General features: G+C 39.9%; 2 protein-coding genes across 4 annotated transcripts; one reads left to right on the top strand and one right to left on the bottom strand.

The window, feature by feature from the left end:
- The first annotated feature begins 7,103 nt into the window (after positions 1 to 7,103).
- On the top strand, positions 7,104 to 8,058 carry LOC149225024 (zinc-ribbon domain protein). Its single transcript, XM_089383631.1, has one exon. The coding sequence runs from the start codon at positions 7,365 to 7,367 to the stop codon at positions 7,713 to 7,715; it is 351 nt and encodes a 116-aa protein (XP_089239757.1). The 5' UTR covers positions 7,104 to 7,364; the 3' UTR covers positions 7,716 to 8,058.
- A 5,951-nt stretch (positions 8,059 to 14,009) lies between these two features.
- Positions 14,010 to 116,779, bottom strand: LOC149225025 (exosome complex component RRP45A-like). 3 transcript variants are annotated; one of them, XM_089386422.1, is made up of 10 exons: positions 116,409 to 116,778; positions 74,634 to 74,843; positions 74,002 to 74,097; positions 73,773 to 73,887; positions 73,564 to 73,644; positions 73,109 to 73,297; positions 17,035 to 17,315; positions 16,834 to 16,895; positions 14,413 to 14,701; positions 14,010 to 14,174 (listed from the first exon to the last, which is right to left on the bottom strand). In XM_089386422.1, the coding sequence occupies exons 1-9, from the start codon at positions 116,534 to 116,536 to the stop codon at positions 14,430 to 14,432; spliced, it is 1,434 nt and encodes a 477-aa protein (XP_089242548.1). In that variant the 5' UTR covers positions 116,537 to 116,778; the 3' UTR covers positions 14,010 to 14,174; positions 14,413 to 14,429. The 3 variants fall into 3 exon arrangements, with proteins under 3 accessions (XP_089242548.1, XP_089242547.1, XP_089242549.1); XM_089386421.1 differs by having other exon boundaries at positions 14,010 to 14,701; positions 116,409 to 116,777; XM_089386423.1 differs by lacking the exon at positions 73,564 to 73,644 and having other exon boundaries at positions 14,010 to 14,701; positions 116,409 to 116,779.
- Positions 116,780 to 131,254: the final 14,475 nt, after the last annotated feature.

Raw genomic sequence — 131,254 nt, forward strand, 5'->3', positions numbered from 1 at the left:
TCACCATCCTCCTTCAAATTTTCCCATGAAATTTCATAATTCTCCTCTCTAAAATTCCTAAAACCCACTTAATTCCCAAACCCTACTTCACTTTAAAATCCCACAATTTTGTGATTTCCCATGTTGCCTTCCCTAAATTCCTTCTTTATGTTTATTGTCCCTAATTCCCTCATGTTACCCTATCCCTAACAATTCCCTTGTATTTATGTCCCCTTGGTAACAGCATTTGAAAAAGTCAAACAACAGTTAATTGGGTGCAAAGTCAGCAATACATTTCAGCCATATTGCCTTCAAAACCATGTCAGAAACCGAATCAGATTATCAGCAGAGTTATGACAATGATTCAACACCGGAGGTAGAAGTGCCAAGGAGGCATCACAAGGGTGGTAAGGGTGGTCGGCATGTCAGGGAGGAGCCCACTTCATTGGCTCAATTGCAAGCTTGTCCACTTGCAATGACATGTTTTCAGTATCAATCATGCTTTGGCTATTGTGAGAGGATCTCACAAATTCAACACCATAGAGAACGAGTCCGCTTGTTTGTCCTACATTTGCACAATGGCCATGTGAACCTAGCAGGAGTGGATTTCACCCTATCACCTGAAATTGTTGCTCAACCACCGGGATACCAAATGTTGGGGAAGAGTGGACCAAGCGCAAGCAGCTAGACAGATTTCATTATCAACCATACATCAAACCCGAATGCATGAGACACCTAACTTCTGTTTTTCCTTTCAGATTCCTAAGGGATGAGTATGCACCCTTGATGAGGCTCATTATGCGTTATTTCACTTGTGAGGGCAAATTTTCACGCTTATATTCGTACCATATCCGTTTGTTGATGCATTTCACCCAGGTACGAATGATGAACATTCCATTTTTCATGCACCGAAATATAGAGAAGATGGTGCCCGTAGTGCAAAGGAAGAACCCCGCACAGCAACACAAAAGTATATATCATTATGCACTGATCGAGATCATAGTGATGCATCAGTTGGCACAGCAGGGTATTGCTTGGGAGGATTTCATTTCTCGCGACTTCTTCATGGTGCCACAGCCACCTCCCGAGATTGTCCATGATGAGGGAGGGCTTTCACATCAGTCTCACATTCCAGAGCCCGAGCATACCAGCACTCCTCCATATGTTACATATCAGAGAGGCCACAGGGTCTTATTTGCATCTGCACGGCGAGTATTATCTCCACACCAGGTGGAAGGGGTCTCGCCTTCTTCATCAGCACAGCGAGTGTTATCTCCACATCAGGTGTAAGGGGCCTCGCTTTCGACAACAGCACAGGTACAAGAGAGAGGCAAGCAACCCATGATTGATGAGGGGCCATCAGATGATCCGGACATAGATATTGTTGACCTTGATATCAGCTCTCCTAGCTTAGAGCTAAAGGAGATCATTCAGCAACAAAAGGCTGAAAATGACTTGTTGCAGCAAAATTTGGAAATGGCAAATTGGACAATCACATACTTAGAGCAGCGTAATAAGCAGTTAGAGGATGAACATACTCTTGATGAGTTGCGGAGGATTCGAGAAGACCGGAACTTGGCTCGCAAGAGACCCGGTGATTTGACACCTATTGAGCAAGGGTCTATGCTCATTCGGGTGAACGCTCATTTAGAGAGGTTGCTAGCCAAGGCAAACAGGGACAAAGATATGCTTCGCCATATGAAAAATCATTATTGGGCCCGCATGCATGTGTGCAAAGCAAAAATGAAGGTACTCAAAGCACGCTTGGCCAAGGCACTAAAACGGAGGAAAAGGCCCGATCCACTTCAGATTTTGGCTGAAGCCACCTTGAAGGAGAATGGTGCTCAATGATACACCTCCAGCTCAAAATTCAGGAAATTTGGAGCAATTTTGGTCAATTTTGATTTTTTTTTTTGTCAAAAACAGGTTTTTGCCCTCAACGCGTAGCGCGCCGCGCGCTACCCTTAAGTTGGGGAGGTCCATTTCACGAAAACTCAGCATTTTTGGATTTGTCATGACAAAATACACTTGCTCAGCCACTGCCAAGACATTTCATTGAGGTTTGGGCCCTCAAAAGGTCAAAAAACAAGCAAAAAATGACCTTCTGCCACTTTATGGACACACAGGACGCAGTCTTGGGAGATAGCATTTTTGGAGGGGCAAATGGCCACCAAATTGAGAAATTCCACTTGGGTTGGAGAGTAGACATCCAGACCTTTCCAACAAGCCCACTTGTGTCTCATTTGGATGTCGGGAAGTGCCCCAAAAGTGGGCTCAAAGGCGCGCTACGCGTTGAGAAATGGTGCGCTACGCATCAGGGAAATTTGCCAGTTTTGCACCTTCAGCTCAGGAAAACGCAGCATTTGACCAGTTTTGACTTTTTGGTGGGATTTTTTATCCTCCTTGATGTAATTGATGTAATTTTATGTTGACATGACACTTTTTTACCTATTCTAGAAGATTCATTCATAAAATGGCAAAAAATTAATGAATGAATTGGTTTCCTAGCTTATAGAGGCAAGTTGTTTTGATTGCCTAGATTGTAGTGCTCAGTTTAGAATTGGTTGAAACAGCTCCTAGGATGATGAGCTCGACCTATAGAGGCAAGGGAATGTGTTAGCTTGCCTATATTATGTATTTTCTTAGTCATTTTCATGATTGGACTCTTGAGGGATAAGCTTAGACTGTTTTACACTTTGTATCTCTACAATTTTGGCAAAGGGAAGACCAGGGTTTTGCAGCACTATTTGGGATTCTTGTGGTTATTTGTGTTGATGGTGTGTTTCTCTCATGTACTTGTAAGTTTGTTATGTGCATCATTTTCTTACTATTCTCTTCTGCAAATTAAGTAAATGAAGTGTTAAGGTAGAATTCATGGTTTCTATGCTCTGCCTTTAAGTTTATTTAATATCAATGTTTTCATCTGTTTAGGGAGAACTCTCGATGGTTTCTTTCTCTCCTTAGCTCCTCACCGGTCATATCCATCCATTCACTTATTTCAAAGGCATCAAGACAATCTCCTACCTTGCCCCAAAAAGACCTCTGCAAAAACTGTGTCTCATCCCCGCACCCAAAATTGTCGTGCTCAGTTTTCCAACAAAACCCTAAAAAAATCAAACTTTCCCCATCAGTTTACTAGCCTAAAATCAGTGTTCTTTATTGGTCATCTCAGCCCTTTGAAGACCTTTTGCCGAGATAGACCCGGAGAGAGCCCTCTCCTGTCCCCGTAGGGCTAGCTACGAGGCTAAGTGGTTTGATGTTGCCTTGGATTTTGTCTTTTTCAGCCTGAGGCCAAATTCAAGCGCTAACACCTCCTTTCGTAAGTTGATGGATTCTCTGATGTATCTGGTAAATACTAGGTCGGATATCTGTTTTGCTGTGAATATTTTTAGTCAGTTTCAGTTGGAGCCTCGTCATGATCACTGGATAGATGCCAAGCATATATTGAGATATCTTCGTGGCACTATACATCACTACCTAAAGTATGGTAGCAAGGAAGTCAAGTTGATTGGCTTCACATATTCTAATTCGGGTGGCAGTGAGACCGATGGAAGAAGCACTATAGGTGGATGCTTTAGTTTGGGATCTACCATGATCTCATGGATTAGTAGAAAGCAAAATCCCATTGCTTTGAGTAGTGTTGAAGTAGAGTATGTTGTTGCATTTGAAGTAGGAAAGGAGGCTATATGGTTGAGGAAGCTTATGAAAAATTTGTTCGAGAATCCTCTAGGTCCTATTGTGATCAATTATGACAATCAAAGTTGCATCAAGATGTATGAAGATCTTGTGTTTCATGCTAGGACGAAGCATATCAAAAATAAGTTCCACTACATTAGGAACTTGGTGTAGGATGGGATCGTGAAGCTATTGTATGTCCTAAAAGATGATCATGTAGTTGATATACTAACAAAGTCTCTTCCTAATAAGAAGTTCGAATATCTTAGAAGCATGCTTGGTTTAGTCGATATTGTTGATCTTGTTGACGATGATAAAAGTTTGGAGGAGATTTGTTGAGGGTGTGAGACACATTCTCTGGGAGGATATCAAGTCGACATTATGTGTTGATGTCTACATCCCGAAGTAGGGAGGGTGGCATTGGTCGTAGAGCTTTGACCCTGAATACGCACTTGGATCCCTGGGTTGAGGGTTAGCAAGTAAGCCTTATGGTACCTGAAGAGGCTTAGTCCCACCCGGATAGATTGCCCTAGTCAGGAATCTAGTCCATGGCATCGTGAGTGCCTAATCTGTTGGAGGACCTTGGATAGATTGCCTTGGTCAGGAATCTTGTCCATGGCATTGTGGTGCCTAAACTTTTCATAGTTCAGATGTTTTGAGATCTTCCTTGTATTCAAATTCAAGCTTATGTGATCCATATCATAATGTATAAAGAGTTTTTTTGGAAGAAGTCACATTGAAGATTTGGGTCGACGTGTTTCGAACCAACAAGTGTGGATCATCTTCAGGACATGATGAAGAAATAGATCCAGGAAGAGGGTTAAATAGGAAGACAGATCAACCTAGCAGCTAGAAGAAAACAACTATGTTTGACTATGGGAAGGAGAGGGGACAGATTGGTAATATTTAAATTAATAAAATATATATAAATATATAATTTTTAATTTTATTAGTTAAACAACTAACGACTATATCTGATAATATTCAATTCATATATATATTTTAAATAACAAAACATTAAAATTAATAATAACGATTGAATATTATATATATATATATATATATATAATACAAAGGATTTTTAATAAACACCTACTCATATTAATAAATAATATAAATGTTAAATTGTATATATATTATACAATTTAGGGACGACGACTGGAAAATTAGTAGCTATTGGATTACCACCCTCTCTTCTTAATTCTCTCCACCCTCTTTTCTTAATTCTCTCCGCCTTTATATATATAATAATTGTTAACACTGATAGAATTTGTTCTTGCATTATAGATATTTTTGTGGTGATATTAATACTTATACATAATGATTTAGATATATTGTTTATAAACAATTTTACATTATTATTATTTATTAATATGAGTAAGTGCTTTTTTATATATTTAATTGTTATTATTATTGTTTAATCTTTAGTTTTATATATATATATATATATATTCAATCGTTACTATTAATTTTAATATTTTGTTATTTAAAAAAATAAAATAAAAAACATGAATTGAATATTATTAGATATAGCTATTGGTTAACTAATAAAATTAAAAATTATATATTTATATATATTTTATTAATTTAAATATTACCAATCTATCCCCTTTCCCTCCCATAGTTAAACATAGTCGTTTTCCTCTAGCTGCTAGGTTGACCCGTCTTCCTGTTTAACCCTCTTCCTAGATCTGTTTCTTCATCATGCCCTGAAAATGAACCATACTTGCTGGTTCGAAACGCGTCGACTCAAATCTTCAATGTGACTTCTTCTAAAAAACTCTTTACACATCTTCCTTGTACTTGTATATGTTGCTATGAATACCTCCCTAGTTAAGAGGGAGTGTTGAAGAGTGTAACTAGGTTCGGTCTTCATAAATGTATTTCGTTATGTAATGTATTTGTCAAAAGAATGAAAAAGAAATTTATTTTATTATTACAATGATTTATTAAAGCATGGGTTTCATGCTTGGGTCTTTTTTAATTAGTCAAAGTCCCCATTGTGGACTCCTAGTATTTATATTGAGTCATTAGAATCATTGCACATTTTATGAGACCCTTTTTGGGCTTTTGAATCATGTAAAAAGATTTATTATTGAGTCAAATTAGGTATTTGACACCTCCACACCAAGTCGGCCTCAAATAAGGAAATTCGACCTCGCCTAAAGCCTATATATACAAGCAATTCGAATTTATTTGGATCATCTTTCTCGCAAGTTCGATATCCAAGAAGAAGCAGGCAAAAAAAGTGTGAAATTTCTAGAAGAGAAGAAGAAGTGTCGGAAGGAAGGGTCAAAATTTTGAAAGTGTTGGATCGAAGATTCTGCTACTGGAAGGTCGAAATTCTGGATTTGTTAGGTCAAAGTGTTGTGGCATTAAGGTCGAAGATCTAGGTCAAAATTACTGGAAGGAAAGGCTGACTTGGTGGTTGGAGGAGGTTTGTGTCTAGGTTGAAGAGTCTCAAGAAAACAATTGAAGGAAGATATTTTGACTGGAAGGTCGAAATTCTGGATTTGTTAGGTCAAAGTGTTGTGGCATTAAGGTCGAAGATCTAGGTCAAAATTACTGGAAGGAAAGGCTGACTTGGTGGTTGGAAGAGGTTTGTGTCTAGGTTGAAGAGTCTCAAGAAAACAATTGAAGGAAGATATTTTGACTGGGTTTTCCCTTAGATAGGGGTTTTGCCCTGGCATAGTGCCTGCATCTTGTGTCTTGTGTTTTTGTGAGCTTGATGAAAGATTATATAACAAAGACGTAGAAGAAACCAACATAATTCACAAGTAATTTTCAAGAAAGAGAAATATAACCCTAACTCTACTAGCATTGATTTCTCAACATCGATGCCCCAAGCATATTAGAGCTCTATTTATTCATCAAGGCAAAAAAATGTTCCTCCCACTCCTTTCCCCCTTATCAAATATTGTTATTACTATTTAATTTTTATTAATTTATTGTCAATATTTTTACTTAATTGAGTTTTATTCATGAGCATACTTAACTCTCACCCTTCCCATAAAGAAAACCTAATAGAAATTAAACCCACACAAAACTAAGGCATTGTCTACTGAGGCCACAAATTTGCCTGGATGCCCGGATGCAGTTTTTCGCTGAAATTCAGTGTTTCTTTTCTTTCAAAATATCAAAATGCTAGAGTGTTTGAAATGGTTTTTGGATAGTGAAAATGGATTCAATGTTTGAAATGGTTTTTGGATAGTGAAAATGGATTCAACACGGTAAAGAACCCCGTCGCAACTAAAATCCTAAAATTTGACAGCTATAACCCAATTTTTATTTTTAAAAAAATCTGCCTGATTTATTATAATCTCGCCAAAATTTCCATTATTTTCCAACTAATTTATGGATGGATTTTTTTAATAAGAAACTATTTCCAAAACTAATCAGCACATCATCCCCCTCATAATCCAAGGATGAGTTGCATATTCGTAAATCATCCCCTGATTGGCATGGTTTATATGTGCGTTGATTAGTTCCGTAGTATCTCGGTTAACTTTCTTTCCTCAATGTCCCAATGTAGGTTGATTATACCCGAAGTAACTGGTCTGGATTGATTCCTCTGCGTGTTAACACGTTGTCAATGTCGGGCCGAGAGTTACACGATTCTTCTCGAGCATTCCATGGGAGCCTATATTTTGCAAAGACTCTTAGCTCGTTAATCGTGGCCAAGTCTAAACGCAAAACCCTAATAGAGAACAATGTTTTTCTTCTTCGTGGGAGGCGTGAACCAGGAAGTCCGTCAAGTGCTGCAGTCCGGCGTGGGCCGATGCCTGAGTTGCGGCTCACAGGCTTCTCTGGTAAGCTACGATAATGTCTTGAAGCTCTTCTTCATTCCGGTATGGCGGTGGCCTGGCAAGGACTCGGCCGTTTACTGTGATAATTGCGGGTTTCTAATGCCGAAGGGCTTGTTCAGAGAAGGTAGACTTCCGCCCCATCTTACACCGGAGCAGAATCGCGATTCCCTTGCTGGAGAACTGCGCTGCTGGTCCTGTTCCCGCTTGTTGGAACGGGAATTCAATTTCTGCCCTTTCTGTGGGTCCGCGCAATGATTTTCAGATTTTCTTTTATTTCATGTACAGTGCTTAATCTGTTAGTGAAATCATCAGAAACAATGATTTTATTTTAGTTTAGATTTAACCTGAAGGAGCTTTTTGACTGACCGTGTATGCCTGAATTGTATGAGTGGATGAAGACCGGTGCGATCCTTATATTTCGTCTTATTAAGATGTAAACTTGGGGTTTAACATCTAGGGTTTGAAATATTTACAGTGAAAAAAATTTGCTCGGCGCGGCAAGTATTGTGGTCGTAAAATCTTTATCAATTCAGTTTGTTGAGAATATAAGTTTTTCCCCAAGGTTTAAGGAATAAAAGTTATTAAGGTTTCCTTGCTATGTCTTCTTCTTTGTAAACTGAGCTTGAAATGAAGGTAATTTCGTTCTGGATGTCTGTATTATATGATCAATACTAGGAAAAATCTGAAAATGTTTTATGGCATATGCTCGCGGAGGCTTAAGCTTTTTTAATGGCTTGAATCTGGTTTTACTATTATTTCAATAGTATTTAATTATTAGTATTCTGGAAGGAAATCTGGGTGTGTACATTCCTTGGATGGTGTAGTATTGCAGAGCTGTAGGTGATACAGCCATTCCTGCAACGGTGGAGTATTGCCGACAACCAGGCGATACTGTTTTGTGGTTTTGTTGCTAAGTTTCATTTCATTAATGATTGGTGAGGAATTGTGGATTTGAAGGAAACGAAGGATGGAAGTGACTAAAGTGAGGAATTGTGGATTTGAAGGAAACGAAGGATGGAAGTGACTTCGATGCTGCTGCTGCACTTGTTTACATGTTTGCGAAGTGTTTCCTGGGATGAAAGGGATTTCGATGATGTTTTTTGTTTGTTTGTTTGTTTTAAAGTGCATTGTTTATACGTTTACTTAAATGTTACCTGGGACTTACATCGCAGTGTGCTTGGTGGGGTGTGAGGTGTGTGTGCAGAGCTATTTATACCGGGGGGTCCAATTTGGGCACAACTGGTAACACAAAGTTTCCTTGGGTTGATCTTTGAGATTTTGAATAGATATTCAATGGACTGCCTTCCATCAAACAATTTTCCTCCTTCCTTTTTTTAATTTTTTTCGCTTCTCTTCTCGACTTCCACACTTCAACTCCTCTGTGGCTTAGCTCTTGGCCATAGCCCTTATGTTTCATGTGATCAAGCATCGAGTCTAAGAGCCTCACACTTCAACTCCTCTATGGCTTAGCTCTTGGCCATAGCCCTTATGTTTCATGGGACCTTCATGTGACCAAGCATCGAGTCTAAGAGCCTCTAATCCCCAAATTTATGAAATGATCCAAATCCAAAGAAGATCCCTAAATTTCAATTAGCGAGCTAATCTTCTAAGACTGTTGCAGAGAATTGAAACCAACTCTAAAAGGGGAACAAAACTTGATTAAACACTTTTGATGGTTCAGCGACCTTCGACAACCTAAGAATCTAGATCAACATGCTACTCACATCAACTACAGGCTCAGAGACCTTCGACAACCTTAGATTCTAGATCAACATGCTACTCACATCAACTACTCCGAGAGAGAAAATCTACTCCGAGAGAAAATGAGGAGATGAAACATGGCCGACTCCACTACATAGCCCAATTGATTGAGGTTCTCTTACTCCTTTGGGATTGCAACAACACACTATCACCTCCCCTCGCTTATCGAGGGCCAATACTCTAGCTTACCTCCTAGGACAACAAAACTGGATCATAGGAGAACCTTCAAATCTTGTATCAATAGAGATACAACATCAGTGGTTTCATTTCACATATGGCCTAGTGAAGGCCATTCACTTGACATAACACTTAAGCTCAAGCCAGCATATTAATTCCACTCCACAACATTTATTATTTATCACATGAAATATAAATGCCCAATCACAAATTAATCCATGTCATCATTACAACATGCCCGATGGCAAGGATAGCAAATATTAATGGGACATTGTGGCAAGGATAGTGAGACACTGGACAACAATTTCATTCCATTAACAAAGAATAAATGCACTTATCCACTTATCCATTCACCTTAATGCACTTATCCACTTATCCATTCACCTTTGGTTTCTTTAGAAACCAAAGATTAAGAAACCAAAGGTTTCATTAACAAAGAATAAATGCACTTATCCATTCACCTAAGTTCTTTAGAAACCAAAGAATGAAGAGTCACTCTCCACCCAACCCAACCATAGGTGTAGCAACTATATTAAAGAAACCAAAGATTTCATTAACAAAGAATAAATGCACTTATCCATTCACCTAAGTTCTTTAGAAACCAAAGAATGAAGAGTCACTCTCCACCCAACCCAACCATAGAAACCAACCAAAGAATGAAGAGTCACTCTCCACCTAACCCAACCATAGGTGTAGAATGAAGAGTCACTCTCCACCCAACCCAACCATAGATGTAGAAACTATATTAAAGAATGAAGAGTCACTCTCCACCCAACCATAGGTGTAGCAACTATATTAAAGAATGAAGAGTCACTCTCCACCCAACCATAGGTGTAGCAACTATATCGCATATTAGGTGTAGCAACTATATCGCATATAATAGGCAACCTTAGAACCAAATTCGATACATAGGTGTAGCAACTATATCGCATATGTTCTTGCAATAGGCAACCTTAGAACCAAATTCGATACTTTGATAGGAAGACTTCTTCGGTAATTTTAGAGATTCGATACTTTGATAGGAAGACTTCTTCGGTAATTTTAGAGATTCAATAGGGTCGAGGACATGAAGGCTATTCTCTTTCATATACGAGAATTATGTTTCCTTCTAGTGATTGAATCAAACCTTGTTATCTTTTACAATGTTGCCATACTACATCTGCACAACACAAATGGAGTATTCTTTGATCCAACAATCCATCGGTACCTTTTACAATGTTGCCATACTACACCTGCACAACACAAATGGAGTATTCTTTGATCCAACAATCCATCGGTACTTCACCTTTCTTGGTGCTTATCGTGCACAAATCCAACAAAACTTTCTCAACAAATTCCTTTAGGCCCTTTAGCTCTCATTGAACACAACAATAACTTCCCAAACAATCGAGCAAACACAACTCCATAAGGGATGTTGCATCTCAGAAGGATTTTCTCACTTTTGTTTAGAGCTGCAATTTTAGAATCCATGTGCAATTTTTTGGTTCATTCCCAAGGTCATTCGGGTTTTACACACACGTATTTGCAATTCCTTCTGCTCACTCAACACTTACAACTGTGCTCTCAGCTCTATCGCTATGCCCATGCATACTGCTATGCCCATGCACATTGCCCAGTAAGTAGGAGGACTCGAGGTTCTTCCAGGATTACATGGTCAACTTGGGACGCTCTAGATTATACATTAATCATATGTCTAAGGAGTCCTACACCACTTTCAATTCATTTTTCGTAATTATTAGTAGTTGGTGGTTCAATTACTGAATCTGTAATTTTGATAAAGGGAATAAACTAAAATACTAAATTCAGGAGAACATACTTTACGCATCAGGATCCTTGCTAGCTGCTCCCATCTCCAGTTTTGGAAATACATTAAATAAAATACATATTACATCAACTAAAATTTGTAAATATATTCATACTGACCATTACGACATTACAAGTATTAATTATAATTACAAAACTTGGATGTTACTCAAGTATTAATTATAATTACAAAACTTGGGATGTTACAATATATTATTTAAAGGGTTATAAATTTGATTTTTTTAACTTATATGTGGATTGAAGGGCTAATGGTGAGGAAATTAATACTCGTAATGAGCTTAATAATGTCATTGGAGAAAATTAAACTTGCACAAAATAATATCATTTCTCCTAACTATAAATCCAATTGATAGCATATTATGTGTCATTGGAGAAAATTAAACTTGCACAAAATAATATCATTTCTCCCAACTATAAATCCAATTGATAGCATATTATGTAACACAGATTCATACTGACCATTACAACATTACAAGTATTAATTATAATTACAAAACTTGGATGTTACAATATATTATTTAAAGGGTTTTAAATTTGATTTTTTTAACTTATATTTGGATTGAAGGGCTAATGATGAGGAATTAAAGGGTTTTAAATTTGATTTTTTTAGCTTATATTTGGATTGAAGGGCTAATGATGAGGAAATAAATACTCGTAATGAGCTTAATAATGTCATTGGAGAAAATTAAACTCGGACAAAATAATATCATTTCTCCCAAACACAGATTCATACTGACCATTACAACATTACAAATATTAATTATAATTATAAAACTTGGATGTTACAATATATTATTTAAAGGGTTTTAAATTTGATTTTTTTAACTTATATTTGGATTGAAGGGCTAATGATGAGGAAATAAATACTCGTAATGAGCTTAATAATGTCATTGGAGAAAATTAAACTTGGACAAAATAATATCATTTCTCCCAACTATAAATCCAATTGATAGCATATTATGTGCCATTGGAGAAAATTAAACTTGCACAAAATAATATCATTTCTCCCAACTATAAATCCAATTGATAGCATATTATGTAACACAGAGACATAAAATAATTCATTATACATTTTACTATGTCAAAAGCGTGCTCAAATTTTTTTAAGTAATTTTTTAATTTTTAATTTTAAAATCTAGATATATAATTTTTTTTAGATTTAAAAAAATTGAAAAAAAAATTCTAAATCCCATAATAAATAAAAATTAAAGATCAAATTAACCATTTTTAAAAAAATATTTGAAATATCATCTAATAAATTTGTATATCATAATCAATAAAATATATATTTTATTTAGTTTAGGGAGGTAAAAAGATTTAATGGACGACTCCACTAGAAAAATATTGAATGTTGATAAAGAGGAAAAGGCTAGTTATCAAGAGGTTGGTAAAGGAAGCGATTTGAAAAATGTTTGCTTCAAATGTCGACTGTGAGGTTATTTGGCATTTGAATGACCAACTTTTACAATTCATATGATTGAAGTAGAGCTAACAGCAGTAGCAAGTTAAGTGGTCAAATTGAGAGCATAACAAAGATGAAATATGATGAAGAAAATACTAATGAAATTCGATGATGAAGAAAATACTGTTGCTATTACTTGAAAAAAAATCAAAACAAGAAAAACACACTTCAAAATGAAATATAAAACAGAAGATAAGTTTTGTATTTTGCTTATTAATAGTACTAGTTAAGAAAATTTGGTGTCTAATAAAATTGTTTAGAAATTGAAATTAAATTGTACACTAAATTGAGAGGCATAGGGTGTCATAGTTACAAATAAATAGATATCAATAATGCCTAAAACTTTGGCCCAGCAAATAATAACTATTTAAAATACTAATATTACATCTAAATTTAAAATACTAATATTACATCTAAATTTAAAGGAAAAAAAAAGTGATAGAAAATTAGAGGAATTAAAACAGTGAAAATGTGATAAACCTTACTCTAAAAACATAAAAAAATATCTCACAATTTTGACTAAGCAGAAAAAATGAAATCAAAAAACACATTCACAAAATCCAAAGACATTGAAAATAAAATGCACTCTTTTAGAATATCATACATACATCCACATTACAAAATATTTGTTGCAATATCTTATTACCCTTACTCAACAAAATCTTACATTATCCTTATGTAAATAATCCTCATTTTTTTAAGCTTCGATAAACCAATTTTCATCTCAATTTAACCATCATTATTATCAATATTTATATATCGAAATTTCATCTCAATTTAACCATCATTATTATCCATATTTATAATCTGACTTCTAAATTTAGATGTGCATGAAATTTGGTCTATTGACACACATGTCGGCCCCAAAACTTAAATGCTCTTGAACTCAGAAAGCCTATCTATTGAATTGAAACGACAGAAATCATTGTTCACAAACAATACATAGGTGCCACCTATGATTGTTCTACAACGAAAATTATCCGTTGCAACCCTAGGGTTTAGGAGTCTGATATTTTATCAGATTCTAGTAAGTTTTGCATGGCTATTCTTTCATGGCTGCTGTGGATAAAAGAACATCGTCTAAGTTACGTTATTGTTTGATTGATTAAATAACATCAAGCATGTAATGAGTCATATATTCAGTCTTTTTATGGTACCACAATCATTTAATGTACTGTCATTAACGAAACCATATCGATTTTATGTCACAATGCAATACATAAAATCTTGGCAAAATATAATAGGACGGTAGTGCATTATAGAATATTATGTAATCATCCACATCGCAATGAACTTGATGCAATTCTATTATCAATAAAAATAACTAGAAGAAACCAAAGCTTGATATTGAACAAATTTCATCACTATTTGCTGCCAAAAAACCCTTAAATGAATACCAACTCGAGGAGATTATCAAAAAGGCAAGATTAAAACCACTCGTGTCAGTCATTTGCCATCATACAAACACCAGTTGGAGGAAACCATCCAACCTGCAAAAAGAGGAATACAATAGGCACTAGATAACTTGAGTGCATAATTTCACATCTTGATTCTCTACTTTCTTGTGCTTTCAGCTTTTGAATATCGAACTCAGTAGACTCAAAAGTAACATTGCTCACATTTGAACAAAGAACTCGGTATCCACAAGTATCATTGCCACGTTTTCTTGGATGCTTGCAGGCAAAATATAAATGAGAACATGATGGGCAAAATGTTAGACAACTCCACCTTTACAGAAGACAAGATTAGGTTTCCTGTTTGACATGGCCCTTTTTCTTCTTTTTTCTTCGTGCTTTCTCCTTTATAGCATCTTGTAAGCTTTGAGGTTCAATCACGGAAGATTTCTCAGTCTGTTTATGGTGTGAAATTTCAGTTGCACTTGAAGATACTAATCCAGATGAGATACTTTCCTGCCTTATAGACTCAACAGTTGTCAGCTCCGTATCATCTAGTGTAGCCCTTGTTTGCTCTGCCCTTTGGCTTGTCTTCTGCAGGCTAGTTGACACTACTGTCATGTCTGTTGACAACTCAGAGCGGGCAAATTTCATTAAAAGTACAAGAAAGCACATTTACACAATGGCTATTACATGTTTTGGACAATAAATCTCATTTCAGTTAAAAGACTCAGTGATACTAAACTAGAAAATTAATAGATAAAAATAGCAACAAGACCACAATTACTGCAATCCCTACCCAGCAACAACAAGACCTGATAAGGCATGCCACTAAACTATACTAGCCTCTCCAAGAGCTAAACAACAAACTAGCATCACACCAACAGCCCAACTCTTAAATTCACACTTGCATCTCATATGTTTTACTCTTCACTTGCATCACACAACCAAAGGAACCTTTTTACCCAATATATGGCCCAACTGATTTCCAAATGCTGTAAATGATTGCAAGTTTAAAAATTTGCACAATTTACTTCATTTTGCCTAGGTTGGTCAGGTGTTCCACTAGGAGGTTATCTATTGGATTGAAATGGCATGAAATTATGTATGTGAAATGATTGGGCTATAATTCATAACATTGATGAAGAGCTATTATATGACCTTGATGGAGCTATGATTTGGCATTCCTCATTATATCCTATATACAAGCATGGAAATTTGACATGAGTTTCAATGCAGGACATTGCAAACACATTTTAGGCATTATCAAGAGGTTTCAAAAAAATGTCATATATTGAGGATTTATGTGATATTGATAACATTTTAGATATCAGGTTTAAAGCAAAAGTTTTAAATATACCTTGTGGTATGTTTCAAGTTTTGTGTAAGGCATGGCTTTATGCTCATATTTTAACACATTGAGTCACATATTCAAAGGGCAATAGTCATATGGTTTGATATTATGATGTACAGGCTGCATGTACTGTGAAAGTTGTCAACCCCGAAATGGTTGCATAAAAATTATGGTAAATATATGAAAGTGGAAAGCTCCCTGCAATTCAGGCAACATAGCAGCGCATTCATTGTGGTGGCAGGCTAGCTCATAGAGTTACAATGGAGAAATGTTTGGGTTATGAGATCTTTCTTGTATGCTTGAGCTAGTTGGCAACTGGAGAAAACCATCCTTCGCAAAAAATGAACTTGAAATTGGCACCACTGGTGTTTGAGGTTTGATAACTGAACTGTTGTTGGGGTAAATCCAAATTGCTGGGAGGTGTTGCAGCACAAAGTGGGAAAGATATTCAAGCTCCATAAGTGATGGTATGTAGCTTATTTCTGGTGTAAAAACTTTGAGCTCCCATACGTGTACATTAACATACTCTCTCGATTCTGATACAGATCCAATTTTGGGATTGACTACTATAATCACAATCACAATATGCAATAGACAGGCATTTATAATCGACTCCAAACCGATCAAGGATATCATCAAAACTCGCCCAGCCAATGAACTTGAATGCAAAGAGGACATGTGGCTTCTTAGCCACATCAACAAATCTGTCCATTGACATTGAGACCACTAAACTATGGGGACAGCCTCCATACAAGGACAACCTCCTGAATATCTGGAGTTGATTTTTGGGTCAATTCCCTTCCACGCAGAGTTAAATAGACCAACAAATGAAGAATGAAGTGTTCAATGGTTTGGTTTGACAATGGTTGAGTTTGGTTCTCACTTCAACCATCAAGTAGACAGTCTGAGTCCTTGATGATTTTGTACCAAAGGTAGTGCCCAATAGTCAATTAAAGCACTTGGAACTGTAGAGGGATTCCTGAGACGACGAGATTTAAGGACAATTACCCCTAGAATCAGTCATGTGATGAATAACTAAGAGCCAGGCATACAATTTTCACTTGGGTTTTCCCCTAGCTAGGTTTCTCCAAGATGAAAATTTCTCATTGATTGTACATGTCATCAAGGATTTCTTGAATTGAATAGTTTGTTTTGAATATACAATCATTGTTATTTACATCACAGTAGTTTAACATACAGAGTAAAGAATTATAAACAATGGAAATGTGTTGGTGAATCAAGCAGGCCATAAGTTGATCAATTATGGATCATATGTATTATGCTTTGATTGCTAAGTTATTTTTTAGTCCCACTTACATGCCTTTTAATCACTTCAAGACATTAAAAAAACTAGTAATTCTAATTGCAACTACATATAGTGAGATATAAAATGGTACACACCATGACAAGCTTGAGGATTAGCAACTGTACGAGATATTGAAATTCCCTTTGAATATGGATCCCTGTAACATCAGTTAAGATTAGAATTGCAATGTCTAACCATTAGAAGTTAGAACAAAGAAACTTATATATCCAGAAAAAGGCACAGTACAAAATCAGAAGCATACAATGTACAAAAAATGTACCCTTGTAAGAACTTACCATTTTGAAGGTCCACCAGTGAAAAGATTTGTTGTTTGTACTTTGTCCTTGACTTGTGATGGCACATCTTCATCATCACTATCATCGTCTTCACTATCAATGTCACTCTCACTATCGTTGGCTAGGACTTTTTGAAATTCCATTGCATCAACAACATTTTTAACCAAAGCAGAAGCAGGTGCATCCCTCATTTTGGTGTCAGCTCCATTAATTGCATCGCTAATTGGAGGACGATGACGTTTGATCTTTCTTTGAGCTCTCTCAATTTCATGAGCCTCAACCTACATTAAGAAAGCATCTTTGTTTACAATAGATCAAATAATTATAAGAAACATTAACTTTCATCCACTATTGTCATTAGGTGCAACAAGTATGATATTAGTCCGATAAAACTATTTTCAGTGAGAATAATTAATCAAGAAATAAAAATGAAAAATTATATTAATATCAACCAAGGACCAAAACAAGTCAATGGGACTCAAGAGTATAACTTAAAAAGGCAAAAAATGGCTAGAGCAGCTCCTCACTGAAAGAAAGAAAACAAATGAAATGATAATAAATCAATAAGGTCAGATAATATAATTTTATTAATGTCCAATGAATGACCACAAGTAGGTCAATGGCACTCAAAAGAAAATCCAAGTTTCATAAATAGTGGGAGAAGTAAAAGAGCTGAAGGTCCACAGCTAACAAAGAAGTCTGAAATAGGTGTAAAAATGAAACGAAACCATGACAAGTAGACAGGATGTTGAGATGTGCTATATCTAGAGACTAAGGCAAAATAAGAGGAGAGAGCAGAAGGTTCCTCAACCAAGTACCTAGTAGCAAGAGTTGGCACTATCCTCTTCCAACTCTTCCAGCTTGAGATAGGTAATTGTAACATCCCCAGAATTTAACCCCACTAATATTGTAACTATATTAATTATGTTATTGATCCCTATATGGGCATGTAAATGTAAAAAGGAAAAAGACGAAAAATAATTGTAATTATAATTTAAAAATTAATACCAATTGATGAAGGGGTGAACCCTTCATAGGGACCACGACAAGCCATGAGGAGGATGGAAGCCAACAAGGGGGGTTGGCAAATTAGTATTTGCCAATGGATTAATGGTTGTGCCAAAGGATCATGAGACCTAAGATTGTCAATCTTTCCCTGAGAAAATATCCCATGGAAGGTGTGGAAATAACTTCTTTACTTATGGAAGTAGTTGGGGTTGTACCGCAACTATCTTATCCAAGACCCGGGGTAGTGGTAGCAAATTGCCCTGCGATATGGTCTACCTACCCCCTTCCTCTAGCGACTTCTGGTGCCCACGTAATTGAATCAAGCGAGAAACCCAAGGAACAAGGAAGTGGACAAAGAGATCAGTAATTGGGGAGAGTGCGAGAACAGTGCAAAGAGCAAAGAGATGAAAGGAGGGTCTCATTGACCAAAGAACAACCCTATGTGATTTAGGTTTCCTGGTTTTCAGCGAGTGAGACTAGTGATTCAATCTTTAGGTTGAGCCAACAGGTCGAATGGATGTTGTAAACTTGTTTGTGTTGTGCACAAACATGCCAAAAGGAAGCGTCAAGGGTCTCTTGACTAAGGGCTCCTTTCACATTGTGCGGGCCTGAAACGACCCATTGACTGAGAAAGCTTCTTGCAAGCCATGCACCAAAGCACCAATGAGAGGCACCAAGGGACTCTTAGCAGAGTGAATGACTCTCCTTGTGTTGCATAGACCCCACCCTGATCACACTATGAATTGGAAGCAAGCCCTGGCTCTGAAGGCTGCAAAACTCCATGTTAACTTTTATGTGAATGAAGGAGATTGGACTTCATCCTTACAACATCAGTAGCCTAGGAGAGACTTTGCCCATGGGTACTTGTTATGAAGAGCAGATGAGAAACCACCCATAACAGTTGGGAAGAACTCTGGGATTTATGTGACCATAAGGGAACTAATGATCTAGATGAAATGAAGGAGAATGGTCTTCATGACTCCACCCTGTAATTAGTAGAACTCTGCTCATGGCTTCAAGGTTTGCCTCGGGGGTGGCCAATTGCAAGAAATATTGCAGTCTAGATGAGCTTATGGAGGCGTGGAACATGGCTTATGTAATATTGCCTTCTCGGAATGTCTTGGAAACCCAAAAGTTTCATGAGCTTATACAATCTAGCCCACTATAGAATTTCTACAAACAGTTCGTATGCACAGTGTTGATTTTTGGTAGTATCGGATGTGCTCTAGCCTTGAAATTTGGAGGAGAGGCTAAGGCACATGAGATCTCCAAGACCCAGAAATCGTTTTGAGGAATTCCATCTAAATGAGGAGTTATTAAAATAATTAATATTTTTAATGGGTACCTAAGTCTAAGCTTAGGAAAATAAAAATAATAATGGGTATTAATAAAGATAAGGATGAGAAGCTTCTAAGAGACGAGGATCAAATCTGTTTTAATCTTAGCTATTGATTAGGGACTTAATCTCGGCCGTTGATTCATCAACAGGAAAAGTATAAGAAAAGACTTGAGGGTCATTTGGAGATACATCAGCATATACTCAGTATCTCAAGGAAGAGGAGATCGATTTTAGAGGGAGTTGCAGGGTGGAGGAAGAGGAGGGCTTCAGCAACAAGCAATGATCGAGGAAGAGCACAGGGGCAATGGAAGACAGTGCAGAAAGAGAGACGCAATCCAAAGGAGAGATGCAAAGCCTACGCAGGCTGACGCAAAGGGACGTAGAACCACTCAGAGCCACGTTGGGTCAATCAGAGTGACGCAGAAGTGGGAGCATGGTCTCCAAATTGTCAGATGGTCTCAGAGGGAAAGTCTCAGGTATTTTTCTTTCAGTTTCTCTGTAAAAATCATTCCTTGTAAAAGCAATTGCTGCTGAAGATTAATACAGCCCTCATCTGCTGCACCGGTTTTCCCGCATTGGGTTTTTTCGGGGACAATTGTCCAAAAATAACTGTGTCAATGTGATTGATTCTTGTGCATGTATTTTTCTCCGGGTAATTGTGTGATAACTGTAGTAGAATTTATTTTAATATTTGCTGAAGGAATTTCGTAAATAACTTATTGAGAATAATAAGTAGGTGAAATAAATCAGTTGCGGCACTGATAGAATTTCAGTTTAGAAATTTTCACACATGGTACTGTATGTGTGTTTTTCATTTATTTAACTCAAAGAATGTGTATAATAGTCATTACATGCCATGTGAATGTTTCTAAATAACCATAATTGATTTATAACCACTCAAACTTCAAAGATACATAAAGAATGTTGATACAAAATTTATAACCTAAGAGACAGCTTGCATTGAGAGTCACACATACCATTGATAAACATTCGCTACAGCAATAGAGAAATTATAAGATCATACACACAGCAGTATATATAATAAGAGTGTTGTAGGTAGGTAGGCAGTGAACAAATCTGATTCGGGCATAGATAAATATCACTGTTCTCCAGGTGTGCACTTGAGCAAAAGATGATGCGAAAATGGCAGTTTGAAGAGGTATCATCAGGACTGATCATGTCCCACACAAACAATAACTTGTCCCATTTGAAATCTGTTATAAGTCTGGCTTTCCAAAATTTGTTCTTCCAGCTAAGAATGCCCACTAATAAGACTATGGTGCTCAGAAATGTAACTCGTAACCCCTAAGGAAAAGAGAATACGCTCCCTATTTGACTATCTCCACAAGAGAAAACTCGTCACAACTCCAGAGAAACACAATGACACTACTTCCTCTTCTTCAGTACTGTAATCCACGATATTTGAGGCTGAAATGACCGATTTATATTGGGCTGGAAATATATTCAACACTCGTAAACTTATTTCAACAGGGAAACTCTTTGAATGTCAATTCTCCTGAAGATGAGAGCAGCTAGATATATCAATCCTCTTCAGTTGTCTCAACAATACATTTTCCAGGGATTCATTCCCACTGATTGTACCATCAAACCAGCAACTTATCCCTTTGTTAAAAACTAAACTTGTGTGGCTATAGTGACTGATATAGACTCTCAGGAATGGTTATGTCAACTCCCACGTCCAGCAAGGTGATACCCATGCTTTCCCTGAATCTATAATTAACCTCCAGCATTGAAATACATTCAGCTCAGTCAATTAAACACATCTGACTCATCTCACTATCTGATAATTTGACCCACCATGCACAAGAACTCGACCAGGATAGTAAAGAAGGAATCAGCTTATGAAACTAAAAGTAACTCGACTTCCTTGGCTGGGAACTTCAAACCCTTCAAACCACAACAACTGTTCCTGAAATAAACACAAATGGAAGACCTGAAGTGATCTTCCCAAAAAGCTGACAAGGGTGTCACTTGAAGTCCACCGAAATTAGCTAATGAGTTTTGCTTGAAACTCGCTTGAGCTTCTTCACAGTGATAAATAGAAATGATAGAATAGAATGATTTGCAATTGAGCTTCTAGATTCTCCCTTTTTCCTTATTATTCTATTGGTGGGGTCCATTTCCACTTTTTGCCGCCATTTAAATAAAATAATAATTTGTCACCATTCCAATAAAATAATAATGTCTCCCTTCTCTCACAAAATAATATTTCCCCTGTTTAATATTATCCAAAATTTTGCAAAACTCCTAATTGATTTTTGCATGCACAAAATTTGGAAACATCGCAGCTTACTCTTCATTAGTTGCATACAACATAGGATCTTTACAAGATAAGTACCCTTGTGAACTTCATTTTTTTAATGTAAATCATGTTAATGAGAAAGAAATGATAATTAATGAAATGTGTGCAATAATGAGCTTGTCTGTTGAATAAGTATTGTGATTTATGTGTTGTACACTTAGGATGTGAATTAGTAGATTTGGTTGAAATGATTGTCTAACATTCTTATGCCTACTAGTTCATATTTGATGTGTTTCTATGTTGTGCCTTCCATGTTTATGGACAAGGTGAAAATGGTTCACTTGAGCATGGGGCTAATAGCATTTCACTATTTTAGCCCTGGTTGTGGCAAAGGACCACGGTCTACTATTAGACAAACTGGAGAATTTCTAGGCCTGTTGAAGCAACCAGAAGGCCCTGCAAATCATAAGGATTTTGAGGCAAGAACAGAAGCCGAGATTGAAAAGGAGGATTCAAGAAAAAGATTATTCTCAAAGAATTTGATAGAAGGTATCAAAGAGTTCACTGAGGAACTCGAACTGGTGGAAGCCTATGGAAGGATGTGAAAGGAAAGACCTAGAATTGTTGAAATTTTATAGCATGTGCAATATAATACATCTTCTGGTCTCATAAATATGTCCTAATGATTTTCATATGGTATTTCTCAAGTCACTAATATCATTGAATAATTACACACAGAATCTCAACAGTGAATGCAGCAGAAACAATAAAGATCATAGAAAGACAGCCATGCATGGTAGACACAATATTTTTTACCTTGGGAAACCCAACCTTGGGAGAAAACCCAGCAATCTTTTCTTAAGAAGAAATTGTCTTTCCAGCAGGGTTTCCAAATCAGAAATGTTTAGAAATCTATGCCATCCTACAAATCAATTTTCCAGTCAAACCTGGTCAAAACTGTTGTTGGCCAACTTTGGTCAATGATATGTAATCAAACTTGCACATGCCCACTACGATTAGACTTCCTATGGTCAAACTCGCACATGCTGATTGTGGTAAACCTTATTGTCAAACTTGGTCAAAGCTCTGCAATCAAACTCGATCAAACTGCAGTCAAACCCTCAATCAAGCTGCCATCAAACCCTCAGTCAACCCTCAAAATGCTAGTCAAACTCAGTCAACTCTCACACATGTGGACCCCAAAAGCGAGATACAATGATGAAGAAGAAGAACAATAAACAGATTTCTCCTTTACTGAATTTCTCCTCCACTAGAAAAGATTCAATGAGCTTGCTATGTTGATGAGTGTCTCCTCACATGCACGTCTATTTATGTAGAGCTCTAATGTTGAGTAGAGAACAATAAGAAGCCCCTCATCACAAGGAACCCCTTCACTTATTGAGCCTATATTACAACTCAACATTAGATTAGAATTGATTATTCCACTAAAGGGTAAAAACCCCATTTAAATAAACAAATGAAACTCGGCCCAAAGCAGGCAATGTGAGTACCGTGGGCCATCTCCTTGAGTTGGACACCAATGCTAATGGGAGAAAGACTACCCCGGGCCATTCGCCCCTATCCAAATAAGCATGGCCCCATGGGTTTGAATTTATCACACCCCCCCCTCCCCAAGTCAAATCAACATGACCCAGTGGAAGAATGTTTGCCCGATGACGCAAACAATAGAAGCATCAACACTCCCTCTCAACGAGGGAGACATTCAACATCACGCCAAGTTTGTCTTTGAAGTATACAAACTTCACCCTAGACAAAAGCTTGGTGAGAATCTCTGCAATCTACTCGTCTGTGTATACGCACTAGCACTTCACAGTGCCCTTCTACACCATGTCTTGAATGAAGTGATATTTGATCTCAGTGTGCTTTGACCTGCCATGAAGTACTGGATTCTCCAAAATCATGACCAATTTTGATTATCACAATATATCAAGGTTGTCACTAGCACCTGATCAAATAGTCCTACAAGAAGCTTTTGAAGCCAGATTGCTTCCTAACTTGCGACACTAGCTACGATATACTCTGCTTCTATTGTACTGAGTGTGACAAAAGTTTGCTTCCTACTAAACTAGGATATCATAGCTAATCCCAAGCTGAAGCAACACCTCGAGGTGCTTTTTCTACCCACTACACTCCTGGCCCAATTAGAATTAGCATATCATTGTATCCTCACTTCACCACTTGAGAAATATCTAGGCCATATCCATCTGTACCATGCAAGTACCTCAACACATGCTTTGTTGAAACCAGATGTACATGCCTCAGCTCAACCAAACCATAAACTGGCCTAGGGTGTTCACTGCGAAGCAAATAATTTGCTTCGTGTAACCAGGTACATCAAGGATCCAATCAACTACCTGTACACAATGTAATCCACCAAATCTAAATTTGAAGCGAAATCACTCATCTTCTTCAGATTTTCCACCATAGGTGTAGTCATGGACATACAATCCATCATACCGAATCTCCTCAAGATCTGAATTGTGTACTTCTCTTGTCCAAGGAAGATCTCATCAAATCTTTGCCACACCTCCAATCCCAAGATATAAGGCATCAAGCCAAGATCCTTCATCTCAAACTCCGAAGCCAACTCCCTCTTGCACGCAACAATGAGCCTCTCAATCCCGGTAAGGAACAAATCATCAACATACATCACCAAGATCAAAGGATCACCATCAACAACCTCCTAGGAAAGGTTAGGATCTGCATCACTCTTGGTGAAGCCCAAACTCATAAATTATCCATCAATCCTGGAGTAACATGCCCTAGGAGCATGCTTAAGTCTGTAAAAAGCCTTCTTGAATATGCAAACAAGGAACTCCTTCCCCTGTATCACAAAGTCCTAAGGTTGCTCTATGTACACTTCCTCCTCAATCACACCATTGAGGAACGTGGTCTTGACATCCATATAGCGTATCCTCCAACACATAACAAAAGCAAGGGAAAGAATAGTCCTAATGGAACTATATTGGGTGATTGGAGCAAAAACTTCCTCATAGTCCTCTCCCTCTTATTGGGAGAACCCTCTCACCACAAACCTCACTTTTTACTTCTCGATGCTCCCATCTTATGCATGTTTGACCTAATGGATCCACTTGGAAGTCACTATTGACTTCCCTTGTAGTCTCGGAACTATTTCCATCATTCTTAATAATGCACTAAAACTCCTCCATCATGGCATCCTTGTTGGCCTGCTCCCTCCTTATAAATGTAAGGTTCGGAATCAATGATGTGGCTCATCAATGCCATATAACTAAATAACCTTTGCAATCATTTGCTCTCCCTAAAGGTACCATAGGGAGTTACATGCCTCTTTACATCCCGCAAAGTGTCATGAAGCCATTTAGCCTCTTCCTAGTCTCTGCAACTTCTCTAGGCGAGTCCACTAGCCCTATTGGTGCTACTGACTCCCCCTGATAGTCTGAAGGATGAACAATAGGACTAGAGGATCTATACCCACATCCTTTAGAGCCTTTTGCTCTTCACTATCAATCCGCATATGAGACCCTCTAGACCTCCTAAAGGCTACCTTGTCATCAAAAGTAACATCCCGACTAACCTCAATTTGACATTGTCCTAGAATGTAGATCCTATATGTTAGTTTTTGGTAGCATCGGAAGTGCTCTAGCCTTGAAAATTGGTGGATAGGCTAAGGCACATGAGTTCTAAAGAACCCAGAAATCATTTGGTGAAATACCACCAAGATTGTATTTTATTAAAATAATTAATATTTTTAATGGGGTTCTTAAGTCTAAACTTAGGGAAATTAAAATATTAATGGGTATTAATCAAAATATGGGTGAGAATGATCTAGAAGGCAAATCAAGTCATGTTTTAATCTTAGTCATTGATTAGAGACTTAATCTCGACCATTGAAGACTCAACAGGAAAAGTATAAAATGGAGGTTTGGAGTTCATTTGGAAACACACAGAGAAAACGAATTGATCTAGAGTTTGATTTATGGGCTAGGAAGTTGAGAAATATGAACTAAGTGATCATTCAATAGCAGAGGGGCAGTGAAAATCCGAGAGGACTTTCCGAAGAATACTAACAGAGAGGCAGAAAGATCTTGCAGAGAGGCAGTGCAGTATTTGAAAGAGCTAACGCTAGGCCAGTCTAGGCCCACGCAGACCTAATGCAGAGCCAAAAGGGCCAGTTTAGAGCAGAAAAGTTGTCTGTCACGCAGAAGCCAGAATAGTCAGGAACAATCGACACAGCCAAGATAGCTAATGCAAAGGGCAAAAGGTTGACGCAAGGTTGACGTAGAGCATGAAACACTGACATAGGGCCTACGCAGGGCCAGTGCAGAAATAGTCGGGGTTAGCCAGTCTTGTGCCGGATCAGCCAGAATTCTGCCAAGTGAAGTGCGGTAAAAATCACTCAGATTTTCTGCCAATATTTTCTCTATAAAGGATTGCTAAATGAGCATCCTAGATTTGTATTCAAATATTTCTCCTGCATAATAATAAACCCTCCGAACTGGGTTTTTCTGGGGACTATGGTGTCCAAAAATAAGTGTGTCCTCTGTATCTTGCTCTTTGCTCTGTTTTATGTTTCATGAGATCAAATATTTAATTAGCGTAGGCTGCAGAAGTAATTTTCTTTAGTATTCAGAAGAATAAATTGATGAATGTAATTTAAAAATCAAGTAGGTGAAGTAGATTCAGATTTGTTGTTGCAGGGGTTCCTTCAGTGTAGGAATTTTCACATGGTATCAGAGCGTTGATTTTGAAACAGGAAGACCATATCCAGTGTTGAGCAGTGAGGCCGAAAGCTGCATTTAGCAGCAATTCGAAACCCCTTGAAGGGATTGCACAGTCCTTGCCGAGAAGTAGATCCGAGGAAATCTCTCTCTGAGTCAGACGACAGAGAGGTGAGATTTCCAGTTCGTGAGTTTGTAGAAGTAGAGGGAGTGACGCAGAGCTTCAGCACAGTGTTTGAAGGGCGCAGTTTCTGCCGGGGCAGAATCCACTGGAAAAGAACGAAGACACGTAGAAGGTGAATTTTCTCCTCAGAGAACTTTTCGCCAAAAAGTTCGAATTTCTCACTTGTTGAGCAGTGCTAAGCAGTGACTAGAGGAGTCAATTCGACAGTTGGGTGAGATGGCATCGCAAGGGCTCAGAGATCAGGACAGTTGGACGGAGCCTCCAACTATGTCATATGGAAGACCATAATCTTAGCTGTTCTAGAGGAATATGATCTCGAGGCCTACGTCAAAAGTGTTGTAATTGTTCCTGCTGACAACGATCAAAAGAAGTACAAAGCCGAGCAAGAGAAGGCAAGGAGGCTCATTCTCAATGGAGTTCGAGATCATGTGGTCTCACATTTGCAGGGCAAGGATACAACCCAGAAGATGTGGGAAGCCTTGTCTTCTCTGTATGAAGGCTCTTCCGAACAGCAGAAGAAGTATTTAGAGCAAAAGTTGCAGTGAACCTTAATGCAGAAAAGAGAAGGGGTGAGCCTCTATCTTCAACGTCTTCAGGACACTAGAGACCAGCTTGCTCGAGTGGGGTCCACTCCTCAGCCAACCACGATGGTGAGGATAGCCCTGAATGGACTCTCGGATGAATGGCAAGTTTTCGTCCAAAGCATATTGGGTAGAGAAAAACTACCTTCATGGGAGATGTGGGCGGCTCTTCAACATGAGGAGTTAAGGAGGGACCTAGTGAAGGTCAACCTCAATGGCAACAGTGGGAGTGGCACAAAGACGAAGGAGGAAGAGGAAAACGTAGCTCTAGCATCAAAGGGATAGTAGAAGCTGAAGCAAAAGGACATTTCAAAGGTGAAATGTTTCAGTTGTGGCGAGATGGGCCACTATGCATCCCAGTGTCCTTTGAAGAAAAAGGATAGGGATGAGAAACATGATCTTAAGGCTACTTCAGCAAAGATTGACGAGGATGAGTTTGCCATGAGTGCGCATGCATCTCCAAGAGGGAGATGGGGCGATATTGAGTTGTAGTCGAGAGGACTACATGTGGGTAGGATCCTTGAGGAGTCCACCTCTTGGATCAATTCCTTGCTACGGGAGCCCAAGATTCAACAGTAGCGTGATGGACTAGTGTCAAATGATGTAGTGGAGTGTTTGGAGGACAAATGCAATTGCTAGGGACCAGAGACTAATCAAGGCAGAGCAAGGTTGGCAGCAGTGCAGTTGGCACAGTGCAGGAGTCAGTAGTAGCGCATTAGATTTAGAGGGTCACTACCAGCGACCGATTAACTCACTCGGTCCGGCCATCGTCTAGGGGTGGTAGCTCATCCTAGAGGTGAGCTCAGTACCAACCAATCTGAAGAGCTCCTACCAGAATCCTCCCATGAACCCGCTATCCCGATCACTCACTATGTTCCTCGGAAGCCCGTGCAACCGAAAGACTTCTTTGAAGAACAACTCTGCAACCTGTGAAGCTGAATACCAGGTCGGGATGGCGAAAAAGTGGGCATACTTAGTCAATCGATCAATTACCACATAGATGCAATGCTTGCCTTGTACTGTGGGGAGTCCAGTGATGAAATCCATGGAGATACTTTCCCATTTCCCCTCAGGGATGGGTAGCGGCTGCAATAACCTGGCGGGGTGAATCAGTTCCCCTTTGTTCCTCTGACATGCCTCACACTCTTGTACGTGCCTCAACACGTCCCCCTGTTGAAGAATCTAGGGCAATTAGCATTAGTAAGATTCTTCTAGACTTGATAACAATTTGTGAAGTGCTCTTACATTTTATCTTAGCTTGATCTTCTTATTATTATTAGTGTGTGTGTTTACTTCATCAAACTGCTACCATAAACAAAGAGACAAGAATTCAAGAAGTTGGCATTCTGCCAGGGCCAAAACCTCTCCCTCTTGGAGAGGAAAACCCGCACGTAATTCTTCTTATAGAGATTCCAAATGATGAGCACCAAGACCATCACCCTTGACCTACTAGGCCACTCCAAAACCAAAACACCAATCCTCTTCTTTGTCACTGCTTCTTCATTAAGGTCATCCTTACTATACCTTCACTAGGATATGCATGATAACAACGAGATCATTGTTGCTGCACCATTGCCACACCTTTATTGAGAGCTTCAACTTGTAATTTGAACTCCATCAGGATCATGACTATACCGAGATCATAATTGTGATACATAGAGTGTGATACTATGGGATGACGGAGATCTCGTCATCACTGCTACCCATCCAAATTTACAGTCATGTACCCATCTGAAATTCAGTCGTGCACCCATACGAAATTACAGTCCTTCACCTCATCCGAAATTTCAGAGATGTCCGAAATTCTATTCTTTTGTGGTGACTTCAGCTGCGTATATATAGTAGTTTTGCCTCCATAAATAAGCCGACCTGTCACCATGAACTGTTGTGTCTCCACATATGAGCCGACTTGTCATTTAAATATATTTTGAGGCCGACATTGTTGCCTTCTTCATCGTTTAGCAAGAAAACTTCTTCAAGAGGATTGTGCTTGTCTTGGAGGGTTGTTCTAGACACTAGGTTGACTCATATATTACATATATCCTCAAGAAGAGCTCTTTACACATGATTTTGACTCTTTGACTTTCCTAGACCTATGGAATGAGCAAGAAACTCATTCATATAATTTATAAAAATAATATTTATTTTTCTTAACAAGTACAAAGATCAAAATTACATTGACAAATACCGAACCTAGTTACACTTTTCTTCAACACTCCCTCTTAACAAGGGAGGTATTTACAATGGTACTTGGTTATTCCCAAACTGAAGAATTTCTCATAAGAAGAATCAGATTGGTAATCCCATCTGTATAGCATCATATCAATCAGCATTGTCATAGTGCAAGGCCTCGACTAACAACTCCATCTCTCCATGAGACCATGACCTAAAATGCTGGCAAGACCAATGATTTATAGACACCTTCATCAATGTCTCTCAAGGTACATACCCACCCGGGTGTTCACTGAGTATGACCTTCTAGGACTATTCTTACCTTGGGTTCCCAGCCCTTAAAGAATATCGATCCTCTTGCCTACTCTTATCTTGGATGCCCTGCACATCCTCAAAGAGTATCAGATGCTAGATGATTACCCAATCCTCCCATTATTTCTTCCCAAGGGAAGACAAGAATGTTGTGTCTATCATGTGTCTACATTTCCATTCATGGTCTTCATCTAGACTTACGATTGTTAGTGCTTGTCTAGTGCATGACACATGAAATGGAAAAACACGATTGTCACTCCTTTGTAATCAGGGGTGATCTAATTCAAACTCCCTCTTGTTCAGGGACCTGTCAAAGCTCCCTCTTAGCCAGGGACTCTCTTATACATCAACAGCTTCTTCTTCATGGGTTCTTCAACTGCTTGATCAACTTCTCTCCTTGATGTCATGAAATTTTGTTGAGCTTCTTCTTTGTAGGGCAACAACCATCGATCACTTTCCTTCTTATTGCATCATGCCATTCCTTTCTTCATGGAAAGTGGCTTTCTTGCCATACATCCGGAACTTTCTTCATATGGCTACTTCTTTTCTCTCCATGCTTCTTTCAGGAGTTTCCATCCATCGCATTGTAAAAATTCTGTTTCCCACCCCGGTTTTCAGTTTCACCTTATTTCTCCCATGTAGTTAAATGCCCATTCCCATAACCATACATTTAACAGACTGAAAAAAAAAAAAAATATTGCTGAAAACACAAATTCTGGAAATTTTTCAGAATGCTGGAAATTGCAGAAATAAAAATCAGCAATTAAAAACAGCCATTAAAACACATTTAAACTCAGTGATTTTTGGTCAACTTGACCCTGGAAAAACCCCCTACAACTCTTGGGGAAAACCAGTTTGAGAGCTCTTCTTTATTTCTGGAAATGCCTTTTTACAGTGAGAAATTTTCAGCAAAAATCAGCAAACAAATTTACAACTTATCTCGATTTCTGAGCCTCACAGACCACCAGAGATTTCCAAACAGCAACACAATGCTGTACGGCCACTGTACGGACGGTACGGGCGGCTGTACGGGCGGTACGGACGGCTGTACGGGCTGTACGGACGGTACGGACAGGCTGTACGGACCTCGATTTTTGTGCAGAAAATCGGCTGCCTCGATTTCTGTGCAAAAACAAATCTGCGTTTTGCTGTTTGCTCAAGAAAAATCTGCCTTTTACTGCTTGCACATTCAGCTGTAAGGATTTGCTTAAATGCTTTCTTGGTATGTGTGCCAAGCTGCTGCCTCCTTCTCCTCCTTGTCCAGAAATCTCCCTTGCTCTCTTGCTCTCTCTCTCTCAATCTGCTCATGAAAGAATGAATGATCTTTTCCTCCTTTTCCTCCCTTAACCCAACCCTAAATGACTTTTGGGTGATCCCTAAATCCAATGGCTGAAATAGATTTAGATCAATGGCTGAGATTAAATGCTCATTTAAATCTCACTTTCTATTTTTTAATTCACCCCACTTTAATAAAGACCCACTTAGTCATTTATTTTCAAAGTCACTTTTCCTTTCTAATTTTTCATTGACTTTATAAAAGTCACTTTAAAATTAGACTTAGTAACTTTATCACTTAAAGTCACTTTCAAATTAGATTTAACTTTATAAAAAATTATAAAGTTACTTTAGGAGAAAAATTAAATTCTTTTGGACACTTTTCCCTAGGCCAAAGATCAAAGCCTTAGGGAACCACCTGTCCTCCGGTACTAAATTTCAACATGCATGAATGTTGGTTGTACTCGTACTTACAAGTCTTGTTCTAGTAGCCCTACATGAACTCATTCAGAGAGATTTCCTAGTCAAATCTTTTTGGTCTTTTGGATGTTGATTGCCTTCATCATGGTTGTTGCATATCTCACGATCTCTCCCTTCCTCACACATTCCATTTCCAGGGGCTTTCAATCAAAGTTTCTTAGTCAACTACCTCATACTTCATATTAGCACATTTCATGTTGATTTCATCTAGTGTGACCTATGCCTTCTCGCATTCTTTCAGAGGAGAAGATCTCGTGATCATGCTTCTCAATATATAAGTAATGATTCATGTTACCTACAACCATATGACATGACATTATAATATACACCCATACATACCTCAATTTACCTTTAGGTCATCTAGGCTTCTTCCAACAGTTCCTTTGATTGAAAAGATCTTCAATCCCTTAATTTGCTTCATGTCATCACAACATTATTCCATGAATTCCATAAGTTGGAGTTCTTGATGAAACACTTGTTCCCTCTCTAGATTAGTGAACCCTCCAATGAGGATTCCTTCAAAGAATCTTGAGGATCTTGCATATCCCTATCTGGTAGATGTTTCCTTTTTGCCTTAATGTATGATGAGCTTTGTCTTGGATGACATCTTTATATCCTTCAATGTTCAATGAGATTCCCAAGATTTATATCCTTCAAGTTCACTGCCATGCATTTTGTCCCTTTTGTCCTTCATGATATCCATGGTGATGTCACAAGCTCTTGCTTCTAATGCTTTCATGATGCCATGATGCATCTTATTATCATTGTCATATCTTATAACACAAGATATAGGAGCTTATGATAGGATCCTTTTGTGAGGGATTCTATCTTACTCATAGGAGAGATTTGATAGTCCCTCTTTCCTTGGCCCTTTTCTTTAGCTTCCTCCATCTTTCAGTGATATGAACTTCCAAAATCTTTGTATAGCATTGAATCTTAACTAAAGTTATTTTTGTCTTTGCTTGAGGACCAACCTTGCCTTTCCTTTTTGCACATGGTTGAATTCTTTTATCCTTTAATACTATAGACTACAACTTGTCTTTCTCTATCTAGCATAGAGACCACAAATTGTCGGGTGAGGTAACCTTCTTTGTTCATTGATATTTGTTATCTTGCTCATCAATGATGATTACCTTCTTATCATCTTTCCCAGATCTTGATGAAGTTATTCCTTCATTCTTTGATACCTTTACTATGGTGTAGGTCTAAGTGACCTTCTTTACTTAAATTTCCGAGAGTATATCTAGCATTTCATATATCTCTCTTTATGTCTCCTCTTCTGCTATTTAGGTATGAGAGGATTCAAACAATGCTTGACCTTCATAGACCTTTTCATAGATATCAATGATTTCTTTTTCTATGAGGATTATGACAATCCTCCTTATTCTATGCAAGGACTTTTGACTATCTAACCGATTTATAAATCCCCTTGCAATCAGGAAATCATTTAACCAAATCTGATTATAAAATTGAAAGATACTTAGTGTGTGAAGAGGAGATCTTCACCTTGATGCTTCTTTTGCTTGAGCTGCCCATCATTAGTATCCTTTCATCACGACTTCCTTGGAGACCTTTTAGCACCATGACTTTAGTGGTCTTGACATCACCGAAACTACTTCATGACCTTCCCAATTCATCTTTAAGGTATTTTTGACTTCAACATATTGTTGACATGCTAGTGATACTATGTTCTGATCCGAGCATCATGCTATTGAGATCATATTCATAGACAAAATTTGAGACTGTGACAAATATATTGATATGATATTGCACTGAGATAGTGATGTCTATGTGCATAGAGTTGTGTACAGATGCAATGTATAGAGAGCCCAAACTTGTCACTGAATAACATAACTAAACTATGGGTGGCACTGTATAGAGAGACTGTCTCATCACCGAAACTGTCTTGATGTAATAACTATACTAAGACAGTGACATAATCATGGATTCTGAGAGGTATTCCTTGGATTCTGAGAGGTATATACCTGAGACTATCTTTTATGGCATGGAGAAAGTTCAGTGATCAAGAAGTGAGGATCAGTGATATACTCCATCAAACTGAGCATGAGTTGAGTGCATGATTTTTATTACTATAGTTGATATTCCATGACTGTTGTAGACCTGCTTGTTGTATACTTGCTCCTTTAACCTGCTTTGATGTCCTTGAAGACAGATCCTTATATGTCTCTTTTGTTGCCCTTCATTTGACTTCAACAACTTAGCTCTAATACCATGTTGAAGAATCTAGGGCAGTGAGCATTAGTAAGATTCTCCTAGACTTGATAACAATTTCTGAAGTGCTTTTACAATTTATCTAAGCTTGATCTTCTTCTTATTATTAGTATGTGTGTTTACTTCATCAAACGGCTACCAAAAAGAAAGAGACAAGAACTCAAGAAGTTGGCATTCTGCCAAGGCCAAAACCTCTCCCTCTTGGAGAGGAAAACCCGCACGTAATTTTTCCTAGAGAGATTCCAATTGACGAACACCAAGACCATGACCCTTGACCTACTAGGCCACTCTAAGACCAAGACACCAATCCTCTTCTTTGTCACTGTTGAGATAATCATCATTGTTGCTTCACTAAGGTCATCATTACTATACCTTCACTGAGATATTCATCATAACAATGAGATCATTGTTGCTCCTCCATTGCTACACCTTTATTGAGATCTTCACCTTGTAATTTTGTCTCCATCAGGATCATGACTATACCGAGATCATAATTATGTTCAGGATGAATGTCAAGATAGAGTGTGATACTGTGAGATCACTGAGATCCTTGTCATCACTGCTACCCATCCAAATTTACAGTCTTGTACCCATCCGAAATTCAGTCCTGCACCCATCCGAAATTACAATCCTGCAACGTACGAAATTACAGTCCTTCACATCATACGAAATTTCAGAGATGTCCGAAATTCTATTCTTCTATGGTGACTTCAGTTGCGTATATATAGTAGTTTTGCCTCCATAAATAAGTCGATCTGTCACCATTAACTGTTATGTCTCCACATATGAGCCGACCTTGTTGTCTTCTTCATCGTTTAGCATGCAGACTTCTTCAAGAGGATTGTGCTTGTCTTGGAGGGTTGTTCTAGACACTAGGTTGACTCATATATATTACATATATCCTCCCTCAAGAAGAGCTCTTTACACATGAATTTGACTATTTGACTTTCCTAGGCCTATGGAATGAGCAAGAAACTCATTCATATAATTTATAAAAATATTTTTTTCTTGACAAGTACAAAGATAAAAATTACTCTTACGAATATCGAACCTAGTTACACTTTTCTTCAACACCGCCTTGAGGCCCTTCCATGTGAAATGCTCCCTGACTGCCATGTATGTTTTTCTGAACCCCTGATGCTCTGACAATGACGAGTCATGTGCCCCTTGTAGTAGATGACCTCGTCCATCACCCGGTAGCGCTCATCTGCATGGTTCCCCTCTAGAATCTTGCATGCCCTCCTATCTTTGGAATACTCTACCAACAATTGGGCCTTCCAATCATGGAAAATGCTCATGAGTGAGAGGTCTGTGGGTCTCCTAGATACGGCATCGACCACTACATTGTGTTTCCCCCACACATACTCTATGTCGAAATCATAGGCCTACACCTTGCTGGCCCATCTCTGTTATCTATCGTTGAGGCTTGGCTGCCCCATGAAGTGACGAAGACTGTTGTGATCAGTATTCACTCAGAATTTGTTACCCACCAAATACTGCCAAAATTTGGCCAAGGCATGCATGATGGCCAATGTCTCCTTGTCATATATAGAATCGGGCCTCTCATGGGATAAGAGCTCCTGACTCTCAAAAGTAATGGGGTGCCCATCTTGAGATAAAACAGCCCTGATTCCCTCTCTGGATGCATCGCACTCCATGGTGAAGAGCTGGGAGAAATCCAAAAGTGCCAATACTGGACAACTGCTCATCACCTCCTTGAGACGGTGAAAAGCTGACTGTGCCCCATCTGTCCATGCGAAAGCCCCTTCCTTAGTAAAATCCGTGAGAGGAGCTACTAACTGCGAAAACCCCTTGACAAACTTCTGGTAATACGTGCATATGCCTAAGAATCCCCTCAACGTTGTCACATCTCTGGGTACCGGCCAATCACGGATAGCTCATATTTTCTCCTCATGTACCTTCATCCCATCCTCGCCAACAATGTGCCCCAAGTAGAGCATCTCGGTCAGGCCAAACTCACAATTGGATAGCTTGGCATAAAACTATTGTTCCTCCAAAATATGCAACACCTCCTCCAGGTGTTGGAGATGCTACTCCCAAGTTTTGTTGCATATCAGTATGTCATCAAAAAACATCAATACAAACCTCCTCAACTGCCTTCGGAACACATGGTTCATACATGACTGGAAGGTAGTCGGGGCATCGGAAGGCTGTCTTGGGGATGCCCTAATCCCTCACCCTGGTCTAATGGTACACTGAACGCATATCTATCTTATAGAAGTACTTGGCTCCTCTAAGCTCATCCATCAACTCATCGATGCAAGGTATGGGGTACCAGTTCTTCAATGTCTTCCTATTGAGCACCTCGTAGTCAATGCACATGCGCAAGGTTCCATCTTTCTTCTTCACCAACACTATTGAAGAAGCAAAGGTACTGGAACTCGGCCTGATGTGGCCCAACGCCAACAACTCTTTGATGACCCGCTCAATCTCGTCCTTATAGGTCGTGGCATGCCTATAAAGGATGGCAATCACTGCCTAAACACCAGGCTCCAACTCGATGGTGCGCTCGAATCCCCTGTCTAGAGGATGCCCTAGTGGAATATCTCAAAATACTATTGAGTATTTGTCTAACAAAGCTTGTATGTCCGGAGGTGGCGACGGGGTTTGTCCCCCAACCTCGAAACCCTCAACTCTACTACCCACGCTATGTCTCCATGTCGCAGATCTGCCTCCATCCTATGCGTTGAGATTGTTTGTGGTGGGTACAAATGCATGCCTCTGAGGACCACCAGCTTGCCATCCGGGTCAGTGAACTCCATCTCCAGCGTCTTCCAATCAGTGGTAACTCGTCCAAGGGAGTACAGCCACTGGACACCCATCGCCACGTTGGTGTTTGCCACATCAACCATAAAGAAATGGTTTGTCATGGAGTAGTTCCCCATGGTCACCGTTAAGGCAGGGACATACCGAGTGCACTGCATAGCCCAGTCACCCGACACCAGGACTTAAAAGCCCTCAAACTCTGTCGTGGAGATGCCCCTCCTCTGAACCAATTGCGCATCTATGAAGTTGTGGGTAGCCCCACTGTCAACTAAGACAGGGACCTACTACCCCTGTATCGTACCTCTAATACTTAATGTCAGAAATTTGGGGACCCCGCATAAAGAAGCAAGAACTCCCCCAGATGGAGCAAAGGATGCCCCTCCCTGTGGAGGTGGCGGAGGAGGTCCCCTCTCTATCAGACTCTCACCATCTCCCACACCACACTCCAGCTCCACCTCGTCCTCCAGATCACTATCTGAGAAGACCTCGATGTAGTGAGCTTTGCCAGCTGTGCACCGATGGCCTAGTGCCCAACGCTCCCGATAAGTAAAGCACAACCTCCTCCTGAGGTCCCTCCGTGTCTCATCATCCAACTGCCCACGCCCCTGGACTACCCTCTATGGTTGTGGCCTAGTATCACTCCCCTTCTGGGGGTAGGGAGTACGTGTAGGAAAGGGTGCTCGTGACTTGGGGATGGCCCCTTATAAATCTCTAGCACATGTCATTGCTTCCTGCACCGTGGAGGGTCTGCGTGAACTCACCAGGCCACGCAAGTTCTTGAGTACGCCCTCTACGAATGTGTACACCCTCCTAGCATCTGATAGGTCCGGCACCATCACTGAGACTGTTAAGAACTCCGATATGTCCTGCTCTGGGTTAGCTGTTTGTCGGAGTTGGGTTAGCTCCTTGAAGTGAGCCTCCGGATCACTCTGATCAAATCGCTCCACCACCCTCCTGGTGAAATCGTCATATGAAGTCACATTTGCATGCCCCAACGTAGCCAAGCCATGAAACCACCAATTGTGGGCTTCCCCTTCCAAGTGCAGCGTGGCCATCTTGATGGCCTCTCATTCAGTTGAGATCGAAATAAGTGTCCATCTTCTCTACCCAGGCCCGAGTTGTGCACTTGGCAGTGGGGAAATACAACCCTTGCTCTTCTCATTCTGCTTGAGCTTGCAGAAATCTCTAAAAGAGAGTGCTTCCCTGAAGTCGACTCCCATGGGTTGCCATTCCCTGAAGTGCTCCCCCATCTGTGAAGGATCTTCGACCCCTGTTGGTTCATTCTGTGCCAAAGGCACAAAAGAGGGTAGTGTAGCTCGAGTTGGCCCACTTGTTGATGGAGATTGCGCTGCAGGTGAAGGATGGTCGAATTGTTGAGAGGCCCCCGAAGTCTCTCCAAACAGAAACCCCCTAGGAGTGCTTCTCTCTCGATTCTGCATTTTGATCTCCTCTAGCATTTCCTTCTGACCCTTTGCTAATTCACTCAGAGCCTTCAAGAGGCTATCAAAGGCCATCTCTTCCTTGCTCTTGGGCTCTCCCATGTCTTCTACTACTACTGCCTTTCCCTTGTCCTTCGTGTATGGAGTGATTTCCAACTCTCTTTCTCTGCTTCAGTACCTCTGCGTCCTATACGTAATATTTTGTCGTTCCTCTTCACTCATAGGAGAAACTCCCCACGACTGAGCCAAGATCTGGTTTCTGATACCACTGTAATGTTCCTAACTAGGAAATTCAATGATACACAAAGAAAATAGACAAACCAACATCCAGAAATGAGATACAACCAATAAACACCCATGAAAGTACTGGAAATAGAGAACATTTGAGCCATTTTATTAAAACTTTCTAGAGCAAATACAATAGTGATGGAAAGGTGCACCTGGGCTTGTCTCTAAGGACAAGCATGACAAAACCCACGTGAGTAAATGGTGATCCTAGTGCTGCCCAACTACTGCTCGAAAGGTGATCTACGTTGCCCAGAAAATTGCGCTACCATGCTGAGAAGGATGCATTGGAAACCCCAGTTCCTATCCCCAAAAATTCTGCAACTTCAACTCCCAACTCCTCAACAAAAACCCACCAAAACCCAGAAAGGGTTTGGCCTAGTTCAAACCTCTAAAAATCGACCTCCAAGGACCACATCCTCCTCCTTATGTTGGCAATCTCGGCCTGTCTGGAAATGGCTAGGAAAGCCCTCCAAATCACCCCCAAATACTAAGATGTTGTCCCCTATGGATTTCATCCCTTTCCCGGTTGACCCCAACTCTGTAGCTCTTTCCACCAACTCCCACGTGAGCCCTAGAATGGCCCTCTGCGCAGTCCACAATAGTTGTAAGTCGAGCTCCCAAACGCAACAATTTCCTGCTCCAAAACTACTCCCAAAGGTTGATCCTTTGTTGTAACTCCAACTCCCAAACTTTCCTGGCAAGTGCTGCCTGGATGAACTCCCAATCACCTTTGTGTGTTCCCCTCCTGCATGTTCCAAAAATACACTCTGCTGGATCGAAGGTTGAGTGGTGTGACCACAAATCTCCTCCGGTTCTCCTCCAAGGTAGTGTGAAATGCCTTCCTAGGGTGGCACTTGAAATCCCCTGAAGAAAGGTTGAGTCTCCCGCCTAAGAAACTAGATGCTAAACAACCAGGTAACTCGGCTAAGCAGCTCAAGCAACACAAATGAATTTGCTATGCAAAATGAATGCCTTGAGTTGGGTAGCTCCTCCTTATAAATTCGTGGGCCTTGCTTTCCCCATGTGGGCCCCTCTCCAAGCTATTCGATTCCCCTCCAAGGTAATTTGAATTACCCAAGTACCCAAGTGCATTTTCCCACATGGGTGGCCCCCACCTGTTAGGTAAACTTCACTCAGGATAGAGCCAAAGTTAACCAGGTTAAACAGTGATGGTTTTGGTGCACATGGTATTGTGCACCCATAGTATTCTGCCCGTGGTATTATATGTAATGGAGCTTATAAAAGGCTGGAAGGACTTCATTGTAATGCAAGGGGCCTGGAGGTGAGCGGTGAAGGCTCACTTGACCGGATTGGCCAGGGTTTTGGCCAAGGATAATGAAATTTCATTATGATCGGGTTTTTCCCCAGATTTGGGGTTTTCCCAAATAAACATGTGTGTTTATGTGTTTATGGTTGCTGCTGGTTATTTTATATTTGTTTCTCTCAGTAATTCTCCGTAATTAATTTGTGTTCTCGGCTAAATTTCTTAACAATTGGTATCGAAGCCAGGTTGAGAGTTTGGGCTTCGAATGTACGCCTTTAGTGAAGGATTTGCTTGCTTGTTTAGCTAACTTTGTGAATCTCCATTGGCGATCCCTCTACGGCCGAAAACACGCAACGAAAGACATATTGTTCAGGTTTAGTACGTAGCCAGTTCTCTGACAGAGCTGGAGCAAGGGAGAAGCGCCGAGAAGCGTCAACTCTGAGAGTGAGCGATCGAAAAGGAGGGGTGGAGGAAACCCAGAAAACAAGGTGTCATAGACCCTGCGGTCGCTGAGAGCGAAGTCCGAAAAGGATGTACAAGGTTGCGCCATGCTTTGTCCGGGAAAGTCATCTGCGTCAGAGCAACACTCGATCACCCATGTCGGCGGTAGATCAACATGCCAAACGATGAATGGAAGTATGCCAGTGTCAATGTCACGGGTATCTGCTGCAGAGGCACAGATTCGAGAGTAGCACTCTTTGACCTGAAGGCAGAATTGTGGTAGGATTGGCGATCATGTCAATGTCGTGAAAGGATTCATTGTAGCCTGGAAAGTTGCATGCAGGTGATCCAATGGGGAGGATGGAACAAGTCGAGCAGTGCGGTGAGATGGTGGTACCTGGCATGGAATGTGTGGTATGCGCAGAACTCTTGACGCTCGGATGTCCTGTTGATTTGTCTTGGAAAGGAGAGGAGGTGCGCTCGCTGCTGGAGGGAACATGATAACAAGGCAAAGTACGATGCGTTGCGGAGGCGGTTTAATGGTCATGTTAGCGAGAATCCTGAGAATTCGAATGACGAACAGAACAACGTGTTGCTGGAAGTTTTGAGGGCGTGCAGGATTGCACAGTTGAAGACGCAAGAGATTCCGCTCAAGAATGATTCAATTGGGTCGCTTGAATCCGAGTTACGGAGGCTTAAGGCTGGAGAAGATTCGAAGGCGGGTTCGGAGAGATCCAAGGATCGATCCTCGATAGGTAGTTTTACTGAAGTGGCTCCAATGGCGCTGAGATAGTGGCCTGGCACTCGCCGGCTAAGCATCAACAGATCGAAACTGTCTGCAAGAGCGAGGGAATTCAAAGCGACAGGATAGGACAACGAGATCAGGAATCGAACCCGTCATGTGTTGAGAGAGGATCCCCGAAGAGAGATCCAGATCAAGGCCTCCTGGTGAAGTCACCCTAGGCAAGGGTTTTCAAGGACTCATCTCAGAAATTAAAGGCAGTTAAACTTGGCAAGAAGGCAGCAAAGAAACGAAACAAGGATACCCGCAATTGAGAGAGGATGGATCAAAATCGCAACAACAATAAAAAAAATAATAATAATAATAACAAAAAAAAAAATAATGAAGTCAGAATTATTGCATGTAAATGGGCATACAACTGTAAGACCTGGTAAGGCATGTGTACCCCTCGTGATCACCGGTAAAGTTTGGGTTAGACCTAGGTGATAGGGGGATGTCAGGTTAACAATACCCCAAGTAAAAACTTTGAGGGGGGTAAGAGCTAGAGTGAGCGGGATTGTCTCACTTAGCAGGTTCGGCTGGAGTTAGTCAAGGAACCCCAAGTCAAGTTTAAGGGGGCAATTCTTAGGTAAACTTGACTCGGGATAGAGTCAAAAGTTGGGCAGGTTAAACAGTGATGGTTTTGGGGCACATGGTATTGTGCACCCATGGTATTCTGCCTGTGGTATTATATGTAATGGAGCCTATAAAAGGCTGGAAGGACTTCATTGTAATGCATTTAATTCAGCCTTCCTTTCTCCTAAGTTCCTAAGTCAAAAATGCTTGGGTTTCTTTACTCATCAAAATTTATGCAAAATGGTGGGGAAGCCAAAACCTGTTACAAATTTATATGGGAAGGGACATGGGGTGATGGAGGTTTGCGGATGACCCAAACCTCATTTGAAAGCAAGGTAGGCTCAAATGAGCCTTCGGCCAACCTTGATGGGGCTCCATCACCCCACCTTCCAACCAAACATCCCTCAGAGCCCTCCAAGAACCTTTTATCATTTCTAGAGGATGTAGACTTCAAGACAGCCAAATCTGAACACATAAGCCTTCGGCCTGCCCATCTTCCAACCTTTATCTTTTCTAAGATGAAGAATTCAGCACCTCCAACTCTGACAGTGGCCAACCTTGATGGGGCCCCATCACCCCACCTTCCAACCAAACATCCCTCAGAGCCCTCCAAGAACCTTTTATCATTTCTAGAGGATGTAGACTTCAAGACAGCACTAATGAACAAAGTTCTAAAGTTCGAGCCTTCCAACTTTTACAACGCAACATAATAGTAGATATGGCGGGGTGCCACAATGGGGGAGTGCACTTCCATCATGAAAAATGATGTTTGGGATATTCTACCAAGAGTAGATAGAAAGTCGATTGCAATTTCTAGGTGGCCTTACAAGATCAAGTTGTTACAGATGGTAGTTTTACCCCCTCGAGTGGGTACCTAGAGGAAAAATTTTCTCCTATTCATTTGACCTTCCAACTAGCAACCCTGACATTCAACAGATAGCAACGCCTCAGAGCTCTCCACATATGCCTTGATTAGTGCTTTCCATCATCTAACTTACTTCCTGAAGGAAGGAGAGTCATTTATTATAAGGTACACTAACCATTTCTGTAATTGTGTGCTTTCATTAAATGTTAAGGGCATTCTAGTATGAATCACAAGTTGAGTTGGATAATTAATCGCTCTTGATTGTCTCCTTGTTCCACATTTCACCTTGGTAGTTATAACTTACCTTTAGTCCACTAAGACCTTCCTTGAAGATTTCTTTCCAATGTATAAGTTAGAAACTTTGTTAACTTATCTCTTGTTTACCTTTTTAACAGCCTTGGATATTTTGTCGATAACATCATTAACAGGCCATTTTTCATCGAATATCATAAATTTTTCATGTTTGTTGGACACCTAATCCTCTAAGGGTAGGTGTGGAAGTTGAACTGTCAAAGGGAGTCCAAGAGACGACTTGGAATATGAAACCAAGAGTCACACCAATGTATTATAAATATACATCTTGTGAATAATAAAGCATTCATGTTTATCCTATTTGGTTGTCTTCTCCATGTGTGTTTAACATGGTATCAGAGCGGGCGATCTCCTGCGCTACTCAAGTGTGTGCCACTTGTTTTTGTGGCCTTTCTATGCACGGTTGTCTTGCAACTCTGCCCATTTTCCTAATGTATAAAAAAATCGACATATTCCCCTCTTACCCAGTTTCGCAGGTCTCAAATATCTGCTTTTGTAACTCCTCTCGTAGACCATTTCATCTCTCTGCCAGCCGCCCCTCTCGTAAATATGTAACGCTCTTTTTCTTCAGAGTCGGATAGGTCATCAGTGTGGTTAATAGTATGTTGTTTTCTTAAAATTTGTTGCCTGGAGACTATTATACTGAAGGTTGTTGGAGGTTGCGTTACTTCATTATCGTCACTGATTATGTTAATTCTTACACTGTGCCACTATGTGGTATGTCGAATTTTATGACTCTGAGCCAGTTATCATTACTGTCACTGTGTTATTGAGTGTTATTATTGTGTTGAACAGGCCTGACATATCGAATGTTATTGAGTGATATGTTGGCGCAGCAGAAGCTGTGGTAAACCCGGACTCACACCGCTCTCATACAAACTTGACCTTTGTGCCCTCGAGCAGAGATACCGTTGGTATTATAGAAGGCCAGTATCTCATCTACAAGGTTGTAATTGAGTTTGCCCTGTTCTGGCTCTGGCGTGTACCATTTTAACTCATTTTCAAATATTGTCGTGTTGAATCGCTTTGTGAACAATCTCTAATATGGGATATGCTATCGACTAGTATTTCGACATCTGTATTGTTACTCTCGAAGTATAGTTGAGAGTGAGCGGGAGACCAGTCAGGAACGAATCTGCCATTAAGAAAAGACCAGCGCCCACTTTTTGTATGAATAGTTCCAGCACATATGAAGCTCTCATCGTCCATCCCCACAGTTGCTTTAACTAAAGCAGAGCTCCCAGATCTAACCCGCACCCACGCTAAGAGACTATACTTGACATATTGCCTTAAGTTTTCCAAAGCTTGAAGAGGTGAATGAAATATCTCTTATCGATTTGATGCCACAACATATTTACTGCCATCATCCTGACTCTTTGTATGCAGTGCCATGCTCAGGCTGCCAATACCATTCCAGTCGTTGGTTCCATTATCAAAACCGAGATTTCAAAAAATCTCTCCACCATAAAGAGGCGTAGCAAGGTAAGGCAAACACTGTGTAAAGGCAGAAGCATCGTAATAGGGTTCCCCATGTGAAGCAGTCGTTGTGTTTGCGCAAAAAAATCAAAATGTTAGTGAACAATACCAACTTCATTCCTGGAGTAATGCTTGGTGCAGGGCGTGCCATAGCAAAAAAATACTGAAGAAGAAACAGCAACAATTGCATCTGGGTGTGAACAGTTTGCGTTGAATTGGTATCACTTGGTTATTGCTCCCTACAAATTTGATGTTGTGATATATGGGTCTAGCTGAGTCATGGGATGTTGATTATGAGACTTGATATTATATGCATGTCGGTGTTGCATTGATTAAAGATTGAATGTTGTGCGTTGAGTCCTTTCTTGAAGACCGTGTTGGTGTTAAAGCTTTGGTGAATGTTAAAGCATTGGTGAATGGCACAAGTAATTTTTAATATGCCTTGGTGAATGATATTAAATTCCTTGATTTATCGTTGCGTAAGTGCATATGGTTCATGACAACAGTGTTTTTAAATGATCAAATGAGCACATGTATACATAGAGTTTTGGTGGGCCGTAAGTTATATAGTGGTATATGTTGAAAGTTGGCCTTAATGGTTGCTCCAAAGCCTACCATCAAGGCTTCATATTGTTTGTAGAAGAAGATATTGCATAATTGCTAGTGATAGAATTAAAGCTCACACTCTTTATTTGCCAGTTGTTAAGAAAAATGGCTAAGCTTGAGAGAATATTATAGTTATTGAGACCTCTAACTGTATCCATTACTGACAACACAGTCAAAATCAGTAAAGACATCATTGCTGACATTCAAAAGTGTATACAAGATGCACAAGAGAAGATAGAATTTTTGCAGCTTGAATCTCAGCTTCAGCAAGAAGAATTACAGCGGTGGAGTCATCATTTTTAACCTGTTTCTGTTCAAAACATTGAAACAAACTCCCATCAGCAGCAAGAATATAAAGTTGAGGTTGATTCACATTCAGTGCCTAGTTCAAGAGCAGATTTGCATGCAGATGCAATAGTTCAATCTACACTTCCCAAGCCCATCATCAGACCTTGGGAAGAGCTTGTCCATAACAAGCACAAAACCGGTCTTGGATATGACAAGGATGTGTCCATTCATATTTCGGACTATTCCAAGTCAATCCGATTTCAAATTGTTGGATTTCTTCAAGTCGGTTCATCTTCACTTGTTCCTCCTCCTCTACAACAACAGATTGTGAAATGCCAACATTGTGACAAAGTTGGCCATGTGAAAGATCATTGTTTTGATCTTCATCCATGTAAGCAATGTCATAAAATCACTCATTCTTCAAACAGATGCTTCAGAAACAATCCTTCTGTAAGAACAAAGATTCCCCTTGGATGGATCGCTTCTTCGCAATGGGCTTCAACAGCCAAGAATATATTTCAATCACATGTCAGAACTTGTTCTAGAGTATTGAATAGTATTGCAATTGAGTTTTCTCCATCTTCTCACCTTGTATCTGACAAGGGGGGGAATGATGGTCATATACAAACTTCAAAGCAACATCAAGCGACCCTGAGCCACAACCTGCCATACTAGATTCAAAGTTGGAGCCAAAGACAGAGATGCCCCTGAGCATGCCTTTGGTTGGTGGTCAACCTTAAACCATCTATGCAGGGTCGAGACCTCCCTTTCTAGGTTGAGCCTCTCCCTCTTCAAAGAATGGGGGACACTTGCTCTAGCAAAAGACTTTAGCTTCTTGCAGTTCTGGAAGAGTTTTAGGAATTGCATTAAGCATTCCAGAGTTGGTGGTCATCCTTAAACCACCACAGGTTATAGACCTCCCTTTTCCAGGTTGAAGGTCTCCCTCTCCAAAACATTAGGAAAACTTCCTCTAGCAGAAGATTCTAGCTTCTTGCTAGACTTAGAAGAGTTACGGGAACTACACTAAGTGTTCCAGTGTTGCTGGTAATCCTTAAACCACCACCTTATGCCAACATTTCAGAGAGCACATTCAGCCTAGAGCTACCACGCATTTTTGCACATTTTGTATTACAGCGCTCTTCTTCAACTCATACATACCCTTTCGGATTAAGGGGGGGAATGTTGGACACCTAATCCTCTAAGGGTTGGTGTGGAAGTTGAATAGTCAAAGGGAGTCCAAGAGACCACTTGGAATATGAAACCAAGGGTCACACCAATGTATTATAAATGTACATATTGTGAATAATAAAGCATCCACGTTTATCCTATTTGGTTGTCTTCTCCACATGTGTTTAACAATGCTATAAAAGTGTACCTACCTCAAACCCTAATTTATAACAGAAATCTTTTAGTTGAGGGTGGAATGTAGGGAAGTTATCTTGAAAACGTATAAGACGTATATCGACCTCCTAGGCTATCGCCAATGGCTTCCTCATACATATCATTCATTTTCACATTGAGCCTTTCTTTATTGAATACCTTTCTTGGGTGTAATTAACAAGCTCCTTTCTTGGCTTAAAAATCTCTCATTTAGTTACCTCTAAGTCTTATTGGGGAAACATTGTTGATTTGGGGTAGCATCTGATGTGCTCTAGCCATGAAAATTGGTGGAGAGGCTAAAGCACATGATAAGATCTCTAAGACCTAAAAATGGTTTGGGCAGATTCTAATCGGTTTGGGAGATATTAAAATAATTAATATTTTTAATGGAGTTCCTAAGTCTAAACTTAGGAAAAATAAAATATTAATGGGTATTAATATGAAACTGGGTTAGAAGGTTTCAAAAGTCATGGATCAAGCCAAATCTAATCTTAGCCGTTGACTAGAGATTTAATCTTGGTCGTTGATGGACCAAAGAGAAAAGTATAAGAAGAGGCTTGAGGGTCAGTTGGAGAACACACCAAAGTGATCAGTCATTCATTTTGCTAGAGCGGGGTTGCTACGCAAAGTTGAATCAGTGATCAGCAGCGAGGGGCAGTGAGTACGAGGCAGAGGGGCAGGGACAATACTGGGAGACCAGCACAGAAGCAGAGAGAGCGAGAGCAATAGTTAGTCCAGGCTATGCAGAGCCCAACAGAGGCAGCGCAAAGCCCAGAGAGACCGCGTCATCCATGCAGAGGGCAGAGGGAGTGAGCAGAGGCTCCCAGAGGTTGCGCAATGCCTCAAAGGGCTGACGCAGAGGGTCCTGGGGCTGACGTAGGTCAACAGGAGGCTGACATAGAGGTTAGAAGGGCCAACGCTGAGTTTCAGTTATGTTGGAGAGGGTTTCATGGGACAGGTTTTCTGAATACCTGTTTCCGAATAGAGAGGTATTGCTACCGCGTATTTTTATCTATCGGGTGAGCCGGTTAGGCACCCAATTGTACTCAGATAGACTGCATAATAATATAACCCTCTAAATAGCTGCATCGGTTTTCTTGCATTGGGTTTTTCCGGGGACATTGGTCCAAAAATAACGTTGTCACTTGTGTGCTTGTTTTCTTTCAATTGATGATCTGTAGATGTTGTGACTGTATTGTGTTTATTTCGGTATTTAAATGTATTAAATAACTTTTTCAATTTTAGACGAGTAGAAGAAATAAACCAACATAATACAGACTAATTTTCTAACAGATAGACTTAGAAAATTCAACAAACATCTCTTGTGGGCATAACATCCAACAACAAACAGCAGGGTTGAAGCCACTAAGGTGACAATAGTAGCTAATCTAATTGTTTCCCTAGACCTAAAGTGCCTAATGAAGCTTTGCATTAAACTGCGATATTTTGCAGTAACAAGTAGAGCATTGAAAATCTCAAAGTGAGGCTTGTGGCTATTGGAGAAATAGGGAGGGTACAGTATCAATGTGATTTCTCCTTCTTTAATTGCTCGTGAATACGTTTAGTCATTTTATTACTATTATTATGTTTCTTCATCAAACAATTATCAAAATCATACATCATGAAGATCACAAAAAATAATAGACACAAGATGTAGGCTCCAAGCGCTAGGGAAAAATCTCCAAGGGGAAAACCCAAAAAAATCTACTCTTATTATAGAATCCGATCAAATGAGAAATCCAAGACCCAAGACCCAAAAAAAAATGTCCCACAAGCACCAAATCAACCCTTCATTCAATCCATCAGATGTCGTGATTCTATTTGCAAGAGGAACTCAAAAAACGAGTTTACCATTTCGTCATTAGTCCTTGGAAGACTTGTATTAGATCATAGGAGGAGCTCACTTCCCTTCACAAAAAATTTGCCTCTGCAACTTCACTTGTCTACTACAAGAGATCCACAAAAAACTTGTCCAAATGAGGAACATGCTGGCCAATTTACATTTGTTCGTGTGTCCTGAACAGTCACGTCCTTTGAGCAAATCGACTCGGTCATCTGAAGGACCGACTTGGTCTTGGGGATAATTTGACTCATTTTTAACATAAATAAATTATTTTCCTTTTTATTTTTTTTGCTTATAAAATACATAATGATACAAATACAATTATGAAGACTCAACTTAGTTATATTCTCCAACACTCCCTCTTAACTAGGAGATATTCATAATAGTACACCTCGTACAAGGATACTCTCAAACTAAAATATTCTCATAAGAAGAGTCGGATTTGATAAGCCATCTTTTAGCATCAACATCATAACCAACATTGTCAATATAACAAGGCCTTAACTAACAAACTCTATCTCTCCACTAGATCAAAGCACAACGTTAAGAGGCTGGACGCGAGGCACCATACTACCTATCAAGGCACATACCCCATCTGGAAGTTCATCGGGTAAGTCCTTCTAAGACTATCCTTATCTTTGATTCCAATCCTCAAAGAATATTGGCCCTCTTCAACCACTCTTGTCTTGAATACCCTATCCAATCTTCAAAGAGTGTCGATCTAAGAGACTTCTTCCTATCTTGGATTCCCAATCCTCAAGGAGCACCAGTATGAGATGCTTATACAACCCTACAGACCCCATTCTCCCTCCATGCCTTCACTAGATGTATGGTTGTTACTCCTGGTCTAGTGCATGACACATGAAGAAGAAAATATAATGTCCATCATCACTCCCTCTTAACCAGGGAGATAATCGTCATTTCCTCTTGATTAGGGAATAGACCCTTGCTCCCTCTCAACTAGGGAGAGACAATCACAAGTCTAAGCTTGTTTGATACTTCACCAATACCAACATAGCAAGGCCTTAACTAACAAGCTCTATCTCTCCACTAGATCAAAGCACAATGTTAGGAGGCTTGACGTGAGGCACCACACTACCTCTCAAAGGCACATACCCCATCTGGAACTTCATCGGGTAAGTCCTTCTAAGACTATCCTTATCTTTGATTCCAATCCTCAAAGAATATTGGCCCTCTTCAACCACTCTTGTCTTGAATACCCTATCCAATCTTCAAAGAGTGTCGATCTAAGAGACTGCTTCCTACCTTGGATTCCCAATCCTCAAGGAGCACTAGTCTTAAATGCTTATCCAATCCTACCGACCTCATTCTCCCTCCATGGCCTTCACTAGACGTACGGTTGTTAGTCCTAGCCTAGTGCATGACACATGAAGAAGAAAATATAATGTCCATCATCACTCCCTCTTAACCAGGGAGATAATCCTTATTTCCTCTTGATTAGGCAATAGACCCTTGCTCCCTCTCAACTAGGGAGAGACAATCACAAGTCTAAACTTGTTTCATACTTCACCAATACATCAGCAACTTCTTTAGTGGAGAATTTTAGTAGTTGCAGCATTCCTCCTTTCTTTTGCATCATGTCTTACTTCTTGACAGGGTTTCTTCGCTCCTAATAGCATTACATCATATCAAACCATGAGTTTTTGGGATCTCAACAAACTTTTATGCAACATTGTCATCAATTGGACCATCCATTTATTTTTAAGCAGCCAAAGTTTTCGCAGCCGCCAGCACATTTTATTTTACAAGGATGTGCCTCATATTCATCAATGAGTCAAATCAGCTTTCCAAAAATCAATGTTCATCCAATCCATGTGTTTTCAAATTAGAGAGTTGTCAGTACTATATCATCAAGCAAGCTTTTCTTCAAGCTTTCTCACATGTTTTTGCAATATGTCCCACCTGTTAAAATAGGCAACTACAGTCAAATTCCACATTGGATAGCTCATATGATGGAGTTGATGATGGCATTGGATTCCTCTTTTCGAGAGGACCAAAATCAACCTAAAGATTACCCCATTTGGCCAAGCAGAAGTTGGTTTTTGAATTTATGTAACCACATATGAACATTTGGACAAGTCGGCCTCAACATCAAATGGACATTAATGGACACCCAGGACATCAATCAAGCATCTTCTTCTCTTCTTTCTAAATTGGTTGCACAGGTTCGACGAAGGAAGCTAGCACAAGGTCTGAATTTTCAGGTTTGCAGCTCGTATGGATTAGGCTTTCTATTTTCTGGTCGCTCGCATGTCACAGGCCTAAATCGACCACAGTCGCACGCATGTCAACATAGCGACTAGGGTTTTGAGCTAGGGTTTCACATTTGACTGAAGTTGACCACGGTCGACCGAAAGTTAAATGCTTTCTTTTTGCACCACAGTGACTCTGGAAGTCTGTTTCAGATTTGTATTAGGTTATTTTGTTGGATATTTATTAGGCTCTTTGTACTCTCTGCTGAACATTTTATGACAATCTAATAGAAGAATAATTTCAAAGGGTTTTCCCCCTTATGGAGTTTCTCCCTGGTCTTTGACCAAATCTGGTGTCTCTTGTTGATGCGCTGATTGTCTCATTTGCCCTTACTAGTTCATCTCCTCCGGATTCGTGGGATACTTGGTTAGTTGATAGTGGGCCCACTCATCACTTTTCTGGTTATAAGGAAGTTCTCTCTAATTTGGTAGAGAGGGAGTCAAATTTGAAAATCATTCTTGAAGAAAACTCCACTCATCCCGTTAAAAGGTTTTGGGTCCGTCAAATTTCATTTAAATTATGGGGAATTTGTTTTGCTACATGATGTGATGTATGTGCCTGGGTTGAAGAAGAATTTGGTATCAATATCTGCTTTGGAAGACAAAGGGATGAGGGTTGCCTTCATCAAGGGAAAATCTCTTACTTGGCTTTGTGGAATCACCCTATGAAAGATGCATTCACATTGGGATCGAGATATGAAGGACTCTACAAGGTCCCAGGAGACCGATTCTAGCATTAGTTCATAATACTAATCATCTAAGCGAATTATGGCACTAAAGGTTGGCTCATCTACATTATGATACTCTTCCAAAATCGCAGAAATTGGTCTCCGGGATTCCAAAGGTTCAAGTCCAACATGATGGAGTATGTTCAGGTTGTGCGAGTGGAAAGATGACAAGGAGACCATTCCCCTCTAGTGAGAACAAGACAAATGACACCCCCCATCTCATTCATTCTGATATATGTCGTTCGATGCCCATGTAGTCTATTGGTGGCCATCTCTACTACATTACATTCATTGATGACTTTTCAAGGAAAACATGGATATACTATTTGAAGCATAAGGATGAAGCCTTCGAAACATTCAAGGAGTTCAAAGCATTGGTTGAAAATCAAACAGGAAAGAAGATCAAAATATTCAGGTCCGATAATGGTGGAGAATACATGTCAAACAAGTTCATTGACTTTTGCAAGAAGGAAGGTGTCAAGAAGGAAACAATTGTGCCATATACTCCCGAACAAAATGGTTTAGCTGAAAGGAAGATAGTAGAAGCTACCCAAGCGATGCTCCATGATCAAAAGTCGCCTAAGTTCCTTTGGGCCGAAGCTTCACATGTTGTCGTATATGTTCAAAACAGGGTGCCTCATCAAGCTTTGGAAAACAGGACCCCTGAAAAAGTGTTTACAGGTGTCAAGCCCGACATTGATCATCTCCACATATTTGGATGTCTCGTGTATTTCCATGTGCCAAAGGACAAAAGGAAGAAATTGGAAGCTACAAGAAGAAAAGGTACATTTATTGGATATTGTGAAAACTCTAAATTATTTAAAATATATATTGTTGGTCAAAGGAAGGTTGAAGCAAGCCCGCAGAGCATGGTACACCCGCATAGACAGTTATTTGATGAAGTTGGGATTCACAAGAAGCAATGTCGATCCCAACCTCTACTTCAAGGTAGTCCAAGGTATGCCGCTAATTTTGGTTTTATATGTTGACGATCTATTCTTCACAGGTAGTGAGCCTCTAATTATCGAATGTAAAAAGGAGCTAGCCTCTGAATTTGAGATGAAGGACCTTGGACTCATGCACTACTTTCTAGGCCTTGAGGTGTGGCAAAGGCCTGGAGAGATTTTCCTTTCACAAGGAAAATATGTTGTGAAGCTATTAGAGAGATTTGGAATGACAAAATGCAAGTCCATGGCCACACCGATGGAAATGAACTTCAAAAAGTTATGTGGAGAAGCTGCAGGACCCGATTTGGCAAATCCATCCGATTATAGAAAGTTGATTGGGGCTCTGATGTTCCTTGTGAACACCCGTAGACATATGCTATGCAGTGAACACGTTGAGTCAATCCATGATCGAGCCTCTCCATGCACATTGGACCGCTGCCAAAACATGCAAATCGCACTTGGTTTGAGATATTCTACGGGAGATGTTCGACTTCATGGATATACTGATGCTAACTAGGCAAGAAACGTTATTGACAGAAAGAGTACGTTTGGATGTTGTTTTAGTCTTGGATCTGCCATGATATCTTGGATGAGCAGGAAGCAGAAGTCTGTAGCATTGAGTACAATCGAGGAAAAGTATATTGCCGCTAGCATGGCTAGCTGCGAAGCAGTTTGGTTGCAAAAGCTCATTGGAGAGCTATTTGAGCAAGTCTTAGACACTACAATGATATATTGCGACAATAAGAGTGGGATCCATCTGGCAGAGAATCTCGTATTTCATGACAAGTTGAAGCACATAGAGATTTGGTATCATTTCATTCGAGACATGGTGGAGAGAGGAGTCGTTCAACTCCATCACATATCGATAGATAAGTAGATTGCAGATATTCCCACCAAGGCTTTAGCGATCAGAGAGCAACTTGGACTGATGGATGTGCCCCTTCTTGCTAAGGGGCATTGTTGATCGAGGACACTGAGCCAACACTTCCCTCCTGTTTGAGCTCCCAGGGTGAGGAATTGAGATAGAGGGTTCCTAGGGTTGAGGGATCTTTGGACAATAGGGTTTCACCCCTATCTGTTACCCAAAGGGTTGGTGTAGTACCTCACCCTATCTTGGTCTTTACAGAGTATACCCCAGTTGGCATCATACCCACAAGCTAGACTTACTGGGATTGTCCCTCCCCGTCTGGCCAACAGTGTTGAGGAGGCTTGGAGGCGTGTGATCCTTACCTCTTGGTAAGTCGGGTATCTCGTCAAAGCTATGATTATGATGCAGGTGTTCTACCATATGACTCTTAAGGGTCATTGTTAGGAGGATCGGTAGGCAATAGGATGGGTTGAGTAGTAGCTCCCCTACATCACCTATTGCTCGATATGGGGTTTAGTAGTAGTTACTAGTTACCCTACATCACCTACTGCTCGATATGGGGTCATAGTAGTAGCTCCCCCATGAGATTATGGGTAGTAGCCCGCTGACAGATTTCGAGTAGTAGCCCGCTAGACAAAGGGTGGTAGCTTTTGCTCCCCGATGATTCTTCTTCTTTAGATTCGAGAATGTTTCAACAAAGATGGGTCATACAATGACAAGATGACATATTGATAGATGGACATATTTTTACAGGTGGAATCCTCCCTACTTGAGAGGGAGTGTTAAAATATGCAACTACGATCAAATTCCACCTTGGACAAGCAGAAGTTGGTTTTCGAATTTATGTACCCACACATGAACATTTGGACAGGGCGGCCTCAACATCAAATGAAAATTATTGGACACCCAGGAAAGCCTATAAATACAAGTGACCTAAATCTCATTTGGACATCAATCAAGCATCTTCCTCTATTCTTTCTAAATTGGTTCGCACAAGTTCAACTAAGGAAGCTCGAACAGGATCCAAAGTTCAAGGTCTGGGGCTCATACGGATTAAGGTTTCTATTTTCTGGTCACTCGCATGTCACTGGGCTAAATCGACGACAGTCGCACGCTTATAGGGGCCAAGAGAGCGACTACATAGCTTCAATCACACACATATCAACATGAAGGGAGCGATTGAGGTTTTGAGCTAGGGTTTCGCATTTCATTGAAGTTGACCACAATCGACTGAAAGTTGAAGAGTTTCTTTCTGTACCACAGAGACTCTGGAAGTTTGCTTCAGATTTGTATTGGGTTATTTTGTTGGATATTGTATTGGGCTAATTTTACTATCTGCTGAACATTTTATGACAATCTAATAGGAGAAGAATTTCAAAGGGTTTTCCCCCTTGTGGGGTTTTTTCCCTGGTCTTTGACCAAATCTGATGTCTCTTATTGATGTGTTGATTGTCTCCTTTGTCATTGCATTTATTGTTCTATCTTCAATTACTGTTAATGAATGGAAAGACTAATTGTAATTGGAAATATAGCTAATTGAAGTGATAAATTGGGCTAAAGTAATTGCTTCAGCTTAGAACAGTCTAAAAATTAACACTACCAGGGAGCCAAGTCATATTCAAATAAATCAGCAATATCAAAGTTACCAAATCATAATAACCTCTAAGGCACAACGTTAAATTTTGTTGCTTGCTCCCTCTATAGTCAACATTCCTTTGCATGTTCTATCTTCATATTACAACAAAGTTCTGCTACAACTTTCAATCATCAATGTGTTCCTAGAATGAACTCATCAGCTGGAAGCTTCAATATCACCAGAGTTCTTATAGCTCCCTCTTTCCATCATGCTCACATTATCAAGTAATCATCATCAAGCACAAGTCTTGTTTTACTTTGTTCTTCCTTCTTTTTCATCTTGCTTCCATTATTTGACCGCGTTCATTATGTGTTTGCAATTCTCATTAGCAAGTACAACCAAGCAAAATATACAAGAGCATGAAGTCAATCATATCAATCTAAGGTTTCCATGATTTCTCAAAAGTGTATTTATAGGGTTCTAGTTACAAACCCAAGATACTCTTTCACCCAAACCTTATTAGGGTTTTAAACTTTTAGTGAAAACACCCATTTCTAGGGTTTTGTCTTCAAGACCTAGGGTTTAATACATACCCTAGATTCATAACTTCTTTTATGCTAGAGTTTTGAGATATTTTAATATCAAAGAACATTTTGCCTTCAAACCCTAGATACCATTTCCCAAAAACTAGGAATTTTAAAGAGGGAACAATTAGATAGGCTTTCTTTTTCTAGGGTTTTCTAATACAAGTCTCATCTAGGGTCTACAAACTGTAAATGCCAAAGATTTTCAAACAAACCCTAGACATTAAGATTATAAAGCCTTGTGCATTTCATTTCTTGATCTCAAGATTTAATCAGTGAAATATAGTGCCTTCCATGCTTAAGAACTAGGTCCCTTTTCCTTTTACAGCGAAAACGATTAGTCAAAGTTTACATCTCTAGGGTTTCTCCTTTTATTTCATACTTTACTAGGGCTTACAAACCCTAGATGCCAAGACTTGTTACTTACAAATTGTAAAGTTCTACAATCACACATCTGGATGTTAGTTGTAAAACCATAAATTTTTAGGTCTTCAAGATCTGTTAGAAATTGCAAGTTCTATGCAAACCCTATATCCTTTTCATTCATACCATGTATGCTACAAAACCCTAACATACCTTTTATCCATACCAATAGATTTTAATGCCTAGCATATCATCATATTCTTAGCATGTCATTGTATCTAGTACAATGAAATGCATATAAAAATTGTACATACCTTTTTGATATTCCATACCTTATTCTTTGCAAGCATCTGGTCCTTCTTCACGTGTCAAAACTTCTTCAATAGGTGTTTATCTACAACATAGGTGCCTCAGATTTTTGTCCTTCACACTAGGGTACAATGCATAGAGATATTATGTAAAGTCCTTGTTTCTTCATGTGGTTCACAAGATCATAGTTCAGATCCCTTCTTTTTGTCACAACAAGGTGACTCAAACTTTTTCTTCCATCTACCTTAGTCTTTTCAGTTTTTCAAAGATGATCGATATACTTTCCATTAAATATCATGTTACTACCATAAGCCACAAGGGATCATAGTCATCCTTCCAAGTCCAACTTTCAAGTCTAAGCCACAGGGATACATTGCGTCCCATTTTGCATATATCTTGTCTTGTGTCTTCAGTTCTCATATATTGACTTTATTTGAAGAATAGTGTTCTTCCAAAGATATGTTTCACAAATTCTTGATCCCATAATTCAAAGCACGTAGAAGTATTTTCATATTATTGTCACTTCCACTTTCAATACGAGCTTTGAGATCACTGTAGTGAGCCTGCAATTTCAATTTTCGGACTTTGTTATACAAGTTGTGCCTTAATGCCTTTATCATAGTTTCTTGGTCAAGTTTCAATCCTTTGATAGCAGGTGTATCAAGCTTCAGCTAATACTAAGACAACTTATAAAATCCTTAGTTGCTTTCAACTGTGAGTCATAGGAATACATTGCGTCCCATTTTGCATATATCTTGTCTTGTGTCTTCAGTTCTCATATATTGACTTTATTTGAAGAATAATGTTCTTCCAAAGATATGTTTAAAAAAGTCTTGACCTCATAATTCAAAGCATCGTAGAAGTATTTTCATATTAATGTCACTTCCACTTCCAATACAAGCTTTGAGATCACTGTAGAGAGCCCGCAATTTCAATTTTCGAACTTTGTTATACAAGTTGTGTCTTAATGCCTTTATCATAGTTTCTTGATCAAGTTTCAATCCTTTGATAGCAGGTGTATCAAGCTTCGGCTAATACCAAGACAATTTATAAAATCCTTAGTTGCTTTATTTTGACTGATTAAGTCATTTTTGAAGACGGTAATCTTTTTCCGCGATCAGTATTCTCCACAGAGTGAGATTAACATGTATGTGACGGAACCTCTGCAAGTCAACAAATATAAGGTGTATATGGTTTTCCATTGTTCGAGACCGAGCCACTATCTACCATATGAGACCATTCCATTGTAATTTAACAAGTTTAATGCCAGTATATCATTGCCACTGTAGAGTTTAGCGAGACTATTGAGATGTCACAGAGCGAGATTGTGCCATAGAGTACAGGGATCCAAGTATAGTGAGACCATCCATCAGGCCATGCCATCGTTGTTGTCTTAATGTATTATATCCAATTTAATGTATCAGTGTCATACTCAATCAAACGATGCAATCCTATTGTTTGTCGTATTGAGAATTAATGTTCGCATTCACATATCGTAGTAGCTCAAATCAAACATATTGTAACATATCTTCTTTTATTGGTATTTCTGTCACAATAAAGCTTGTCACAATAACTCATCTTTGATCTAGACATTTGATTCCGTAGAAATTCAATTTAGTTACACAAAAGTTTTGCATTTCTCTTCAAAGTAGCCTTAGGTTCAAAAACGAGCTACAGATGTATGAGAAGTTTCCACAGTCATCACAGGATCTTCTGAAATTTAATGAGAGCCACTGAAATAAGCCACAGAGATGTGATCTTCGACCTCTGCCTTCAAACCTTAGCTTTGATACCATGTTGGAGAAATAGGGAGGTTACAGGATCAATATGATTTCTCCTTCTTCAATAATTATTTATGAATATTTTTAGCCATTTTATTACTATTTGTTATGTTTCTTCATCAAACATTTATCAAAATAATACATCATGAAGATCACAAAAAATAATAGACACAAGATATAGGCTCCAAGCCAGGGCATAACCCCTCCAAGGAGAAACCCCAAAAAATTATTCTCCTCTTATAGAATCAGATCAAATGAGAAATCCAAAACCCAAGACCAAAAAAAAAACAAATGTCCCACAAGCACCAAATCAGCCCTTCATTTAATCCATTAGATGCCACGATTCTGTCTGAAAGAGGAAATCAGAAAACAAGTTCACCATTCCTTCATCAATCCTGGGAGACTTTTATTAGATCACAGGAGGAGCTCACTTCCCTTCACATAAAATTCGTATCACAACTTTGCTTGTCTACCGTAGAAGATCCACATAAAACTTGTCCAAATGAGGAAAACGTTGTCCAATTAATAGTTGTTTGTGGGCCCTGAACAGTCATGTCCTTTAACCAGGCCAACTTGGTCATCTGAAGGACCGACTTGGTATTGGGGATAATTTGAATCATTTTTATAATAAATAAATTATTTTCCTTTTTTTCTTTTTCTTTTTTGCTTATAAAATACATAATTATACAAGTACAATTATGAAGACCCAACTTAGTTATATTCTCCAACATTGGTGAGAGGGTTCCTGAAGAGAGGGAGTAGAGCATGTGGAGACACTTCTTCGATTGCCAAGAACACTTCCATTACAATTTTTATGTCCCTGGTTTTGTTTATGGTATGGAAAATACATCAAACGCATGTGAGGGCAACCTTTCTTAATCGAATCTTGAAGCGCAGGCTGGTAGAACTCAAGATCAGCCTATCAGCCTTGGCAATGACCCTATGGAGGTCACTGCGGAGCGCCCTTGGGGAGCGCTCTTTTCGTAGTCACCTATGAACCCAATTCCAGCTCTCAGGGAAGTTGTCGGCAATATGCAGCTCACAAGATAAAGGTATCAAGGAGTCTAGCCAGACTCTCACGTCCCTCAACACTCCACCCAGTAGCTCGAGGGACCTTTTTGCCATCCTTTGAAGTTCTCTTTCATCCAACATTTCCTACCTTCCTTCTTCACAGCATCAATGGAAGAAGTATTTTGTAGAATGCCGAAATTGTAAAAGCAAAATTTCTCTCAGTAAAGGAGACTCTCTTTTTGTAAAAATTACTGTTAAAATTTGTTCCATGAAGGCTAAGAATGCATGTTTTGTATATTTTGGGATACGAAAGTAAGGCTCTAGCGCTGGAGCACTTAGCTCACACCATCCATCTCATATTGTAAATACCCCTTTTTTGAAGTAACATATCCTATCTTATTTACCAAAAAAAAAACTTCCTTAATCGAATCATTAAAAAAGAAGTGTACATAGAGCAACCTCAAGGATTTGAGGTAAGTGGGAAGGAGTTCCATATGTGCAAGCATAAGAAAACTTTGTTTGGAGTCAAGTAGGCATCAAGAGCATGGTATTCTAGGATTGATTGATAAAATTTTGGCCTTCAACAAACACAAAATATATTATAACTTACATTACATATTTGTTCGAACTAATTTGCTCATTTTAGTGTTGTATGTAGATGATGTCTTTTCAACAAGTGCAAAGAAGCTCATTACAAAGTGCAAAGAATAAACATATTTAGGTTCGAGATGGACATCAACATTATGCATTACTTCAAGTTCGAGGTTTGGCAAAACCCCAAGGGAGAATTTCCTCAGGTATGGCAACTACGCAGTTCATATCCTAAAGAGGTTTTTGATAGAAAACTACAAAACTAAGGCCACACTCATCATCACTAATCTAAAAAAAGTGACAACTTAGATTTAGAGTTGGTGGATCCCACAATGTACAAGTAGTTGATATGTGTGGATCCCACAATGTACAAGTAGTTGATAGGTTCCTTCATTTATCTGGTCAACACCAAGACAAAAATATGTTTTTTAGTGAACACCTTGAGTTAGTTCATGGTGTAGCCAAGGTGGGAGCATTGAATAGTAGCAAAACATGTGCTCAAGTATTCAAGGGGCACAACGGAGTATGTTCTGAGATATTTTGGAGATGGTGAAGTGAAGTTGCTCAATCATTCAGATTTAGACTAGGCAGGCAGTGCAGCAGACAAGAAGAGTGCCTCAAGGTGCTTCTTTAGCATGGAATCAACGATGATATCATAATTCATCAAGAAGAAAACTTTTGTGGCAGTTAGCAACAGAGAAATATGTGGCAACTAGTACTACTAGTCATGAGGCCATCTAGTGTTACAAGTTACTTGCAGGATTGTTTGATCAAGAGTTCGAAACGACAATCATTTGTTGAAGGAAGTGTAACTAGGTTCGGTCTTCATAGATGCACTTTTTATACTTGTACTTATTCAAAAAAATAAATATTATTTTTATAAATATGTCAATGAGTTTCTTGCTCATTGAAGTAGGTCTAGCACATGTCAAAGTGCTATAGGTGAGTCAAATAGTCAAGAGAAAATATTGAAGACCTTAAGGGCATGTTACATTATGTATAAATATATTTTAAGTCAAAGGGAAACCTCCAAGCAAAGTCAAGTCTAATCCTATGTAATGACACCTTCAAGAAGTTCCTTCAAGCATGCTACACCACCATGGAAAATGTGTGAAGTCTGCTCAGCAAATCAGCCACCTAAGCCCACCAAGTCAGCCTACAAACAGCCCTCCAAGTCGGCCTGCTAACAGTCAATCAAGTCAGCCTATAAGTCGGCTTAAATGGAGGGACAGTCCTCTATTTATAGCGGCTGTCCACTCCAAATGAAATGGACAACTTGGGCTCTGAAATCTGCAAGAAATAGAGGATAAGAAGAATGAAAAAAATCCAAGGAAAAGGTCTACTAAGGCAGCAAGGTTAGGAGGAAGAACAGCGAAGTCTAAGGGACTGTTTCCAAGTGTATACACAGCCACACATGCGAGAAAGTGAAGCGAAGTCTGCGACCATATCAGAAGTAAAATCACAGTTGCATGATCTTCATTGTTTTGGGCTAGTAACTAGGCCTACAAAGGCCTCCTACTCCAGCGTAAAAGGAAGACACTCAAGCGAAGGAAAGAAGAGCATATGAACCTAGTAATCCTCCCACACATGCGAGATACTAGGGCAGCAGAATAGCAGCACTGTCATACACCGATATTTCAATAAGGATCTCGGTTGAAGTCTACTTGTGCAAGGAATAGAAGAGGAACACCTCACCTAGAAGACTCACTCAAGAAGGTCTATCTCTAGACAAGATTCAAAAGAGAAACAAAGTGCCAGAAGAAGTGCTGGAACAAGTGTCAGGGAATAAGGTGCAGAAAGAAGGAAGGACTTGACTTTTGCTTGGAGGATACTCTTGTCAGGGATCTAGGGTTTGGCATTGATCAATAGAAGCTTCAATAAGAGCAATTCATCAAAGGGTTTTCCTCTCAAGAGAAGAGAGGCTTTGGCCCTGGCAAAGAGCCAACATCTTGTGTCCTTGTTTTTTTTGTTTTGGTAGCAGTTTGATGAAGTACACACATATGCACTAATAAGAAGAAGAAGAAGAATAAGCTAACAAGAAAATTAAAAAGACTCCACAAATTGTTATCAAGTAACGAAGAATCTCACTACACTACTTTGCCCTAGATTCTTCAACATCATTTACTATGATAATTAAAGTTGTATCAAACTATTTGTGAATCCAGTGATCCATGACAAGTCCAAGCATAGAGAGATTAAATATCATTTCATATAAGGCAACGTTAAGAAGGGAGCAGTGAAGCTTTAACATATTCCCATTTATCAGTGAGTGGCTAATATTTTGACCAAGCACTTAGCAAAAGGGAAGTTTGACGAATTCAGATATGAACTGGAATTGTTGTAGAATTCTATCCTCGCTAAGAGGGAGAGTTTGGTCTTGCAAAATTGTTTGATCAAGAGTTGGAAACAACAATCATTTACTATGATAATCAAAGTTGTATCAAACTCTTTGAGAATCTAGTGATCCATGACAAGTCCAAGCATATAGAGATTAAATATCATTTCATCTAAGTTGCACTGAAACAGATATGGAAATGGATATGGATACAGGGTTTGAAGCAAATACAGCAAAATTTCAAAAAAAATGGATACGATACGGCAAGGAAACGACATATATATATAACGAAATAAGAATTTCATATTACCATTCATCATTTAGAATCTAGATTCTATATCTAAAAATACATAATCATCATCATGAATTCAACATAATCAAATAAACATCATCAATTCAGCATAAACATTGTCATCATCATTACTGATTATTATAGCATTCAACATATTATCATCATCACTAGTAATATAATCATAAATACTACAACCTTTGTGCTTTCAAGTCCATCTCATTCAAAGAATAGGTCATGCATGGCAAATGGTATCTATCTTCCTTGTATGGCAATTAAAAGGCCCATGGGATCATTGGGATATTTCGTCAAGACATATTTGAACATTTCAGTCTTCTCAGCGTCAGCTTGGTCTCTTGACTATATGCAAGCAAAAGATTGGCTAGAGAAGATTTGTTATATTGGAGGGATTTATGAAATCAAGAGCAAAATCAATGAAAATTAACAAAACCTTAACCAAACTGAAATTTAATCGCTCAAATAAATCTCTTCATGAAGACATCCATCAAGCCTTCTATTTGTATTTTTGAACATCTATCATTTTCTGAGTAGTAAGAATCCTTGATAAATATATGAAGTGTTGTTGTTTCTAAAGATTTAGAAGAGAGGTTATGAGACTGCGTTTATACTATATAGTGAGTTTATTTGCAAATCTGATTTCTTCATTTCTAATATTTATTTATGGCTATACAAATTTTCAAGTTTTTTAACATTTTAAGGGTGGATTCCAATCATGATTTTTGTGGATCATCCAAAAATAATCTAAAACCTTTGGAAACGTATCCAATTCCAAATCTAAAGTTTCCGATTTTTGGAACGGCACAAAAACGTTTTGGACAAGGATTATACCCATTTTTGTTTGGGAAAGAGGGATTCATGTTTCTGGCAAATTCTTCAGGCGTTTCCGGTAACTTAGCATTTCATATAACACAACATTCAGAAGGGAGCATTGAAGCTATAACATATTCCCACCGATCAGTGAGTGGCTAATATTCTGACCAAGCCCTTAGCAAAAGGGAAGTTTGAGGAATTTAGGTATGAACTGGGATTGTTGCAGAAACCCTTCCTCGTTAAGGGGAGAGTTGAGAATTATAGCTAAGACAGAAACTCCCACACAAGTTAATGTGAACATGCAAGAAGTAGTTCAAGATATTTTAAAAGTAATTTTACTTTCGAAGAATAACTATACTCTATAATTTACTTCAGTAAAAAAGCAAAAGTCTTATATTTATCTATTATCTCTAAGAAAGGGCATTTTGTGCATGTATGACTTATACTAGGAATAAACTCAAAATTATATTAAGGTTTTGGTCTCTCCTAAAGTATACATACAAGAGCAATTGAGTAGGTTGAAAAACCAAGAGAGAAAGGGCAGAGGAATTCCGACAATAGAAAATCCAAGTTGTTTTCAAAAGACTATAGTATAATCCATAGAGTTGTATGGATCCATATTGAGTTATTTGTTCTTTTTCGGTGTGTTTAACCCCACACCTCATTAGTTATTTATAAGCAATGGCTCTTTGGTCTTTTTTTAGGCACATATCAACCCCTTGTATCTTATCAAAATTATAAAGGATGTATCTATTTTCCATATGTGCTTTGATAGGTCCATGCTACCCAACATTCTGTCAAGAAAAACTACATATGTGTTCTACCTAAGTTTTTCTTTCTCGAGGAATTGTCCCTCTAAGTAGTGTGGCTCACAATTTCAGTGGCAATCAACACCCTTGTGGCAATAGCCTATTTCAGTGTTACAAGAATCGGCGATCACTTGCAATTAATCGCGATTCTTAATCTGCTAGCCCACGAAAAGTTCTGAGTCAAAACTTTGTGGGTCAAACTCGTGTTGACCGAGTTTGACTCGTGGTCAACGCGAGTTTGACTCGAGAGTTGGCGATTTGATTCAATTTGGGCGAGTTATGTGATTTTTTGCAGCGAATATTCTTGGTCGACGTTTAGGGTTGCAGCGGCATTCTAAAACGATTCCCAGTCCACGGTTAGGGTTGCAGAGGCATTCTAAAACGTAAAGCGACGGGCGACGAGCCTTTTTTTCACTGCTCATTTATTTTGAATTCTCAAAGATGTCGAGAAGGTAAACCGACAGGCGACGAGTCCACGTATTTTGTTGTTCTGCGGCCAACGTATTTTGTTGGAGCCTGGTATGTAATCACTATCAGTTGAGCGTTGGTTTATGTAGTGACAGTCATTATTGTGCAACGTGTATAATGGGTGCAACAACGTGTATAAAGTTTAAACATATCTCTGTTACGCTTTTAGTGAAGATGGTAACACTAAGTCGAGGCCCGAGACTTTCTGTTGAATGTGGAAGACAACAAACCTATGGGCGGCAAGGCTTGACACATTCAAAAGCCCTGATTAAAGTAGAAAAATATCATTATGTTGTAGCAGCACATCTTTTTTCAGAAATATTAATAGCTATCGAATATTAAGATGCATTCTACAGTTGTAACTAGTAGCAATTCAAGGTAGCTTTAACATTGGCTTGTACGTCTCTTTCGTGTGGCAGAGTAAGGGAACATGCGGCCCAAAACACTCATTTTAGCAAAATTTTATACCAGTTCAATAGATTGAACAATTAAGAAGCATTTGACTATCCATAAATCCTTGAAAAACAATGACCTCATAGCACTAGCAGCGAGCTACATTACGAATAGTGTAACCACCACCACCAACCAGCATAAGTGGTACATTAAATGACCGAACAAACCGAACACAATATGCGTGTCCCTTGACTGACAAATTGAAGCACCCTAACCTAACCCCTGAGAGTGAATCTGCTCCACATTGTAGAACAACTGCTTCTATTTGATAGACTTCCATTACCTTCTGGATAATGGGCCTGAAAAGTTTCTTGTAGCTCTCATCGTCAATTCCATCATTCAAAGGAACATTCAAGAAATAGTACTTCCCTTTCCCATATCCTACATCTTTAATATGACCTGTGCCTAGAAAGTAATCCCCAAATTTGTGAAAAGACACAGTCACATGGTCTGTAATTTACAACAGTCAAAGTGTAGTGGATTATGTTATTTTTCTAGTTAACATAATAGAGAGAATCACAAACTTCACAAGACAAAAGTACCATAAAGAAATGACTTTGGCTCATTGACCACTTGTTGTGGAGCTAAAGAACCTAATCTAGATTCTATATGTTGCAGCCTGCCCTAATCTATATGTTGCCTCTAGTTATTTAGCTTGATTCCTGCCTTAATTAACTAGTTAGATTAGCTACATATGATAGTACAAATTTCAAACTTCAAAGTTCAAACTTTCAAACATATATGGCATTTTTTATTTTTATTTTTTATTTTCTTTTACATGAGCCAAACTAAACAAATTGCACAACTCCAAATCTTAACAGAAGCCACAATTTAAACTCAAGTCTAAAACAACAACAATACTGAAGGAGAAGGACTTTGTTTGGGCTTATTGTGACAAGATTCCTGGAGAGCCCAAGCTCCTTTGTAAATTTTGCAAAGCGAAATGTAGTGGAGGCATTTATAGATTCAAGTACCACCTTGCACAGATACCCGGCCATGATATAGATGTCTACAAAAACGTTGACAAAAATGTCAAACACCAAGCAAGCTTGGCCATTGATATGTTGAGTCACCATAATGCCAAGAAAGCAAAGCAAAAAAAAGAAATAGGAACTCTTGGAGTTGACAATTTTTCTTCCAATACCCCCTTGTCATCTCCCTCTGTTAAATCCTCAATGCAGTTCCCAAGTTTCCATACATGCCTCCAAGTCCAAGTCAAACTCAAGGCCAAATGAATCCTCCTACATTCAACACTGGAGGTGGAAACATAAACACCTTTTTTTCTCCCCACACAAAACTCGGTTCCCAACCTACCTTGGATGCCACTAGTTGGAAAAAAATATCCATAATCAAGCAAGGAAGGCCACTGCTAACTTTTGGTACTATTCTGACATACCTTTCCACTGTGCCAGAAGTCCTTATTGGCAAGCTATGATTGATGTTGTTGTTGTTGCAGGTCCAGGGTTCAAAGCCCCTTCATTAGAGAGCCTTATGACAAATTTGATGTTAGAAAGTGTTGAAGATGTCATGCTTGTGCTATCTGAGTTTCATTCATCATGGGTAGAAACAGGGTGCACCATCATGAGTGATGGATGGACAGATCAAAGGAATAGAACTTTAATAAATTTCCTTGTATCTTGTCCAGCATGCATAATGTTTCTCAAATCAATGGATGCCTCAGACAAGGTTAAGACTGCCCAACTTATTTGTGAAATGATGGAGGAAGTCATTCAAGAAGTGGAATAAGAACATGTTGTACAAATTGTCACCGATAATGCAGCTAATTATATGGTCGCTGGTAGACTTTTTGAGATTAGGCACCCCACTATTTTTTGGACCTCTTGTGTTGCCCATTTCATAGATTTAATGCTTGAGGACATTGGTAAGCTTCATTGGATACATGAGGTTGTGGAGAAGGCAAAATCCATAACCAAATACCTATACAACCACACTATTGTCCTAAACACCATGAGAAAATACACTGAAGGTAAAGAAATTGTTCGACCTGCAGTGACTAGATTTGCAACAAATTTCATATCTTTGCAATATGTGGTTGAGCAAAAGATAAATCTGAAGAGAATGTTCTTGGGACCTAAGTGGATGGCATCTAAACATTCCAAGACCCTTGAAGGCATTGAAATTGTTGCACTTGTGTGTGAAAATTTCTAAACTGAAATTCTACTACTGTAGCAACTGATTTATTTCACCTACTTATTATTCACAATAAGTTATTTACGAAATCCCTTCAGTAAATATTAAAATAAATTCTACTGCAGCTATCACACAATTACCCAGAGAAAAACGCATGCACAAGAACCAATCACATCAACACGATTATTTTGGACAATTGTCCCCAGAAAACCCCAATGTGGGAAAACCGATGTAGCAGATGAGAGCTTTATTAATCATCATCAGCAATTGCTTTTACAAGGAATGATTTTGCAGATAAACTTAAAGAAAACACATGAGACTCTCCCTTTGAGACCTTCCGACACTTTGGAGACCTTGCTCCCCTTCTGCGTCACTCTGCGTGGCCCACTGTGGCTCTGAGTGGCTCTGCGTCCCTCTCGTCAGCCTGCGTAGGCTCTGCGTCTCTCCTCTGAACTGTCTCTCTCTGCGCTGTCTCCCACTGTCCCTGCGTCACCTCCTCTGAATTGTGTCTCTCTCTGCGCTGTCTCCCACTATCCCTGCGTCACCTCCTCCGTTGTCTCTACCTATGGTTGATGCCCTCCTCCTCCTCCACCCTACAACTCTCCCTCTGAAATCGATCTCCTCTACTTGAGAATCGATTTTCCTTGAGATATTTAGTATATGTCGGTGTGTCTCCAAATGATCCTCAAGTCTTCTCTTATACTTTTCATGTTGACGAATCAACGGTCGAGATTAAGTCCCTAATCGACGACTAAGATTAAAACAGACTTGATCCTCGTCTCTTAGAAGCTTCTCACCCTTATCTTTATTAATACCCATTAATATTCTTATTTTTCTAAGTTTAGACTTAAGAACCTATTAAAAATATTAATAATTTTAATAACTCCTCATCTGGGTGGAATTTCTCAAAACTATTTTTGGGTCTTGGAGATCTCACGTGTTAGCCTCTCCTCCAAATTTCAAGGCTAGAGCACATCCGATGCTGCCAAAATTCAACATTGTGTTTAATGACGGTTTCTAGAAAGATGCCAAAGAGATTATTGTTGTGACGGAGTCCATTGTTAGACTTCTCAAGTACTTCATCTCTTTTAACTCTTTCATTTTTAAAATTTCACTTCAAGTTTCTTTTTATTTTCAATGTTTCATATTTCTTTAAATTTGAACGCTTGAACTTTTAGGATGGTTGATGGTGACAAACCCGCTATGGGTTACATTTATGAGGCGATGAATCTCGCATCAAAAGAAGATATGGGGATGAGGAGGCAAAGTATATGCCTCTTTGGGACATTATTGATGCACGTTGGGATAGGCAATTGCATTCCCCCTTACATGTTGTTGGGTACTTCTTAAACCCACAGTGTTTTTATGATAAGAGCAAATTTAATGAGGATGGGGAGGTTGGCAAAGGACTTATGACATGCATGGAAAGGTGCTTCCCTGATCCAGAATTTCAAAGTCGTGTCTTTTCCCAACTACAAGATTATAGAGCGCCAACTAAATTATTTGCCTATACCAATGCTATACGAGAAAGGTATAAAAAGTTGCCAAGTACCCTTTGAGGCTTGAAGGCTTCATCAATTCATTAAATTTGTTTAAACTTTATTTTGTATGTTAAAAGTTTTATTAATTTTTGTTGTCTTTTTAAGTTTTTACTATTTAGTATTTAGTATGTCTACTCAAGAACCCTTGCCACTTGCTAGGTCTTTGGTGGCAAAACTTTGGTAGTGATACGCCAGATTTGAAGAGATTCGCCATTCGAATCTTAAACCAAGTATGCAGTGCTTCCAGTGGTGAGCACAACTGGAGAATGTTTGAGAAAATACATTCTAAGAAGCCCAACCGAATAACACAAAAGCGCTTAAATGACCTTGTATTTGTCCATTACAATCTACAACTTCACAACAAGCAAATACTAAGTGAGAGATTGAATTTGAAAGTTTCATAATCTGATCTGCACTTTAAAGTTTAAACTTTGAAGTTCAAAGTCAAACTTTAATTCACATTTCAATGTCTCATGATAATGACAGGTTTGGATCATTCACCAATAGACCTTGAAGAGATAGATTTGCAAACTACAAATGCAGCAGATTGGGTCCAATTAGAGGAGGCTCCTCTTTTAAGCCTACATGACTTGGAGAACTTTGAGAGTCAAGCAAACAAAGGAGTGGGAGGAATCGCTTCTAGTTCTCACTCTAAAGAGTCTTAAACTCTTAGTTCCTGATTTTTTTTCTAATTAGTATGCAGTTTTTTGTAAACTTTTAGAAGCAGATGCTTCTAGTTCTATGTAGTCACTGGTTAGGAGTCAGGACTCAATACTTTGGATCATGTTTGGACTCATAACATATATGAGATACTTATTTATTCATGATATTTTGGACATCTATTGATATTATGCATTGTTTGGACATGGCTTTACTAAATATCAATGAAAAATGTTTTTGTTAATTCAATATATGTGTATATTTTTATTAATTGAACTCACGGATTTTTTCCCGATTTTTTCCCGATTAAAACTCTTCACTCTTTTGCCTTTCCGATTTATTGCCAATTCCGAGTCTGGTAACATTGGCCTAAATATTATTCCTTTTTTCTAATATACCCTGTTGGAAATAGCAAGAAGGGGGTTAATCAGTATTTCCCTTAATTTTACACAATTGGTTAGTTTATTTAGAGCATCAAACAAACATGAAACATCACCATGGTAGTACACAAGAGATTTTGCTCAACAAGCTTTGTTATGTATGGTTTACATACAAATTTACCAGTTGAACTGGAAAGAAGTACAAAACTCCCCAAGGGTTTTACCAACAATGAAAGCAAATGTTCCTTGAATGAGTTTAGACTCTTGTACCAGGAACAATAACCCAACTACAATCTGTTTTGCTTCACAAACTGCTACCTCTGCTGTTGCATTCCACTGTCACTCCTTTTGTTGTTGTACACTATTGCCACTGTTGCTACCACTATTGTTGCCACTACTGCAACTGTTGTCCACTCTCACTTTACTACTGCTACTAGTCAAGAGGATCACTGTTACCATAGGCTTGCAACCTACAGCTGCTCACATGCTGCTACTGCTGCCACTACTGCTACTGTTGTCGCTCATTGTTGCCACTATCTTACACAAGGTCATTGTTATATACATGTCATATAATCTCACTGTCATGAGTCACATGTCACTGTCACAAGGTTGCTGCCATCACAAGATCACTGTCAGAACAACAAGGTCATAAGCATATTGCTTCATAGCAAGAGGACACTCAACCATACTTCCATATCACTATCACAATCATCATTGCTATAATTGCTGTCAAGAAGGGTCTATCACAATATCATCACTGTCATAATCATCATTGTCAAGGAGGATCTATCACAACATCATCATTGTCAAGGAGGATCTATCACAACATCATCACTGTCACAACCATCACTGTCATCATCACTGTCAAGGAGGGTCTATCACAACATCATCACTGTCCACATATCATCGTCATTATCATACTGCCATTGTAGTTCACTGTCGTAGTTCACTGTTGCAAGCTTTGGATCTAGATATGGCAAATATTGATGATGAAATTGGTATGCTAGGATTAACCCTTCAAAACAACTTTCAACAAGAACTATTAATAAGTATATGTCAATGTTGCACACTAATTGGAGTATGAGGCTTGCACTCATTACTCCACCAGATTTGGCCTTTGCAACTTGGATCAGCACTTCGATATACCATAAACGATCTAGTGATGAAGAGCCATCAATAAACTGACTCTGCTTGGTGCCAAGGAATATACACAAGTTGGAACTTGCACAAGGTCTCGAAATAAGTTGCTTCAGGATTGACACAGATTGTTTCTAGCCTTAGGTCTGAGAAATTATTGCTCCTTCAATTGTACTCTGGATATGCTTGACTGCTTCAATTCAGGACTGCCTATCCACGGCTCAGATCTAATCCAAATTATTTCAAGACTTCAAAGATTTCTTCTACAAGAGAGAAAAAAACAAGAAACCCTACTGCATAATTCACACAGACTTCTCTAGATCTGAATCTTAAGATAAGCAAATAAGTGTCAACAGCAATGCAGCTTCGGATCAAGAACAAGTCACAGATTTTCTTACATAAAGGACACCAAGATGTATAGTGAGCAGGCCTCAGGATGATACGAATAGTCTAGTGAAATTATTTAAGTTGCTTCAAACTTCAGGCGTTCAGAAACGTTGCATAAAAAACATCAACAAGCTCTTCGCATTACAGCCCACTGGAACTGAAATTGACTAGATAGCTTGTCAATGCATTGCTTAAGTATTGCAAACCCACAAGTCGAATTTTTTTTGTGTGTTTTAGTTTAAAATAGGAGACAAAACCCACGTTGTCTCAGTCATAGTTATAGAGCGGACTGTTAGGTACCTTGCACAGAAGTCAAACCACAAGAAAAATAATTATGTCACAGTGGTGCTCAAAAGGGATTTTAATTCAGAGCATTCTTTCAACAAAAATCACTGATTTTGGAAAGCACGATCACAGATTTTGAGGTCCGAATAAATGTGAATTGGGTTCATTAGTTTATTGCCCAGACAACAAGTCCTTAGAGATTGAAGCTCAGGGAATTAGGCTGCAACACTTCAGGATTAGTTGTTGGTTATAGTTTGAATTGCTTTAGATAGGAATCTAAGCCACACCACAAAATTTACGAGAGGAATGTAGCAAAGGATAGACAATAACCATGCTCAGAACTGCCAGAATTTATTTACAAGACTTACTATAATGAAGGGCCGAGTACAATGTGTGTGGAGCAAAGTGTAATAGATCTGAGTCAAAAGCCAGATACAAGTTCAATCAATAGTCCACTGAGGTAAGATGTTTCAGATACGTGATGAAGTGTCACCAAACTAAACTGCTGTGAATAGGCCAAACCAGATAGTGTAATATAGATTCAGATTAAGTTCAGGAAACTAAGCGAATCTACTTGTGGATCTGCTTCAGTATAGTGAATAACATCCACCTACAAAGATAACAGCCTATCTTGCATCTTCGTTGGCTCTGCAAAAATAACCTTGTGCTCAAAATTTGATACCCTAGAGAAGGCAGAAAGCTGCACAAAATCTTCAATGAATCCCAAGTGCCAAACCAAAACAAAAAGGAACCTTCATCAATGTCTCTCTTCAGATCTAGCGATTCTCCACAGGGACGAAATAGAATTGCAGAGAAATTGTATCACAATTTGATGTTTGATAAAGGGCAAGGGTACTCAATTTTATAGAGGCTGAGGAGACCATGAAGAGGCAAGCCTTCCCTTGCTTGGAGTGAAAAATCTTTGATTTAAAAATTCAACTTTTGGAGTCATAATATTTGAGGTTAACTTCCAACATTTCAAATTTGGACCATATATCCTTGATTAAATAAATTCGATACTTAACTTTACCCTTCCAACACTTCAAATTTGGACAGTATATCCTTGATTAATTAATTTGATAATTAACTTTACCTCTTCAACAATTCATCCATCTTTCCCACATCATTAAGCCACTAATATGATGCCACCTCAGCAGCCCTTTGGGGTTTTGGACCACTGGCTAGGTGCACAATCTCTTAAAATGTGAGGGCTCTCGTGGCACTCCACACACCAACAGAATCAGCATCATGAGGAGAATCTAATGGCGACGGTCTCTGAGTCAAATTCAGTGATCTGCATCAAAAATCCTCAACAAATGCGGGGTGTGCTCGTCGTCTAGGGAATTCAAGACCTAGAGCTAGGGTTTCATCAATGCATTATCTCATCCATGACAGCCAACATACCAAGGACATCAATGACAACATCCTGCACCCGCTATGACATCCTGCACCCACTTTGACATCAATGACCACATACTCAACATACCCAAAATATGCCCTTTTTAGTTTTTAATGGAAAATTGGCACATATTTTCTAAGAAAAAAGGCAAATGAATTATACTCCAATACTTATGTGCTATAGCAATATTAACTATGAATTACATTTAAGTGAACTATTTAGTACACAATTGTGAACACGTTATCATTTATGTATTCAATGTATATTCATCTTTCCTATCAACTTAGGAGTCAGGACACAGAAGTTGGCCCATCAAGTGTTTGGTTTGTGTCAAGGCTTTATGTTGGTGGCTTTAACAACCTAATCACTACTTTTAGTCACAATATCTATGTAATGGCATACGTATCAATCCAAACTTCAATAATAAGAATTACCTATGTCATCAAAAGAAGATTTGTACTTGAACAAAAGTAACAACGATAGACAAACCCAGAATTGTCAAAGAGAATATTCAAAAACCGCAAAAGCTTAATAGCCACCTAAATGCTTGGAAATACAGCAATCAAGAAGTACCCAAAAGAGAGGCAAACATAACCATCTTAGTGAGAACAAAAGCCAAAACATAGCACTAATGATTAAATTACAACCTGGTTGAGTAGCATCCCACAAAGGCAATGAGACATGCGACAGAAAACACTCAAATTACCTATGTCATGAAAGGAAGATTTGTACTTGAACAAAAGTAAAAATGGTGATAAACCCAGAATTGTCAAAGAGAATATTCAAAAACCTCAAAAGCTTTCTTGCCACCTAAATGCTTGGAAATACAGCCATCAAGAAGTACCCAAAAGAGAGGCAAACATAACCATCTTAGTGAGAACAAAAGGTAAAACACAGCGATAATGATTAAATTACAACTTGGTTGAGTAGCACCCCACAAAGGCATTGTAACATGCAACAGAAAACACTGGAACAGCAACATAAAATTTATGAAAGCTCACTTACAGCATCTTTTAATTTAGCGGTTATGTCTGCAGCTTTCATAGCAGCAACACGGAAACATCGCATAATTTCACTCTGGCTTACACCCACACCACCTCCTTTTTGAACCGCACAGACATCCCCATGTGTATTCATCGAGATGGTCATTCTTCCACCCATAACTGCTTCTTCCTTGTAATTTGGATCTAAAACCTGCTCATTACTGAAAAATCTTAGCTCGGGAACTAAAATCAAGTAACAAGTCAGCCAATTTAGCTTCATGCAGCAAGGCATTGTATATGTACTACTAAATAATGAAAACCTTTTTGTAATTCCAAAATCTCAGCAAAGAAACCAGAAACCAACTAACAAGTCAAAGCTAGATTTGGATTCATGCAAACAGGCAATGTATATGTATATATACTAATCAATTAGAAAATGGATTGTAAGGAAACGAATGTACAGGACCATCTACATACCACCATGTCTCCTTTGCCAAAGAAAGCAAATGTCACAGCAATAGGAAGATGATGAATGATTAGAGGTAAAGGTTCTCGTATCTGCCAAACATATTGTGTTTTTTTATTCATGAAGTGGAAACTTTAAATCATAACGCTAAGAAAATTAACCCATGAAAGGTAATGCCACCTCAAGCCATGACAAAAGGGTTGATATATAGTAAGCCAACCTCTGGTGGATGAATAGTGATTTCCTGACCATCTGGACCACCCACACTACATTCAGGCCGACGAAATGACATCAACGCAGCTAAAGCAGCAATATTGGCTGCATCAACCATATTCCTGAAATAATACAGATTATCAAAAAAGTGAAGAAATTCTGTTAAAAAACAAACAGTTCAAACAACTCATGTAGATCACTTCCTGTCCATAAATTTTCTTAACGGAAATTCATACCCTCCATTATCTAAGATATTAAGGTCAACTCGCAGTGCCCATACTGCTTTTCCTGATAGAATACAGAGTGACTCAGTATCTACTGCCCTGCTTTCCCTGCAGTTTAACACATATATCACTTATAAAATGTCTACTTTCAATTCACTAATATACTATACACAGCTGTAAGAATGTTAACCTTAACAAGTAACATAGAGCTACATGACATTCAATTTATCACAAGAGCTGCCGAAAGAAATTAACATCAACACAGTAGAATATGCAGCATCTCCTAATGAACAACAATCTAGCTTTCCAAGCTAAAAGCCCCAGATTTACGGAATAAATTAAATGCTACTTATATTTTATTTCAGGTTATTAGTCTAGACACTCGAAACCAAATAAAATTAAAAATCTATATAATGAATATCATGTTGTGACATATATATATGATGAACAAAGAACATGCAATTTGGCCAATAGTTAGAAGTTTTAGCCTATAAATGCAAACAGAAATAATATATGGGACCTAATATTTTCTTCAGACACTGGTCAAAAGCCTAACATAGTAACATCAAGTGATCTTGCCCCCAACTGCATAGAAGCAAAATATTTTGATAAGAGAGATAAATATAAATAAGGTGGATGGTAACCTTAGTCCACGGTCAACTATACGTCCTAGTTCAACAGCGAATTCCCCAGGACGCCCAGACTCAAATTTAGGATCAGCCATTGGTGAAAACTCAGTAAATATTGAAAGTGTTCCTTCATTGGGCCGATCTCGATAAGGCTGCGTAACTTGTGCTGTCACAATGCCCATGACATGTGTTTGTCCAAGCTGCACCTCTGCTGCACCATCCTCTCTGCATGGAAAACATCATTAGATATGTTTGTAGTTTAGGATGCAAAGCACAATTCTGGTTATCAAATTCTATTGTCCATTTTCTTCAGGGTAGTAAAAATAATGTCAAAACAGAAGAATCTCCATTGACATTTGAGACATTAAGGCAAAATACTACTGAGATTCCAGTTGCTACAAGCTTGAAAATCATCCAATAAGGCAATGATAAGTCAACTTTAAACTACTTTTTCAAAAAATTGCTAAACTTCCCATGCTACTGGCTCAGCATAACGTTAAAAAAGTTGATTATTAGATAGTTTCGAGTGCCCCATAAAATTTCACTTCTTTTGAAGTACATGAAAATCTGATTTGAAGCTGAATAATTGCTATTGAAAATATGAAACATCATCTGGGCAAAGCATATTCTCAGCTATGTTGCAAATGTTTCAGAACAAAGGAACAGTGGAGACATGGACAAGGATTGTCCAGAATGGCTAGAGCACACCTTTATATATATAGTGCTCTAGCCATTCTGGACAATCCTTTCTATATATATATATATCAGAATTCACTAAAAACATGAGTAATTACATATAAGTTTATAACTAGTTTCCTGCACAAAAAACAATGATTAATACCATTTAATATTTTAGAAAGAAGGAAAAATAACTCAAAATAAAGAAGGGAGACATAGGGCTAACACTAACCAATGTTCCATGAGGGCATGGTTGTTATAAACATAATTATAAGTACAAATAATAATTAATTAATTAATTAAAAAGTCAAGGGACACATACCCTTTCACCTCATGACCAGTCAATGGTGTAAGTAAACCGTCACAGGGGTTTATTGTATCATCATTCTTATCCCTTCTATAAATTAATACATATTTTTATTACACAATTCTGTTTACACATATACAACATGGACTGTTGTTACATTGGCATCAGAGCCAACTCGGCCTATTTAATCCTGTACACTTAGCATCCTTGACTGTACATTACTGCTGTCAATTCTGTACACAGTCATCTGTTCAATCTGTCAGTACACTGTGATGCTGTTAAGTGCTCTCTGCTGCTGTCATACATTCAAATTGCTGTCATCGTACATTCATATTGCGTTGCTGTCACTGTAGCATGCACACCAATCTGTGTCCTTTTCCATTACATCCAATCCACACAATCTTTATCCACCGCTTCCATACCATAACTGCCAATTTTACAGCTGTGCACAGCCATCATTATTTCTGTTGAGCTTGTCCATACCAGCCGCTACCTCTGCATTATACATCCTCCATAGAAGATTGAGATGTACAGCGACCATTATCATGCTGCCGCTAGCATCGACTCATCATACATTACTCGTCCATACGCCCCTGCTTAGAAATCTGTATTAGCCGATACTTTTTTAACCACACCATTTTTTCGCCCTCCAAGATTCTGTGCCATCCTTAATTTATCCTTTTATTTTTATCTTTGAAAGGATATTAAATGGTCACACCCTTTTTTTAACATTTTCAAAAGTTATATATAAGGGTTTTTCCGGCAACATTTGTCCAAAAACAACGGTGTCACTTGTGTCTATGTTATTTCTTCTTGCTCAATTCTTGTTTCCGCATATAATTTAATTAGTGAAGGCTACAGTCATATTTACTTCGATATTTACAGTGTAACACAGTAAATAACTTGCATGAATTAACAAGTAAGAGAAGTAATATCAGTTTGCTGCAGTAGGGATTTGGGTCTCCAAATTTTCACATGGTAACAGAGTTGCAGGTTAAGCAAGAGAGCAGAGCCGAAAGAGCCCAGCGCTGAAGAGGAGGAGGGAAGTCGAAGTGCTGCATAGGCAGCAACTCGAATCCCTAGAGGAATTGCGCAGTCCAGGCCAGGAGGGCAAGTGGGAAAATCTCTCTTTGAGTGAGTCGACAAAGAGAAAGATTTCCAAATCGAAGTTTTCCTATGTCAGAGGGAGCAGCGCAGAGCAGTTTTTCTGGTGAGACCCAGTTTTTGGCAGCAGTTGCTAGGACAGAAAAGCGTCAGAAGGAAGGAGACATTGTTGAGGGAATTTCTTCCTCAAAAAATTCCTAGCCAGGGAATTCGATTTCTCTATTGCTGAGCAGCAACAGAGAGGAGCAAATCTACTAACTCCAGCAAGGAGTGCGTAGGCTAGCCTAGTGCTACGCAAAGGAGAGAGGTGGAAGTTCGACAATTCATTGGCCAACAAGGCAGCTAGTGGGTTAAGAGATCAGGAACGGTTGGAAGGTGCATCCAACTATGCGATCTGGAAGGCAAGGATCTCATGTCTTCTGGATGAGCACGATCTCGAAACCTATGTCGGTAATGTGGTAGTTGTACCCGCGGATCCAGATCCACACAAGAAGTACAAGGCTGAACTGGCGAAGGCCAAACGATTGATCCTTGACAGAGTGAAAGATCACATAGTATGTCACATTACCGACAAGGATATTGCCCGACAGATGTGGGAAGCATTGGCTACAGTATACGAAGGATCTTCCAAGCAGCGGAAGATGTACTTCGTGTTGATTTGGGATAGCATCGGATGAGCTCTAAGCCTCAAAATTTGCAAGGAGGCTTGGGCACACGCATTCCAAAGAACCCAGAAACTGTTTTCGGAAATTCCACCTAGAGACAATTATCTTAAAATAATTAATAATTTTAATGGAGTTCCTAAGTCTAAACTTAGGAAAAATAAAATATTAATGGGTATTAATCTAATTGTGGGTGAATCTTCTAGATAAAGACGAAGATCAAGTCAAAATGATTTGAGCCTTTGATTAGGAGTTAATCTAGGCTGTTGGTTGTCCAACAGGAAGATATAAGAAGAGGCTTGAGGGTCATTTGGAAAATACACTGAGAGAGCAAGAGATCGAATTTATGAAGTGAGAAGTTCTCAAGAGGAAATTCTGATAGAAGAGATCTTTTGCAATAGAGGGGCAGGGACAGTGATTCGGAGGAAGATATCCAGATCTGGAGAGGCAGTAGCAAGAGGTTGAGTTATTCCCAGTGCAAGAACTCGCGAGTATAGGAACACGCAAGTGTAGAAACGCGCGAGCGCAGGAACTTGCGAGTGCAGGAATGTGCGAGTACAAGAACTTGCGAGTGCAGGAACGCGCGAGTACAAGAACGCGCAAGTGCAGGAACGCGCAGTTGCATGAACGCGCAAGTGCAGGAACTCGCAAGTGCAGGAATGCGCAGTTGCATGAAGCAGATCGCATAGTGAGGGAATACTTCCTAAGTGATTTCTTGCCGAGGAAATCAGTATTTCTCATTTGCTAAGCAGCAGACGAGCAACAAACTTACCAACTCCATCAGGGAGTGCATAAGCCAACCTAGAAGCTACGCAGTAAGGAGACAGAGGGAGTTGTTCGACAACTTTAGGAGGACATGGCAACCAGTGGCTTGAGGGATCAGGACAGGTTGGACGGAGCTTCAAACTACGTCATCTGGAAGGCTAGAATGTCCTTCCTTCTAGATGAGCATGCCCTCAAGATATATGTTGATAGTGTGGTAGTTGTCCCTGCATATGCAGATCCGCTAAACAAGTACAGAGCTGCAGTTGCTAGGACAGAAAAGCATCAGAAGGAAGGAGACATTGTTGAGGGAATTTCTTCCTCAAAAAATTCCTAGCCAAGGAATTCGATTTCTCTATTGTTGAGCAGCAACAAAGAGGAGTAAATCTACTAACTCCAGCAGGGAGTGTGTTATGAAACCAGCTCAAGAAAATATAGATCAACGCCTTAGAATTCAGCCTCTTCGAGGGGGCAACCTCCTTTACATTACATAAATGAACAATTCTTGGATGATACAAATGAAAAGACCTCCTTTTTATATATAGGAGTCTAAGGGGTCATAACATAATCAAAGCCGACATAACAATAATAATATAAGGGCACAATAATAACAATAGTGGGCTTCTATGGGGCACATTAGTAATGGGAGGTGCTGATGTTGTACTAGGAGTCCAATGGCTACAATCCTTGGGTACAATAGCTTTTAATTTTCAAGAACTTTTCATCAAATTTTCTACGGAAGGAAAGGAAGTTGAAATAAGGGGTTACACTAGTAGTATAGGGGCTTAACAGAGTGCGTAGGCTAGCCTAGTGCTACGCAAAGGAGAGAGGTGGAAGTTCGACAGTTCATTGGCCAAGAAGGCAGCTAGTGGGTTAAGAGATCAGGATCGGCTGGAAGGTGCATCCAACTATGCGATCTGGAACGCAAGGATCTCATGTCTTCTAGATGAGCACGATCTCAAAACCTATGTCGATAATGTGGTAGTTGTACCCGTGGATCAAGATCTACACAAGAAGTACAAGGCTGAAATGGCAAGGGCCAAACGATTGATCCTTGACAGAGTGAAAGATCACATAGTATGTCACATTACTGGCAAGGATATTGTCCGACAGATGTGGGAAGCATTGGCTACAGTATACAAAGGATCTTCCAAGCAACAGAAGATGTACTTCGTGTTGATTTGGGGTAGCATCAGATGTGCTCTAAGCCTCAAAATTTGCAAGGAGGCTTGGGCACACGCATTCCAAAAAACCTAGAAATTGTTTTCGGAAATTCCACCTAGACATGATTATATTAAAATAATTAATAATTTTAATGGAGTTCTTAAGTCTAAACTTAGGAAAATTAAAATATTAATGGGTATTAATCTAATTGTGGGTGAATGTTCTAGATAAAGACGAAGATCAAGTCAAAAATGATCTAAGCCTTTGATTAGGAGTTAATCTAGGCGGTTGGTTGCCCAACAGGAAGATATAAGAAGGGGCTTGAGGGTCATTTGGAAAATACACCGAGATAACAAGAGATCGAATTTATGAAGTGAGAAGTTCTCAAGAGGAAATTCTGATCGAAGAGATCTTTTGCAGTAGAGGCGTAGGGACAGTGATTCGAAGGAAGATATCCAAATCTGGAGAGGCAGTAGCAAGAGGTTGAGTTACTCCCAGTGCAATAACTCACGAGTATAGGAACACGCAAGTGCAGAATTGCGCGAGCGCAAGAACTCGCGAGTGCAAGAATGTGCAAGTACAGGAACTCGCGAGTGCAGGAAACTCAAATCTGCTAAGATTATTTACAATTTACACATGCAAACTGGGTTTACAACATAACATGATTGGGTTGATGATGACAGTTGAATGGCATGGACATGTCGATCCAGCGTTGTCCCTTTTTGCGAAAAAAGGGGGTGTACTAGTATGGGTAGTTGACACGTAGTGGTCAACAAGGCTAATAAGAAATTGCAATAAATTGCTCTTAAGCATAGAACATACCTAAAATTAACAATCCTTTATAGCATTTCAGAGCATTTTCCTAGCCTTCACTTCCCTCTTCTTGTGAGTTGCCAATTGCCATGGATCTATAAGCAAAGTCATAGCATCCTCGACAATATCCCAAATATCATTTTGTTCTAATAAGAGTGTAACTCTCACCTTCCATGATCAAAAATTAGAGGCACCATCCAATCTATCCTAAAACCTAAAGCTTTCCGTTTGTGAAATCTACTACACAAACTCCCAAATCTGAGAATAATGCTTTCAAACCTTCTAATTGCTAGTACTTCTTTCTATCAGTGGATTTACCAATACAAATCCTTGAGAATCTCAATTGAAGAAGTTAGCATTGATACCATGTGAAAATTCCAAGCCTAGATCATCGATGTCCTTATAATTTCAATTACATAAGTAAATTACTGAATTTAATTGATGTTGAAATTAAATTCAAACCAAAGCATCAATCACACAATAGTTGAAAATTAAACAGCAAAAGCATATAATCAATTTCACATATACACAGGTAATTACTCCTTCAAAATCAAATTTTCAGTACTTCGAAAAAATTACAAGGAAACCTCCACAAGTTGCCGATCTAAAAAATGTATTGCATAATTACCGAAATCACCATGAACCGAGCTTGTATGACCAACATAACATGCACAGCCTAACTACCCAGATTCACCTCTATCTAAACCCCCTCTCTCTCTTTCTCAACCTGCTCAATTACTTAAGTGTGAAGCGTTGAAAATCTCTATATCGACTTTTCTTTATACTTTTAGCTAAAACCAAAACCCTAATCTATCTTTGAGTTTACTCCTTATCTAAAACATGCATCCATGAAATACATCTCTTTAAACTTAACAACTAAATACAAGACCTTCACATTTTTTAACTAAAGTGAATTACAAAATAGAAATACTTTTCGAAAATAGAGATATCTCGAACTACTTCTCACACGTTCATACTGATCTTGTGCGGAAGTTGTTGTCTAAGCTATATTTCTCAACAAATGGAAGCAATCAATTCAACCATAACAGAGTAACCACATCAAAACCATTTTCTCCAATGCCTTCGTCAATGGCAACAAATTTCTTGTTTCCTTCTACTAGCTTCATAATATGTTCCCAAGCAAAGCATGTACCAATTCGCTTGGTTAATGAAGGAAAGAATGAATAATAGTCTTGGCACTTAAAATTTTGTCCTACAAAAACCAAGGCCCACATGCCATGCCAATTTTTTAAGATCTTTTCTAATTTTCTTCAAAATGTCTCATTCTCCAACATGAGGGACAGCCAAGCATGCCTAAATTTTCAAGGGGCATGGAGATTACCACCTAAATGTCCCTAAAGTTCACCCAAAATGGAATGATTACAAATCAAACATTCCAAAATCCACGATGGCATCCCTACAAGATTTGGGACATTTCTAAGGAGTTATCATTTCCCCAAAATGCTAGATTGGCCTAGACATGGGGTTTTAATATAGGGACGTGTCTCCATGCAACATGGATTCTCACATATATTATTTGGACTAACCCATTGTCAAATATGACGTGTAATTTCCATCAATTTCAAACAACGAACTAGATGTTTAAGAATCAATATTGCAAAGAGAAAATCTTAGTGCATGACAAATCTTAGTGCATTTTTTGTTGAGTGACAAATGCTTCTCAAAATGCTTTGACAAAAATAAGCAATTCCCAAAGGGGCTCTATCAAATCGTTTAGGATTAGAAATAAAAAAGAATACAACTGCCTCTATAGGGACTTAGAGGGATCCCTCTCTACATTCTTTTGGTATCAGGACCAGAGATACATAGACCAATTCATCAATGAGATCTTCTTCAAATCCCAACTCCTACACGTCATGCCCTACCTTGGGATGACCAAACCGATCACCTCTTACTTCCTTGTTGATCCATTAGATCAGAACAACAAATGACAGGCAAAGTTCCAAAACTACACCAGACAACAAAATGGTGAGAACCTGGGTTTCTCCTTAACCTCCCATTCTAGGAGGTCAACCAATATTATCAAGATTGGCTCGGCAATATCAATCCATACATTAGGCCATACATTTTTACAGCGCTACAAAGATCAGCTCTAAATGGATTCAAAGTAGAGCACCTCCTGCCCATTAGACTACCTCCCAAACCCGGAGAAGTAGCCAAAGATCAATTTAGAGTTTCCTTCTTTCAACCTCGTATGCTCAAGATGAAGTTTGTCATGGGTGCGCTGGTGGGAAGCATGTGAAGGGACCATTCCCTTTAAGCAAAAGCAGAACCAGTCAGGTATTGCATTTTGTACATTCTGATTTATGTGGACCAAAGTCTATAACTTATCTTGATGGTTGCTTGTATTATAAAATCTTTGTCGATAATTTTTCTCGCAAAATATGGATTTATTTTCTGAAAAATAAAAGTCAAGCATTTAACATGTTTAAAGATTACAAAGCTCTAGTCGAAAAACAAACTCGAAAGCAAATCAAAATCTTCAAATCTGACAATGGAGGAGAGTTCACTTCCATTTCACTAACTTCTGCAAAGAAGTTAAAATCAAAAAAGAGACCATCGTTCCATATAACATTGAACTATCATGGAAGTAGTCAAAGCTATGTTGCATAATCAGAAACTACCAAAGTTTCTATGGAGAGAAGTTGTGAACACAGTTGTCTATGTTCAAAAACTATGTTGCAGGAAACGTAGGGGAAGGGGGCGTTTCTGTACGGAAACGGGTACGAAACGTTGAAACGCGTATGGTATGGCCCTGAAACGTGTTTCAGGCCGTACTGCCACGGTTCACGAAACTGAAACATGGCCAGTACGGCCTGAAACACGTTTCAGCTTTTTACTTGTGTTTTTTTTAATTTTTTTTTTTAATTTGTTTTGTAATTTATTTTTAGGTTATCCTAGTGACTTCTAGTGGTTTCTAGATGCCTGTCTAAAGTTATAAAAGTGAACTTTTTCCCTAGTGTTGATATGCAGTTCATGATAATGTTAAATTCTTAATGTAAAAGTGATATTCTCCTTTATTTTTCATTTTCATCCTTTTACTTAAATTTTTAACATTACCATGAAATGACTCAGGATGTTTGAGAGTGGTTTCGCCCTCATTGGATTTCATATGGAGAAAGTAAAATTTTAGATCTCACTCAAAATCCAGCAGACTTCTTTATTTTTCAAGATTTCAGGATTGGGAGGATTGTAATGTTTCCATTGGATTTTATCATGTACTAGGGTATGGAGCTTGTATTTAATCAAGAGAACAAAGCCCTCTATGCAGGGGAGACTCCTAATAATGAAGAGCATGTAGGGTACTAGGGTATGAAACTTGTATTTAATCAAAAGCACTAAGGTCGTTCGACTATGTAGGAGGAGACTCCCAATCAAGCACGAGAAAAGAAATTAGAAATTTCTCGTGGCTGATTTTAGATATTTCTATTTTCATTATGTGATCATTCATGAGTAAATGTGATGTAAATTTAGAGACTTATAGTTTATGCATTGACAATTGACAATTTTATCATAATGTAATAAATTAGAATGTATCATATATCCTTTATGATTGCACATATTTCTTAAATATCCTAATATATATATATATATATATACATACATATTCACGTTTCCCAATTTCCAAAATTTGGGAAGGTCACGTTTCGTATCGGTTCCTGTTTCGAAAACTCGTACCCGTTTCCCCGTTTCGTGCAACCTAGGTTCAAAATAGATCTCCTCACCGTGCTCTAAACAACAAGACTCCTGAAGAAGTCTTCACTAGAGAAAAGCCCGAAGTTGGGCACTTGAGGATCTTTGGCTTCCCTGTCTACTTCCATGTCCCAAAAGAGAAGAGGAACACGCTGGAAACTTCAGGTAAGAAAGGTACATTTGTTGGTTATTGTGAAAATTCTAAAGTTTACAGAATATATGTACCCAAACAATGAAATATAAAGTTTAGCAAAGATGTAACATTTGATGAAGATGTAGCTCTTGGAAAAGAAAGAGATGCTCCTCTTCCTCCTGCTAATGTTGATAGTCAAGATGATGTTTTTGAGATAAAAGAAAAACCTACGGCTGAATCTAACCTTGCTAATGAACCCATGGAGCCCATCGATCCTTTGGATCATTCCGTGTGATCCTCCAACTAAAAGGAGACCTTTATGACTTCATGACAACCTTCAAGATGTTGATAAACATCTTGCTCCTAGAGGAACCTTAAGAGAAAGCAAGAAACCATGATGGTTCCAAAGATATATTGCAGCCATGAGCAACATTATTCAAGTTGAACCATGCACTTTTCAAGAAGTTGTGAAGGCTCAAGTGTGGAAAGATGCAATGGCTGAAGAATATGAGTCCATCATTCATAATGATGTAATGAGAAGTGGTTCCATGACCCTAAGGTAAATTTGTTGTGTCTTATAAATGGTTGTATAAAATTAAACATGGTGTTGATGGTAGTAATGAAAAATATAAAGCTAGATTTGTGGCCAGAGGTTTCTCTCAAAAAGAGGGAATAGACTATGATGAGATCTTTGCCCCGGTTGCCAATAATACAACCATCTGATCCGTTGTGGCTCTAATTGCAAGCCAAGGATGGGTCTCTTCACCAAATGGATGTGAAGACTTCTTTTCTACATGGCTTCCTCAAGGAAGAGGTATTTGTGGAGCAACCACAAGGCTTTGAAGTACATGACCAGAAAACTTGTGTAGACTGAAGAAAACCCTCCTTGGTATGCCCACATTGATAGCGTCTTGATGAAGCTTGGTTTTATTAGAAATAATGTTTATCCAAATCTTTACTTCAAGACAGTACAAGCTATGCCTTTGATTTTAGTATTATATGTTGATGATTTATTTATGACCGGTAGTGAACCTCTTATTCTCTAATGTAAGACATGTTAGCTTTTGAATTTGAAATGAAAGATCTTGGTTTGATGCACTACTTTATGGGCATGGAGGTATGACAGAAATCTAGTAAAATATTCATTTCTCAAGGAAAATATGTTGTCAAACAACTGAAAAAGTTTGGCATGACTGAGTGTATGTCCATGAATACTCCAATGGAAATGGATTTCAAAAAGCTTTGCCGTAAAGCCGTAGGGCTTAATTTGGCTAATACTTCCAAGTACCGTCAACTGATTGGGGCACTGATGTTCTTAGCGAACACTAGACTAGATATATGCTTTGCAGTCAATACATGATTAAGACAGCTCATGCACACAGGGTTGTTGCAAAGCATGCGTTGAGGTACCTACATGGGACTTGTTGACCACACTTTGTCAACAGTCAAGGGAAGCAGAATACAAAGACATGAAGAATTTTTTTCAAAGTTCAAAGTCATCAACCAACACAGTTTTATCATTGTAAACCCAATTTCTACAAGTCATATTGTAAATGATGTTGGTATGACCATTTAATTATGTAACAACACCTAGGTAAGCATCTAATGTTGGCAACGGATTTCATCCTAGGAAATTTTTTAACCTCACCGAATTATGTATGTTTCTAAACATGGATAATCGGCGGAGTTTTTCTTCCAACTTAAACCCCAAAGCTAGGGTGGAATCTCTTGACAAAGTATTAGGTGAATCCTGATTTTATATCGAGTCTTTGTAAACGTGTGTTTGGGAATAATTTAAGCACATTTGGCTAAATTATTTTATTACAAAACACTTGGTCTATACTAGATCACATTGTGCTGCAGAATTCAGTAATCTCATGAGGGTCTATGTGTAAAGATGTATTCCCCCCTTTGAGGGTTGAATTATTTGTAATATCTTCATGTAAAAAAATATTTTAGTGCATAGTCCCTCATACTTAGACACCATGGCTAAAATATTTGAGGGTGGAAAAAAATATTAGTCCCCTCTACTGTTAATTAATTACTTTTTCTAGCTAAATTATATAAAAATCCTAAGCCAGAAAACTAATTAATTTTGAATCAAAAATAATTATAGAAATTAATTTCTCTCCAATTGGAAAATTGTAAAATTTTCTGTTTCCCACCCCGGTTTTCAGTTTCACCTTATTTCTCCCATATAGTTAAATGCCCATTCCCATAGCCATACATTTAACAGACTGAAAAAATAAATATTGCTGAAAACACAAATTCTGGAAATTTTTCAGAGTGCTGGAAATTGCAGAAATAAAAAATCAGCAATTAAAACAGCCATAAAAACACATTTAAACTCAGTGATTTTTGGTCAACTTGACCCTGGAAAAAACCCCTACAACTCTTGGGGAAAACCAGTTTGAGAGCTCTTCTTTATTTCTGGAAAATGCCTTTTACAGAGAAAATATTTCAGCAAAAAAATCAGCAAAACAGAAATTTTTCCAGCAAGCAAAACTTATCTGTTTTCAGCCCACACGACAATCTGAAAACTGCTGGAAGAGCTGTACGGACCGTACGGATGTACGGACTGTACGGACGTACGGATGTACGGACCGTACGGACTGTACGGACTGTGCGGGCGGCCGTACGGACTTGTACGGACAGCCCTCGGGAAAAGTGCAGAAAATCGCCTCCTCGATATTCGTGCTGAAAAATAATTTTTTCACTGTTTTGCTCACTAAATCTGCCTTTTTCTGCTTGTTCTTTATGCTGTTCAGATTTGCTGAAATGCTGCCTTGGTGTGTGTGCCAAACTGCTGCCTCTTTCTCCTCCTTGTCCAGAAATCTCCCTTGCTCTCTTGCTCTCCTTCTCCCAATCTGCTCATGAAAGAATTGAATGATCTTTTCCACCTTTTCCTCCCTTAACCCAACCCTAAATGACTTTTGGGTGATCCCTAAATCCAATGGCTGAAATAGATTTAGATCAATGGCTGAGATTAAATGCTCATTTAAATCTCACTTTCTATTTTTTAATTCACCCCACTTTAATAAAGACCCACTTAGTCATTTATTTCCAAAGTCACTTTTCCTTTCTAATTTTTCATTGACTTTATAAAGTCACTTTAAAATTAGACTTAGTAACTTTATCACTTAAAGTCACTTTCAAATTAGATTTAACTTTATAAAAATTATAAAGTTACTTTAGGAGAAAAATTAAATTCTTTTGGACACTTTTCCCTAGGCCAAAGATCAAAGCCTTAGGGAACCACCTGTCCTCCGGTACCAAATTTCAACACTCCCTCTTACCGAGGAAGGTGTTCCTCACCACACCCATCTTGTCTCTGAAGTAGACATGCTTGCCCCGTGGTAAGGCTTTGGTAAGAATATCTGCAACCTGCTCATCAGTGGAAATATACTCAAGCTTTACAGCTCCCTTCTGAACATGGTCTCTGATGAAATGATATCTGATCCCGATATGCTTTGACCTGTCATGAAATACTGGATTCTCCGTGAGTTTAATGCAACTCTGATTATCACAGTAAATCACTGAAGGTCTCAACGGCTGACCAAATAAGCCAAACAACATCTTGCGAAGCCAGATGGCCTCACAACTAGCTAGACTGGCTGCCATATACTCTGCTTCCGCTGAACTCAGTGCTACTGACTGCTGCTTCCGGCTGAACCATGACACTACTGCTGAACCCAACCCAAAACAACACCCTGAAGTGCTCTTCCTATCAGAAGCACAACCTGCCCAATCAGAATCAGTGTATCCTGCCAATCTCACTCCATCTCCCTGCCTGTAGTCCAGACCATAATCCACTGTCCCCTGCAAGTACCGCAAAATGTGTTTTGCAGCCACCCAGTGAACCTTCCTAGGCTCACACATAAACTGACTCATCGTGTTGACTGCAAAACAGATATCTGGTCTGGTGTTGACCAAATACATCAAGGAACCAATCAGCTGCCTGTACAATGTGGGATCCACCAACTCGGAATCCGAAGCATGAAGCTTCTTCCAGTTGGTGATCATCGGTGTCGACATGGGTCTACAATCCTCCATGTGGAATCTGCTAAGGATGTCCACAATATACTTCCCCTGCCCCAGGAAGAAATGCCCCTCCTCCTGCCACACCTCCAAACCCAAAAAGTAATGCATCAAGCCGATGTCCTTCATCTCAAACTCCGCTGCAAGATCTCTCTTGCAGTGCTCTATGAGTCTCTCTGCACCTGTAATGATCAAGTCATCCACATACAGCACCAGAATGAGAGGCTCCTCACCAATCACAATAAAGTAAAGGTTCGGATCTGCCTCACTCTTTGTGAAACCCATCCCCTGCAAGTATGCATCTATCCTGGAGTACCAAGCTCTGGGAGCTTGCTTCAGGCCATAAAGGGCCTTCTTCAATCTGCACACATGGGACTCCTTCCCATGCACCTCAAAGCCCTGTGGCTGCTCAATGTACACCTCCTCCTGTATGAAGCCATTGAGAAATGCGGTCTTCACATCCATCTGGTGGATCTTCCAACCCATCTCTGCTGCTATCGATATAATGGAGCGGATCGAAGTATATCGAGCCACGGGAGCGAAGGTCTCCTCATAATCAACTCCCTCTACCTGTGAGAACCCTCTAGCCACAAACCTTGCTTTGAATTTCTCAATGCTGCCATCTGCAGCATGCTTTACCTTGTAAAGCCATCTGGAAGTAACCACGGATTTGCCCTCAGGCCTCGGCACCACCTCCCAAACATCATTCTTCATGATAGAAGAATACTCCTCCTGCATGGCCTCTCTCCAGACCTGCTGGCTAGCTGCCTCCTCATAGCTAGAAGGCTCAGAGTCAAGGATGCTGGTAACCATCGCCATATAGCTACAAAATCTCTCAGGTGGTCTACTCTCTCTGACTGGCCTCTTCGGCTCAGCAACAGATGTGGCATCTCTCAAGGTGTCCTGAAGCCACTTGGGCTTCCTCTTCCCTGAGCATGCTTCTCCCATAGGAGAATGAAACTCCTCCTCCTCATCCCCATCAGTAGCCTGAACTCCTGACTGTCTGTCTGCTGTCCTCCTGCCTGCACCTGAACCTGTAGAAGCTGAGGTACCGTGTGAACTGTCCATCAGTGGACTCCCTAGTGAACTGCTCTGTGAACTGCTCTGCATGCTGCCCGGAGCACCACCCCTCTGGCTCGGCGAGCCACTGCTCACTGATGGACCTGACATCCTCATAGATGTACCTCCGGATCCTCCTGATCCCTGCCCACTGGATCCCTGCGACTGACTCAACTGCTGCTGAGGGTCTGGCTGATCCAGATACTCTAACTCCCGTGACCTCCTAAAGGCCCTGTCCTCCTCGAACTTCACATCCCGTCTGACAACAACTTTCCTCTGTGCAGGAATGTAAATCCGAAAGGCCTTTGAGGTCTCACTGTAGCCCACAAAGATACCCTTCTCTGCGGTGGGCTCTAGTTTGGTCCTCTCCTCCTTGGGTATATAGGAGTATGTAATGCATCCAAGGATATGAAGATGACCAAGATCAGGCTTCTTCCCAAAGAAAGCCTCCTCCGGAGTCATGTGCCCCAAGGCACGATGCGGACTCCTGTTCTGCAAGTAAACAGCTGTGTTGCAGGCCTCTGCCCACAAGAACAATGGCAATCCCTGATCATATAACATGGCTTTGGCAGCCCCTATGATGGATCTGTTCTTCCTCTCCGCAACCCCGTTCTGCTGGGGGTTGTAAGGAACAGTGAACTCCCTCCTAATGCCTGCCTCTGCACAATAGTCAACAAACTCTCCAAGGGTGTACTCTCCTCCATTGTCCGACCTCAGGGACTTGATCTTTCGACCTGTCTGAGTCTCCACAAGAGCTCTGAACTCCTGAAACCGCTTGAAGACCTCACTCTTGGTCTTCAAGAAATAAATCCAGGTCCTCCTGGAGTGATCATCAATGAATAAGACATAGTACTCATATCCACTCAAGGAAACATGAGACATCCGACCGCTCACATCGGAATGAATCAAATCAAGTATCCCCGTCGCTCTGCTGTCACTGCTGGGAAAAGGGGATTTGGCAAACTTGCCCATCGCACAACCTCTGCAAGTATCATGGTGATCAGTACTGAAATCTGGCACACCTGTAGTGATCTCCCGCAATGTCCTCAAGGCTCCATGAGACATGTGCCCCATCCTGCGGTGCCAAATCTCACATAGCTCAGAACTGCTAGCTCTGCTGTCGGTACTACAGCTCAATGCCAAAGGGGGCTGGAATGCAAACTTGTACACCTTTGCATGGCGTACACCTATCACTCTAGCTGAATCAGCTGGAGAGCCCCTGGGATACATCAACACCTGTCCTTCCCTGAACAGTACCTCATATCCTCTGTCCTCCAACGCTGAGACGGATATGAGGTTCTTCCTCATCCCTGGCACATAAAGAACCTCTGACACCTTCAAGGGAGGTTTGGACTCCCTCTGAAATGTCACTGTCCCCACCCCGACTGCTCTAACAACTCTGTCATCACCGAGTACTACCTCAATATCAGTGCCACTCTCTGAAAGCTCTGAGAAGTACTCCCGGACTCCTGTCATGTGACGTGAAGCCCCACTGTCCACATACCAGATACCTGTAGATGCTCCGCTAATAGAGGGAAAAGCATGCTCCCTCTGAACCTGTGTGGCAGGTGATCCTGCACTAGAGGACTCACATGTAGTGAACGCAAACTCCCGGTCAAAACGACCTGCAAAGTCCTCAATCTCAGCTGACGCTGCCACATCCTGGGTCTTCCCCTTCTTCTTCTTCTTCTCCGGACACACAACTGCATAGTGTCCCATCTTCTGACAATTCCAACACTTCACTTTGGAATAGTCCTTTTGTGAGTTACCCTGTTTACCTTTACCTTTGCCTTTGCCTCCACCACCGCTTGTGGAAGCCTGCTTCTTCCCTTTGCCTTTCTTGCCTCCTGCCACCAGTGCTACGTCCTCATCCTGCTCAACTGGCTTGGCTGCCCCAAGCTGTCCTTTCCTGATCTCTGTCTGTATACAATCATCCCAAAACCTCTCCCATGTGGGAAGGGTCTCACGTGCACAAACCCCATCAGCAAAGTTCAACCATGAACGGGGGAGGCCATTCACTGCAATACGCACCAACTCAGTGGATGGAATGGCCTCTCCAATCGCTGCCAACTCATCTCTCACATTGGTGATCTTTGTGAGATATCCAGCTGCACTATCATTCCCCATCTTAATGTTCTTCAGCTTCTCCTTCAGGACCATCTTCCGGTTCTCATTGGTACTCTGGTAGAGATTGGACAATGCTGTCCACATCTCATGGGCATTGCTCTTTCCTCTCACATGAGGAATGCAATGGTCTTTGATTCCGTCTAGAATCAGCCTCTTACCCTTGTTGTTCTTTCTATTATAAGCTGCCAACTGAGTAGCATCAGTAGGCACAACAACAGGGTGCTGTGCTGTATGCACCATGATATCCCAGACTTCTGCCTCCTCAAAGATACTCTGCATTCTCTCCTTCCAAACGCTGTAATTTGTATGCCCATCCAACCTATCCTCCACCCTCAATCCCAATGACATCTTGCTGTCCTAAAACTGAAAAATAGCACTGCTGTGGTAAAGATAAACCTGCTGTTTATGAAAAATCAGCTTGCTGGAATTTTCTGAGTGAAAAAATCAGCAGCTGTATTTTTTCTCTTTTGCTGTCCCAAACTGCCCTTCAGCACTCAAGCTCTGATACCATGTAAAATTTTCTGTTTCCCACCCCGGTTTTCAGTTTCACCTTATTTCTCCCATATAGTTAAATGCCCATTCCCATAGCCATACATTTAACAGACTGAAAAAATAAATATTGCTGAAAACACAAATTCTGGAAATTTTTCAGAGTGCTGGAAATTGCAGAAATAAAAAATCAGCAATTAAAACAGCCATAAAAACACATTTAAACTCAGTGATTTTTGGTCAACTTGACCCTGGAAAAACCCCCTACAACTCTTGGGGAAAACCAGTTTGAGAGCTCTTCTTTATTTCTGGAAAATGCCTTTTACAGAGAAAATATTTCAGCAAAAAATCAGCAAAACAGAAATTTTTCCAGCAAGCAAAACTTATCTGTTTTCAGCCCACACGACAATCTGAAAACTGCTGGAAGAGCTGTACGGACCGTACGGATGTACGGACTGTACGGACGTACGGATGTACGGACCGTACGGACGGTACGGACGGCCGTACGGACTTGTACGGACAGCCCTCGGGAAAAGTGCAAAAAATCGCCTCCTCGATATTCGTGCTGAAAAATAATTTTTTCACTGTTTTGCTCACTAAATCTGCCTTTTTCTGCTTGTTCTTTATGCTGTTCAGATTTGCTGAAATGCTGCCTTGGTGTGTGTGCCAAACTGCTGCCTCTTTCTCCTCCTTGTCCAGAAATCTCCCTTGCTCTCTTGCTCTCCTTCTCCCAATCTGCTCATGAAAGAATTGAATGATCTTTTCCACCTTTTCCTCCCTTAACCCAACCTAAATGACTTTTGGGTGATCCCTAAATCCAATGGCTGAAATAGATTTAGATCAATGGCTGAGATTAAATGCTCATTTAAATCTCACTTTCTATTTTTTAATTCACCCCACTTTAATAAAGACCCACTTAGTCATTTATTTCCAAAGTCACTTTTCCTTTCTAATTTTTCATTGACTTTATAAAGTCACTTTAAAATTAGACTTAGTAACTTTATCACTTAAAGTCACTTTCAAATTAGATTTAACTTTATAAAAATTATAAAGTTACTTTAGGAGAAAAATTAAATTCTTTTGGACACTTTTCCCTAGGCCAAAGATCAAAGCCTTAGGGAACCACCTGTCCTCCGGTACCAAATTTCAACAAAAATAACCAAAAATTCTTGGGTCAAAGAAAATTCAATTTTTGGAAGTCCCCCGCCAAGGAGAAAATGGATGCTTTAAGAAAATTTGAGCCTTAATTCTCAATCAGGTCTACCGTGCCTAGGGTCGGATCACTAGCCTATTAAATTAGAAGTGGAAATGAAACAAGGAAATCGAAACAGACCTTTTAGGTTTGAAGCCTTTTGGCTAAAAGAACCGACCTTCATAGAAAAAATGAAGGAGTGGTGGAACGAGAGTGAGAAAGAAGAGAGAAATCCGATGCATACCTTTCAACTCAGACTTAAAGAACTAAAAGGAAAAATAAAGAAATGGAACAAGAATGAGTTCGGCAACATACATCAGGAATAGGAATTGATCCAAGTCAAGATGAGGAAAGTACAATTGCAAATCATCAATGAGGGTAGAAGTGAGTTGCTAGTGGAGAAGGAAGGGCAGCTGATAAATAAATTGGAGGAAAGGAGACAAGAAGAAGAATTATGTGGAAACAGAAATCAAGAATCCAATGGTTAAAGGAAGGGGAAAGAAACACAAGGTTTTTTCATAAAGCTATGATCCAACATAGGCAACAGAATAGGATATTCTCCCTAGTCGATCAACAAGGCAACCGACTTACCCAAAATGAAGACATGGAGAACCTGCTAGTTCAACACTTTCAGAGGCTACTGACCGAACCCAATATAAGCAGGGAGGAGAATATAAACAAAATCACACAGCACATTCCCAATCTGGTGAGCAGGGATCAGAACATGGCCCTGCTAAGGGAAATATCTAAAGCAGAGGTAGAAGAAGTCATCAAAAGCATGGCGAAGAACAAAGCACCAGGCCCAGACGGATACACAGCAGAATTATTTCAGGCGACGTGGCCATTCATGGGAGAAGATATAGTGAAAATCGTCGAGGAGTCCCGACACACTAAAAGAATGCATCTAGCCCTAAACTCCACGTTTCTGGCCCTTATTTCGAAAACGGATCATTCGGAAGAACCGCAAGGGTTTAGACCAATAGCGATTTGTAATGTAATCTATAAAATCATGGCTACAATTATGGTAAAACGCCTAAAACCTATGTTACCCGGTGTAATCTCTCAAGAACAGACAAGGTTTGTTAAAGGAAGACAAATGGTAGATGGCATAGTCATGGCACAAGAGGCAATACATTCACCAAAGACAAAAAAAAAACCAAAGGTATGTTGGTTAAACTAGCCTTATCAAAAGCCTACGATCGTCTAAACTAGAAATACCTACAGGGAATATTGAAGGCATTTGGCTTTGATGCAAGATGGATAAGTTGGATAATGTCGATGATATCAACTCCAGTCCTGTCAATTTTACTTAATGGATCACCCACAGAGGTGTTCAACGCAACCCGCGGGCTCAAGCAAGGCGATCCGTTATCCTTGTTTCTGTTCATACTGGTCGCGGAAGGACTTGAAAGGTAATAGTACACTCGTCTTAGACTGTGGGGAAATGATTTACCATTAACTCACCAACAATTCGTAGATGACATAATGATGTATGGGCAGGCATCTCTCAAGGAAGCCAGAGGGTTAATGGAGATTCTTACTGACTTCACAAGTGCTTCAGGGACGGAGATAAATAAGGAAAAGTCTAATATATTTTTCTTCAACACAACAGCACCATCACAAGCTTTCTTAGCAAGAATAATGGGATTCTGAATTGGTAATCTCCCCTCGAAATACCTAGGAATTCAGCTAAATGATCAACAAAACAGAGTGGCAAATTGGAAACCCCTGTTGGCAAAAATCCAAGGGAGAATGCAAAATTGGACATTCAGATCACTGAATATGCCGAGTCGGGTAATACTACTGAGATCAATGCTACAATCTATCCCGATTTACCAATTAACCAATCAAGCGACGCCAAAAACAGTTTGCCAAAAGATGATAGACATCTTCAAAAAGTTCTTGTGGCAAGGGCCCAGAACGGAAAAAAATAAATAAATAAATAAATGGGCTCTACTATCGTGGAATTGGCTCAGTAAACCCCTAAAAGATGGGGGGTTGGGACTCAGAGACCCATACATTCTCAATCAGGTCATGGGGGCAAAAAGCTCTGGTGGAGATGGATCCAGGGAGGAGCAGACCTATGGAAGCAATTATGGGAGAGGAAGTATGGCATGTCGAGCTCAACTGAAGGAAAGCTGAGACTCCAAGACAATAAGAAAGGATCAGCCATCTGGAACTTAGCCTCAGACAATAGAAATTTGATCAGAACCCATAGTTTCTGGGAAATTAGGGGAGGAGACAAAGCCAAATTTTGGGAAGAAGCATGGCAACAGAGAGAAAAACTAAACAGCAAACCTGAGCTAGAAATAGTATGTCAATATACTAATATCCATGAAGAACAAACAGTTAAAAATTTCTAGAACATGGAACCTGGAGAGTACTGGAGAAAGTGGAAACAAAAACAAGATTGGCCAGATGCCCCAGAAACACCCCAATGGAAGTTATATGAGAAAGAGATGGCAACCCGGAAAATTGCAAAAGCGGAGGGGTCGGACATTCTTAGATGGGGATATAGGATTAAAGGGATGTTCACAATTAAAGAGGGCTATCAACTACAAGCAGCACACCACATACAACAGGGGACACAGATATGGGATAGAATATGGCAAGAAAAGACATGGCCAAAAATCGCCTTCTTCATGTGGATCCTCCGACATGGGCGAGCACTTACTTGGGACCAACTACAGAAAAAAGGCCTGCAGGGACCTTCGATATGCAACTTATGTAATGAACAAGCAAAAACAATGGAACATATGACCAATGCCTGTAGATACAGTGAAAACTTGTGGAGAAACCATAATCAACTCTTCAGAGTAAGTGATAGGAATCCAAATAGTATGAAAGCAACAATGGATAATTGGCGGAAAAAGCCTTACCAAAACCCAATCCTGAATCGAGCCTGGAGACTTTCTTTGGGTTTCTTCCTATGGGCAATATGGAAGGAAAGAAATAATCTGATCTTCAAAGATGAAAAAAGAACAGAAGAAGAAAGATGGAAAAGGATACTCCAGAACATACGAGAAACGATACTGGCTGAGAAATGGTATGCAGAGGATTGGAAAACAAATCCCCAGGAAGAAAGAATAATGATAGGTCTAAACTTGAAGCCTAGTATGCTAAACGCCTCCTCGTGGAAGCACCATCCCCCCAATGGCAAGTCTGCGAACTGTTTCACACGGCCTCAGAAAGAATTTATCAAACTTAACTTCAATGGAGCTGCAAAAGGGAACTCTGGGGCGGTGGGGACAGTAGGAGTATTCGGAGACAATAAAGGTAAAACGATCTGAATATTCTCTATGGACTGCGGCACTGCGAGCAACAACGAAGAAGAGCTTCATGCTTTGAAGAGGGGACTAGAAATTGCGGTAAGGGAGAGGTTCCAAAGGCTGCAGGTGGAAGGAGATTTGAAAAAGACAATAAACATGGTGAAAAAGCTCCAACAAGGGACTCACTGGGAAAAAATCAACCAAAGCTAGAGGATGGCAAGGCTTGTCCAAGAGATCAGCAAGCTAATTCGACAAATCGGGTACATCATCCCAACACATGTCCGCAAGATGGGCAACGTGGCAACGGAGAATCTCGCTAACTGGGGATGCAGCCAGGTAGGTAGAAACCTGGATATAAGAGGAGAAGAGTTATTACAAATGGAGGGGGTGAGGAAACTAGGGGAGATCCTAGAAAAAGATAAGGAGAAAGAGGAAAACGCCCAATCAAGGTGCGATAGTGAAGGCGAGGTGGGCAAGAGGGGATGGGAGGTGGAGGCGCCAGAAACCACCCACTTGGGCCCAAGGACAAAGGAGACATTGGGATGTGGGAGATTGCGACAGCAAGAAGGGCAGCAAGAAGGACAGGGCAGGGAGGAGGAAGGTACAGAACGAGGACAGGTGTGGTTGAGAATGGTAGGGAGAGAAGAAGGCTTGGGGGCAAGCGAGAGGGCGAGCAGAACAGAGCTGGCAAGTAGCACGAGCATAAAGAGGTACTCACGGCAAGAGCAACCAGAGGCACGAGGGAGTTAATGAAGGACAGAGATGGAAGCGTCATAGGTTCATCATTCCGAGGAGAAGGAATGAAAGAATGGACAACAGGAGGATTAGGAGGACATGTGGGAGGCGGGACAGAAGATAGCAGGGACAGCAAGATAAACAAAAAGAGGCAAAGGCAATTGAGAAAGAGGATAGTTGCATGCAGAGAACGAAGGCGAGGGAACGAGAAAAGAAAGGTGGTGGATGCAACAGGCGAACGCAGGCCGGTGGATGCAGACGAGTCAACACAAATCGATGGTATGTCATCCTCAATGCCCTAAATAATAGAATTGTAGTAATGTTTAATTCAAAGGTATTGGGGAAGGGGGCTTGGGAAAGCCAGGACTCGAAACGAGTCGAGACTAGGGGTTCCTGGAACTCTAACCTGGTCTAGAATGATAATGAAGTGGAGAGATATGGTAAAGTTAAAGGGTCGCCTTGGGAAGATGAGCAGAGAGGGAATGAGGGAGGTCGGGGAGGCAATGGGGATCCCGTTAAGGGAGAGCGCAGAAAGATAACAACCCCGACCAGGTGGTACCTGAGGCACGGAAGGGATAAATCAGGTAGCCGAGACAAAGTGGAGGGTTTCCCAGAGGCCAATGAAGCAAGGCTATGGATAGCCTGGCTTGATGTGAAACCAAATCGGAATGTCCAGAATAAGACCCAGGGGCTATCCAGGGGCACAATTCGAGTGGAGATACCAGAGAGGAGAGAGGCTGGGAAGGGGAACCCTTTCGAAACTCAAAACAGAGATAAGGTTACCCAATGTAGGGACTCCTGTAGGACTACAAAGGTAGACCAGTAGGATGAGGGTTGTCGGGGAGGGATGAATCAAAGAGGAGAAGATTTGAGAGGCCGAAGAATGTTAACCCAAGAGCCGTCAGGGGGGAATCTGAGGGAGAAGGGGGGCAAACCCAAGTTGCCAGGACTTGGGCGAGAGGCCAAACCCGGAGCATATAAAAATACGACAGTTTGGGGAGTATACATACAGATTACTGATATTTCTTATGTTATTGTTTTAGGTTTAATAATAATCCGAGTGTAGCACAGTGTGGAGGCCCGGATCACACATTGTGTTGTAGCGAGCAATCCTACAGAGGAGAAAGAATCGGGCGAAGAAAATCGCAACCAGGACAAAGAAAGTATGGCTAGAGAAGGAAAAGAGGTGGCTAAACGAGGCAGCAGAGGAACAGGAAAGGCAGGGAAACGGACCACTAGAGGGGATGCAACCTCCAGTAGAGGCCAACGCAAGCAGGCAAGAAGACTGGAAAGGAGCATATGCAGACTCTTATCAGTGCGTACATGGCTGGCAACACACCAGAGGTAAGAGCACAAATAACTGGATGGGAGAGGGAACTCAATGACAGCATCACCAACCAAGACATCGAGACAGAAGAGTGGGAAGCCATGGTGCAAGATCTAGGGAACACCCGCGGCCGCCATACTCTATTCCGACAAACAATCCAACAATACTGGGTTATGAAGAACATAGTGGCTCGAGCTATGACACTCAACAAGGAACAAGAACTAAACAAGGTAAAGGAGGAAACCAAAACGAAGGAGCCTAGCAGGGCGAATCTCCACAAGGAGATAGCAGCAGTCGAGATTCAAGTCTACCAAAACAACTTAGCTCTGAGCAAGATAGAGAAAATTCTGCAGGACATGAGGAGAAGCAAGATGTTGGGGTCCAGCGCTAAAGCCCCAGCCGCAGTGGAGTCCTCGAATGATGAGTAAAATAGAGTGCTAGACAAAAAATTGTTTTTATGACGAATAGCCTTTACTTTCCTAAGTTGATGTTTATAATAGATAGAATAGCAAATGTTGCATGGAGATAGAAAAAGACTTATTTAAATTTTGAACATCTTTTAACGCTGACAATTGGCCAACCTGGCTTCCTACGGGCAGGTTTGAGGCCACCTAATACTATTGGAAAAACATGATTATGGTTGGATAATATTAATAGAGACCAAGCTTACAAAAAAAAATATTAATTTTTGGATTATTTAAAAGTTGGTTTTAAGAAAAAAAATTGGATTTTCCCTCAAAATTAAAAATTTGACGATGGAGATGAAAAGATGATCAAATTATTTTCAACAGTCGAGATTATTTTGACAGAGATCAAGCCAGTTGTTATTTTCCGCTTGGAGGGGTTTCTCTATAAAAAGAATTCATTTTGTTTCTATTGAATATCTTTAGATGATGTAATTGTTGAATGTTGGTATTGAGTTGTTGCTCTGTTGGGAACATTTTGTATCATAATAAAAGACTTTGGAGTTCAGTTCATGATTTTTTGTTTTGTTGATCTGTGGTATGTGTTAGTTATGTGTGATTCTATTTTGAGCTAAATATTGATTAATAATTGTTATTTCATTTGTCAGTGATAAGAACATTTTATTCATATATTTTATCTTAGGTGATCTTATTCACCATATATTTTATCTTAGGTGATCTGATTCACTATATGATCTAACAATTTTCATAGGAATATAATATAGATTTACAAGTATGCTAGTCCTTGGGCTCCAAGTTCACAAACTGTGGGGAAAGGCTAACTATGTTTGGGCTTTGAGATTTCTTTATGGTATTTGATTTTGCAGGAAGGTTTCAGCCAATATTTATTTTTCAAAAATATAATCATCCATTGTTATTTATCCAAAAAATATTCTCTAAAAATTTTAAAATTTGTAAATTATTTGTAAATTATTTCTAACCTATTTGTTTTGCAGCAATTGGGATTTTATTATTTTTGGGTTTTGAATTTTTGTATATATATTTGGGGTTTGGCATTTTTTATTCATTTGCGCAAGTGAACTTCAAGATTATCAAGAGGGTTTTACTGGGGTTTTGAGGCAGATTTAGACCTCAAAAGGCAAGATCTAGCCTTTGTTCATCCTCTAGGCCCAGCATCCAGCATTCCTGCAATGATTTGTGGTGAATTTTGCCATTTGTAGGGTTTAAAATTTGTTTTAAGGCCTAAGGCCTAGTCATCTAGCCCTTTCACCCTAGTTGTGAGCCTCCAAGGGTTTTTTCAACACTTTGCCTCCCTCCTCCTTGAGCCGCTAGACCTTCTAGGGTCTTGGCCCCCTTGGCCTAACCATAGGCCTGTAAGGGCCTCAACCTTCCTTCTCCTCCCCTGTCGTGGCCTCTAGGAGGTTTTCATCCCTCTATGGCCTTGCCACAGCCCCTAAGGAGCTTTAACCCTAGCCGCTAGCCCTTCTAGGGCTTGTTTTCCCCCTCTGTCAACCTCTAAGAGCTTGACATTAGCCTTAATGGACTTGTTTTCCCTTGTAGTGGCCTCATCTTGCCTTTTTCCCTTGGTCTCTGCCCTTGTTTGCCTCTTCTAGCCCTTCTTTGGCCATTTCCTAGCCTTCTAGCCCTTGCCCTAGCCTTATATTCAGCCACCTCTGGGTTTGCATTGTTTTAGTGGGCTAACATTGCTGTAGGGAAACAATGAGAACGAAGACGGCGGGGATCAGAGTGATAGCTCCCACCCTGAGCATTGTCGCATCTTGCACTTTAACATCTCACTAATCTTCTCATCACCTTGTTCACCTCTCCATCTGCACCTTAGCACCTGGACATTTGAGTTAGTTTCCTGTTTGGGTGGCGACTCCACTTATTCATCCATTCACAAGAGCTCATACTAGAAGAAATCCATGTAGCTTGGTTAACCTTGTTCCCAATCCCACAAAGGCTCTAAGAGCTCAGTTAAACAAATTACATTCTAATAAGCATTTAATTTTTCTCAGACAAAAAGCCCCCCCTAATATCCACTTACTTTTCCCTGATCCCATTTGTCAGGACATAATGGATTTTTACGGGCCTTGCAACTTTGCCAATGTCCAAGGGTGTCCTTATAATCTTCCAGATGCTGGTATGGATAAGATCCCTATGTATCAAGGAAATAATGCAATCATTGTCGATGCTCATATCAAGAAGTTCACATCTTTCCTGCTTAGGCATGCTCATGCAGTCGCTTACCATGAGGATGTTAGAATAAAGCTCTTTATCCTTTCATTAGAAGATGATGTGTTGCAGTGGTACTTGGACAAGCCTAATAACTCCTTTAAATCTTGGCAAGCTCTCATCAATGCATTTAAAGGGAAATATGAGGACAAGAAGGAAGGAAGATATCTTTTCAAAGCTATCAATACTATAAAGATGAATGAGAAAGAAATAGTTGAGGAATTTAATCAGAGACTCAATGATATTATCAAAGAAATGACTCATGATTATAAGCCTCCAGACAAATTCTTATTAGAACAATATCTTGAGGCATTTTGTGTTGATAAATTGTATGAGATTAGACGTGCCAAGACGACTGATCTAGCCACTACTCAAACTATTGTCAAAGAATTAGAAAAAGATAAGTGTCTGGTAAGTCGGAAATTCCTGCTTTTGAAAGAGGTCCGATCAAAAATAAAGGAAAAGAAATAAGGAGGTAGAGCATGACCCAATCAAGGAATTAACTCAAATGATTAAAGAAATGAGGATTGAGCATGCTAGAGAAATAAGTGACATGCATTCTAGGTTGATTCAAATGGAACAAAATCAAACTCAAAATATTCAGCCTAGAAATAATAATAATAATAGAGGAAATAACAATGCATGGCCAAGAAGGAATCCTCTGAATGATCAAAGGCCTCCCACTACTCTTGAGTCTGTTAATATCGTTGATCAGCCTATTCCATTTTGCAGACCTTGTGAAAGTTTTCATGAAGAAAGTGCATGTGCCATTGCTAGAAAACTCCTAGATGAAGGAACTAGTGAGAAAATAAATAATGTAAGTCAAAGTTCTTCAAAGGAAGGTTGTTGTGCAGACATGATCCCTTCATCTTTCACCATCAACAACTTCAGTGATGAGAAAGACCCTATCACACAAATGTATGGTGAAACTTCGTCTCAGGAACAAATTCTGGAAATTTCTAGAAGCAAAGGTTATACTTATCAAAAGAAAGGCAAGGATCGGAATCTGAATAAACAAGTTGCATCTAAAAGCTATCAATCATGATTGAAAATTGATTCGGCTGCGTGGATAAACAGTGTTAATATTTTGGTCCCAGTGCTAGAACTTCTAAAGATTCCTTCTCAAAGAACAGCATTCTTCAAATCTCTAGGCATGGCTCAACAAGATAAGATTGATACACATCCAAAAGACAAATAAATTAAGTTAGAGGATTTAAATTGTTATATGACTAAAGAAGATAATCAACGTTTCTTCCTTACTTTAGGGTTAAATTAATTGTAAATTTAAATTTCATAAGGATCTATATATAAATGTGTTCCCCCTTTGAGGGTTGAATTAATTGTAATATCTGATGTAAAAATATTTTAGTGCATGGTCCCTCAAACTTAGACACCATGGCTAAAATATTTCAGGGTTTGAAAAAATCCTCCCAATGGGTTGCGTCCAAAAATGGCCTTCTACGTGGAGCATTGCCTAGAGATCAGGGATGGGCTCATCATCAGACCCCCATACAGACTCCAGCATTGGATGCATGCCCTTAGAACCCCCCTCAGGCAACTCAGAGTTGGGTCTCACAGACTCCGAGTGGAGACAAATCACCACATCGATAGAGCAAATAGGATTTGTCAGCTCTGCCACTTACAGGAGATAGAGACAGTGACACACTTCATCTTCGGATGCCCTGCTTATTACGAGATCCGAGGATGTTTGCATTGTCTCTTCAGATCTTCTCAGACTTTGTCCAGCTTCCTCAGATATGTTGATCCGAGATGCCTTGCACTTTATCTCCAGGAGGCCTTCAGATTTGGGGCCCGTTTTCTTCATCCCCCTACCAGATCGGACACCACGCAGAAGATCACAGACTTCTTTAGGGCGCTACCATCAGCATAGGGCGCCAAAAGAACCATTGATCAGCCCACAGCCACTGAAACCAGATCGGTGAGGTCCCGGGGGAGCCGACCCACCGGACTGCACCAATGCTCCAAGATTGGATCCACCCCTGGGAGGCACCCTAGAACCTCCAGGCGACAACAGCGACAGCCCAGCATGCCCACAGGACAGCAGACTTTGACAAGCTTTTCTCAGTTTTCTTCTCTTGACCTCGGATGTTAGGAGTAGGAACTGGATAGTAGACTTTTTCTCTCCTTCTCCTTCTCGGCTTCATCACAAAGCCTAGTTCCAAAGCCAAGAGCTTCTAGCTCCTACATTTACATTTACTTAGATTATAGATGTATTTTCTACTCTTTAAAAAGAAATGTTAAAGGGGATCGTTTAGTCCAACCGGCTCGGCAGGATATAATCATTGTAACCGACAATCTTGTTGGCCTATTATGGTCATTTGTTGGACATTAATAAAATTATCATTATCATTATCATTATTAACTAGCGTCAATTAATTAATTTTTCTAGAAATTAAATCCTTAGTCAGGAAATTAATTAATTTTGGGTAAAAAAATAATTATAGAGAAATTAATATTTCTCTAAGTGGAAAATAATCAAAAATGCTTGGGTCAAAGGAAAGTCAATTTTTGGAGGTCCCCCACCAGGGCAAAAATGGATATTTTAAGAAAAATTGAGCCCTTGGACCTTGGTGGTTAAGTAAAAATCAATTTTTTGAGGAAATTAATCCAAAATAATAATTTTTGGATTAATTAAAAATGGGTTTTAAGAAAATTTCGAATTTTTCCTTCAAATTAAAAATTCGATGGTGGAGCCGATGGGGGCATTGGGTTGCGGAAGCCACCCATCACGTGACAGATGACAGATGGACAAAGGTTAACGCGAGGGAGAGCAGGACATTAGTCCCTCCACCACATGAGAATTATTGTTCATGCCCCTGCTTGTGTGAACCATTCGCTATTGTCTGTGTTCAATCAATTCGCGTTGATCTAGAATTCAATGGCATTGTCCCACCCTCGGTTATATTGCATGGTTCGCAAAGTTCTTCGGTTGTTCTATGGCTCACAGACTAATGGGTTCCCCTCTCTGCTTTCATCTCTTCTGGTTCCTGGGTTAGGGTGGTGGTTGTCCGTCTTGTGCTTCTCGGTTCTTCCTTTTCGGGGTCACTGGTTCCAGACCTCCCTTCGGGGTCACTGGTTCCAGACCTCCCTTCGATGTCCCACTACGACTCTGGCGTCAGTTTGGAATCTAGGAACTCACTTTTCAATTTCCTCTCTTTTGCAGTTTGCTATCTCCCATCTGGTCCTTTCCGTTTTGGTCTCTCTCGTCTATTCTGGTCTAGTTCGATTCTAGTCTGGTGGTGAATTTCCAGTGGTGGGAATTTCTGCGTTGGATAACCTTTCCTGCTTGGTCTGCGACAGGGTCTGCTTGGTCCCTGGTGGCAGGTGGTTACGCTTTGGGGTTCTCATTTCTCCGGGACCTCAGCATCCTTTTGGGCTCCATCATGAAGCCTAGCCCCCGCTCCTCACGCGTCTTGGCCCCGGCTAAGTCGAAAGGCTCACCTGCTCGTGTTGGTTTTTGAGGTGGTGCCTCAATTATGCGTGGTGGGAGTTCCAAGCGGGGTGCGGGTCCCTTGAGGGGCACGAGGCGTGGGAGTTGCATAACCCATGGGGGTCGCAATTCCTTGGTAGCCGCAGCAGTATGGAATTTCGTGTGGTCGTGGCGTAGGCGAAGGTGGTAGTGGACAAGGTTGTGGTAATGTTATGACACGTCGACACCTCGGGGTCACAGCAATCAAGATCGTGTTGGGCTAGTAGGTCGGGTTCCTTCCAAGCGTTCAGGTACCTCCACGACGGTCATCGAATTGGTGCAATTTGTCATTGCTTGGTTAGACGCTCTCGATCGAGCTTGCAGAGAGGAGCATGAGGCCATCATGGCCAAACTTGAACAGCTCCAATACTTCGAGTGCCATGTTAGCGAAAGGGTGGTGATGGTCTGGCGCGGGCAAAATCTGCTAACAGAGAAAGTTGAAAAACTGGAAACTTGGCTTGCTCATTTTGAGCACCACGTCAAATACCTGTATCACCCTCCTCCTCCTCCAGGTACAGGGCCAAATAATCCTGCTTCAATTACCTCTGACGACTGATGATGATCACTAGTGTTTTTTGTTGAGAAATCTAGGGCATCAAGTATTAGGTGATTTCTCTTGTTAGATAATTGTTGTGAATGCTTTCTACTTCTTAGATTAAGATCTTCGTATCTTATGTTATTATTTGTGTTCTTCCTCATCAAACAGCTACCAATGCATGAACATAAATAGATAAGAAACACAGAATGTAGGCTATGAGCCAGGGCCAAAACCTCTCACTCTTTGAGAGTAAAACCCGCACAAATTCTTCTTATAGAGATTCCAATTGACAAATACCAAGACCAAGACCCTTGACCTATTTGCCACTCCAAGACCAAGACACAAGTCCTCTTCCACTTCGATCTTCTTTAGCTTCAAAACTTTCGGCCTTCCTTTTAGACTTCTACTGCTACCTCTTTGAATTCATACCTTATTTGTCTCGGCCTCTCTTCTGGTGGTAGTGCCGAAATCATTCGTTGTTGTAATACCAAGGAGCATCTCTCTCTCACACGCGTGTGACTGAAAGGAGGACGCAGATTCTGGTAAGGGCAGCGTTGACTTGGGTTGACCGAGCTGTAGGTGGGCAGATTGGACAGCGTTGACCAGCGTGGAGACTTCTTTGACTGCAGATTGGGTTGGGCAACCTCTCTAACAGGTCGAATTTCTAAACAGCATTTTGGACCTCTGTTTGACCATACTTTGACCAATGTTGACTGTCAAAGGTTGATCACAGGTTTGACCAAAATTGACTAAGGTATGACTAGATATTTCAGACTGTTTTTGGGCTGCATTTTCTTGTTGTTGGAGGCCTTGTTGACTGAGCTTTGACTGAGATTGACTTGAGGTCAAATCTGACCTGTTTCACCAGCTTTGACTTTCTTTGTTAGGGTTTTGTTGCTGCTGTCATAAAATTACAGATTTGTATAATTGTACTATCTCTCTCTCTCTATTGAATTATTGAAGAATATAAGAAGAATTGATCAAGGGTTTCCCTACATTGGGGTTTGTCCCTCGCTGGTGCCACATCTTGTGTCCTCTTGTCTTGGTTTATCTTCTACTGTTTACATTTATGTTCTATCTGCATTTTACTATCATGCTGATGTGATTGCTATTCTAGAAATTGATATTGGGCTAATAAGAAAATTTGAAGTAAATTTCTCTTAAGCATAGAACATACCATAAATTCACACTTAGTTGCAACTTAACTTTATGGCACTTGACTACTCCATCTATACGTTTTCCATCTGCTACCATAACTTTTAAATCTGCTACAGGGTAAGCAAAAATGTTCAGTCTTTTTGCAACATTGACATCTACGAAGTTGTGCGTACTCCCTGAGTCTATTAGAACGATAACGTTTTGCTTCTTGATGTGACCTTTAAGCTTTAGCGTCTGTGGCTAAGTTATCCCTGTGATGGCTGCCAAAGACATTTGTAGCATATCTTCTTCTGATTCTGGACAAGGGTTTGCATTTTCTTCGTTGTTCTCTTCGTCAAAGCTATCTTCTGAATATTCTTCTTCTTGTTCGGCTTCGCGGTTGTATAGTTTTTGTGTTGCGCATTTGTGTCCTGCGTAAAACTTGTCTCCACATTTCTAGCATTTCCCATCTTTTTTCCTTTCAACACAAGGTTGTTGTTTCCCTTCATTGCGCATTGGTGGTGGAACGTACTTGCTAGTGTTTTTTAACGATGGTTTACTTGACTTCCCCTTGGAATAGTTGTTAGTTCTCTCGTTACTGGTATATGGTGCCTTGTGGAGTTTATATTTCCGCTCAATAATTATAGCTGCGTTTCTGGCATCCTCAATGGTTTTGGGTTTATGCAATTTTAATTCTTCGTGAATGTAATATTTAAGGCCACAGCCATACATTTTTAACAACTCTTCATCTCAGAACCCTCTCTGCCTTACTGTTAATACTTCCCATTCGTGATTGTATTCAATCACTTATCCTTTTTGTTTCAGGGAATGAATCTCTCGTAGACATCATCCTCCTCCTCGTCATGAAACCTTTTTAGCAGGTCGTTTTTTAAGTTTTTCCAATTGAACGAGCAACCTGTACATTTAGACGACCACCACAAAAACCAATCGTACGCTTCTGCTTCTAGGTAGTTGGATGCAGTCATGACCCTTTCTTGCTTGTCAAGTAGGGGGTTCACTAAAAAAATGGTGTCCATCTTATTTACCCATACAACGACGCACTTATAGTTCTTAACATCAGACTTAGGTAATTCATTTTTTATTTTAAGATAGTTCCTTTCGGAAGATTTGGTATAGTATTGGCTTCCTTCAAAGTGTATTTGCGGAATTCGCAGCTTTTCGTGCATCCGAAACTCCTTCTCTGGCGAATTTTCTCCTTCCGAGGTTCAAGGACTGTTAATTTTTAGGTATGTTCTATGCTTGGAGCAATTTATTTCAATTTTCACAGTTAGCTCAATATCTTTTCCAGATTAGCAATCACATCAAGATAATAGTAAATTGCAGATAGAATATAAACATAAATCGCAGAAGGCAAGCCAAGACAAGAGGACACAAGATGTGGCGCTAGCCAGGGATAAACCCCAATGTGGGGAAACCCTTGATCAATTCTTCTTATATGTTCTTCAATAGTTTAGCACAGAGAGAGAGAGATAGTACATATACAACAAAAGTCAACACTTTGACTTATCTAAGTAAGATCATAGATCATCTCTAAGTAGATGATACATGAAATAGCTAAACTCAGTTGAAGACATGCTGCTTCAACTGATTCTCCCAGGTGACTCCATCACCATGCAGCACCTATCATTGTGTTGCTCCTCATCATCATGCTACACCTTACTGTGTTGCACCATGTTGCACCCATCATCACTAAGTAGCATCTCATCATACTTCACCAATCATGACTGTACCCATCACTGTACTATATCATGTACCATTGTTGTCCCATCTGCCATTACTGCACCATGTTGCCGCATTGTTGTCCCATGTGGCATGTTGTTGCCATATCGCTGTCCCATTTGCATGCAGCATCATGCTTGCCACTGTTGTCCCATGTGCTTGTTGCACCAAGCTTGCCATACTGTCCCATGTGCTTGTTGCACCTAGCTTACCATACTGTTGTCCCAATGTACTTGCAGCACTATGCTTGCCACCATGTGCTTGTTGCACCTTACTGTTGTTGTTGTCCCATTGTGCCATTGTTGCGCCATGTCATTGTTGATGTCCCATTGCACCATGCCATTGTTGTTGTCCCATTGTAACCTATAGCAACCCAACAAACATGCCCAAAACATACCTTGAACAACCTCAATAAACAGCAGCTTAGTCAAGGTAGATTGTTGCCTCCACATATTGTTGTTTTGGGCATATGGCAGCCCCTAATACTTCCACGCTAGCCTGTTTTGGAGTGGCTAGGCCTGCGGCCTACCACAAACCTTCGCTACCACCTACAGCGCATTCAAAACACCTTACATTGCCCTCTAAACTGCTCTTAGGGCTTGCAACTTACCCACATCAACCTACACAGCCCATCACCATGAATTAGACACCTAAGAACTCCTCCACGCAGGCTGTAACAACCTTTCCTTGTCTCAACCCTTTAGGGAGTAATCTCGGCCTCCCTTACAGCAAATTCGACCCTCCAAAAGATCATGAAATAGGCCTCTATAACCACATTGTTCAGCTCTCCTTTGCTACGGCTAAGACAAAATTCCCTTGCCTCCAACTTAGGGCTATCTCCTTCACAACATGACTGCATCTTTTTGGATTAGGGCAAACTGCAGCTAGATATCCTTTATGACTGCGGCTAGGTCATCCTCCTTAGGACTACGGCTAGGGCATCCTCCTTAGGACTGCGGCTAGGGCATCCTTCTTAGGATTGTGTTTTCCTTGCTAGGGCATCATCTCTAGGGCAGTCCCCTTAGCCTCCTTTCCTCCCGCGTCTAGGGCTTCATCATCTAGATTTATCTAGCCACTAAAACCCGGAACAAGTGGAGAGAAATCAAGAGTGAAGTGTGTGTAGAAATGACTATCAAGTCTCCTCCTTTTATACTAAAACGTTGAGCACATCTGGGGGTTATTTGGTTGTTGGCCAACCTTGACGAATTGTCTTATAACACAAATAAATTCATAACTCCATGAATACTTATCGGAATCAGATGATCTTTAGATCAATCCTACACCTCTCGATGAGAGGGATCCAAGAAAAATATCAGCTACCATAAATAAGATGACCCACATGGAGTTTGGCCCTAGTTGCCAATTTTAACAAGGACTTTGTGTGGCTGAAAGTGGATTGGCTCTTTTATTAGATTGTCTCACCATGCCTTTTATGTCTCAGATATTTTGTGCCATGACGTTTTGAGTCTTCCCAAAATCGTCTTGCTTCCTTTCAACATTGTCAAGGCGTTTTCGCAGCCTGTCGAGTTCTTCTTGAATTTTTTTTGAATTATCATCATGATCCATTTTGTTCTTTTTCTTCCTAGTGGACCCAATTTTTTATAATAATAATTTTTTTAAATAATAATAATAGTATTTTATTTTTTAAATAATATATATATATAGATAGATAGATAGATAGATAGATATATAGATATATATATATATATATATATTATGTAGTTATATAAATAAATAAAAAATTAAACGGGTTGAATAACCAGTCACGTTATTTGACTGACAGGCACGTGGCAATGGCTTATGTGGCAGACAATGTCAGGGGCAGTTGATTAGACGATGGTTGACGACCACAACTGACAGTGTTTTACGAACTAGGCAGCATCGGAACCTAAACGACAGCACGATGATGTTATAACTGCACGGGTGGTGGACGCAGAAAGTGGGGTGATCGAATGTATACAGCGGAAGGGTTGAACGCAGCCAACGCAATGGTGTGGAGGGTGGATGCAGACAGCGAGGTGGTTGAACGCATAGAGCGGAAGGGTTGAACGCAGACAACGCAGTGTTGTGGAGGGGTGGACACGGCGAAAATGTGGAAGAAGGCAATAGTGTGGATCACGACAGGGATGGAGTGGTGTGGAGGAACAGATGGGTTTCGATGACTATGGAGGCCTGCAGGGCCAGCGACCCACTGGGAGATGTGGTGTTGCCGAGCAAGGGGCAGCTCTGATACCACTGAAGTAAAAAAGATGGAAGTAAACTATACGTTGAGACTGGTATTCTAAAATTGAATTGTAGCTATAAAATTTTATTTATTAAAAGAATAGATGATGGTTTACCTGGTCATGGCAATTCTCCATATATAGGAGTTGACTGCCCATGTCAACAAGGAGACATGTCTCTTTGATTCATGCCTTTTCACTAACTTAGTTAGTTTAATCTTAATTATTTATAAATTGTTAATATTTTAATACTTTAATATTTTATTAAAACACTTATTTATGAATATTTAATTCATAACACACTCTGCATGTAAACAGCTTCAGTAATTTTATTTATTAATTGGAATCCAATTGCAATGTATTTTTGTAATTTAATTTTAAATATGTATTTCATTTCGTTCCCTTCTTAAATCTGGATCAGTAGTATTAGAGTGGTTTGTTCTTTCTTTGTTTTTTTGTGCATGTCCCCAATGAAGTCAAGTAATAAGGAGTTGGCACTCAAACTGCTTGAGCCCTTGCAAGACCATCCTCGTCAACCCTAACGACCTTCCATGGCAAAAGAAAAGTCGGGGCAACAAGAAATCGTATCAAATTGTTGCTCAAAGAAGCCCTTGAGCAACAAAGGAACGAGATGATGGATAATTTTTCCCAAATCCTTCAACAAATACCAATAGACAATGCATTTTCATTCAGCAGCCATTTCAAAGGCGTCGCCACCTTCGAAGTATAAGTTAACTTTGATATTCTTATATTTGAAGGTCAAATAGATGCAGATGCTCTAGATAAATGATTAAATCTTCTAGAAGGCAATTTTCGGTCTATAATTTCTTCGATAGATAAAATATTACTTTTGCACTCCTAAAGCCCACCCCCCCACCCATGTCAAGAATAGGTGGGCAACTTACTATGAAAAAGGGCCATGGAGGAATCCCCTCTATCTGCAATCATACCCTCTTGGAACTCTCTTAGGGATGTTGTTAAGGAACAGTATTACCATGTTAGAAGCTACGAAGACAAATACATAAAATGGACCACACTACATCAGGGAAGGGACCAGGAAGTGAAAGAGTTCACAAATATCTTTCATACCTTGCACACAAAGTTGGGTATCAAGGACTCTGAGCAACATCTAGTGCTCAATTATTGTGGTTGTTTGCACAAATACATTCAAGCAGAAATGGAGTTCCTGGACGTCTCCTCGCTTAGCGCAACATATCAATATGTTGTCAAAATAGAGCAAAAATTTAAACAAAAAAGCGAGACTTTGGATCTGCAAATCCGAAGCAAGGCAATGGCAACCTCAAACCACAAAACAAAGGACAAATCCATGGAGGAACACCCCAAGACAACCCATCGAAGTAGCAAGCAAATAATAGTAATGGGAAGACAAAGAAAGACACAAGAAAGTGGTGTGAGTTCCACAAGAGCCCCACTTGTAACACAAATGATTGTCATGCAAAGCAATCACTAGTGGCCAAGCTAAAAGCTTCAAAGTCAGACGTATATTCCGACTCTAAACTAGACCCCGACAAGGACAAACAAATTATTAATGAAGAACTCAATGCCACCATTGCCACAAGTCCAACGAAATGAGCCTGAAGATTCGGAGGAAGGTGAGTGTCTCTTCCACTCCCAAATGTGGGTGAAAGGTGTGTCGTGCTTCATTGTTGATAGTGGCAGTCAAAAGGATCTCATCTCAACAAAGGTTTTTAAACAGTTGGGCTTGCCAACAACACCACACCTACAAATATACACCATCGGTTGGCTCCACCAAGGGTGAGATCTCCGCATCAACCAATAGTGTTGTTTGTCCTATAGCATCAAGTCTTTCACGAATGAGGTATTATGTGATGTTGCTTCACTTGAAGTTTGTGATGTTTTGGTAGGCCAACCATACTTGTGGAAGCATCATGTTGTGTATGAGTCCAAACCTCATACTATTATTATTAGTTTGAGCAAAAAATTATATACGATACTAGAGGTAGCCCCCCTTATTGCCATTTCGTTTATCTTTGCTAAGCAATGCAGTAAAATCATCTCCCAAACTCATAAATTTGTTTTCTTCTTGATTCGCTCTCAAAGTAAGGGGAAGATCGTAGCCACATCCATGTACTCCAAAAAGGGCTCCTCTGCACAGCAAAGGCAAGTGCATAAGGTCGTGGAAGAGTACAGGGACATCTTCTCCTCACCCACGAGAGTACCTTTGCACTGTCAAGTCAAGCATTCCATCGACCTAACTCCTAGCGCACCTCTACCTAATGGGCCAATCTATCATCGCTCTCTTCTGAAAAATGAGGAAATCAAACGACAAATCTAGGAGTTGCTACAAAACGAGCACATCCAACCAAGTTCCTCACCCTGTGGGAACGTAATCGTACTCGTGCATAAGAAGGATGGGACCGCAAAACTCTGCATTGATTATTAGGCTCTGAAGAAAATCATAGTCAAGAACAGATACTCGATTCCATGGATTGATGACCTTCTTAACCAGCTCAACGAGGCACAGTACTCAACAAGATTGACTTAAAGTCCTGTTATTACCAAGTTCCAATAGAACCCAAAGATGTATGGAAGACCGCATTCAAACCCAAGGAAGGTCTTTTTGAGTGGTTGTTCATGCCCTTCAGTTTGACGAATGCCCTTACAACTTTCATGAGGTTGATGGATAACATCGTGCGATCATTCACCAACTCATTTATAGTTGTGTATATGGATGATATCATCATCTTCAGCAAGAGTTGTGCAGAGCACTTGCAACATATTTGGCATGTCCTTTAGACTTTGCAGTAGCACAAGCTATGTGCTAACTTGAAAAAATTCTCTTTAGCATGGACAAGGTCCAAGATCTAGGTTAGTCATTTAGGATTGGTTGGCCCCAACGATTCTAATAGTGCGCCGTAGCTTCTTGAGCCTTGCTAATTTTTATAGAAGATTTGTGTTGGGATTCTCTCATATCACATGGCCCTTAAGCCATGTTACCCAAGGCAGAGCAAAATCAAATTTTTTTTGGTCCGAGTCACAACAAAAGGTATTCATTAAACTGAAACAACAACCATTTGAGATTGAGACAGATGCCTCCAACTATGTTATTGGTGCAGTCCTCACTCAGCAAGGGCATTTTTTGGCCTATCACAAGTGAAAATCTCTGATATTGTCTGAAAATACCCCACTTATGATAAGGAGATGTATTCCATTGTATAGGTTTGTCGACAATGGAAACATTGTATTCTAAGGAATGAGACGATCATCCACACGAATCACCGACCTCTTCAATTTATGCAGACACAAGGGAAGTTACAGAATGATTCCCACCATAAATGGTCCACATATCTGTAACAATTCCATTTAAACATTAAATACAAGAAGGGTAGTACCAATCACATTGCAGACTGACTCAGTCAACACCCAATTGTGGCAATGAACAGAATTCTCAGCGCTTGTGGGCAAGAGACCTCTAAATGGTCACAGCTATATGACATTGACTCGAACTTTGCTACCACCTACAAGCTGTTGATGACCAGCAAACCAGTTCAAGACTTCCACCTTCTAGTTGGACTATTGTGCTACCAAGGACACCTTTGCGTTCCTTCAAGCAAGAGTGCCAAGCTTATCTAGGAGGCACATTACAGTCGAGTAGCAGGCCACTTTGGTGTGGAGAAGACAATGGTGATCCTGCAAAAGTATTTTTATTGGTCAAAACTCTGGCAAGATGTATGAAAATATATCAAGTCTTGCACTGTATGTGCCATTGTCAAAACAACTATTAAGAAGCAAGGCATGTACACCCCTCTACTTACTCCTAGCCGACTTTGGGAATCCATCTCCATGCACTGTATGTTTGGCCTTCCGTCTACCAAGCATGGTAATGACTGTGTGTTTGTGGTCGTCAATAGATTTTCTAAGATGGCCATACTAGTTGCCTGCAAGTAGAGTATCTCAACAAAAGCCACTGTCAAACTCTTATTTGAACAGGCATGGGTACATTTTGGAATTAGGCAGACAATCATATCAGATCGGGATAGTAGGTTCCTAAGCGCGTTCTGGTCAAGCGTCTAATCATTGTTAGACAACAAGCTCACCAAGTTGACTGCCTTCCACCCCCAAACTGATGGCCAAACAAAGGTTGTCAATAGGATGATCATGCACATATTATGCATGTACAGCTCCAAACATCCACGAAAATGGGATGAGAGTCTACCCTATGTCCAACACAACTACAACGAAGCTCTCCATAGCTCGACTAGACACAACTCCTTTCAGGTGGGATTTCAACCAATGTGTCCCATTGATGTTGCACTGCCTCTTGTAATCACACAAGCAAAAACTGCACATGTTCAATCTGAAGCCAACAAAACCACCAAGTTTATTGAACGAATTCAGCACCTCTGCGAGCAAGTTCATGATATCCTACACAATACTAAGTAAAAACAACATCATGATCAACACTAGTGCCACATAAGTTTCAAGTGGGCAACAAGTTTTGGTTGCATTTGCAAAAGGAATGCCTTGCAGGAGCCTATCGAAAGCTTCGGCGACTCCGCTATGGACCCTACACCATCACCAAGGTTGTGGGTGATAACACTTTTGAGCTAAGTATCCACCATTCATTGGCCTGCACACAATGTTCGATATGGACCGCTTTCGGCCCTGCTTTCCACCATTGTTGGACACATCGGTAATTGTAGAATAGTTGACACCGATAGAGATCAACCTGAATTGCATTGAACAGACCACAACTGATCAGATCATGGACACCCAAATTAAGAACACCTGCCAACAAAGAATCCAATTGTATTGGGTTGGCAAAGCAAGCCAACTTCTGCAACAAGCCAAGTGGCTCAGCAGCGACCAAGTTCAGCAGAAGTTTCCTCATCTCATGCAGAGACTCAAAGCAATGAAGACCATTGCTTCTTAAAGGGGGGACTGATCTAGGTGGATATTGGTCACCCACCTATTCCACTGACTCACAGCATAATTTTCATATTTTTGTAGTTTTCTATTTTTGGCAGTTTCAAAACCTGAACTTCCGGAGTCATGTTGAGGCCATAAGCAATGATTTTTGGGGAAACAGGCCAATATAGATCTTTGACTGACGTTGACAATTCAAATTTGTTCTCATTAGATAGACTTTTCTAATGGGCTATCATGCACGCCAAATGAAAATTGTATGTCAAAGTTACAACCCCGGGAAGTTGACGTTCCAACTTACTCTGTCAGGGCCAATAAGCCTTTGGCGCTTCCTCTCCTAGGGTTAGGGCTTTGGATGTTTAGGTTTTCTCATTGTTTCTTCATGATAAAAAACCTTTGAGCCTTATTGTAGCATAGTTCAGAAGGCACATAGCCATCACATCTCTTCTTAGAGATAAACTACGACCGATCGAGCTAGTTTGCTTTCACTGTACATGTAAACAGTTTTTTTATTTCTATTTATTAACGGAAGTTCAGTTTAACTACATTTCTGTATTTTGATTTTAAATCTGCATTTCATTTCATTTCCTTCTTAAATCCGGATCAGCAATGGCCTCCGAAGATCAGCAGGCAAGATATGGGTACCGGTCTCTCCTTGCCACCAAGTCAGAAAATCTCTAGAGGCAATGTATTAGCTCTACCAGTCTGAAGGCAGTCTCACCTAGAAAGGGCATGCCACAAACTCTGGCTGTATAATTGGGTAGGGAACCATTCTCTTGTATTTGATGATGGGGCAGAGTAAGAGGGTGAACTCTCTCAGTACTACTGCAAATTTTGTCATGATAAGTTATTTCAGATCTGTTATATGTTTGAAAAAGTGTGCGGTAAGACTGTCACTGCAGTTACATTAAAGTAAAGTGAAGTTGCTGTTGTTAAAAGTTCAGATTAAAACTGAGGCTAAAAGCTCTCGTGAGAGGCGAACCTTCAGATTTGCATTTATAGACCTCGATTAGAAATTTCTACAGCTTGTAACCTCCATTAAAATTATTCAACCTTTTTTAGTTTTACAACCCATGCGAAAAACTTTTATCTGGTTCTATCGTAGTTCTGTGTTGTAGAATCTCTATTTTCGAAAACTTAATACTTTAACTCTTTCTTCTTCTTTTTTTTCATCAGCCCCCTCCCCGGGAAATTTGGGGTACCGTTTCAGCTGTTCCCGGAACTGGATAGAACGTAGGAATAGTGTGTTACGAATTAATTCAACTTTTTCTACTACTTTAGAATTTGAGAAAATAAAAATACTGCTGATCGGCTAGTTTTAAAAATAACATGAAATTTGCCAGGGCCAAGCTTCAACATTTAAGGTTGAGAGCATAGAGATAAAATTTTGTTCAGCTGAAAATTAAAAGCTCTTCTCAAACACAACGGAACCAATGCGTTATGAGCCGTCAGTTTCTCTCAGCCACAAAAAGCCCTAACTACCAGAGTAAAAAAAAAGGACAGAAAATACAGGCAAACAAACCTGGCAAACTTGATAAACAGCCGGCGGGAGTCGAATGGACGACGTCCATCGATTCTCTGTTCCAAACACAGTGCTTCGTCTATGAACTTTTTCTCGTTGATACTCAGACGAAGAGCGTTCGCCATCATGATATTACAAGTCCTTCATCTGTGCATCTAGGAAGAAATTAAGAGTGAAAAATACATATAGCTTCCGAAAAGGCTTCTAGTTTCAGCTCGGGAGCGCTTTCTCACGGTAACGTCCGCCGAAACTTCACCACGAATTAGAAAATTATGGGAGCAATGAGCTCGGAAAATTCTTGAAAATAATGGTGCGGTGACAGATACACCGTCGCCTTGAAAAAAAAAAAAATTGAGAGGGGTTACTGAAAGCGTTTTAGGTTACGAGTGACAAGTGTATAGGTAAAAATATATTTTTGCAAAACCATTGTTTTTTAAAATACAAAATTTCCCTCGCTCCTTAAAAACGCGGCTAAGTGTCAAGAGGAAATGATGAAATTATTTCTCATATTTCCATAAATATTTCACCAATATTAACTCGCTCGCTCCAGTGGTGTACAAAGTTTAGAAGAAGAAAAAATTATTTTAACTTTCACAGGTTAAATATAGTCTATGAGACATGTACAGGTTAAATGTAGTCTATGGGACATGTTGCTTCTTCATCTTCTTGATGTATTTTGCTTTTCTTTTTGTGAAGCTTCAAAATAAATACTCTTAGCTTTTCTACAAACCCCTCGTAAATAGATTATCCCAAGAGCTAGCTGCCAGGATATCTGCATAATTTTCCGTGTTGTCTTTGAAGGCCTGCATTTTAAAATGAGCCACACTGGTTGGTTCGTACCCGTCGACAAAGGAATTCGAATATGATTTACGCTGAAAATTCTTCTCAAAAAACATGATATGGATCACAGAAATTTAAATTCATCAAAATGTTTTTCTGTTTCCACTTTTCCCAAAGAACAACAAAAAATGCATATTCTTTCCTCCCACACTTCTTTTGGCCTTTTCCAGCACCTTGTTTCACATGGAGTTTATGAGAATTAGTCTTTAACTTGGCAACAAAAATTTTGGCTCTCCAAAAAATATTGGCCTCTATGTACGCTTTTGGTTGATGATTATATCACACTTCTTTTTGTCAAAATTTTAAATTTTATAAGTAAAAATTCAAAAATAAAATTTTATTTTAACTGAATTTTGAAACTTATTTATTAATCTGAACAATAATAAAAAGAAAAATGATATAGTGTTCATAATTCTATACTTTTATCATTGAAAGTATGAGTGCTATTTATCCTATGTTTATCATGAAGGGCAATGCCCCTTGTTTTGTTTTGAATGCTATTTTTACTTTTATTTTTAAAATAATAATTTAGAAATAATTTATTCTTACGTATAGAAAAATCTAAATTAAAAAGGAATTTCCATGGATTTAAAGAGATCATTCTTTTAAAATATCACTTCCTTATAGTTATACTTCACTTAGGGTATGAGTACCCTTTATCTTATGTTTTATCATGTAGGGTATGAGTGCCCCATATCATATACTATCTTATGTTTTATCATGGAGGGTATGAGTGCCCCATATCTTATGCTCTAAGAAAAAAATCACTTTCAAAAGAATAATTTAGAAATAGAATTTGATTAATAGATTTTGGTGGATGAAGAGTTTTGCAAAACTATTTCATTGATGTTTGGGAAATTTTAGTCGTTGTTAATTCTATTTCGCAATGTGAACTTCTGGGATCATTGTGAATCTTTGTCTGTGATGTTGATATGTTTGAAGAGTGACATTTACACCCAAAGTCCATGGAGTTACCGTCATTGTAGCCATGCGATCTGTAGACAGATCTAAGCTTTTTGTTACTCGAAGTTGCTCACCTATTAGCGACCATCACGAGGGTTTTTGGGTTGTTCGATTGGTTATGTGCTTCATGTAGGCACACTAAGCACCCCAAATAAATTTGTGAAGAAAGCATAATCAAACTCTTCTTTGGATATGGGGTTTCTCTTCTCAACAAAAAAGAATGAGGTACTCTTGAAGGAAAATGGGTTACTATGAAAGTTCATTGGTTTATAGCCAAGTTATGAAGTTGTTAAAGATTGGGCTTTTAACAACTAGGCATATCATGATCCCAAGAACATTCTCTATTGTGGTAATGGATATTATTTATTTCTCTTTTCAAACCAAGAAGATAGAGACCAGATTTCCAAATCAAGTTTTATGAGCACTAGAGATTTGTTTCTCACTCCTTGGTTTATTGAATTTAATCCATTGATGGAAATCTCATTTATGCATATGTGGATTTGATCTGAAATCACCTGTAAATGACCTCAGAGAATTAATGAAGGTATTACAGGCTTATGTGTTGGGGTGTGCCTATGTTATTTTATGCAACAGATCAATAAGATTGCGAAATACACAGACACTAAAACATTAAGAGAAACACTGTAAGCAAACACATAAACAAAACAAGTTTAATAAGGAGTTCACTCAATCCTCCTGGGCTACGTCTCCTAGTCCAGCCTTTAGTGGTGGCCTTTCTATTGTGTCTTAAAGCAGAGTTTTTACAATAAGGAGCTCAATTTGAGTCTCACTTAACAGATGATGATCAGTAGGATTGTACTTGGATTCCCCAAGTCTCTAGAGTTCATAGACTCTCCTTACTGAATCTCGACCTCAACTGGTATCCGTGGTATGAGTCTGATTTGGTACTCAATACCTAACAGGTTTACACAGAAGAGTTGCTTGAACCTCTCAAACCTTCTCTAGAGTTCACAGACTCTTGGACTCTGTCTGTCTCTGTCTAGCTGCCTTTGCTCTGCAGGTCAGCTCGGCTTCTCTGTCTCTGCAATTTGCTTCTCTCTCTTTCTGCCTCCCTTTACTCTCTATCTGTTTGTGGCTTAAAGCCAATATGCTCCCTGACTGTTCATTTCCGCTCCCCGGCTCTCTGGATCTTCTACCTCTGTCCGCTGGAATTCCCCTGCTCTGCGTCATCATCACTGTAACGCTTCACAGAGAGGTGGCCACCTGTTTCCTCACAAACTCACTATCAATTCTCTTTGAACGGTTGTTATTTCCATTGCTCCAATATTGTCCGCGAAACTAATTCCTTTGCCAACTCATCGGTCATGCCGGACCTCAAATCTTATGTGACTCAGCCTATTTCCTCGTCGAATCCGGTCAACCATCGGATCATTTCTCCGCCGTTGATCTGGGGCCTCCAAATCCTATGGTCTCCGTCCATATTGGGCGGGTAATTAGCATGACCTTTACCCGTCCGATGTGACCAGTTTTCTCTCTCATCTGCTGAACGCGTGTCACCCAGTGTATGGCATCGGGCGGGACTCGGTCGAACCTGCTTACCGCTTGAAGCCCTTCCAATATCCTGTTAGTTTTAGCGCGAGACCTGCCTTCTGACGGAATCGACGATTTCCATACGGTTTTATGCTTTCCTCGTGATCGAGCACTTCGGGGCTTTCCTTCACTAAGGGGGACGCCCTGCGATACGCAATTAGTCGCATATTAGAAACTGCCTCTGTTTTTGGATTTGACCTCTCGTTTGTCAATTTGTGCCAATGCACGGTCACCATGGGCCAACGGTCTGCGCGCTTTGACCGAGGGTCCTCGTTGTTCCGTGCTGACCACAAATTGCCATTGTTTAGAGGTTATTTCTGATAAGCTTGATATCCATAAGACTTTGAAGCTTGACATAATTTGAAATAGTTAAGAAAACTTAGAGAATGTTTGAGGATCCAATTCGGATCACGGCCTTCCCACTATCAAACAAAGTATCAATCTTTTGATGTTTGGAAATAACTCGAATATGAAAAAGCTCATGTCCTTTCCTCTCATTTTCTTCATTAATAGTAGATTGTGCAGAATTACTAGTGGATGCTTCAGAATTTTTACCTTTTATACCAGTGGCTGCAATGGTTGTTTCATCTCCTGAATCTAACCCCAAATCTTTCTGAATAGCTACAACAGTCTTCTTCTTCTTGCCCTCGAACTTCTTAGGTCTCAGCGCCGGATGCAGAATCCAACAGTGCTCATCATCATGCCCATCCTTATTACAGTGAGTGCATGAAGACTTGCTTTTCTGTGCAGTGTTGGCCTTCCTCTCTTTCCATTTTTGTTTTCTTTTCTCCTTATTCTTGCTTGCAGTGGTTTTGGATGATCCCCCAACTTCTGGGTTCCCATTCTTTCCTCTAACTTCTAGATGTGTAGCTTGAACAGATACCTTATCTATACTAGTGGGATTGAACATGAGGATAGTGTGCCTCATGTAGTTGTGTAGACCACCTATGTACTTCAACAGAGTCTCAGGTGAGTCTAAAGAAATTCCTAGAATCAAAGCTCTTTTCCCAAATTCTTGGCACTTTGCCCTTTCAATTGGCGAAGAGTCTGCCCGCTCATCATGGCTTGCTGCATTTAAGCTAGTGGATAGAACTGCTTTTTTATAGCAGAAACAAATTCACTCCAAACAGAAAGAATGTTACCATGTTTCTTCATGTCAACTTGTGTCCTGCCTTCCCACCATACCAAGGCAGTGCCTCCGAGGCGTAGGCTGGCCAGCTGAATCTTACTCTTATCTGAGTCAATACTTTGCACTCTGCAATAAACATCAATATGTCTGATCCAATTATCTATCTTCTCTGCATTCAACTCTCCATCATATATTGGTAAATCAAATTTAACATCTAATTTAATCAAATATGTCTTCCTTTTATGTTCGGGGCTATTAGGAGGTGTAAGAAAGTTTTATTCTTTTCCTTTGCCTTTTGAGTGGTCATGGAGGAGAGATTCTTCTTCTCCTTTGTCTTGTTTGGAGCCTGATGAATCTTAATCTTTATGTTTCCTAAAGTCCCTATACATTTCCTCTACCATGGACCTCATGGCCAAGAAACTATCTATAAATTGGGGGTTTGGTCCCAAGGGACTTTCTTTTGACATTTTCTTCTTGGGATAGACTCTTCCAATTTTCGAGTTAGTTTCAACCAACTCTCCTTCTCCTAATTTAAGGTTTGATCTAGTTAGCATTCAACAATAAAATCCAGCACAAGCTTGTCTAACCTTAACAACCTAGGAGCTCTGATACCACTTGATCTGAAATCACCCATAAATGACCTCAGAGAATTAATGAAGGTATTACAGACTCATGCATTGGGGTGTACCTATGTTATTTTATGCAACAGATCGATAAGATTGCGAAATACACAGAAACTGAAACAGTAAGAGAAACATAGTAAGCAAACACATAAACACAACAAGTTTAATAAGGATTTCACCCAATCCTCCTGGGCTACGTCTCCTGGTCCAGCCTTCAGTGGTGGCCCTTCTATTGTGTCTTAAAGTAGAGTTTTTACAATAAGGAGCTCAATTTGAGTCTCACTTAACAGATGATGGTCAGTAGGATTGTACTTGGATTCCCCAAGTCTCTAGAGTTCATAGACTCTCCTTACTAGATCTTGACCTCAACTAGTCTCCGTGGTATGAATCCGATTTGATAATCAATACCTGACAGGTTTACACATAAGAGTTGTTTGAACCTCTTAAGCCTTCTTTAGAGTTCACAGAGTCTCGGACTCTCTCTGTCTCTGTCTGCTCGATGTTGTCTTTGCTCTACAGGTCAGCTCGACTTCTCTGTTCTTTGCAGTTTGCTTCTCTCTCTTTCTGCCTCCCTTTACTATTTGTCTGTTCGTGGCTTAAAGCCAATCTGCTCCATGACTGTTCATTTCCGCTTCCTGACTCTTTGGATCTCCTGCCTCTGTCTGCTAGAATTCCCCTGCTCTGCGTCATCATCATTGTAACGCTTCACAGAGAGGTGGCCACCTGTTTCCTCACAAACTGAGTTTCAGTTCTCTTTGAACGGTCATTATTTCCGTTGCTCCAAGATTGCCCGCAAAACTGATTCCTCCTCCAACTCATCGGTCATGCTAGACCTCAAATCTTATGTGACTCAGCATATTTCCCCGTCGAATCTGGTCAACCATCAGATCATTTCTTCGCCGTTGAGCTGGAGCCTCCAGATCCTACGGTCTCCGTCCATATCGGGCAGGTAAGTAGCATGACCTTTACCCATCCAAAGCCCTTCAGATATCCTGCCTGTTTTAGTGCGGGACCCGCCTTTTGACAGAATCGGCGATTTCCGTATGGTTGTATGCTTTCCTCGTGATCGAGCGCTTGGGGGCTTTCCTTCACTAAGGGGGACGCCGTATAAAGCGCTAATCGTGTATCAGAAACTCCCTCTGTTTTTGGATTTGACCTCCCGTTTGTCAATTTGTGCCAGTGCATGGTCACCATGGGCCAACGGTCTGCACGCTTTGACCGAGGGTTCTCGTTTTTCCGTGCTGACCACAAATTGCCATTGTTTAGAGGTTATTTCTGGTAAGCTCGATATACATAAGACTTTGAAGCTTGACATAATTTGAAACAGTCATGAAATCTTAGAGAATGTTTGAGGATCCAATTCGGATCAAGATTAGATTACCATTTGCCCCTCTTCTTGGTTGGGGTGAAGACATTTTTAAGGCCATAGGAGATAAATTGGGAAACTATATTACCAGTGATATGGAACATGGGAATAATTTTTTGCCCCCACATTTGTGTTGAAATGGATTTCTCAAATAGCCTCCTCGGGATAATTCAACTCAATCTAGATGGGTGGTTTAATCTCTAGGCTTTGGATTACGAACAATTTCTTTTCAAATATAATATGTGTCGTGCGTATGGACACTTTACGAAAAATTTGTCCAAAATCTTCAGCTTCTTAAAGTTTCCCAGCTCCATTGTTGATCTAAGAGGATCCCTAATGGCCCAAAAATCAAATTCCTCAAATTTCATTGAAATTATGACCATATCAAAGAGTTCATCGCAAGCTTTCCAACGACGTAAACGACGCCTCAATCTGAGTTCATATGTAGAAGTCATGCTCAGTCAAAGTTTTGGTCAAACTTGGCAAAATGACAAGGTTTAGTTAACATCAGATAAATTTTGAGCATCGCCAATTTGGTGGTCTAGCCAAATCAACAACTTAATTTGGCGAAAGGTTTAACTGGAGTTAAATTTGGCAGAGCGACCAAATATGACAACACCATGTTAAAATTAGGGGAGATTAAGTGGCCCAAAAGAATGGGGCAACATGGATCAATAAACTTGTGCCATGTGACACCCAGTCAGTGGCCAAATAAATCCCCAAGTGACCTAGTGGACGACCAAGTTTAAGTCTTCCATTGACAGCTTGTTAATTGAAAAGTTCAACGGTTGATGGTTTGAATTATTATCGGTGGTCAGTAAACAGGTTATTTTATGATTTATAACTAAATCTTAAATATGGTTTAAATTTAAAAATGGTTGTTTGTAAAAATGTCACGGTAGGGTTTGAACCTTGGCCACCCTCCATTTAACGAACTAAACGAAGCATAATAACCAGCATGCCAACTGGTGCTTTTGTTTTATTCACCGATCGATTCATATTTAAAACCCTCACATTTCGTTCAACTAACCAATGGGCAGAGTCGTGAGTGGAGGAGGTCGCAAAATTGTGACAGGCTGAACTCGACCACTGCAAAATCTTAATGCGCAGAACTAGGAGGGCATGCAGATTTAGGAGGAAAATTTTAAGGGAATATTCCCACAGAATTTGTTGTATAGTCTCTAAATCTTCTCTGAGGGGCTAGGGTTGACAGTGACAAAATATAGTCAAGTTTATACTCAAATTACTCATAAATTCGAGAGGATTTCTTTAGTGTACTCTGTTTTTAGGTCACTCAGAGGAATGGAGGTATAATGATGTATTTTTTCCATGTACTTGTTTTCATTTTTGCTGAGATGAATGAAGAGGCCTCACCACTATTGAAGCAGGGCCCGGAGACATAGTCGATATTGGATGACCTTCATTATCAAACTTTTGTGTGCATTTTCTTTATGGTCTTCTTCGTTAAGTGTTTCCACATATGGTTTTTACATGCTCTTTTATGCAATTCTACTAATATCAATTGAAGAAAATATCTTGGATCATATCGATATCAAAGGCATATTGGATCATGTTTGGTATCATAGTCTATCTTCTTGCTGATGTGAATTGTGAGTGTAGATGCTAACCAAGGCCAAGCTAAAAAAGGGTGAAGTAAAACTTAAGTTTTTTGATAGAGAGATTGGATGTGCAACACGAAGAAGGAACAAGGAAGATGGCGATGCCCCTACCAAGAATGAGTCAGCTTTCTGCAAATCTTTCTACAACATGGAAAATAAGGTAGGCAATTTGTTTGCATATTATGAAAAGAAAATGTTAAAGAAGGAAAGGAAGAAGAGAGAGAAAGTAGAGGACAATGGTTTGGTAAATTAGGAAAATGGAGGAGAACCTCTTAAACCTCCATCTCCATCTTCTAGTGAATTTTGTACTTCGTCTTCTTCTCGTCATTCTACTGTTCAACATAGAAATGCTTAAAAAAACCTTTTTTTTAAGTTGGATGTGAAATTTGTTTTTCCCATGTTTAATGGAGAATCTAATGCAGAAAAGCTAAACAATTGGATTAGACAAATTGAAGTGTATTGTCAGATACAACAAATCGAAGGGGATGAGGCAAAGATCCAGTTATCATCTCTTCAACTTTGAGGCACCACTCCTGTGTGATGGGAGAACAAACTTTAGAGAGGTGGCAAGCATATGGCTAGACTCCTTTCTTCTTGATCTGGATTTGTTTCTACATTAAAAGGACAATTTTATCCATGGGGATACTAGCAGAAATCCATGATAAAATTATAACATTTGAGTTAAGGAGGGGGTCAAGATGGTCAAAGTTTCACAAAGGAATTTAGGAAGCAAGCTTTGCCATTGGGTATTCCTTTAGATTCACCTGATACTTTGATGAAATATATTGGCTCTTTACATAGTTACCTTTGACATTCATTGTTGTTGTTTAAGCCCACTACTCTCGATGTGGGTAGTGTGAGAGCCATCCACATTAAAAGCAGGGGAAAGTATGAACAAGATGACCATGCAAGAAGACAACGACGACAAAGAAAAAGGAGGAAAAGACCTCTCACACTCATTGCAAGAAAGAAGTGCATGATGAGGAGCATTGTTGGAAACTACATCCATGGTTGAAGCCAATGGAGTGTGGAGGAAAAGGGAAGCATACTACAAATGCTACAATGCAACAATACCTTGGATTCGATTCAAGTGATGAGATAAAGATCGCATCTGTTTAGAATGTAGGTGTTGAACCAATTGACCTGGGTTTTGATTTAGTTGATGAGATCAATATTGTAGTAGGTGTTGCACCAAAGTTGAAAAGAGCACCAAAGAATTCATGGCTCTAATGAGGAGATCAACCAAAGCATTCAAGCAGAGAATGTTGAATTGAGGAGAATTATACATGAAGCATAAGAGGAGAAGCAGTGATTGTAGATTCAGTTAGAAGCCATAAAAGAGGCCTTAAAAAAGCTAAAGTGCAAGGAAGGCTTAACAAATCCAGCTTCAGAATTGACAACTGAGGTAAACTGTGTCGGTGATTGTTCAATTTCATGTTCTCATTATGATGAATATTTTGGTGCATTTGAAAGGCATACCAAGGGCATTCGTTTGAAGCTAATGAAGTAGGCAGGATATGAAGGAAAGTGCCTAGGATTTAATGGTCAATGTATTGTGAATGCCATGCAAGTGGTGGAACTACCTCGACAGCCAGGATCGGGCTATGTCAGAGAGGAAGTGGAAGGACACTCCAAATCCAATGAGACAGGAGAGTCTTTGAGCGACAAGTCTAAATTAATGCAGGTTGAGGCTACAACATACCATTCCAGTGATCATGATTGTAGGTAATCTCCAAAGGGAGGTGATAAGATAAGATAATTATATTTATGTCCAACTAATGAGCACAAAGTAGGTCAAAGGGACTGTTGAGTACAATCATGTCCATAAAATGCGGGAGAACCAAACGATCTCCTATAAAAAATAAAATGCATGAATATAAAAGGTTCAATGCACGAACATAAAAGATACAATGTATGAAATGACCCTGACGAAGAGGATCAAACCCATCTCTCCTAACATCTGAGACTGACTAAAGCATTGAAAAAAATTCCACAAAGTTTACTGACGTGATGAAGGGTTAGTGGGAGGTACGGATTGTCCACTAACTCGTTGTCTGGGGGAGTTTGTGCACTGCTAAGGTCTCGAGGACCTAGTCTGTCTCTTAGGGACTATCTGAGACGATTTAGTTGTTGGGGTCTCGTGTGGTAGGGTGAGGTCCCATAGATCCTCACTGGTCTAGAGTCTAGATATGAAATGGTATCGATCGTTCTCTTTATGCCCTTGTCTGAAGGTAGTGCCCAGAAAAATGTTGTGATCCTATGTGTGGGGTCTAGTCTGATGGGAGGCTGAAGAATATGTGCTCAGAACCTAAGAGCCTCCTACATATATAGGGCCAAACATCTATGATCGGGATACCTAAAAAAGTTTGTGAGGGTCTAAGAGTCTCTGAACAAGCGATGGAACCTTCCTATGATCTCGTAGTAGATAGGGCATCCAAAAATGAAGTGCACCTTGGTCTCTACTTCCTGTAAATGACATATGTGACAATTTTGTCTGGCCTATCAATTTGGTGGTTCGTCTCTACTCGAAGTCAATGAGAACCTACTTTGAACTGGCCTAGAGGAATGCGAAGAGCATGCATCCAGTGGTGAAACGTATATTGGGGTCGAATAAGGAGCCCGTCTTTCAACTCCAAGAAGTGCTCAGCGTAGAAGGCCATCTTTAGATGCAACCCTCTCAGAAGATTGACCCAGGTGACCTGGATGAACTGCTTGTAGATGTCCTCCCTGATGATCTTGTTCAACCCTTGTCTAATAGGTAGAAGGTGACCAAGAGCATCCAAGGAATATTAGAACCAACTAAATGCCCACTAACTCTAAGTGATCTGAAACTCCTGTAAACCAATATTCTCAGAAGAGAAATATACCAAGTAAGGGTAACGGTCCCTACTCTTTATCGAGTCTGAAAATTTCCGGACATGATGTAAGAATGAGACCAAACTAGAGACTATCTCAAGCCAAAAGGGTTGAGCTCCAAACTCCGCAAGGATGATGTGCTGAGGTATTGTCTGTTTGCATCTAATGATGCAGCGGAGAAGAAGAGTCTAGACTCTCTCAATTGAAGCCCAATCCGACTCAAGTAAAGACGATTCCCAAATCTTTGAGCCATATAGAACAGTGGGACGAATCAAGGTGTCCATGAGGCTCATCTTGGACAAGATGTCCTAGAAGTGATGTCGAAAGCACTATCTCTCGAGAAGGGATATGGATCCATATCCTTTGTTGATCCTAGGCTAAAGAGTTGGTTGCAAACAGAAGCGAGGACCTGAGAATTGCACCCCCAAGTACATATACGTGCTAGTGATCACAACCTTCTCCCCTCTGAATAGGAAGTGAAGGTTCGAAGTTTTGTTCACCCCATTGAAGATCATAACCTTGGTTTTACCCAAGTTGACCGTCAATTGTCGAAGATCACAAAACAAAGCTAAGGCATCCAACTACCTCTGTAATCCTTCTGGAGATGAGGAGAGGAGGACCACGTCGTCAGCACATAGTAGAATACATATCATGACCTAGTGAAGAAGCCAACCATCAGTGTCCTCAATATGCTCGTGTAGAAAAGCCTCCAACTCATCAATATAGATCCCAACAGGGTAGGGGACAATGGACAAGCCTGTTTAACCCCAATAATGCTTCAGATGAAATCAGACATCCCATGAACTATGTGAAGACGACCAAGGACGGAATCATATAGGCGCATAATAGGTGTTAATAGGGTCACCGAGATGTTAATATCTCTGAGTCTCTGGAGTAAGGCTTGCCTTGGAACAAAGTCAAAATATTTCCAAAAATCTACGAAACAACAATAGACTTTCGAAGAGCGATGTCGTGCCTCCTCAATCATGATGCGAAGGGTGAAGATGTGGTCAATGGTCTGATAAGCTGGTCGAAAACATGCCTGTCCCCTAGCTTTGAGTTGTCTCTACTGAAGGTTACTAGAGATCTTCCTATGTAGAACAATAGCATACAACTTCAAGAACATGTGGCCCACCATGATCGTTATGTAGTTATTAGGATTTGAGTTGGAGCCTAATTTTTGGATCGGATGGATGATGTGATGTAACCATGCTAGTGGAAAACTTTCACGGACTACATGGCTGAAGAGATCAGCCAAGTAACTAACCAAAGCACAGGAACCGTGTTTAAAGAACTATGCTTGGTAGCCTTCCTCATTGGTTGTTTTGTTGTTGTTCATCACCCAAATGGCCTCTCTAATATCTTTGTTTTGGAATAGGTAACATGAAGGGGGTGGGGAGGCAACATGAACTTGGCCCTACCCTGGAATATCATAAAGGTTGGAAGTGTGAGAGAACGTGGATGTTGGGTCGAGGTTAGGTGATCATTTTAGAGGACGATTCAAGTCAAGTTTGCCTCGCCAAATCTGCACTAAAGACAACCATTAAAGGAAGTTTATGTCATATAGGAAGGAGACATAAAAGAAGGTCAAGAAAGTTTGAAGAAAGAAAAACCATTGCAACAAAGGTGGACTTCAGAAATCCGCATGTTGGAAGCTCAATCTAAAGCTACACCCAAAGGACTGGGAGCATATGAAACCATCTATGAAGGAACCGACCAAAGAAGTAGTTCAACAAGGAAGGCAACTATAGGAAGAAAGCCCATTAGCCTCATTAGGTAAGAGATGGGTGGCCTTTTTAAATAGTTGAGGATGGCCACCATTGTAAATCACATGTTGCTTTTTAAAGACCTCATATATGGGAAAAAACTTGTAAAATTTATGAAGTGTATAACATCACTTATGAATGCAAGATAGTTATTTTTTTGCCTTTAGTTGGATAGCAAAGGGCATGGGTCCTATTGTAAAACTTGACCATGAGTGTTTTATAAAATCTTGGGAAGTATGGTCTTATTTGAGATCTTGCAAGTTGGACATGCATTGGCAGCTATAGATTTGCGTATGGATATAGGTGTCAGCATCATCATTCCTAGTTTTGAAGTACAAAGGTGAAGGAAAGGAAAGGTGTTATGTCAGAGGCATTAGTTATGCAGATCAAGTTGTAGTACTATTTATACTTTTGGATGACCAAAATTCCTTCAGTTGGGAGGATTAATCTACGAGGATCCCTAATGGCCCACAAATCCAAGCCCTCAAATGATATTGAAACCAAGACTATATCGAAGAGCTAGTCACAAGATTTCCAACGACGCAAATGACACCTCAATCCGAGTTTGTATGCATAAGTTATGCTTAGTCAAAATTTTCATCAAACTTGGCAAAAGGACAAGGTTTAGCTACCACAAGATAAATTTGGAGCATCGCGAATTTAGCGATCCGTTCAAATGAATAGCTTAATTTAGCATATCTTTGCTAAATTTGGTGGAAGGTTTAACTAGAGTTAAATTTGGCAAAGTCGCCAAATATGGCAACACCTCGCTAAAATTGGGGGAGGTCAAGTGGCCTAATAGAATGGGGCCACATGACCCAATCAACTGGTGCCACGTGGCACCTAGTCAGTGGCCAAATAGGCCCCCAATTGGCAACCAAGTTTAAGTCTGACATTGACAGTTTGTTAATTGAACAATTTGACGGTTTATAGTCAATGGTTATATATATAACAACATTTTACAGGGCGACGAATTTGTTTTATTAACAAACCATTATAACAAATATGTTATTTATACATTATTGTTGGTGGTTTGAATTATTATTGACGATCAACAAATGGTTTATTATATAGTTTAGAATCATATATTAAATCTGGCTTAAATTTTAAAATGGTTGTTTGTAATGAAGCCGCAAGGGCTTGAACCGAGGCCACCTGCCCTACAATAAACTAAACAAAGCATGGTAACCAACACACTAACTGGAACTTTTGTTTTATCGACCAATTCATATTTAAAACCCTCACATTTCATTCAACGGACTAGCAAGCGAAGGAGGTTGGAGAATTGTGATGGGCAAAACATGACCACTGCAAAACCTTGACACATCGAACGAGGACGCCGCAGGGACTGAGGACGAATATTCCCAAAATATTTCCACAAATATGTTGTGGAACCTTTAAAGATTCTCTTAGGAGCCAGAGTCTACAACGACATAATATAGACAAGTTTATTCTCAAATTACTTAGAATTTCGAGAGGATTTTAGTGGTGTAGTCTGTTTTTGGATCTAAGCAACCCATTTTCAGGTCACTCCCAAGAATGGAGGTATAATGATGCATTTTTCCCATGTGCTCATTTTCATTTTTGTTGAGATGAATGAAGTGGCCTACCTACCATTGAAGCAGGGCCTGGAGACGTAGTCCACACTTATGAACTTTGTTATTGAACTTTTGTTGTCATTGTCTTTATGGTCTTCTTTGTGTTACTTATTCTTTAAGTGTTTGCACATATGGCTTTTACATGCTCTTTTATGTAGTTCTACTAACATCGACTGAAGAAAATATCTTGGATCATAACAATATTAAAGGTATAATGGATCATGTTTGGATTGTCAAATTGGCGATGCTTCGAATTTAACTAGCACCAACTAAACCTTATACTTTTGTCAAGTTTGACCATAACTTTGATTGAGCATAACTTCCACATACAAAATCAGATAGAGGTGTTATTTACATTGTTGGAAAGCTTGAGACAAACTCTTTGACTTGGTCTTTGTTTTACTACAATTCGAGGTCTTTGAATTTTTGGCTACTTGGGATCGTCCTGGATCAATTGCCTCCTCCAAAGCAAGGAGAAAACATGCAAAAATTCACACTCGTTAAAAGGAAACATAAAAATCATGGAAGTAAAAAA

The sequence above is a fragment of the Pinus tabuliformis genome, chromosome Q (genome assembly GCF_031772625.1).
Source record: "Pinus tabuliformis cultivar Carrire ecotype Pingquan chromosome Q, CPIR1, whole genome shotgun sequence".
Lineage (NCBI taxonomy): Eukaryota > Viridiplantae > Streptophyta > Pinopsida > Pinales > Pinaceae > Pinus > Pinus tabuliformis.

Excerpts from the sequence above, each read along its gene's own strand:
- LOC149225024 (XM_089383631.1), top strand. The coding sequence starts at position 7,365 with ATGTTTTTCTTCTTCGTGGGAGGCGTGAACCAGGAAGTCCGTCAAGTG.
- LOC149225025 (XM_089386422.1), bottom strand. The coding sequence starts at position 116,536 with ATGATGGCGAACGCTCTTCGTCTGAGTATCAACGAGAAAAAGTTCATA. Across the intron at positions 73,888-74,001 it reads AATATCTTAGATAATGGAGG|GAATATGGTTGATGCAGCCA; the intron begins GTATGAATTTCC and ends GTATTATTTCAG. Across the intron at positions 73,298-73,563 it reads TTGGCAAAGGAGACATGGTG|GTTTTAGATCCAAATTACAA; the intron begins GTATGTAGATGG and ends AGTAATGAGCAG.